Here is a 144,179-nt window from a genome sequence, read left to right on the forward strand (position 1 = left end):
GACACAACACAGGAAGCACCTACATGGTTAACAGAGGACGGAATTAAAATTAGACTTGAGAAACTTAACATTAATAAATCACCGGGACCAGATGGCTTGCATCCGAGGGTACTTAGGGAACTCAGTCAGGTGATTGCCAGAGCGTTGTTCCTAATTTTTACAGACAGTCTATTGACTGGAATGGTACCAGCTGATTGGAGAAAAGCCAATGTAGCACCAATATTTAAAAAGGGCCCAAAAAACATCCCTGGGAATTACAGACCAGTTAGCCTAACATCAATAGTATGTAAACTCTTGGAGGGGATGATAAGGGACTATATACAAGATTTTAGTAATAAGAATGATATCATTAGCAGTAATCAGCATGGATTCATGAAGAATCGTTCTTGCCAAACCAATCTATTAACCTTCTATGAGGAGGTGAATTGCCATCTAGATAAAGGAAGGCCCGTAGACGTGGTGTATCTGGATTTTGCAAAAGCATTTGACACAGTTCTCCATAAACGTTTACTGTACAAAATAAGGTGTGTTGGCATGGACCATAGGGTAAGTACATGGATTGAAAACTGGCTACAAGGGCGAGTTAAGAGGGTGGTGATAAATGGGGAGTACTCAGAATGGTCAGGGGTGGGTAGTGGGGTTCCCCAGGGTTCTGTGCTGGGACTAATCCTATTTAATTTGTTTATAAACGATCTGGAGGATGGGATAAACAGTTCAATCTCTGTATTTGCAGATGATACTAAGCTAAGCAGGGCAATAACTTCTCCGCAGGATGTGGAAATCTTGCAAAAAGACCCGAACAAATTAATGGGGTGGGCGACTACATGGCAAATGAGGTTCAATGTAGAAAAATGTAAAATTTGGGTGGCAAAAATATGAATGCAATCTATACACTGGGGGGAGAACCTCTGGGGGAATCTAGGATGGAAAAGGACCTGGGGGTCCTAGTAGATGATAGGCTCAGCAATGGCATGCAATGCCAAGCTGCTGCTAATAAAGAAAACAGAATATTGGCATGCATTAAAAGGGGGATCAACTCCAGAGATAAAACGATAATTCTCCCGCTCTACAAGACTCTGGTCCGGCCGCACCTGGAGTATGCTGTCCAGTTCTGGGCACCAGTCCTCAGGAGGGATGTACTGGAAATGGAGCGAGTACAAAGAAGGGCAACAAAGCTAATAAAGGGTCTGGAGGATCTTAGTTATGAGGAAAGGTTGCGAGCTCTGAACTTATTCTCTCTGGAGAAGAGACGCTTGAGAGGGGATATGATTTCAATTTACAAATACTGTACTGGTGACCCCACAATAGGGATAAAACTTTTTCACAGAAGAGAGTTTAATAAGACTTGTGGCCACTCATTACAATTAGAAGAAAAGAGGTTTAACCTTAAACTACGTAGAGGGTTCTTTACTGTAAGAGCGGCAAGGATGTGGAATTCCCTTCCACAGGCGGTGGTCTCAGCGGGGAGCATTGATAGCTTCAAGAAACTATTAGATAATCACCTGAATGACCGCAACATACAGGGATATGTAATGTAATACTGACACATAATCACACACATAGGTTGGACTTGATGGACTTGTGTCTTTTTTCAACCTCACCTACTATGTAACTATGTAACTATGTAAGAATGGGGAAATGCCTTGTTTACATAGGCATATCCCCGTTCAGCGGCTCCGTGACACAATCATGGGCCCCCGGGCGGACATCGGACTGCGGGACCCATGGGCATGGTCACACTGTATGTGGCGGGCGCGCGCGCTAGCCCCGCTGATTGAAGGGAATGTGCAGGTATGCCCATTTGCCCACCGCTGCCATTGTGCCGATGTATAGCGGCGTGCGGTGGTTGGAAAGTGGTTAATTACCACTGTTTTTTTGCTAAATAAATTTCAAAAAGATAGAAAATTTTGAAAAAAAAAAACAACATTTTTCTTCTATTATAAAATTTTGCAAAAAATGAATCGTTCTTTAGAAATGTAGGCCAAAATGTAGTCTGCTGCATTTCTTTGGTGAACATAACCCAAATCAGTGTTTATTTGTTAGTTTGTAGGAAAGTCCACAAACTATGGGATAAACAGTATCTCAAAAAATGAAAATACACCCCTCACATTTTTGTAAATATTTTCTTCTATCTTTTCATGTGACAACACTGAAGAAATGACACTTTGCTACAATGTAAAGTAGTGAGTGTACAGCTTGTATAACAGTGTAAATGTGCTGTCCCCTCAAAATAACTCAACACACAGCCATTAATGTCTAAACCGCTGGCAACAAAGGTGAGTACACTCCTACATTGTCCGAAAGTGTCATTTCTTCAGTGTTGTCACATGAAAAGATAGAAGAAAATATTTACAAAAATGTAAGGGGTGTACTCACTTTTGTGAGATACTGTTTATCCCATAGTTTGTGGACTTTCCTACAAACTAAAAAATATACACTGATTTGGGTTATGTTCACCAAAGAAATGCAGCAGAATACATTCTGGCCTACATTTCTAAAGAACGATTCATTATTTGCAAAATTTTATAATAGAAATATAGAAAAATGTTTTTTTTTTTTTTCAAAATTTTCTATCTTTTTGAAATTTATTTAAAAAAAACAGTGGTAATTAACCACTTTACAACTGCTGCACGCTGCTATACATCGGCACAATGGCAGCAGTGGGCAAATGGGCAGTCATCTGGCTGACTGTTAGGAAGGGAGAACAGCTTCCTCCACTCCCAGACGGTTAAACTACTGCTGGGGAGATGAGCCGGTTGCTCCATCTCCCAGACTCCCGGACTCCCACTGTGGATCAAAGATAACTTACTTCACTCCTGAGTCCTTACACTGGCATTGGGGAGGGAGGATGACCACTTCTTCTACCTTGAATCCTGATCTTCTGCTGGGGGGGTGAGCATCACCGTCCCACTCTGGGCCTCCAGAACTGCCGCAGGTGTGAGCCAGAGGTCTTGGACCCTTTGTCCGGTTGCCAGCGTTTCAGCTGGAGCACCTTGTTGCAACTCCACAGATGCTGCTGGCAGGAAATCCCATGTCCCTGTCAGTAGTGTGGAAGAAAGGCCGGCTGTCTCTTCTGTCAGGAAGGCTAAAGCTGCTGTTGGTGCTGGGTGCTGGGCAGAGCTAAATGATGTTCAGCCTTGATGCCAGCTCTTCCACTGGAAAGTAAGCTGAAAAGTCAGTGGCCTTGCATAAATACTCCAGGGACACCAATTGTTGCAGACAGAGGTCTGCAGAGCTCTGCCTTGATCCCAGCTTCTCTGCTGGAGGTTCACTGGGTTGTTCCTCCTCAGCAGAAAAGTCTATTAAATCCCCAGTCTCTGGAGCTGGTGGCTGGGAATAGAGGTTCACCATCTCTTCTCCCTGGATCCCCAGAGCTAGTAAAGGTGCTGGGCAGAGGTTGGAAAAGTTCTGCACCAATGCGGGCACTTCAATTGAAAGTTCAGTAATGCTACATCCTCCAATAAAAAGTCAATAAAATCTATACTTTCTGTGATCTGTGCCTGGGGAGTGAGGATGGCTTCCTCTCCTCCCTGATCCTTGAACTGCCACTGGAGAGATGAGACCCTTATCTGGCTGGTGGACATTCCTCCATCCAAGCTCATCCTGTGCAAATACTGGTTCATCAAGGTGAGTCAATAACTGGAGGTGGAGGTGGAGGTGAGCAAAGCACACTGTTACTCTTCCCCATTGACGACACTTCAGATGAGATGTCAGGACTGTCTGCTGGTACTTCTGGATAGTCCCAGGCAAAGGCAGCCATACCCTGCTGCTGAGCAGAGTCTAGCAGCCATCTGTAGGCAATCTCCAGCTCCCATTCCTGAATGGCTAGGAACTCCATATCTTCCAGTGCCCAGAACAATTCTGAGATGTTCAGCATCTGTTCTCTGTATTCCATGATTTCCTCCAACTGCCACTCCAGCTCGCTACCAAAGTCAGGTTCCCTTGACAGCTTCCCATCCCCTACAACAGCTCCAGGCTGCCGTAGCCAATGCCTTCCATTGTGCTGTCATCCACTGTCCAAGCAACCCCCTTGTTCTGGAGGTAAAAGGTACCCCCAAACCAGAAGTAATTATGTGTCATGGCGAACCTGAGTAAAAGTAATATAAATTCTCTCTTTGAGGGAGGCAACTTGTTATCTCTGGTTAGAAAAAGGTCTACTGCTTCTAGACCATCAGAGTGGGATATAATAGTATAAAGTGAAGACACGTTGGCAGTTGCCATGATGTAACTGTCCTTCCACTCCATGGCTTCTAGAATCTGTAAAACCTGGGAAGAGTCTTTCAAAAAAGAAGGGGTCTGAGATACCAACGGTTGTAGAAACCCTTTGATATATTTCCCAATGCAGGAAGTTACAGAGTCTAGTCCGCTAATAATGGGCCTACCCAGTAGTTTATCTAAACTTTTGTGAATTTTTGGTAAAAAGTAGATGGAATGGTAAATGGAATTTGGGGGGACCATCGGAACTAAAAATGCTTTCTCCTTCTTGTTAATGAGATAACCCATATCTATGAGCCCCTCCAACTCTCTTTTATATTTTGCTGTAGGGTCATAATGTATGGGGATATAAGTGTCTGTATCAGAAAGGATTCTACTCATTTCATCAACATAGGATGCCTTATCAAGAATAACCCCCCCCCCCCCCTTATCAGCTGGTCAGACAACAATATCCCTTCTGTCTTTTAAAGTTTTCAATCCCTCTCGTAATCTATGATTATTCGGATCTTTTTTAATTTTAAGTTTATCTAGATCCTTCAGGACCAAATCCTTAAAAACCAAAATAGACGGAGGAACAAAAGCAGGGGGATTGAAAAGTGAAGCATTTGAAAGGCCAGAATGTCTTATTTCAGTAGTGGTGTTAACAGCTCTTGTTATAGGTTGTGACAGGAAATGTCTTTTAATACCCATTTTCCTAATGTATTTTTGCACATCTATGAAGGCACCAAATTTACTCAAAGGTTTATCAGGGGCATATTTAAGTCCATGATTTAATACAAATTTTTCATTATCAGTCAAGACTGTCTTACTGAGATTAAAAATCCTGGCATCTTTTATAATCTCTGTCTTTTTCGCTCTGTATCTCCTCCCCCCTCTGGTCCCTCTTTTTGTTTGCCATCTCTTTTGTTCTTTTGGGATCCCCTTGGAAAAAAAGAAGTGGAAGGTGGTCCAGAAGGTGAAGGACCCCTAGGAGGGTACTGTGGTCTCCTTGGTGGATAGAAACCAGGGCTATCCCATTCGGATCGTTCCCGGGTTCCATATCCGACCCTTGGAGTCTGCCGTGATGGATGTTCAACTATAAATCTATTGTCATACTCCTTATAGCAATCATCATAATCTCTAACTAAAGGCTCATAATAATTATTAATCGGAATACCACCAGAGGCATTTCTTGGTGGATGATTATGCTGAACATAATCACCTCTCTCGCCATGGGTTTTCGCCATGGACGCCTCTCTTGCCACGGACGCCTGAACTTAGATGATTTTTTAGATACTACCTTTTTCCAACCGTCCACAGGTTTACTCCCATGTCCACCCCCCCCGTTTGGTAAGATGGATTGACAACACCAGATCTAGAACCAGTAGATGGTCTGGGAACTCAGTCCCTCTATTGGCCAAGGTCGCTCTTCTGACCTGCCATTTGAAAACCTGATTGGTTTTATAGTCCTCCTGGTCTCTAGTATACTTCTTCCTCTTTTTTTATTTTCTGATCTATATCCTCCTTCTCTAATACTCTTTCGAGGCTATCAGATTTATTTTTATACTCGTCTAATTCTTTATAGGGTGTTAGCTTGGTCTTAACCTCAGTTATGTCTTCGTCTAATTTATTAAGTTTTCTTCTTTTTCTCCCTATTAAAAAACGTAACAGATCTAGTCCTACATTGTTAAAAAATTTATACCACCCGGCCATATCAGTTTCATCATCCTGGGGTGAAATTTCAAACCTGAGGCTCCTAGGGACCATTTGATCATCCAAATATTTTTCTAAAAAGGCAACATCCCAGTTGCCATGTACTTCTGCAATCATGAGGTTCTTTAATTTCATAAAGAGACCTCCTAGATCATTGTTCTGTTGGTCCACAATATTATTAAAAGCACCCTTAAGATCAATACATCAAGAGCTTCTAAACTCAAAAATATCCATAATAATCTGATTGTCAATGACAAGAAAAAAATGACAAAAATGTAATAAAAAAGAAAAGCAGCAAATAAGTAAATCAAAATACAGGTATAATCACAACAAATCTGCACTAATCTGTACACAACTATTGAATACAAGCAGCCAGCATAGTTTGTTGATAACCAAACACAAAAGTCCAAAATCTATAAAATGCGGCGGTAAAAATAGCAACTGGTAGAAAGTCCAAAAGAGCTGAGAAACAGGAGTAATCCAGTCACCGGCTATAGTGCATGTATAGGAAAACACTCAGCACCACGTGATAAGGTAGTCTGCTTACCAGGTGACTGCAAAAGATATGCATGTGAAAGTATTCCCAGATTCATCCTGCATATTCGGCTCTCTGGAACCCCTCATCGATTAAGAAGCAGCAATATCCAAATAGAATTCTCCCTCAATCAGCTTCTCCAGGAATTCACACCAGAATCAGGACTTCAATATCGTGATCAGCAAATGCACAATGAAAAAAATAAGTGACCAATAGTGAAGCCCGCAATAAAATTTAAAACAAATTTATTGTAGTAACTTAGTTTAGATTCAAGAATGCATGCATCAAAAAGAACGATTGGCTGCAGCATTCAGCGTGCTGGTGTCAACCTGCCTGACATGTTTCATCGCAACGGATGTCTTCAGAGGCGTGGTATTACTGACCACCGCACGCCATATAAATAGAGAATGTAAGAAAGATAGGGGGCGCTAGATACCATAATAGTCAAGTGCTCCAAATAAATATATCTCCTGCATTACCAAAAAAATGGAAATGTAAGAAAGCTAGGGGGCGCTAGATACCATACTATTCAAGTGCTCTAAATAAATATATCTCCTGCATTACCAAAAAAAATATAAATCATAATATTGACAAATCATAATTAGATTACACATTGAAGTGCCCACAATAGTGAAAAAAAAATATATATAGTGATTGATAGTCCACATAAAAAAGCGATTGAAGTAGTTGAAGTGATATCTTTCAATATTATCCCAGGAGCAGTACGTGGTCACATGTCCTATCACCTAACAACATCCGGATCCTTTGGCTGCCCCCCTGTGTAAGCTGGAACGCACGCCAGCGTGGAGGAGACATGAAAGGCTTTTTTTGACTGTGAAGTCACCCTGACATGCAAGCAGCCCCAGTGCCGGGTAGGCACCCACCAATGTAAGCGGCCATTTGGCTTTTTAATTTGTTTACTTTTTTAATAAATGGTTTTACGCTATGGAGACTGTTTTTGTTTCCTATGTATCCTTATCCTATCTTGAATGAGCTTGACGGGAATGATCCATGCCTATAATACCAACCACTGTCCGGCTATCCATGTGAGCAGGCACAACCCTGCACAAGCGCTAGTGACTCTCTTTTTAACTAAAGGAGTCATTGGTATCTGGTAAGCAGATATCTACTACTTCGAGGTGTTTTCCTTTTCTTATTTTCCTTTGGTGATGGAAAACCTTTTGTTTACAGCAACAGGATTGGGATAATATTGAAAGATATCACTTCAACTACTTCAATCGCTTTTTTATGTGGACTATCAATCACTATATATATATTTTTTTCACTATTGTGGGCACTTCAATGTGTAATCTAATTATGATTTGTCAATATTATGATTTATATTTTTTTTTTGATATTTTTTTTGGTAATGCAGGAGATATATTTATTTAGAGCACTTGAATAGTATGGTATCTAGCGCCCCCTAGCTTTCTTACATTTCCATTTTTTTGGTAATGCAGGAGATATATTTATTTGGAGCACTTGACTATTATGGTATCTAGCGCCCCCTATCTTTCTTACATTCCTTTTTTTTTGATTATCTATTTTTTTGATTATTCAAAAATTGGGGAGCAGCTTACACTGATTGTTTATATATTTCCACAAATTTTCTTTATTGTTGGGAATGTTTTCTCACTAGATGTACCACCAAGTATATGTAATTCATATTATTATCTGCTATCGACACCACTGGCGCGAAGGTTTCTATTATTTTCTAATATAAATAGAGAAGCCAATTGAGTTGAATTAAGGGGGGAATTATCCCCCAAAAGAGAAACACCTGAGTATATCTAAAGTAGCGTCTTTCATGTGGCGCGCTGTGTGCACGTGCACACGGGGACTAATCTGATAGGTCTTCAGGTGGCCTACAATGCGAGGGTAATACATCCACATCACTCCGCACACCACAGGACGAAAAGAAGCCGCTGATCCTACGGCACATGTGCCCCATTATAAGAAGACCCGACTGGTTAGTATAGACAGCAACAACTGACGCGGAAACACATCACCACCGTCATCCCATTCAATCGGGAAAATGCACTGCTGGAACGCAGACATGCTACATATCCGCGCTCCAACGTGCATAAACAGGAAGTGTCGATGGCCCAGATGGCCCTCAAAAATCTAAAGGTTTCTTTCTGTGCCGTAAATATAAAGTTTGCTGCGATAACAACAATAAAGATAAAAAAATCTGTCAGTTTAAGTCTAATACCACTTCAAGGGTCTTTAATATAGACACTTTCATTACCTGTAAAAATCTAAAATCTAAAAATGTGGTATATTTGCTAACCTGTCCATGCGGTCTACAGTATGTAGGCCGCACTATGAGAGCTATTAATGTGCAGGTTAAAGAGCATTTAACAAATATAAAAAAAGGGTTCCCCAAACATACCATGTCACGGCATTATCTGGAACACCATAATAGAAATCCAGCTGGAACCACTATTACTTCTATCGATCGGTTTACACCCTATTGGAGAGGTAGTTTTACTAAGAGGGAGATCTCGCGGTTGGAAACCCGATGGATATATAATTTGAAGTGTTATACCCCCTTTGGGTTGAATGTGGAGTAGGATGTTAATAGCTTTATCAACAACAGTTAGCTTTACTTCCACCCGCATTTAACACCCAAAGTTCTTGTGGTTTAGATTGTGACCCTCTGTTTATAGTATTCAAAATGGAAAATTTTGGGACTTTAAATGAGGCTAGCACCAAAGGGATGCTCGCCTCCATCCCGGTCATTGGTAAAAAAAAAAAAAAAAGAGAGAGAGAGAAGTGGGACTTTAAATGAAGCACACAGCAGCACAACGCAGGTCAAGTGACCAAAATTCATTTATTTGGTATAATCCATGGTATGTAAAAAACATATTGGGCATCCAACCTCTAAAATGCTGTGGGCATCAAGCCTCTATATAATAAACCATGGATTGATTATACATAAAATACACATACATTTCACAATAAGTAATGATCCATTGTCACACAGAGAGCAAAGATAACAATCAATATGCATGTGTACCTTTGTTACTATAATTAGACCCAAAAAGAGCCATGAAAATTAGGACAAATAATTATAATAATAAAAGAGATTTAATGTCATGACAGATACTTATGGAGGTAAGTGAAATAATTGAAATCTTGGTATTCCATGATATGGGAAGATTGGTAATAATCAAATCTCTACGCGTTTCGTGGTATAGCAACCACTCATCAGGAGCATACATCATGGAATGATTCTAAAAAATATTTTTATTTTAAAAAAAAATATATATTTTTGGTTATTTCGTATTTATCATTATCATAATTTTTTATCTGTAATTTTTCACTTGTATTTTTATATGTATAACATACATGTTGCACATGCACTTTCCTTATTCCCTAATATGGGATTTTTTTTAGCCCTCTTATTAGCATTTTATGTTTTTGGGTATTGCAATTTTAATTAAGTCTGTTATATTTGAATAGCAAGCCTGTATTAGGGTTAATTCCCATTGCTTTGTGCGGAATTTGAGTTGTGTCCTTGGTCCGTGATGGTTGACTGTGTTGCGCCTCTTCACTACCGCTCTGGGCCATCGACACTTCCTGTTTATGCACGTTGGAGTGCGGATATGTAGCAAGTCTGTATTCCAGCAGTGCATTTTCCCAATTGGATGGGAACTCGGTGGTGACGTGTTTCTGCATCAGTTGTTGCCGTTTATACCATGGGGCACATGCGCCGCAGGATCAGCGGCTTGTTTTCATCCCGTGGTGTGCGCAGTGACGTGGATTAATTACCCTTGCGTCACACGCCACCTGATGACCTATCAGATTAGTCCCCGTGTACGCGTGCGCACAGTGCGCCACACGAAAGACGCTACTTTAGATATACTCAGGTGTTTTTCTTTTGGGAGATAATTCCCCCCTAATTCAACTCAAATGGCTTCTATGGCGTGCGGTGGTCAGTAATACCACGCCTCTGAAGACATCCGTTGCGATGAAACATGTCAGGCAGGTTGACACCAGCATACTCCTGTTTCTCAGCTCTTTTGGACTTTCTACCAGTTGCTATTTTTAGCGCCGCATTTTATAGATTTTGGACTTTTGTGTTTGGTTATCAACAAACTATGCTGGCTGCTTGTATTCAATAGTTGTGTACAGATTAGCGCAGATTTTTTGTGATTATACCTGTATTGGAGAAATAAACCCTGCCGCTGCATAATGTCCCGTACACACGGTCGGATTTTCCGATGAAAAATGTCCGATCGGAGCGTGTTGTCGGAAATTCCGACCGTGTGTGGGCTCCATCGGACATTTTCCATCGGATTTTCCGACACACAAAGTTGGAGAGCAGGAGATAAAATTTTCCGACAACAAAATCCGTTGTCGGAAATTCCGATCGTGTGTACACAAATCCGACGGACAAAGTGCCACGCATGCTCAGAATAAATAAAGAGATGAAAGCTATTGGCCACTGCCCCGTTTATAGTCCCGACGTACGTGTTTTACGTCACCGCGTTTAGAACGATCGGATTTTCCGACAACTTTGTGTGACCGTGTGTATGCAAGACAAGTTTGAGCCAACATCCGTCGGAAAAAATCCTAGGATTTTGTTGTCGGAATGTCCGAACAAAGTCCGACCATGTGTACGGGGCATAAGTTCGGAATTTAAATATACAATGTAGGGCAAACAAATTTTAAAATGATACAATTTTGTTACAGCTTCCTAAAAAATATACACAATCTTGTAAAAAAACAATAAAAGACATGTGTACGCGCCGCATAGTGGTCACTATACTGCCTTACCATTGTAATATTACTTCACCGCCTTATCCTGAAGAGGCGATTATCTCCATGAAACACATTGATGGGGAACATGGAAAGGATGCGTTGTCAAATATTCTTATAGATGTGATTACCAAACCAATCGGCTGGGATTCATGGCTGGGACCCAATCCTGGTGTGCCCACATGTATTTTTATTGGTTTTTATAATATTTTTTAAAAAGATGAAATAAAATTGTACTATTTTAAAATGTTTTTGTTTGCCATGGTACCTTTAAAGTCCACGCATTTGGAGCAACAAAGTCTGCTTCACTAATGCCTTTTGCTAATACTGTAGATTGTTTTAGGATGTGGTCCGGTGGGAGTTTGCAATTGCTTACCTATCATACTATTCCATAATTAACAGCTTAATGTGGTTGTAACCCTAAAAAAAAGAGATCCTATTTCCTTTTAGCAGGTTAACCACTTCAGTACATGACATTTATACACCTTCCTGCACAGACCAATTTTCAGCTTTCAGCGCTATCACAGTTTGAATGACAATTGCGCGGTCATGCGACGCTGTATGCGAGCAACATAATTTTTTTCACACAAATAGAGCTTTCTTTTGGTGGTATTTGATCACCTCTGGGGTTTTTATTTTTTGCGCTACAAATAAAAAAATACCAAAAATGTTGAAAAAACAAAAGTTTTTCTTTGTTTCTGTTACAAAACTTTGTAAACAAGTATGTTTTCGCCTTCACTGATGAGCACTGATGAGGTGGCACTTATATGCAGCACTCATGGGCACTGATAGTTGGCACTGATATACAGCACTGATGGGCACTCATAGGCGGCACTGATGGGCACTGATGGGTGGCATTGATAGGTGGAACTGGAGGACACATATAGGTGGCACTGATGGGCACTGGTGGGCACTGACGGGTGGCACTGATAGATGGCACTGATAGGGAGCACTGATCAGAGACGCTGGCAGGCATCACTGATGGGAACAGTCAGCCCCCCCAATCCCTATATGTAGGCTGCAAGAGATTCACGGTGTGGGATGGACTTTGTTCTTCTGGTTGCATAAATAAATATATATATATATATATATATATATATATTGTACAGAACACTGGGAATGTGTCCTGGATGGCAGGTACATTCCCCCAATATTTGAGTCATGGTCCCTTTAAGGGGGACAGTTGCAGAGTCTTCAAACCCTGATCACTAGGACTTTGGTACTGAAGGGTTTAAGTTCCAGGGGAGGGAGACTTGAAAGGCAGCAGAGGGAAATATGCACCTGTGTCAAAGAAGTGAGAGAGAGAGAGAGAGAGAGAGAGTGTCTCACAATCTGTGCAGCCAGTGTGAGCTCTTTGACCTACGGAGACACAGGCTGCTGAACCCCTCTGGCTGACCTACCTGGCACCCTTGCTCTGGAGAAGCCTAACCTATGTATGGGACCAAAGAAAAACTAGCGGTGAGCCTACTTAAATTACCAATACCAGGATTTTGGACTGTTAGTTACTATGACTGAAGTAAGCTGTTGTTTTGTTTAGTTTTGATTGAAATAAATAGACATGTGCATTCGTTTTCATCCAAATGCATTTTTGTCCGAATTTCAGGTATTTTCGTTATCGTTTTAACAAACAATAACAAAAGTGCAGAATCCGAAAAACGAAAGATTCAACATAAACAAATGCTTTATTTTCGTTTTCGTTGCTACAACAGTTTGATATAGATAGGAGATTCAACATGATGATGACAATAACAATCTGTGTCCATCGAACCTGTGGTCGAATGTGCCTAACCTTAACTCTATTAGTCCAAGATTATTCTACATAGAGAGAAAAGATTTGACGTAGGGGAGAAAAGATTCGACGTAGGGGAGAAAAGATAAATAAAAATAATGATGATGATGAATGTTATTGGCTGATAGTAACCAAAGAGGAGGAGCAGTAAAATAGCTAGAACTAAGTACACACGTACTTTGGCTTATGGTGTCTGTTGAAAGTCCTAAGAAGATTCAACGGAGCAGGTAAACTATACGTACAGTTTAGCTGCTCCGTCAAATCTTCTTTGAACATTTGACAGACACCTTAAGCCTTCAATGACAGATTCGACCTTAATTTGGATTTTCGGACTAATGCAATTTTTAACGAAAAACGAAATAAATAAAAACGAATTTCGGGAGTAACTAAATAAATGTATTTTTCGGACGAAAACGAAATTCCGAAACGAAATATTTCAGTGTGCACATGTCTAGAAATAAATGAACTGTTTGCTTTCAATAAACTGGCTGGCGGTTATTACAGAGCTACCCCAGGTTACATTTGGTGGAGAATGCGGGCAGAGTATAGCCGCAAAAGCCAATTGAAAGTGTTTAAAAGGCCTGGGTTAGGACAGCACAAGCTCTGAAAACCTCACAAGGCGACACGGAGGAGGTGATAAAAACCCTAGCTCAGAGCATGATAGCCCAGCAGCAGGCCGCCCCAGAAGCCAACTATTGCCATGAGGAGACAATGGCCCAGCAACAGGAAACCACTCGCTTGCTGGTCGCTCAGTTCACAGTCCAGCAAGAAACTGCTCAAGCGCAGGTAGCTGCTTTACAGGAAGCAATGCAGAATGCACAAGGACAAGAACAAACCGTGGGTTCCGCTAACAACCAAACAGCCATAAGGGCCAGTCACTACCTGCAAAAGTTAATGCCTAGTGATCATGTAGAGGCATTTATGGCTACTCTTGAGAGAACAGCAGAAAGAGAAGGGTGGCCCCCAGACCAGTGGGCTGATAATGTTGTTCCTTTTCTCACTGGGGATCCCCAGAAGGCATATTTTGATTTGCCAGCTGCTGATACCAAGAATTACCAATGGCTGAAGGCTGAAATCCTGGCCCACCTTGGGGTGACTACTGCTATGCAGGCCCAAAGGGTAGACCTTTAGAGGTACTGCCTGGATTGTCCACCATGGGCTCAGATGCATGACCTGAGTCAGCTGGTAAAAAAATGGCTGCAGCCCGAGAAGTTAACGGGTCCCCAGATATTGGAGCGGGTCATGCTGGACCGTTACCTAAGGTCGCTGCCAAATGACCTTCGGCGCTGGGTGAGTCATGGGGACCCAAAGACCGAAGATGAACTAGTGGAAATAGTTGAGAGGTTTGCTGTGATGGAGGATCTGCTGGGACCTGTCAAACCTCGAGGATCATTGCCAATGAGGAGAGCCAAGTCATCTACAAACCAGCAGAGTCAAGGAGCACCCACCCCAGCATCCCAGAGCTCTGCTCCAGCACAAAGAAATGAGGGCGTGCTGTGCTGGCGATGTCACTCCCGGGGCCACTGTCCCCTGCAGGAGGAACCCATGGCGTGTGGCGCTCTACGAAGGATGTCCTTTTATGCCCAGAATGTCTGTGCTGCCCACCTGGACCTGACTGAGGGGCGATTTAAATGTGACCTTTGGGTGAACCAGCTTCACTTCCAAGTGCTGTTGGACTATGGAAGTATGGTAACACTTGTGGGTACCAGGGTAGCTGGGGAGGTGAGTCCAGTAGCAAGAGCACAAGGTGTGGGGTAGGAGTGTTGTCTCTGCAGCATTATATGGGGAAGATGATTAATCCCTTGTGGCAGCAGTTTACAAAGAAATTTACACAAGGATAAAGATTTTTATTAGGTCCTATTAAGAAAATCTCCATTAAAATGAAGTCAATTTAGTTATCACTTATAGTGTGAACTTACTGAGAACATGTTCTCACCAACTTTAAGGCTCGGTTCACACAGGCACGACTTGTCAGGTGACCTAGTTGCCTGACAAGTCGCCTCCCGTTCTGTGCTATGGAACCGTTCTAAGGGGAGCGACACAAGTCGCTCCGACTTAGAAAAAGGTTCCTGTATGACTTTGGGGGCGACTTGGGGCGACTTGCATAGACTTCTATACAGAAGTCGTTTTGCAAGTCGCCCGGGCAGTCGTGTGCATCGGTGAGGCGACCTGCAAGTCGTGCAGCCCCTGGTGTGAACCGAGGCTTACTAATAGTAAAAACAAACCAGATACATCTACATACAATATAATTAAAGTGGCCCTAGTGGCACTAAAAATACATTACAATCAGCTTATAAAAGCACATGTTTAATAATTATCTTCTGGAAAGGTGGTGAGTGAAATCTTCCCTCTCCTGAAGAATGATGGATGGCTCTGGTATCTGAGACTTTAACAACTTGCCAACCAGCTCATGCCGATATATGTCGGCAAAGTGGCACATTCCCGCAAATCGCCATATGGGTAAGTCATCCCCTTTAAGGCCGATAGCAGGTGCACCGCCGGCCACCCGCGATCACGGGCACGAGACCTAGAACAGGGATTTGTGTGTGTAAACACACAAATTGCTGTTCTGACAGGGGGGAGATACAGATCGACTGTTCCTACTAAGTAGGAACAATGATTTGGCTCCTCCTCTAGTCAGTCACATCCCCTCACAGTTAGAAACACACCCAAGGAACACACTTAACCCCTTGCTCGCCCCCTAGTGTTAACCCCTTACCTGCCAGTGACATTTATGCCCCGTACAATATCAACACTCATGCCCTGTACACACGATCGGACATTCCGACAACAAAATCCTAGGATTTTTTCAGACGGATATTGGCTCAAATTTGTCTTGCATACACACAGTCACACAAAGTTGTCGGAAAATCCCATCGTTCTGAATGCGGTGACAAAAAACACGTACGCTGGGACTATAAACGGGGCAGTAGCCAATGTCTTTCATCTTTTTATTTATTCTGAGCATGCATGGCACTTTGTGCGTTGGATTTGTGTACACACGATCGGAAATTCCGACAACGGATTTTGTTGTCGGAAAATTTTATAGCCTGCTCTCAAACTTTGTGTGTCGGAAAATCCGATGGAAAATGTATGATGGAGCCCACACACGGTCGGAATTTCTGACAACAAGGTCCTATCACACATTTTCCATCGGAAAATCCGACCGTGTGTACGGGGGCATTACATTGTAATCAGTGCATTTTTATAGCTCTGATTGCTGTATAAATGTCAGTGGTCCCAAAAATGTGTCAAAAGTGCCCGATCTGTCCGCCACAATGTCGAATGTACTGCTAAAAATCGCAGATCGCCACTATTATTAGCAAAAAAAATAATAATAATAAAATTGCGATAAAAATGCTTTAAATCTTTCCCATAGTTTCTAGACGCTTTAACTTTTGCGCAAACCAATCAATATATGCTTATTGCGATTTTTTTACCAAAAATATGTAGAAGAATATATATTGGCCTAACTGATGAAGAAATTTGTTTTTTAAAGACATTTTTGGGGATATTTATTATAGGAAAAAGTAAAAAATATTGTTTTTTTTTTCAAAATTGTCGCTCTTTTTTTTGTTTATAGCGCAAAAAAAAGCCAGAGGTGATTAAATACCACCAAAAGAAATCTCTATTTGTGGGAAAAAAAGGACGTCAATTTTGTTTGGGTACAGAGTTGAATGACCGTGCAATTATCAGTTAAAGAGACGCAGTGCCGTATTGCAAAAAATGGCCTGGTCATTAAGCAGGAAAATCTTCCGGTCCTTAAGTGGTTAATGAAACAGTAGAGCAAAGAGACTGACCCTTTCATAGGAGAATCAGTGCGGGACTTATTTAAGCATCTGTCATTCCACCAATAATGAGGGTGTGTATACATACCAAGGTAATGCTTAGTAAAAAGCAGTGGGAGAATTTACCAGGAAAGTTGGTATGAAATGACCACATATGGTATGCAGTAAAAAAAAAGTATCAGCTTTTATTGGACTCATCATTAGAAACACATGGAACATCATTAGAAAAACAAAGTAAAATGTATCAACCCTTTCAGGATATAATCAGCACTGCTGATCAGTTGATTCAATTTAAGTTTGTACATCATTTATACTACACCCTAGCCAGGTTGGTTCGGATGGGATTAGGTTCAGATATTGCTTGTTCCAGATGTGACTTGATTGCTGCAAATTTTTTTCATATGTTTTGGAACTGTCCTGGACTCTCGTCCTTCTGGAAGGATTTATTTGCCTTTTTTCAACACAAGCTTCACCTGCCAATACCTCACACTCCGGAATTTGAACTTTTAGGCGTTCTCAGTGATTTTGTTCCTCGTACACATGCTAGGATTCTTTATGTATACTGTTATTTTATGCTCGTAAAACTATTTTATTGCATTGGAGGGATGCTGGCCCCCTTTCGGCCCATGCTTTCTTTCGTATTGTTCATGGGGTTCTACCCAAATTTAGGTTGATATATAAATTAATTATAGGGTCAGCAGGGGGAAAGACAAGGAGTATAACATCATTCCCATTTAGATAAGAGCAATGTCTTGTGAGGATCATGTCTTACCAGTTCAGGGGTTATAGGAGATATGTATTCTTCCAGGAATATTTCAAAGTTCGATTCATAGTTCATACCGTTTGGGAAGAGGATACCCAGTTCAAAATTCCACATCTTTTCAATCTGTTGTAAGATTTTATCAAAAACTCTGCTTTTTTTTGCGGAATTTCAGGGCAATTATGCCCTTCACTTTTAAGCCTACCATCTTCCCATTGTCCTCTCTAAAGTGCTGTACCACGGGATTCAGTTTCTGTTCAGGTTCAGACTCTGGTTTCTTCTTTTTGATTAAGGTGTCTTTTCATTTTCACAATGTAGGATTTGCAGCAGGAGCATTCTAGCATGTATATGCTCTTGTCCGTTGAGCAGTTAATGAAGCTTTTGATTTCATATATTTTAGTTGCCTCTACATTGGTGAATATTTGAGTCTTTTCAACGAAAGGGCAGATGCTGCAGTGTCCACAGGCATACATTACCGTTATTTTTTATTTCCTCCTTTCGTCCTTTGGGGAAGGCCTCAAAAACTCTGAGTGGACCAGAAGGACCTTCAGATTGTTGACCCTTCTTGCTACCATCTGGTAATGTGATCCCACTATCTTGGCAAGTTGGGGGTTGGAAGTAAGGATATGGCAGTGTTTATTCAGAACTTCTCTGACGATTTTCCATTGTGCTCACAACTTTGTAATATATCTAACCTGGTTGTTTCCCTTCTTCACTTTGTTTCCCCTTGATATATCACCCATTTGTAACAATTCATCTCTCTCTGTATTATAGGCTCTTTTCTTGGCCCTTCTCAGGGTCTTATGGGAGTACCCTCTTTCTCTAAAATGCCCATAGAGGGAATCTGCTTTCCTTTTGAATTGCTCTAGTTCAGTGCAGTTCCTCCTAATTCTGAGGAACTGGCCCGTCAATAACCTTTGTATGAGGGCCTCCAGATGATGGCTAGTTGCATGTAAGAGAGTATTTGCTGCGGTCTCCTTCCTGAACGTGGATGTAGTTAGATGTCCATAACTGATGTTGATGGTTAAGTCAAGGAAGAGATTTTTTGCCTGGTGGAAGTTGTAAGTGAGACGTATATTCCTGTCAGTTCTATTGAGTTTCCAGTAGTTCAACAATGAACTCAATTTGGGTCTCCATTGTTGAATGATGTTTGTTGAGAAAGTAGGAAACAGCTCTAAGGCCCCATTCATGGGGTATGGAGGTGTAGAGAGTCTCCATATCTACACCAACCAATAGGACCCAATCAGGAATTGCCACATGTTGTAGCTTTCTAAGTATGAAGGCTTAAAAGTGAAGGGCATAATTGCCATGAAACTCCCACAAAGAAGAGGAGATTTTGATAAAGTCTTACAACAGATCGAAAAGAGGTGGATTTTTGAACTTAGTACCTTCTTCCCTAATGTTATGAACCATAAATTGAACTTTGGAATATTCCTGGAAAAATAAATATCTCCTATAAACCCATAACTAGTAACATATGATACTCACAAGACATTACTCCGTCTAAATGGGAATGATGTTATACTCCTTGACTTTCCCCCTGCTGACCCTATATTTAAGACTTATTTCCCTTACCCCCTACCCTCCCCCCTCTTTCCCACCTTTCTCCTCTCCCCCATCCCCCCCCATTACCCCCCTTCCCCCTTATTATAATTGATAACAAGATTGTTATTTTGGTGAAAGGTGGAGAGTTTATACATTTTAATGTGTTTTTCTAATGATGTTCTGAGTCCAATAAAATCTGATATGTTTTTATTACTGCATACCGTCTGGGGTCACTTTATACCAACTTTCCTGGGAAATTCTCCCACTGTCACTTTGGAATGATTTGGATATTTTGTTCCCCTCTGGTCACTCTGGCTCCTCCTCGCTAAGTGACTACATTGTTCTATAGCGATGTGACGGCTGGTGAGAGGAACCACTGCACCCAGCAGGGGGCAAGGTTTCCAACAAACCCAAAGTGTCTGATATCAGTGGTGTCCACAACAAAAATTACACTCAAATCCATCAGAGAGATAATTATTAAATGTTTATATATAACAGCGTTCATTCTCAATACACTAGCAAAATACTAAAATTAACAATAATAGAGATAATGCTATAACTGCTGGTAACTAAGTGTTGCTCCATACATATTAGCGGATAACTGTTTTTGTATTCAGGTCAGGTCTGAACAGAATTATGTAACATTTTGGGAAAAATATACAGCCAAGAAGTCCAGAACTTGATGTCATTATAGCAAAAACCTCCACAGCCACCATGTATTTCCCTCTGGTGCTCAGATAAGCCGGGATCATGGAAATCCAGACACTGCAGAACACCAGCATGCTGAAGGTGATGTACTTGGCCTCATTAAAACTGTCTGGTAATGTTCTGGCTAAAAAAGCAATAATGAAACTCACAGCTGCCAGAAGCCCCATATATCCCAGGACAGAGTAGAAGCCGATAACTGAACCCTCATTACACTGAATGATGATCTTCCCCTGATAAGAGTGTGTGTCCCGATCCTGGAAGGGGGGAGAAATAGACAACCAAGTGACACAGATTATGACTTGGACCATTGAGAAGACACAAATGATACAATTGGGCAGTTTGGCTCCCATCCATTTCCTCCAAGAACTCCCAGGTTTGGTGGCTTTAAAAGCAATACACACCATGATACTTTTGGCAAGTAGAGAAGAGACAGCAACTGAAAAAATTACACCAAAAGAGGTTACACGAAGCATGCAGGTCACATCTACTGGATGGCCAAGGAACAAGAAGACACAGAGGAAGCTCAGCATGATGGAGACCAGGAGAAGATAGCTCAGGCTGCGGTTATTGGCTTTAACAATGGGAGTGTCCTGGTAATGTATAAATATCCTCAATATTAAACCAGTCAGAAGACAACAGAGAATGGAGACAGCTGAAAATACCGCAACAATGGTATCATCAATGTAGGAGAGAAATTCCATCAATTTTAGAACACACCGAGTCTTCTTCTCATTTGGCCATTCTTCATCAGGACATTTCATGCAGTTTTCACTGTCTGCAGGAGGAACGATACAAACACAATGAGCATTGGAGTCAGAGCTTCTGAGAAAATCAATTATCTTGTGTTTTTTAACAGCTAGCAATGGGATTTCCATCAGTGCATTGTGGGAATGTAAAATGTGTTAAAGGCAGAAACGTGATAATGGTGAGATTAAATTTAAATTGTCTGCAGACTTTGCTACCGTTTGTTCTGCTAAATATTCCATTGGAAACATTTTGCTATATTTGTTTAGTAAGTGCAAAAATTCTGATCTGTCTTTTGCACTCTTCCTGTGTTATCTCAGCACAGTTTAATTAGCCCTTCTAATTTTTATCTTATGGCTACAGAGTGATTAATCTATGTTGTGGAGAATAGAATAGGGGGATGGTTTTAGTAGTTTAGCAAAAGAGAACTGGACAGAACTGACACCATTAAGTCCACAAAGTGCTGTGTGTTATAAGCCCACAATAGGGCTTAGGAGCTGAGTGCATTTCTGACAAATCAACAGGTAATTTACTATTGGGTCTATAAAGGGATAACACACTGATAAATGTTCATGTATTTAAGATGTCCTGTATGTGTTTTTTTGTTTTGTTTTGTTTTTTTGTTTTGGTTCTTACATAGACTTTAGGAATTCAGTTTGTCAAATTTTGGCAATAGATTTTATATTCATCTTTTATGTTGGTCTGTATTCTCAGAAGCAAATCTTATACTGAACCTGTAGAATGCTATACGGGGCAGTAAAATAAATTAAATTTCTGTGTTGAATATTACTTACAATAGAATATCTTCTCTTTTTATTAGGGTTGTTTCTTTTTTATTTGGGAGAGGTCCCCAAAAGTCTTGGTATGCAGCCCACATGAATGCATGGATTGGACTATGAAGGTTCCAGAACGAACATAAGAGTCCTGTGTGATTGTGTCTGACAGAAAAATGGACACAGCACTATCCCGAGGTAACAGGGTGCTGGGAGGAAAAACCACATGCAATGTAATGGTGCTTTCACATTCTGATTAGGTCTTGTTGTCCGTTTTTCAGGTGGACTTGATCAGAAGATCCATCCAGGTCTATAGGCAGGCTTATGTAAAGGAATTTGTTAAATCCACCTACCTCCGAGTCCATCCAGGTCCAGGAAATAAAAATGGAAAAGGACTCAGTCAGTTTTTTTCAGATCTAAATGTGATGGATCAGGGGCAGCTAATGCAAGTCCTGACACAAGTCCATGTATATCACAGCCAGGGGTTTGTACAGGCAGGGATTGCATTGGCAACTATCATCTTGGATAAAGTATTCATGTTGGATTAAGTATTACACTTAGGCTCAACACTTCAGCGAACACACAAAGCGAAAATCCACAACAGACTACTGCAGAACACTAAACAGACTTCAGGTGACCTGATTCTCCATCAAACTTTTTCATCTCTCATCCAGGCTTCCTCTCAATCTCACCGCTCTGTATCATGCACTCCCTACTTTTCCTTCTCACAGTTGCAGCCTCTCTCCTTAAACTCTCTCTTCTTCATCCCTCTTCTCCACCCCACAGCTCATATACAGGTAAAAGCCAGTAAATTAGAATATTTTGAAAAACTTGATTTATTTCAGTAATTGCATTCAAAAGGTGTAACTTGTACATTATATTTATTCATTGCACACAGACTGATGCATTCAAATGTTTATTTCATTTAATTTTGATGATTTGAAGTGGCAACAAATGAAAATCCAAAATTCCGTGTGTCACAAAATTCGAATATTACTTAAGGCTAATACAAAAAAGGGATTTTTTTAGAAATGTTGGCCAACTGAAAAGTATGAAAATGAAAAATATGAGCATGTACAATACTCAATACTTGGTTGGAGCTCCTTTTGCCTCAATTACTGCATTAATGCGGCGTGGCATGGAGTCGATGAGTTTCTGGCACTGCTCAGGTGTTATGAGAGCCCAGGTTGCTCTGATAGTGGCCTTCAACTCTTCTGCGTTGTTGGGTCTGGCATTCTGCATCTTCCTTTTCACAATACCCCACAGATTTTCTATGGGGCTAAGGTCAGGGGAGTTGGCTGGCCAATTTAGAACAGAAATACCATGGTCCGTAAACCAGGCACGGGTAGATTTTGCGCTGTGTGCAGGCGCCAAGTCCTGTTGGAACCTGAAATCTCCATCTCCATAGAGCAGGTCAGCAGCAGGAAGCATGAAGTGCTCTAAAACTTGCTGGTAGACGGCTGCGTTGACCCTGGATCTCAGGAAACAGAGTGGACCGACACCAGCAGATGACATGGCACCCCAAACCATCACTGATGGTGGAAACTTTACACTAGACTTCAGGCAACGTGGATCCTGTGCCTCTCCTGTCTTCCTCCAGACTCTGGGACCTCGATTTCCAAAGGAAATGCAAAATTTGCTTTCGTCAGAAAACATGACTTTGGACCACTCAGCAGCAGTCCAGCTCTTTTTTTCCTTAGCCCAGGTGAGACGCTTTTCGCGCTGTTTCTTGGTCAACAGTGGCTTGACACGAGGTATGCGGCAGTTGAAACCCATGTCTTTCAAGCGTCTCTTGGTGGTGGATCTTGAAGCACTGACTCCAGCAGCTGTCCACTCCTTGTGAATCTCCCCCACATTTTTGAATGGGTTTTTTTTCACAATCTTGACTAGGGCGCGGTGATCCCTATCGCTTGTACACTTTTTCTGACCACAGTTTTTCCTTCCCTTTGCCTCTCTATTAATGTGTTTGGACACAGAGCTCTGAGAACAGCCAGCCTCTTCAGCAATAACCTTTTGTGTCTTTCCCTCCTTGTGCAATGTGTCGATGGTCGCCTTTTGGACAGCTGTCAAATCTGAAGTCTTCCCCATGTTTGTGTAGGCTTCAGAACTGGACTGAGAGACCATTTAAAGCCCTTTGCAGGTGTTTTGAGTTAATCAGCTGATTAGTTTGTGGCACCAGGTGTCTTCAAAATTTAACCCTTACACAATATTCGAATTTTGTGACACACGGAATTTTGGATTTTCATTTGTTGCCACTTCAAATCATCAAAATTAAATGAAATAAACATTTGAATGCATCAGTCTGTGTGCAATGAATAAATATAATGTACAAGTTACACCTTTTGAATGCAATTACTGAAATAAATCAAGTTTTTCAAAATATTCTAATTTACTGGCTTTTACCTGTATATCACCCTCACTTCTGTCTTCACCTTATCACTGCACGCATCAGCTCCTGCTAATTCTGAACCCATATACCAGTAAAACCTGTAGGATACTGGGGTGTGTCCCCCCACATAAGTCACACTCCCATATCACCTCTCTCACCCTTCTGCTTCTCCTAACTTCTGGAGACATTTCCCCAAATCCTGGACCTCCATCATTTAACTTCGGCCAACATACCCAGCACCCCCCATCCTCTGATAGCAGCCGCAATCCACACAATCTAATTTCTATTCCTCTTCTGCCTAGAACCAGCCTCCCCTTCTCCTGTGCTCTTTGGAATGCCCACTCTGTTTGTAACAAACTCACCACCGTCCATGACCTAGTTATCACAAACTCCCTGAACCTACTTGCAATTACTAAGACCTGGATTCAAGAATTTGACTTTCCTTCTGCTGCTCTCTCCTATGGTGACCTCCTGTGGACTCACTCTCCCAGGCCTAGTGGATGGAAAGGAGGTGGTGTTTGAATCCTCCTATCCCCTCAAAGCACTTTTCAGGTTCTTCATCCACCCCCTCTCTGTCCTCCCTCTCCTCATTTGAAGCTCACTGTATTTGTCTAGTTTTCTCCAGTTTCATTGAGAATTGCTGTCATCTATCGGCCCCCTGGACCGGTATCAAGCTTCTTTGACGACTTCTTTGCCTTTCTACCCTACTTCCTCTCTTCTGAAATTCCAACAATCATTCTTGGTGACTTCAACATCCCTGTTAATCTTAACACTCCCGCTACTTCTAAGCTGCTGAGCCTAACATCCTCTTTTATGGACACACGCTTCTACTCACTCTGTTGGCAACTGCCTTGATCTCATATTCTCCTACCTATGCACTCCACACAACCTCTCCAATATTCCTTTTTCTCTCTCTAATCACCACCTTATTAGTTTCACTCTTTTTTTATCTTCCTCCTCCTTGCCTTTCGAACTACCAATCTATTACCCGTAGAAACCTTTGCCATCTTAACCCTTCTCCTTTATTCTGCTACAGATTGTCTCAGATTGTTTCTATGTCTCTATTGTCTCCCCGACCACTACAACCCTAGCAGACAGACAATACCAGAAGCCTCAAAAAACAGAGCTGTGCTCTTGAGCGTCTGTGGCATAAGACTAAGTCACAGCAAGATTTCAGCCAAAATAAATCTGCCCTCCAAAAATACCATTCCTGTCTCCACACTGCCAAACAGACCTACTTTGTCACTGTCATTAACAACCTCTCACGTAGTCCTCATCAACTCTTTTTTACCTTTACCACTCTACTTCTTCCTCCATTACCTCCACCCACTAACTTACTCACTGCCCAGGAGATTGCTAATCACTTCAAAAATAAGATTGAGACAATTCGTATCGAGATCTCCACTTTAATCCAACTACTATAGAGGAAGTCACTAAACTTTTTTCTAACGCCCACCTAACCTCCTGCCCCTTGCACCCTGTTACTTCTCAAATACTACGGTCACCATCTCACTCTATCCTATACTCTTTAACTCATATCTTCAACCTCTCACTCTCTACTGGCATCTTCCCCAACCCTATAAAACATGCGCTATTCACTCCCTTACCAAAAAAGGCCTCACTAGACCCCACCAATCTTAACAACCTAAAATCCATCTCTTTACTCCCTTTTGCCTCCAAACTCCTTGAACGTTTAGTCTACAACCGACTGAGTGACCACCTCATTGAGAATAGGAAACAAAAATAGGTGTAGCGCTAATATGAGAAGTGAAATAACCACATAATATGTATGTAGCATAAAGACCACTAAATCCTTAGACTAGCAAACCTCAAAAATTGAAAAGAGGGGGCATCAAAAAAGTGAATGAATTGAAGTCCTCAGTGAATATATGACTCATACAAAGTGATGGAATGATAGTCCTCAATAAATGTGTGACTTCATACATAGAACGTATCAATGTGCACGTGACATCTGGAATAAAAGGAACACCACCACCGACAATAGGGATGCTTAGCGGAACGTTTGAACCCAAAAAAACATACGTTCAATTGGGTCAAAAAAGCTTGGGTGGTGAACAGCTGATAGGGTTCCGTGGAAGTTGAAAGGAGGTCCTGGGATGATCCGTGAACCGGTATGTCCCTAAGGGGTGATGCCCAGAATAGATGGTAATTACCTGAAATATATGTGGACTGAAGGCATTGTCTGCTTTGAAGCTTGTTCTTCGTAATGCTTCGTAATGCTTCCCCCAAGCATTTCCTGCACCACATAGACTGCAACCAAACCTGACAAAACTATTTCCACTCTGTAACAACATTGTCACCTCATTGAGAATAACCTTCTTAATCCCCTTCAGTCTGGATTTCACCCACAGCACTCCACAGAAACTGCCCTCCTAAAACTCACAAACGACCTACTAACAGCCAAAACCAATGGTCATTATTCTGTACTCTTACTCTTGGACCTTTCTGCTGCCTTTGATACAGTTGATCACCCCCTCCTTCTCAAAAAACTTAATTTGCTTGGTCTCCATGGCTGCGCTCTCCGTTGGTTCGAATCTTACCTATCTCATCGCACCTTCAGTGTCACTTACAACTCCACTTTCTCCTCTCCAACTCCTCTTACTATTGGGGTCCCCCAAGGTTCTGTCCTTGGATCTCTACTATTCTTGATCTACACGTCCTCCCTGGGTCAGCTGATAGCCTCCCATGGCTTCCACTACCATTTATATGCTGATGACACCCAAATCTATCTCTCTGCCCCTCAGCTGACCCCATCAGTCTCCTTACGCATCACTGATGTACTAACAGACATATCAGCCTGGATGTCAAACCACTTCCTCAAACTCAATCTATCTAAAACCGAGCTCTTAATATTTCCTCCCCCACATGCCCCTACCCCTGACTTCTCTGTTAAGATCAATGGCACATATATCAGTCTGTCCCCACATGCCAGGGTGCTAGGGGTAACCTTAGACTCTTGGACATCCAATCCCTGTCCAAATCATGCCGCCTTATCCGCTGCAACATTTCCAGAATACGCCCCTTTTTAACTAATGACACCGGCAAGCTTCTAATTCACTCCCTGGTCATCTCTCGTCTTGGCTACTGCAACTCCCTCCTCATTGGATTACCTTTACATAGACTATCCCCCCTTCAGTCCATAATGAATGCTGCTGCAAGACTCATTCACCTTACCAACCATTCAGTGTCCTCCACCCCTCTCTGCCAATCCCTGCACTGGCTTCCACTTACCCAACAAATAAAATTCAAAGTACTAACAATAATTTACAAAGCCATCCACAACTCTGCCCCCAGCTACATCACTAACTTAGTCCCAAAATACCAACCAAGCTGCTCTCTTCGGTCCTCCTAAGAACTCCTGCTCTCTAGCTCCCCTGTCACCTCCTCCCATGCTCGCCTCCAGGATTTCTCCAGAGCTTCTCCCATCCTTTGGAACTCCATACCTCAATCTGTCCGACTGTTCCCTAATCTATCCATCTTTAGACTGAAAACCCTTTTCTTTAAAGAAGACTATCCTGTTTCTAACTAATACGCTGTTTTACTTCCTCCCCCCACAGCTATTACCTTTTGTATCAATTGATCCTCCCTTTTTAGATTGTAATCTCTAATGAGCAGGGCCCTCTAAATCCTCTTGTACCAAATTGTAATGTACTGTAATGTCTGCCTTTATTTTGTTAAGTGCTGTGCAAACTGTTGGCGCTATATAAATCCTGTATAATAATAACCTGACAGCCCATACATCCAACACGGGTCCACCAATGTCTTCTGTCAAAATATGAACATACGCTTAAATTTAGGAGTGGCTGTGGACGAAGTATACTTGGATTTTGGAAAAGCGTTTGACACAGTTCCTCACACACTGTTAATGTGTAAGGTAAAGTCTACAAGCTTGGAAAATTCAGTTTGTAAAAGAATAGAAAACTTGCTAAAAAAGCGAATTCAGAGAGTAGTGGTTAATGATTCTTACTCTGAATGGCCCAAGGTTATCAGTGGTGTACCCCAACATTCAGTGTTATTAGTGGTGTATCCCTAGGTTCAGTGTTATCAGTGGTGTACCCCAAGGTTCAGTGTTGGGACCCTTACTTTTAATATGTTTGTAAATGATATTAGGTCTGGGACAATCTATGCATTGGGCAATTTTTGTGGTGTTATTAAAAGCAGGGAAGGATCTGATGGCAGCATATTTGTATAGACTGATATCCCTGTTAATGACAGATATTAAAATACTGGCTAAGGAGTTGGCTACACGCCTATCTAAAGTTATAGTAAAACTTGTGCATCCAGACCAATCAGGATTTATTCCCAACATGACTACTGCTATTAACATTCGTAGAAGAGGCATAACAAGAACCTTCAGGGCCCCAGTGCAAGCAACCATGAAGGGCCCCCTTGACCTCTAGTGCGGTGGCCTTTCCTACTGATCCTGGAGTCCTTTTCTCCCATTGTGGGGCCCTTTATTATGGTTCTGCAGTGGGACCCCTTCCTGCTGACTTGGGTAGGGTTGCCACCTTTTCTTCAAGCCAAATTCAAAGACTTTTTTTATCGCCTCATGGCAAATGTATAATTTAATATACACTAAACTTATATTTTTGTGAATAAATAACAATTCTAATTGTATATATTCAATCACAACAGTCCCCCCTTAAATCAGAGTCCACAGGATTCCCTCTTTACATCTAAATCCAGAGTTCCGCTTTACATCTGAATAAGCAGAGTTTCCCCATTTACATCTGAATCCATAGAGTTCCTCTTTGTATCTAATAAAATATATTCAATAGAATAGAACAACTATAACCATTACACAAAATGCAAAAAGAATTAATTTGAATAGAATAGAAAAAAACAGATTAGAATAGAATGGAAAATAACAGAATAGTATAGAAAAAAAACAACATCATTGAATAGAATAGAAAGATTATAACCATCTTCCAAAATTCAAATTTCAAATAGAATAAATTAGAATTTGAATAGAAAAGAATAGAATATAATAGGAAATAAAATAATAGAATAGAATCAAATAGAATAGAATAAACAAATAGAAAAAGAATAGAATAAAAAAAAACTATAGAATAGAAAGAATATAACCATTTCCCAAAATTCTAATAGAATCAATTTGAATAGAATAGAAAAGAATAGATTAGAATAGGAAGATGGTTATATTCTTCATATTCTAGTCTATTTTTTTAATTCTATTATTTTTTCTATTTCTTTCTATAAACCTCTTTGAAATTATATGTTTTAGATAATGCCCAAGTGTGGCTTCCTATGTCCTTTTTTAAACGATTGGATACCATCTTTTGTAGGCTTTTTTGGAAAAAGCAAAACTCGCATATTAAGCAAGAAACATTGCAGGAAGCTAAGGAGAACGGTCCATTTTTATACTATCTGTCAGCGCAGCTCCAGCATCTAACGGGGTGAGATGAGGATCCGAGTACCGATCCAATTAGGTAAAAATCTGTTAAAACGTGGGTGAATTTAGAATAGCTAGATAGTATCCCACATTAGTCATTATAGATAAGATACGGAACAGGATTAAAGATCATTGTCATTATAATGAGTATACTGATTACACACACATTTTTCAGAATTTTAATTATCCTAAGTTATTAAAATTGCAAGGATTTAATTATTGGTCAGAGAGAGAGGTTAATGTATATCCCAGAGTTATATGATGGTCAACTTTTGAAAGATTTTCACACTTTACAAGAGGAATTTGGCTTGCCCACTGAAGGTTTTTTTTCAATACTTATAGCTCTGCTATGCTTTGAAAACACAGTTGAAATTTACCACTTAGGTTTTATATTAAACCCATAAACCTTGACTAGGGATGGGCTGAACACCCCCCCCCCCCTGTTCGGTTCCCACCAGAACATGCGAACAGGCAAAAAATTAGTTAGAGCACGCGAACACTGTTAAAGTTTATGGGACATCGAACAATGAAAAATCAAAAGTGCTAATTTTAAAGGTTAATATGCATGGCATGTCTTAAAAAGTGTTTGGGGACCTGAGTCCTGCCCCAGGAGACATGTATCAATGCAAAAAAAAGTTTTAAAAACAGCCGTTTTTTCGGGAGCAGTGATTTTAATAATGCTTAAAGTGAAACAATAAAACTGTAATATTCCTTTAAATTTCATACCTGGGGGGTGTCTATAGTATGCCAGTAAAGTGGTGCATGTTTCTTGTGTTTAGAACAGTCTGACAGCAAAATTACGTTTCTAAAGGGAAAAAAAGTCATTCAAAACTACTCGCAGCTATAATGAATTGTCGGTCCGGCAATACACATAAAAGTTCATTGATAAAAACGGCATGGGGTTCCCCCACAGAGGAACCCGTGCCAAGATTTTAAAAAAATGGCGTGGGGGTCCCCCTCAAAATCCATACCAGACCCTTCAGGTCTGGTATACATTTTAAGGGGAACCCCGCGAGAAAAAAATACAAAAAAAATGGCGTGGCGGTCCCCCCCAAAATCCATACCAGACCCTTATCCAAGCACACAACCTGGCAGGCCGCAGAAAAAGAGGGGGGACAAGAGAGCACCCCCCTCCTGAACCGTACCAGGCCACATGCCCTCAACGGAGGGCGGGGCCACCTGGTGACCCCGCCCTCCTCTGACACACGAGGACTTCCCTATGGCTTTCCCTGTGTTGTCAGAGGGGGGCGGGGTCACTCATTTACGTAAACGGGTGACCCCTCCCCCCCTCTGACAACACCGGGAAAGCCATAGGGAAGTCCCCGTGTGTCAGAGGGGTCACCGGGTGGCCCCGCCCTCCATTATATAAGAGCTGTCACCTGAACAGAAGCGTCACACAGCGGGAGACTTCCATTGAGGGGGATCGGAGGACAAAGCAGAGAAGGAGCAGGAGGAAGATGCCAGACGAGAAGACCGGAGGAAGAAGCGGAGGAAGATAGAGGAAGAAGCGGCGGAAGAACAAGATGGAGGAAGAAGAAGAACACCAAAGGAAGACCAGAAGAAGATGGTAGAAGAAGGCGGGAAAAGAAGAAGACATTAATAAAGGAATTGTCAAAAACCGTCTATTGTCTATTTTTTGACATTTTTGACACTTTTTTTGTGAAATGGTAGGGGTACATTTTTACCCCATTACCAATTCACATGGGGGGGCTGGGATCTTCCAGATTCCGATAAGCCCCCACCCACAGAACCCCACAACAACCGGGCAAGGGTTGTGGAGATGAGGTCCTTCTCCCCATCAACATGGGGACAAGGTGCTTTGGGGGGCTACCCCAAAGCACCCTCCCAATGCTGAGGGCATGTGGCCTGGTATGGTTCAGGGGGGGGCACTCTCTCATCCCCCCTCTTTTCCTGCGGCCTGCCAGGTTGCGTGCTCAGATAAGGGTCTGCTATGGATTTTTAGGGGGACCCCACACCATTTTTTTTTTTTAATTGTCGCGGGGTTCCCCTTAATATCATTACAGACCTGAAGGGCCTGGTATGGAATTTGGGGGGACCCCACGCATTTTTTTTTAAATTTTGGTTTGGGGTTCCCCCGTGGGGGAATCCCATGTCGTTTTTATCAATGAACTTTTATGTGTATTTCCGGACCAACAATTCATTATAGCCGCGAGTATTTTTAAATGACTTTTTTCCTTTAGAAATGCAATTTTTCTGTCAGACTATTCTAAACACGGGAAACACGCGCCACTTTATAGGCATACTATAGACACCCCCCAAGTAAGAAATTTAAAGGAATAGTACACTTTATTTGTTTCACTTTACGTATTATTAAAATCACTGCTCCCAAAAAACGGCCATTTTAAAAAAAATGTTTTCCATTGATACATGTCCCCTTGGGCAGGACCCAGGTCCCCAAACACTTTTTATGACAATAACTTGCATATTAACCTTTAAAATTAGCACTTTTAAATTCTCCCATAGACTTTTAAAGGGTGTTCCGCGGCTTTCGAATTTGCCGCGAACAACCCCAAATTGTTAAGTCTAACTCATGTTTGACCCGAACATAAAGCCCATCCCTATTTTTGACCAAAGCCTAGTAGCAATTTCTAAGTAGGGAGAAGTAACAAAGCTTAATAGAGCATTGCTACGGAAAATGTCAAAGTCGAAATTTTCTGAGGTGCAGGAAATATTGGCAAAGGGACATTGGCCCCTTTACCGATGAGGAGTGGTCCGATGTTCTTAATAATGTAGGACAAGTATTACTTTCAGCATCTCAGAGACTTACCCAACCTTTTGTTATGCATTGTGCATATTATACCCCTCACTAACTTTTTGTGGCATAAGATGGACACTCCTTTATGTCCACAATGTGAAAGGGAGATTGGTACATTGTGCATATGATGTGGAGATGTCCTAAGTTACATAGATACATAGTTGGTGAGGTTGAGAAAAGACACAAGTTCATCAAGTCCAACCTATGTGTGTGATTATATGTCAGTATTACATTTTATATAAGTTGGTTAGATATTGGACCTTATGCCGCGTACACACGAGCGGACTTTACGGCAGACTTTGCTCGGCGGACTTTTCGACGGACTTTCCGAATGAACGGACTTGCCTACACACAATCCACCAAAGTCCGTCGAATTCGTATGTGATGACGTACGACCGGACTAAAACAAGGAAGTTCATAGCCAGTAGCCAATAGCTGCCCTAGTGTGGCTTTTTGTCCATCGAACTAGCATACAGACGAGCGGACTTTTCGACCGGACTCGAGTTCGACGGATAGATTTAAAACATGTTTCAAATCTAAGTCCGTCCAACTTTTGAGAAAACAAAGTCCGCTGGAGCCCACACACGATCTAATTGTCTGACGAAATCCTGTCCGCCGGGCAAAGTCTGCCGTAAAGTCCGCTCGTGTGTACGCGGCATTAGTCCTGAATAGGGATGGGCCGAACACCCCCCGGTTAGGTTTGCATACAGAACATGCGAACGGATCGAAAGTTCGCACAAACATTCGAACACCGTTAAAGTCTATGGGACTCCAATGTGAGAAATCAAAAGTGTCAATTTTAAAGACCATCCCTGTTCTCTTCCTAATAATATAAGCTGGCAGTTGATTGAGCTAAGCTGCAGTTTATTAAGTAAGTGTACTGTATACTGGACTCAGTGTGCACATACAGCTGACTGCAGACCATCCCTGTTCTCTTCCTAATAATATAGGCTGGCAGTTGATTGAGCTAAGCTGAAATTTATTAAATCAGTGTACTGTATACTGGGCTCAGTGTGCACGTAAAGCTGACTGCAGACCATCCCTGTTCTCTTCCTAATAATTTAGGCTGGCAGTTGATTGAGCTAAGCTGCAGTATATTAAGTCAGTGTACTGTATACTGGGCTCAGTGTGCAGGTAAAGCTGACTGCAGACTATTCCTGTTCTATTCCTAATAATACAGGCAGTTGATTGAGCTAAGCTGCAGTTTATTAAGTCCGTGTACTGTATACTGGGCACAGTGTGCACATACAGCTGACTGCAGACCATCCCTGTTCTCTTCCTAATAATATAAGCTGGCAGTTGATTGAGCTAAGCTGCAGTTTATTAAGTCAGTGTACTGTATACTGGACTCAGTGTGCACATACAGCTGACTGCAGACCATCCCTGTTCTCTTCCTAATAATATAGGCTGGCAGTTGATTGAGCTAAGCTGAAATTTATTAAATCAGTGTACTGTATACTGGGCTCAGTGTGCACGTAAAGCTGACTGCAGACCATCCCTGTTCTCTTCCTAATAATATAGGCTGGCAGTTGATTGAGCTAAGCTGCAGTATATTAAGTCAGTGTACTGTATACTGGGCTCAGTGTGCAGGTAAAGCTGACTGCAGACTATTCCTGTTCTATTCCTAATAATACAGGCAGTTGATTGAGCTAAGCTGCAGTTTATTAAGTCCGTGTACTGTATACTGGGCACAGTGTGCACATACAGCTGACTGCAGACCATCCCTGTTCTCTTCCTAATAATATAAGCTGGCAGTTGATTGAGCTAAGCTGCAGTTTATTAAGTCAGTGTACTGTATACTGGACTCAGTGTGCACATACAGCTGACTGCAGACCATCCCTGTTCTCTTCCTAATAATATAGGCTGGCAGTTGATTGAGCTAAGCTGAAATTTATTAAATCAGTGTACTGTATACTGGGCTCAGTGTGCAGGTAAAGCTGACTGCAGACCATCCCCGTTCTCTTCCTAATAATATAGGCTGGCAGTTGATTGAGCTAAGCTGCAGTTTATTGAGACAGTGTACTGTATACTGGGCTCAGTGTGCACATAAAGCTGACCATCCCTGTTCTCTACCTAATAATATAGGCTGGCAGTTGATTGAGCTAAGCTGCAGTATATTAAGTCAGTGTACTGTATACTGGGCTCAGTGTGCAGGTAAAGCTGACTGCAGACTATTCCTGTTCTATTCCTAATAATACAGGCAGTTGATTGAGCTAAGCTGCAGTTTATTAAGTCTGTGTACTGTATACTGGGCACAGTGTGAAGCTAAAGCTGACTTCAGACAATTCCTTGTGTACCTATTCCAATACATCAAAGACAGTATGTTTGGAAGGCCAACAAGGAGAGGCAGACATACACAGGCCAATAAAAGAGGGCAAGCAGGCTCTGTCTCTAGAGGCAACAGTGCTGGTCATGGACATGGTGCATTCTCATCAGCACGTGGCCGTGGGACACGCTTGGCCTTTTTTTCGGCAGCTGGCCGCAACATGCAGAAGAGTTGGTAGAGTGGATGACCAAGCCGTCCTCATCCTCTTCATCCTCTCTCACCCAGGCTCAGGGTACTTTGTCTGCCAAAGCAGCTGCCAAAGTGGCTTCATCCCTCAGCATCACACCGCAGAACTCAGTCCTCTCAGAAACAAGCACTGAGAGGAATGAAGGTGTACAATTGGGTGTGTCACTGCCAAGTACTTGCGGGTAATCTGCTATCAGTACACCAACGTCCGATTGTACCTGGCAAATTTCCCTGCCCCAGCTGCTGCACCGCCGAAAGAAGTTCGCTCCCAACCATCACCATACCCAGCGTTTGAATGCTAGCTTGGCTAAATTGCTAGCACTTCAACTGCTGCCTTTTCAGTTGGTAGACTCTGCCCCCTTCCGTGAGTTTGTGGAATGTGCGGTTCCTCAGTGGCCAAATGCCACTTATTTTCACGGAAGGCGATTCCGGCTCTCTACTGGCATGTGGAACGCAATGTCTTGGCCTCGCTGGACAGGGCGGTCAGTGGTAAGGTGCATATTACCGCTGACTCATGGTCCAGCAGGCATGGACAGGGATGTTACCTATCTTTCACGGCCCACTGGGTGACTCTGCTGGCAGCTGAGAAAGATGCAGGACAGGGTGCAGTAGTGTTAGAGTTTGTTCCACCACCACGTCTCCAAAATGCTACTAGTGTTGATTCTGACACACCTCTCTCCTCCACCCCCTCTTCTTCTTCTTCCTCCATGGCCTCTTCCTGTGCTGATTTGTCCTCGGAACCAGCAGTGCTCTGTAGGCGTTCAAGGGGCTATGCAAGTATGCAGGCAAAAAGTAGCCATGCGGTGTTTGAGCTGGTGTGCTTGAGGGACAGGAGCCACACTGGGGCAGAGATTCTGTCAGCTCTACAGGGGCAGGCTCAGAGGCGGTTCACGCCATGCCAGCTTAAGCCAGTAATGGTGGTTTGTGACAATGGCACCAACCTCCTCTTCGCCCTCTGAAGGGCCACCTGACCCATGTGCCCTGTTTGGTTCACGTCCTTAACTTGGTGGTGCAGCGGTTCTTGGGCAGGTACCCGGGCTTACAGGAACTCCTGAGGCAGGCCAGGAAAGTCTGTGTGCATTTCCGCCGGTCATATAATGCCAGTGCTCGGCTGGCTGACCTCCAAAAGGAATTTAACCTGCCCAAGAACCTCCTAATCTGTGACATTCCCACCAAGTGGAATTCAATGTTGGCCATGCTGCAGCGGCTGCACATGCAGCGGAGAGCCATCAATGAGTACCTGTGTGACTATGGACAGGGTCAGGGGAGCTTTTTTTTCCCCATGCCAGTGGGTCATGATCAGGGATGCATGCACTGTCCTACCATCATTTGAGGAGGCCACAATGATGGTGAGCAGTGACAGTGCATGCATCAGTGACACTGTCCCTCTTGTCCACCTGTTGGAGTACACGCTGCATGGAATAATGGACAGGGCACTTGAGGCAGAACAGAGGGAGGAAGAGGAGGACCTACTTACCTCTCAAGGCCCCCTTTATAAAGACAGTGTTCCTGCTGGCCCACCGATCACACAGGAAGAGGACAAGGAGGAGGAGGATTGTGTCAGCATGGAGGTGGAGCCTAGCACTCAGCATCAGCAGCAGTCTTCAAGGGATCATTTACAGTCCCAAGAAACCCATGGACTTATACGTGGCTGGGAGGAGGTGGCTGTGGATCATGTCGTCCTTAGTGACCCAGAGGACTCCGGACCGAATGCCTCAGCAAACCTACGCTGCATGGCCTCCCTGATCCTGCAAAGCCTGTGGAAGGATCCTCGTATTCGTGTTATCAAGGAGATGGATCATTACTGGCTGGCAACCCTCCTTGAACCACATTACAAGGGTAAGGTTGCGGACCTTATCTTGTCATCGCAGAGGGAGCAGAGGATCAAACATCTTCGGGAGGCCTTGCAGAAAGGTTTGTGAAATGCGTTTCCAGAGCCTGGGAGGTTACAAATTCCTGGTCCTGGACAACATGTTGCTGAGGCTTCGGTCAGTCGCAGAAGGAGCGGTGGAGAAGGTGGCCATCTGACTGATGCGTTCAGACAATATTTTAGTCCGCAGCCCCAATATGATCAGTTCCAGCAACCATCGCCAGGGTCTGATTTACATGGTGCAGGAATACCTAGGGGAAAGATCAGACTTGGACATCTTTCCCACCGAAAATCCTCTGGGTTACTGGGTCTTGAAGATGGATCACTGGCCAGAGCTTGCACAATATGCAATTGAGCTACTGGCCTGTCCTGCATCCAGCGTTCTTTCAGAACACACATTCAGTGCTGCTGGAGGCTTGGTAACCGATCAATATGAATCAGTCTTGGATCACCAGCTACCAAGCACCTGATGCTGATGTAACTGAATATTTTTTTTTTTAAATGTGAGATTCCTTCAAGACTGCCTATTCTGATGCTGATTGACTATCCTGTTATGCTGAGTGACTATCCTCTTCCTCCTCTATTTTCATGCTGATAGCTTGTAAGAACATTTTTGGTTCTGGGCACTACCACCGGTGGCTAAGGCCCAATTTTTCTGCCCCTGTTCCCCTGTTTAACAGGGGCGTGTAATTACAATTTTTGATGCAATACTTTGCAGCAGGGCTCATTCCTGAGCTGTAACTAGAGTATCTGTGAGGGGTTGCAGTGTTGTGGCACCAGTGCCTAAGGCACAATTTTTCAGCCCCTGTTTAACAGGGGCGTATAATTACAATTTTTGATGCAATACTTTGCAGCAGGGCTCATTCCTGCGCTCCAACTATAGTATCTGTGAGGAGTTGCAGTGTTGTGGCACCAGCACCTGGGCCCAATTTTTCTGCCCCTGTTCAATAGGGGCATGTAATTACAATTCTTGATCTAATATTTCACAGCAGGGCCCGTTCCTGCGCCCACCAAGAGTAACTGTGAGGCCTTACAGTGTTGTTGCAACACCACCATACCGTCCACCACCAAAGGCCCAATTTTTACGACCCTGTCCAACAGGAGCATGTAATTACAATTCTTGATTGAATATTTCACAGCAGGGCCCATTCCTGCGCCCACCAAGAGTAACTGTGAGGCCTTACAGTGTTGTGGCAACACCACCACACCGTCCACCACCAAAGGCCCAATTTTTCCAATCCTTTTCAACAGGGGCATGTAATTACAATTTTTGATCTAATATTTCACAGCAGGGCCTGTTCCTGTGCCCACCAAGAGTAACTGTGAGGGCTTACAGTGTTGTGGCAACACCAACACCTAAGGCCCAAATTTCTGCAGAGTATATAGGGCAGGCCCCTACTTTAAAATATCCAACTTACAAACGACTCAAACTTTCAAACAGAAGAAGACAACAGGAAGTGAGAGGAAGTCTACCCCCAGGAAGGGACATTTTCTTCTGTAAAAAGTTCTTTGTTTCACTAAAAACCCCAAATTTTCTAAATCCAATTGTCATTGGGACAGAAAGTGAGGTGAAATCTTCTGGAAAGGTGCACAGACAGCAAAACAAAGGTTACAGGACTGATAACCCTTCCCTATGTTTTCCAAAAAGCTTAAAAATAGATTTTTTGGCTGGAGCTACACTTTAAAAATGTACCAGTTCAAAATTACAAACAGATTCTATTTAACAACAAACCTACAGTCACTGTCTTATTTGGACCACCTGTACACTACTGTTTAGAGTATATAGGGCCTGGGGGCCCCACACCTTTCTTTTTTTTTAATTTGGGTGCCGGGTTCCCCTTAATATCCATACAAGACCCAAAGGGGCTGGTAATGGGCTTTTTTCTCAATGATTTTCATCCATATGTCTGGGACCAGACTTTACATTAAAACCGCAAGCAGTTTTAAATGACTTTTATTCCTTTAGAAATGCAATTTTGTGCAGGGACAGTTCTAAACAAGGGAAACAAGTGCCACTTTAAAGGCATACTATAGACACCTCCCAGGCACGATATTTAAAGGAATATTTCAATTTTATTTTTTTCACTTTAAGCATCATTAAAATCACTGCTCCTGAAAAAACGGCCATTTTAAATTTTTTTTTTGCATTAATACATGTACCCTGGGGCAGGACCCAGGTCCCCAAACCCTTTTTAGGAAAAAATAACTTGCATTTTAGCCTTTAAAATTCGCACTTTTTATTTCTCACGTTCGAGTCCCATAGACTTTAACGGGGTTAGAAAGTTTGCACGAACTATCGGTCCGTTCGCAAGTTCTGGTGCAAACCAAACCAGGGGTTGGAGCCTCATCCCTACAGGCCAGTAGCTCTAATGCATACCGTGCAAGCTCTGGCCAGTGATCCATCCTCAAGACCCAGTAACCCAGAGGATTTTCGGTTGGAAAGGTCTCCAAGTCTGATCTTACCCCTAGGTATTCCTGCACCATGTACAACAGACGCTGGTGATGGTTGCTGGAACCGATCAGACCTTGGGGGTGCGGACTAAATAATTGTCTGAACGCATTGGTCAGATGGCCACTTTCTCCACCATTCCTGTGACTGACCAAAGCCTCAGCAACACGTTGTCCAGGAGTACCAGGAAATTGTAACCTCCCAGGCTCTGGAAACGCATTGCACAAACCCTTCTGCAAGGCCTTCCGAAGATATTTCATCCTCTGTTTCCTCTGCGACGGCTGGATAAGTTTTGCCACCTTATCCCTGTAATGTGGATCAAGAAGGGTTGCCAGCCAGTACTGTTCCCTCTCCTTGATACCACAAATCTGAAAGTCCTTTCGCAGGCTTTGCAGGATCAGGGAGGCCATGCAGCATAGGTTTGCTGAGGCATTCGGTCCGGAGTCCTCTGGGTCACTAAGGATGACATGATCCACAGCCACCTCCTGCCAGCCACGTACAAGTCCATGGGTTTCTAGGGACTGGAAATGATCCCTTGAAGACTGCTGCTGATGCTGAGTGCCAGGTCCCACCTCTATGCTGACACAATCTTCCTCCTCCTATATGAAATACACTGCAGCTAACTGAATCAACTGCCTGCTCAAACTAAATGAAATGACACTCTCTCTGCCTCTCTCTGTCTCTCTCTGGCTCTCTCTCTGTCTCTCTCTTACCAACGCCACCAACACACTACACACAGTTAACGTGCAGGCAGCCTTATATAGTGCGGGGCGTGGCACATGCTACATAACACACAACAATCTTAAAATTGAACAATGACCATCACCTTTTTAGCGATCAATGCCAGAGGGCTTAATCACCCTGCAAAATGCAGATCCATGTGGAAAGAAGCGATTCAACACAAGGCTGATATTCTCTGCATCCAGGAAACGCACTTCAAAATGCAGTCTCAACCTACATGCTCTCACCCTAAGTTTCCACATGTTTTCCTTTCAAGCTCAGAGGCAAAAAAGAAAGGGGTACTCACGGCAATAAAAGACACAGTAGCCTCTCGCCTCCATAAAGAAGTGCAGGACACGCAAGGCAGATACCATATTCTGGTTTGTGACCTCAACATTACCACCTATACGGTGGTAAATGTCTATGCTCCAAATGTCCACCAGACTCGCTTTATTCATAAACCCATAAAAAAAGTGCTACAAATACAAAAGGGTCACCTGATCCTGTGTGGGGATTTTAATCTACCACCTGAACCCAAAATAGACTCAAGTTTGGTAACTACCAGGAAAACTCAGACCCTACAACCCCTTCTGTGGAACTATGACGTGTATGATGCAAGGAGATGACTTCATGCCACAGAAAAGGACTATTCTTTTTTTTCAGTCAGCCATAAAATATATACAAGACTTGATCTTTTTTTGACAGACAAATGGTTATTAACCAAAATTAAAGCATCTAAGATCAACGATATCACTTGGTCGGATCATGTCTCAGTGTCGCTACTAGTGGATGATTCATCCAATAACAACTCCACCTTTATTTGGAGATCCAACCCCCGACTATTTCAGGATGATCCTTCCAAATCGACATTGCAGAAAGAATTAATTAAATTTTTTGAACATAATGTAAACTCAGTCACTGATCCTTTTGTGACATGGAATGCACACAAAGCTTTTATGCAAGGTCTTCTAATTAGGCTGGGAGCAAGGGCTAAGAGGATGCAGGGGCAGCGCATACTGTATATCTCTAAACAAATTCAAACATTAGAAACCCAAAGCAAGGCAAACATATCCCCAAAATTATCAGAACAAATAACTAAACTGAGATATGAACTTCAATTGATACTGCTGGAGGACTTTGAAAAGTCTTCCAGGAGGTTAAAAATGACATATTATGCAAATGATAAACCAAACTAAATTATATCACCCCCAGGCCATAGCGGATGCCTTCAGCACCTATTATGGTTCACTCTATAACCTGAACAAAGACCCGAACAGGACTCAACCCCTACCCCACACAATTTCTGAATTTTTTAGCAAAATCAAGCTTCCTCAACTCACGAAAACTCAAAACACTGCACTAAATTCTCCGTTCACGACACAAGAGACATCCCAAATGATCAACTCACTGCCCAGTAACAAATCCCCTGGACCAGATGGTTTTACAGGAGAATGTTTCAAGACGTTTAGAGATATATTAGTTCCTAACCTTACAGAGATATTCAACCAAGCTGCCTCCTCCTCCTCTTTTCCACCCAAAATGCTAAAAGCAATGATTGTGGCACTACCGAAGCCGGGGAAGGATCCTAATACCCCACAAAATTTTCGCCCCATATCATTTCTTAATAATGATTTGAAAATCTACGCTAAATTAATAGCTTGTAGACTGGTAGATCTTCTTCCCTCACTGATACATCCAGACCAATCTGGTTTTACCAAAGGTCACTAAACAGCAGACGCTACTAGACGCCTGATTAATCTCATACACCTGGCCAACAAGACTGCAACACCTTCCCTGCTCCTTGCTTTGGATGCAGAGAAGGCATTCGATAGGATCCACTGGGCGTATTTAGAACAAGTCCTAAGCAGATTTGTATTTCAGGGCCAGATGTATCAAGCTATTATGGCATTATACACAACCCCGTGAGCACAGGTTTACGTATCAGGTATGTTATCCACCCCATTCAACATAACAAATGGCACACGCTAAGGATGCCCACTATCCCCTTTAATTTTTAATTTATTAATGGAACCTATGGCAGTGTACATACGCCAACACCCCCAAAATTAGTGGGATATCATCTAAGGGTAGGATGCACACCATCAGCTTATTCGCTGATGACATCATTTTGATCCTTACTGATGTGATGTCTTCCCTGGCTTCGGTTCACCAAGCTTTACAACTGTTTAATGCAGTATCTTATTACAAGGTCAATGAAACCAAATCGTACAGTATCTCCTAGGGATAGGTCTAACCGACACGGTGAAACAATACATTAGCAATAACTTCCCTTACACGTGGAAAGAAAAAGGTATAGCATATCTAGGCATCACTCTTACACCTACAGTTTCTGATCTAGTTAAAGAAAACTATATCCCATTTTTAGGCTCCTTACGACTCAAACTGGCCAAATTACGGAGATTTAAACTCTCCTGGATAGGAAGGCTTGCTGCATTTAAAATGCAGGTCCTACAACAATTCTTATATCTGTTTAGGACTCTACCCATACCAGTACCTAATTCCTTTTTCCAGCAGGCACAATCTGAAATAGATAGGTATTTGTGGATAGGGAAAAAGCATGGTGTGCTTTCAATAAGCTTATTAAACTCAAACAAGCGGGTGGGATAGGTCATACTTCAATAAAAGACTATTACGCAGCAACCATACTAGCTCAAGTGAAAGATTGGTTCCCTTCCCACAATAACACCATATGGGCAGAATTAGAAAGTTCTCAAATCAAAGGGGGAAATCTATACAATTACCTAGTAACTAGTCCATACCACTTACCTAAATTATCTACAATTGCACCTACCATACAAACTTCCATCGAAGCTTGGCAATATCTCCTTAAATATATAACCCTTGAAGGCCCCCAAATCCCTCCTATATATTCTCAATCACTGCTCTGGAATTCATGATACCCGTCACTACTCAATTGGTGTACCAATAGAGAACTCTTCCTGGAAGATCTCTTTGTAGGGCCTGTGATGAAAACATTCAGAACATTACAAATTGAATACTCTATCCCAGTATCAGATTATTATAAATGCATTCAACTTTCCCATTTACTTGACAAAAAGGGGAATAATCTCTTCACCCACCTACCCTGGCATTAGCTATCTTCTACACAACCAAACACTCCAAAATCAAAGGTATGTCATTACTATATAAATACCTACAGAACAAACAATCATTCAGGAAAACTACTAACATAGGAGCATGGGAAAGGGACTTTGAAAAAAACTACACAGAGGATCAGTGGAAGAAAGCCCTTGGTATCACATATGCATCCACAAGAAGTGCCAACCTATGGAAACTGCACTACAAAATCCTACTGCGGTGGTATCTTACCCCTTATCGTATCTCAAAATTCACACCAGGAGCTTCTCCAGAATGCTGGAGGAAGTGTGGTCAAACAGGTACACTTCTCCACATGTTGTCGTCGTGCCCATGCATCAAAAGATTCAGGACACTCATATTCCAGATAATAGAGCAAATAACAGGCATAATAGTTACATCTTCTCCAGGAATGGCACTTCTATCACTAGAAATAGATTCATTCCCAGTATCAATGAGAATATTAGTGTCCAACTTACTAATTGCAGCCAGACTCACTATAGTACGCCACTGGAAAGATGTTAATCCACCTCCTATAGCGGAAACCCTACAAATAACAAACACGCATAGTACTTATGAAACACAATTTAATAGAAGCATTGGTAATCATAAAAAGGTTTCTGAAATATGAAATACTTGGCTAACATGGTATCCGCAAAATGTAGGTCTCAGATTTTTTGGGAAGATTGATTAAAATCTACAACAGTATGCTGCACTAGGATAAGTTTGATATCCACAACAACCCCTCACACAATGGCTGGTTAACAGACATATTCTTCCATTGTTGGTTTATTTTAGTTATTATTCCCTTTTATTTTTTTATTTTCCTTCTTTATATATAATTTTCTTATCAATATGTTGTCTACACAGGACCAATTGCAAAAGTAGTTAGGGCCTTATCGGGATATGATGTGGCCTGATGGAAAGTAGCAGTTTATTACCAATACTAATAGCTGAACGCTGAAAAATGGATTCTGGGGTGTTGCGAATGGGGGGTGCTGTCCCCTCCCTTCTTGGACACAGTTAGTTCCCAGATGGGGTGTCTAGGGGTGGGGATAGTACTTACCGCACAGATGCTGCAACATAATACTACTGTTACTGATTCGAGATATGAATATATATATATTGGGTAACTACTGTTACCTCAAGATGCCTTAATATGTGACAACAATTATTGTACTTGTTCTACTGTTCCTATTACTGGTATTGCAAAAACCTTAATAAAAACACATTGAAATTAAATCTACTAGTCCGTCTAACACCCCCTCCCCCTCAGACTGACATTACTGCTTTCCAAAAAACAATACTGTTCCTGTGCATTGACACATATCAGGCATTGATTCCTACAGATTTGTAAGACTGTGTCTGGTCCACTTTAATTACACTATACAAGAAATACCTTTTAATTTTGTCAGAAAAAAATAGGCTAGAGGAGGGATTCAGTTGTTTTGTAGTAGTAATAGTGGTAGTTACAGTAATAGGTAGTAGTAGCAAAAGCAAAATACAGAAGGGCAGGGCTGACACCATTTCTTTTGATTTCAGCCCACAAATCCCCCAGGACTTAGGAGCTAAATACATTTCTGGCAGGATTAAGAGGTATCTTTCTATACCCGCAGGGTTTTTTAAAGGATTAAACATGTGGAAATGTGCACACATTATAGAGATGCATTTCATATGTTGTTTTTCTTTTTTTTTTTCCACTACAAAGGTAACTTCTTCCCAGTCCAACAATAACTTACTAACAAATACAAACTCTACCGGAAATGTTGGATATCTCTCCTTCTGGACATGAGACACACTCATAGCAGCATTTATGTGTTGAAGATCCAAACTTCTTTCTGCTGCCAGGTAAACAGGGATCTGAGCATCGAGATACCGGAACCTGAAATCAGATATTATTATTATTATTATTATTATTATTATTTTGTAAATGTCCTTCATATCTCATGAGGCTATACAAACCTAGAGAAACAAGTAATGCCCCGTACACACTGTCGGATTTTCTGACGGAAAATGTGTGATAGGACCTTGTTGTCGGAAATTCCGAACGTGTGTAGGCTCCATCACACATTTTCCATCGGATTTTCCGACACACAAAGTTTGAGAGCAGGATATAAAATTTTCCGACAACAAAATCCGTTGTCGGAAATTCCGATCGTGTGTACACAAATCCGACGGACAAAGTGCCACGCATGCTCAGAATAAATAAAGAGATGAAAGCTATTGGCCACTGCCCCGTTTATAGTCCCGACGTACGTGTTTTACGTCACCGCGTTTAGAACGATCGGATTTTCCGACAACTTTGTGTGACCGTGTGTATGCAAGACAAGTTTGAGCCAACATCCGTCGGAAAAAATCCTAGGATTTTGTTGTCGGAATGTCCGAGCAAAGTCCGACCGTGTGTACGGGGCATAAGAATCAGGATCAGGTTTGTCTTTTCTATGGGTAGAATTTTGCAGGTCTGAGATTCATTAATAAATATTAATTAAAAAAGGGTTTTGGTTTCAGGGATGGTATTTTGTGGTTTTCATAATTTCTTTTCTTATTTTTGTATTTTATTTTAACTTATGTTGAGACGGCTTTACGTTTTGAATCTTAGCCCTACTTGTTCTTGGGATGGCTTTTGTTCCCAGCACACAGCTGCATTGTTCAATAGAAAAAAAACTAATTGCAAGAACAGTGTGTACCTAAACTACCTCACATGATATCACTCACATTTAATTAAAGAGTTAGTGAACCGTGCCATATTTTTTAATTTTATTAAACCCTGCAAAGTAAATGCATAATGTGCGAGTATACATCGATTACTAGCACATTATGAAATATTTGCCTTAGAACAAAGCTCTGCACCACCGTGCTGTGAGCTCTGACAGACGCTTCCATCTTCATCAGGTCTTCCTTCCGGGATCATGTCCTCCAGTCATCTGATTGGCTGCGCATCGATGATGTCACTCCTGCACATATGCACAGAAGACACACACATTGGCACGGTGCTCTGAAGGGACGGCACGGGTATACCATCCCTTCGGAGTGCATGCTCCAGTGACATCACCGGCTGCATGAAGTGTGAATATCTCCTAAACCGTGAGGGTTTTGGAAGTTTTCATAGTACCTACAGGTAAGCTTTATTATATGCTTATCTGTAGGTACAAGCCTACAGAATGGGTTTACATCCACTTTAAGAGTAAATGTGGAGTTGGTGCACAAATAAAATAAAATAAACCATGTGAATAAATAAATAAACAGTAATGTACAACAGCCACACTCCGAACAAACCAAAAATACAAGCGTTGCAAATATTTCATACAAAAAACATTGCTCTGTCTAGGAATCTCAGTGTTAGCAAACCATCAGCTGATTAAAATCATCAGTCATATCCAACTTAACAGAATATTACCAAAGCATAAATAACACCACATGTGACCTGTTCATAATAAGTTCATTAATGCAATATATCATGCAGAGTGCCTCCGGCGTATCTCTCCACCTTGTCACATACAGCCTCTTACTAAGATCCAAGATCCCAAATCATAGGTGGTCCAAATGAGCTCAGAGGCATATTTGACCAAAGACAACGGGGCTGAATACAGGGCCTTATCCAGGCCAAGAGATCCTCTCCAAAACCCCAGCGAGCCAACACGAATTGCAAGTACTCCCATGAAAGCGAATCAAACATCTTGATGGCAATGGCTGGAAGTGGCAGCAAAGGAGACATCTGCAAGGTGCTCGATTCTCTGTCATGGGAGAACTTTCACTATTTGGAGCCCTTTCTTTGTTCCAAATGTATGGCACTTGCTAGAAATATCCTAGAGTTCCATACTTAGATTAAAGAAGTGGAGGGGGAAATATCTGAGGAGGAGCAGAGCAGTACCCAACCAGGAGTAGATTAAAGAGTTCTATATTGACTTCCTTGGAAAACCAAGGGGTCGATACAATCTGGTGAGTGTGGTGTGTTATCCCTATCCTCAGGACTCTTCCTCTGTTTGGAATAAACCCCACCTAGGAACTCCATCTTTATCAGCATGTTTCCTTTTTTTCAATAAGTTTTATATGGGATGTTATAAACACCAAGTACATACACATAAAGCCGGAACAAGGGGTGGACAGGAGAGCCGGCTGCCCTGAGCACTGTGGTACCATATGAGGTGGGGGGACACCACAAGGAGATTTGGGAGGGTCAATTTGGGGGCGGGGGGGCTAAGTATTGTTTAAGGAGTGGAAATGTGTTGGGTAAGTGCTAAGAGTGGTGATTTGCAGAGATTTGTGTTGGGAGAGGGGATGGGGGGAAATTTGTGCTAGAAAGAAACATTTTAGGGATAGAAGATTTGAGCTAGGAGGATTGAATGTTTTTTGGGGGGCATTAGATTTGGGGGATTTTGGGGATAGGGGGACAAAGATTTGTGCTGAAAGTGGGGATTTATGCTTGGGGTAAGTTTGTAGATTATCTTGGTGGGGCACAGTTTGGCATGTTCCCCCTGGGCTCTAGATTACCTTGTCCCAGCACTGCACACATGTGTGGACTAGTAAATAAATAATTTTAATTGATTGATTTGGTTTTTATTACACTGGTTTGGTTTATAGTGTTAGGCGAATAGTTCAGCCTGAGCATGAATTCGGGCCGATCATTGGCTGTTCACCCGTTAAACGAACACCCAAATTGTCCGGGCGTTCAACCTTCAGCCCGCCGAGCGCCCCACAATGCACTGTGTGCCGTACAGTGCATTGGAAGTCCTGATTGGCTAAAGCAATGAAGGTTTTGCTCAATCAGGGCACAGAACACTGTCAGAGCCATGACTGGAGAAAGTAATGATGACTGTGTCCACTCATGGCTCATTGCTCATAGACCCACCCCTGTAAAAAAGGATCCTTCCCGAGCATCCATTTGCAGTGTGATATTGGAGTGAACAAGTTAGTGTGCTATAGTGTGCTATTGTGATTATATTGTGAGTCTAAATGTAGTGTGAATAAAGTGATAGTGCAGTGTTAGTGTAGTGTGACCGTTCATTTTTACTTTAGTGTCGGTTTAATGTTTCAGGGCAGGTTTACTGCAGTATATTGAGGTGCATTAGTGCACGTTTACTGCAGGATATTGAGCTGTATTACTGCACATGTACTGCAATATATTGAGGTACGTTACTGCATGTGTATTGCAGTATATTGAGGTGTGTTACTGCACATGTACTTCAGTATATTGATGTACGTAAGTGCGTGTTTACCGCAGTATATTCAGGTGCATTAGTACACTTTTTCTACAGTATATTGAAGTGCCTTAGTGAACTAATATTGCAGTATATTGAATTGAGTCAGTGCAGTTTTACTGAAGTATACTGTAGTGTGTCAGTCGAGTGTGTCTGTGTAGTTAGTCCTCAAGTTAAAAAGCACCAAACACCACTTTCCATTGAATAAAATGCATCCAAATACACATTTCCCCTTCTCTTTTACATTTCAGTAAAAAGCCCCCCATCATGTCTGGAAGGCCAACAAGGAGAGACAAACATTCCCATGGCACCGTAAGGGGGACAGCAGTGTCTGTGTCCACAGGCAAAGGGGGATGTGGTCTATCCTCAGGAAGGGCACCATTTCCTCTTTTTAGTGATGTTGCCCGTGCTATCCAGCAACAGCATGCAGAGGAGGTGGTGGCCCGGCTTACTAAAGCATCCTCATCCTCCTCATCCTCTGTAACTCAAGCAGAGACTAGTGCACAATCCACTGCAGCTGCCGGAGCAGCTTATTCTGCCTTCTTGTCCACAGCTACTCCTGCCATAGCCCCAGCATCATGCATGAAGGAGTCAGCTAAGTTATTTGAACACAGTGTCAGCCACTTGCTCCTTGATGATGCACAGGCATTACTTGATTCTGATGTTGGGAGATAGGAACATGAGCCTACAAAAAGGTGAGAACACTGGTAAACAACAAATTGTCAGTTATTTTCCCCCAGCATTTTCCCCCAGCGTATTGCCAAGTTGGCTCCAGAGATGAAGAGGATGGAGGGGATAATGAAGTTGAGGTCACTGACGCAACTTGGGTGCAGGATAGAGCAGAGGAGGAAAATGAGAATGAGGCACAACCCCAAAGAGGCAGCCATCATGGAAGAGTAGAGAACAGCCACCCTATTCCATCACATTGTGGAGCTGTTATCTCCCGGCCCACTTCCCAGAGCTCAGCTGCGTGGGCCTTTTTTAGCACATGTGCAGCCAATCGCACTGTTGCAATTTGCAAACTGTGCCTCAAGCAAATCAAGCAAGGCAAAAACACCAGTCATTTGGGTACCACATGCTTGACAAGGCATTTAACCTCCCACCACTCAGCCCATTGACAAGAGCACCTGAAAGCCACACAAAAGGGACGCAATTCTGCTCCTCCTCACTCCTCACCTTTTAGGTCTACACCCGCTGTATCTCATGACCTCTCAGCAGCCTCCACTGACAGGGATGATGGTATAGAAAAGGGTGTCACAGGTCCTTGCAGCACGTCTGCTAGCAGCACACCACCAGCTGTATACTGTAGCAGGCAAATTTCTAAGCCCCAGCTGTTGCAACAAAACAAAAATACAGTTACTGCCACCCACATGCCCAGCATCTAAATTCAAGCTTGTCAAAGCTGCTGGCTTTACAAATTCTGCCTTTTCATCTGATGGATTCTGCCCCCTTCCATGATTTTGCAGGATGTGCTGTACCACAATGGCAGGTTCTCAGTCACTATTTCTTTACGTGTAAGGCCCTTCCGGCTCTGTACCATCACGTGTTAGGCAAAATAGTGGCATCATTGAGCAAGGCATTCAGCCACAAGGTCCACCTTACTGGTGACACGTGGTCCAGCAAGCATGGTCAGGGACACTATATTTAGATCACAGCACACTGGGTAACTCTGCTGCTCAACTCGGAAGGATACAGGACAGGGCTCGCTTGTTTTGCCACCACATCTCTATACAGCTGGTGTTGATGATACAGGATCTGTCAGCTCCACCCCCTCCTCCTACTCCTCTATGCCCTCCTCTGCTGAATTGTCCAATGAACCACCAGTCCCCCCTAAGTATTCAAGGGGCTATTCAATGAGTCAGGATAAAAGATGCCATGCAGTGCTTCAGCTGGTCTGTCTAGGAGACAGGAGTCACATCAAGCAGAAATTATTTCAGCTCTGCAGGGGCAAGCCCAGAGGCAGTGTGGAATGGTGGTGTGTGATAGTGGCACTAACCTCCTATCCGCCCTTAGACAGGGAAAGTTGCCAAATGTGCCATGCGTGGCACATATCCTCAATTTATTGGTGCAGTGTTTCTTAACCAAGTACCCAAGGTTGGAAAATCTGCTTAAACAGGCCAGAAGAGCGAAAATTCCACCTGCTCGTATACCGCCTAATTTGTGACATGCCTACCAGGTGGATCTTTACTTTGGCGATGCTGCAGTGGCTGCACATGTAGCAGAGGGCTGTCAACGAGTACCTGGGTGAGTATAGCATAAAATCAGGCTCAGGCTGGCTCGGCATTTTTTCCCCATGCCAATGACTGCTGATAAAGGATGCATGCACTGTACTGTCACCATTTGAAGAGGCCACAAGGATGGTGAGCCATGACAATGCATGCATCAGTGACACAATCCCTGTTGTGTTCCTGCTCTGTGTGGCATGCAAAGGGCAGAGCAGAGGGAGGAAGAGGGGGACTTTCTTTCCCGCTTTATGCAGACACCATTCTTGCAACACCACATAACACACAAGAGGAGGAGGAAGAATAGTATGGTATAGATAGTATAATCCTCAGTGACCCAGAGGACTCTGCTTCTCATGCCTCCGCAAACCTGCGGCGTGTGGGCTCTCTCATTCTTCAAAGCCTGTGAAAGGACCCGAGAATTTGTGCCATCAAGGAGAAGCATTTCTATTGGTTGGCAACCCTCATTGACCACTGTTACAAGGGGAACTCATCATAGAGGGGGCAGAGGATGACATTTCTTGAGGACACCTTAAAGAGGTGTTGATGTAACATCTTTCCAGATTCTGCTAGGTTACAGGCTCATGAATGGCTAGTTTTGAGGCTTCTGTTAGTCAAGAAAGGAGCTGTGGAGAAAGGGGGCTGCCTCAGTGATGCATTTCAATTTTTTTTTAGTCCTCGGCTCCCAGGGCTGTCAGCTTCTACATCCCATTGGCAACGTCTGCATCATATGGTGGGAAACTATCTAGGGAGGGAAAACAGACATGGAGAGTTTTTCAGTTGACGATCCACTGGGTTACTGGGTGATGAGAATAGACCACTATCCAGAACTTGCCCAGTATGCAATGGAACTGCTGGGCTGCCCTGCATCCAGCGTGCTTTCCAAGCAGACATTCAGTACTGCTGAGGTTTTGTGACAGATAAAATGTGCATCTGTCCACAGACTCCGTTGACCGGCTGACAATTTATTAAATTTAATCATTCAAGGATTAGAAGCAGCTATCAAGCCCCTGATGCTGATGTTGTCGATTAAGTGTTTTTGGGATGTGGAATCTCTGCAAGACTGTCTAGGCTGCCTAGCTTTGTGGGTGTTGATTTTATCGTGAAGAAACTTTTTGGTTTAGGTTTCATGGGCACAATTAACACCCAAGGACCAATTTTTCCACACCTGTTTGATCGGGGCATATCATTTCAATTCTTGACAGCAAGGCCGATTTTTGCTTTCATCGAGAGTACCTCTATAGGATTACGGTGTGAAGACACCACCAACATCCAAAGCCCAATTTTTCCACACCTCTATCCAAAATCAGCGAAACAGACACCATAATTAAAAAAAAAAAACTTCTAATCTTGTTCGGAGTGCACTGAATTGTGTCTTCATCACACAGACTGGCTCCTCAAGCCGTTGTTTATAAAATAAAGAAAGCTTACAGTGAACATGTCATTTTTTGGCCTTTATAAATGTAATTTTTTCTGCAGCAGTTTCTATACATGTTACAGATGCGCCACTTTACATACAGACTAAGGAGACCCCCCCAGGAATTTTTCATTTTTATTATTTCACTTTAAGCATCAGTAACTTACTGCTCATTTAAAAATGCTCTTTTTTTACAAACTTTGTTTTTATTGATACATGTCCCCTCGGGGCAATAACCAAACCCTCATACCATTTGCATGCCCAATACCTTGCATCTAAGCCCTCAAAATGGGTACTTTTGATTTTTCCAGTCCAATGGGGTTTGTTATTCGGCTCAGAATTTTTGCAATGTTCGAGCGTTCTGAAGCAAACCAAACAGGGGGTCGTTTGGCCTATCTCTATTGGTTTATGTATGTATTTTGTGTTATTTTTGGCAATCGCTTTTATCCTAGCAAAGGCTATAGGATACTCGGTGTTTGTACATTGTATGATATATTCACAAATGATACTTTAAAATGTTTAAATGTCTTGCTTATAAATATGATATCCTAATTGGTTTTTAGTGTTTCGCAAGTGCTGTGCAGCATGCCACCATGCTGTTTTTTGGTTAAAAAAATGTTAATACAGGGAAAAAAGACAAAGAAGCACTCCCCCAAAATCCATACCAGTACAGTTATCCTTAATGAGGTCTTCTATGGATTTTAAAGGAGAAAAAATTACTACAGAAAAAGTAATATTTAAGCACTTAAAAACCGAACACTTTTGACCCCTTACTGCCTAGGCCAATTTTAAGAATTCAGCGCTATGACACTTTGAATGCCAATTACTTTACCCATATGACATTTTTTATCATTTTTGAGACAGATAGAAATTTTGTTTTGTGGTATTTAACCACTTCACCCCCTTAACCGCTTCAGCCCCAGATGATTTTACCCCCTTCCTGACCAGAGCACTTTTTGCGATTCGGCACTGCGTCGATTTAACTGACAATTGCACGATCTTGTGATATTGTACCCAAACAAAATTGACGTCCTTTTTTTTCCCACAAATAGAGCGTTCTTTTGGTGGTATTTGATCACCTCTGCGTTTTTTATTATTTGCGCTATGAACAAAAACATTTTTTTTCCTTTTAGCTATAATAAATATTCCCCCCCAAAATATAAACAAACACATTTTTTCCTCAGTTTGGGCCGATATGTATTCTTCTATATATTTTTGGTAAAAAAAATTTGCAATAAGCGGATATTGATTGGTTTGCGCAAAATTTATAGCGTCTACAAAATAGGGGATAGTTTTATGGCATTTTTATTATTATTTATTTTTATTAGTAATGGTTGCGATCTGCGATTTTTATTGTGACTGCGACATTATGGCGGACACATCGGACACTATTTTGGGACCATTGTCATTTATACAGCGATCAGTGCTATAAAAATGCACTGATTACTGTGTAAATGACACTGGCAGGGACGGGGCTAAACACTAGGAGGCGATCAAGGGCTTAAGTGCATCCTAGGGAGTGATTCTAACTGTGGGGGGATGGGCTACCACTGACATGACAGAGATCACTGCTCCCGATGACAGGAAACAGTAGATCTCTGTCATGTCACTAGGCAGAACGGGGAAATGCCTTGTTTACATAGGCATCTCCCCATTCTGCGGCTCCATGACATGATCGCCGGGACACTGGTGGACATCGAGTCTGTGGGACCCACGGGCATGGTCACGCTGTACGCGGCAGGTGCTCACGTGACCGCTAGCCCCACCAATTAAAGGGGACGTACAGGTACGCCCATTTGCCCACTGCTGTCATTGTGCCGATGTATATCGGTGTTCAGCGGTCGGCAAGTGGTTAATGACCAGGCCGTTTTTTGCAATACGGCACTGCATCGCTTTAACTGACAATTGCATGGTTATGCGATGCTGTACCCAAACAAAATTGATGTCCTTTTTTTCCCACAAATAGAGCTTTCTTTTGGTGGTATTTGATCACCTCTGCGGTTTTTATTGTTTGCGCTAGAAACAAAAAAAAGTAACAATTTTGAATATAAAATATTTTTTTTTTTTTTTTACTTCCTGCTATAATACATATCCAAAAGAATAAATATTTCAATATTTCATCAGTTTAGGCCAATATGTATTCTTCTACATATTTTTGGTTAAAAAAAAATCGCAATAGGCGTATTGAGTGGTTTCTGTAAAAGTTATCGCATCTACAAACTATAGGGTAGATTAAGGGACTTTTATTTTTTTTATTGTTTTTACTGGTAATGGCGGTGATCTGTGATTTTTAGCGGGACCATGACATTGTGGCGGATAAATCTGACACCAAATAACACTTTTTGGGGACCAGTGACATCACAGAGATCGCTGTTCCTGATCACTGGGAACAGCAGATCTCTGAGAAGTCCCCTGTCAGATCGGGGATCTGCCTTGTTTACATAGGCAGATCCCCGTTCTGCATCTGTGTACAGCGTTCGCGCATGTCCGCAATCGCACATGCACAGACTGACATACACCTATGGCAGCCAAGCCACCTTGCCACAGTATAACTGCGGTGAGTGGTCGACAAGTATTTTTTTCCCACAGACTCCCATTCTGCATAGAGAAGTTTTTATATCTATGCTGAAATATAAATATGGATGAATGAATGTACGATATGAAACAGCAATTAACCCATCAAAGCAGCGCTATTTTCAGTCCTCAATGCTGACTGATAAAACAAAGTCTTTGTAAATGCAAGCAAAACACATGCAGGCAGGTAAATTCCAACAAAGACACAGTGGTTGGAGCTCGGTCTGGATTCCCTTATATGAATAGTAGATCTGATGAATGCACCTTTCACTATCTATTGGGACACCTTGTGCTGCACACACCCCATAGGGGTTCAAACTCACCGGAGCCAAGAGGTTAATGCCCCGTACACACGGTCGGATTTTGTTCGGACATTCCCACAACAAAATCCTAGGATTTTTTCTGACGGATGTTGGCTCAAACTTGTTTTGCTTACACACGGTCGCACAAAGTTGTCGGAATTTCCGATCGCCAACAACGCGGTGACGTACACCACTTACGATGAGACTAGAAAAGGCCGGTTCAGAACCAAGCGCGGCACCCTTTGTGCTCCTTTTGCTAATCTCGTGTTAGTAAAAATTTGGTGAAAGACGATTCGTGCTTTTTCAGACTCGTGGCTTTCAGATCGTTTTCTGCTGTTCAGTTTGTGCTTGTGGGTTTGTATCTGCTCTTCAGTGCGTGCAGTCAGTTCGTATCAGAGTTTTCTGTGTGATCTTGCCTGCTCGTTGCTGTTTTTCAGGTCGCTCTTCACAGGCCTTGCTGTTCTTCAGTGCGTTCTGTTACTTCGTTCTGAGCAGCCGACCATTTTCTAGCCATGTTTCGTATGCGTACTCCTCGTAGAGTTCGTGCTGTGCGGGGGCTTGGTGTTGGGGTCCTGACCTTGACACAAGTCCAGTCCATGAACAGGGTGGGGAGGAGTTCATGGACCAAGAATTGGTTGCTTCAGCGTCACCAGTTCTCTCATATGCTTTTGCTCCGTGAGATCCGTGAGAATAATCCTGATGATTTCAGGAACTTTCTCAGGATGACGGACCCCGTGTTTCACCGTTTGTTGGCTTCGCTGACCCCCTATATCAGCAGGCAGGATACCTGCATGAGGCAAGCCATCACTCCGGAGCAGAGGCTGGTCGCTACCCTGCGGTATTTGGCCACAGGGAGAAGCCTGCAGGACCTCAAGTTCTCGACAGGCATCTCCCCCCAGGCTCTTCTTTGTGGACATTTACTGCTTGTGTTTGTTTGAGCTGACCCTGACAGAAATGTGTGGAGTGCAGAAAATGTCGTGATTGTGTAACCTTATACAAAGCACTGTTGGCTGTTATTTACTAAATGCAAAGACACTTTTCACTACAAGTGCACTTGCAACTACAATGAAACTGCACTTGTAGTGCAAAGTGGATTTGCCCTTAGGAAATAACCCCCATTTTCTCATAAAACAACAATTACACCACCCCAAAAGTGTTGTAGTGTGAGACAATAATCCACACATTCTTGATGAGCAATCTTTTTAATACCTGCACAATCACATGTGCATTTACCAAAGGTTTTTCTGACAAACCAACATGTTTGTTGTATACCAATTTTTGTGGTGTCATTATTCAAAATCAAAATGTGCATTTTATAGAAAACAGGCCTGTGTAAAACCAACAAGAAAGACACAAATCTTGATCTTACAAAGTTCACATTTGGTAGAACTGGAAGGCAATATCAGACATGAGTATTTAGGAACTGTGTTTGATATAGCGTTCAGATGGGGGGAAATCACCCCTGGAAAAGCCAAATTTGGAAGATGCACACAAATTTCACAAAGTCAACATGTGCTAGCTGCCATCACGGGGGATGAAGGGACGTGTTTTGGGGGAGAAAGCCCTTCCTCACTGCTACTTTATTATTGAGGAAGGGGTTGCACCCCCAAAACGCATCCATTGATCTCCCGTGATGGCAGATAGCACATGTTGGCACACTGTGTGCATCCTTCAAATTTGGCTTTGCGAAAAATCACAAAAACATTTAGCACATTGTAGCAGACAAAAGAAGAAAGTGATTTTGAGGGGTTTTAAACTCGCCCCAAAACATCAATGATGTTTTTATATTTTGGAATAACATCATTGATGTTTTGCTTGATGTTTTCCAATTGTAAATTACACCCCATGATCTCCCCGATCACGATCTGGGCACTTTCGGATGTGAAAGGATCTTCATCCACAACCTCACGATCACCTAAAAAGAGAGGAACCCCAAAATAAATTAGGTTTCAAAAAAATGCCACAATCCATCTCTTATCTGAGCCTGTGGTCGCAGACACTTACCTGTTGTGGTAACTACTTCCACCACGTCTTCATCCTCCTGCTCAGCTTGTGTTGGGGGGATTTCCCCTTCTTCCGGGGGGGGGGGCTCTGGTCTCCTCGGATGAGGGGTGTCCTCCGAGTCTTTTCTCCCCTATGTAAAACAAAAATGGTATAATTAGCACACAGATATTTAATGTCAGAACTATAAAGATGAAACATTGCTTGGAAGTGGGGTACAATTGTCTATTTTAGCCGAGTTCCAAGATGTAGCTTTTTTAGTGCCCTTTGTCAAGCTGCAATACTTTACCTGTTTGGTAAAAGCTTCACAGATGTAGCCCCCCCTATAGTACACATTGGGGCACCTGTGTGGCCCCCCTAATAAAAATGGTGTTCTTGTGTCCCACACTATAGTGCTCCAGTGTCCAGATGTGAAAGCAGCTGCTCAGTGTCCTCTCCTTACACAGAATCTAGTTTGCATTTCATTCTAGTAACAAAGCCATCTACACAACCCAATTCTTTGAAGACAAGTATAGGGCGTCAAAATGGTGGCCAAATGCATATGGCCCAAACAATGGTATTTTATCGTCTGAAATAACAATGTGTGATCCGAACGAATAATGTGCCCATGAACATGAAAGTTGCCATTTTAAACTGTACAACAGTTCCTAAAAGCACATGGAGCAGCACGAACGTAATAAACATAAAGAATAGGAACACAGCACAACTACTTACTTTTTTGCAGCACTCTCCGGATCTTTCTGTACTGCTCGTGCTCTCGTAATTTCAGGTCCAACCACCGCTTCCTGAGCTGATCTTTCGATCGTCGTACCCTGAATTTCCGGTGCAGACTCCTGACCACTTTCGCCATGATCTTGGCCTTTCGGACATTGGGGTTGGGGTAAGGCCCATACTTTCCATCATAGTCGGCCTTCTTCAGGATGTCCACCATCTCCAACATCTCCCCAAAGGACATATTTGAGTCCTTTAATCTCCTTCTGGATCGGGACGTTTCAGGCTCCAGCCTTTCCTCCTCCTCCTCCTCGTTGCTACAATTAGCATGATCCTGCTGTCTATTCGCCATGTGCTCTTCCCCCACTGTGCCGAACGAAAAGGGGCGGGGAATAGACTAGAAAGAACGTCAGGGGCGGGCGGAGTTATACGCATGCGCAGTGTGTATAAATCGTAACGCGCACGTCTTACGTACGATCTGTGAGCGGAGGAAGGAGCATCGGAGACGCCGATCGGGCTAACGAAGGTAGGATCTAAACTTGGGCCTATACTGCTTCGAAATGGAAGCCTATATTGTAACAAGATTAGGGGAGTTTGGCCTGACATTAAACTTTGTCTTGTGTTGTGTCTTACAGAGAAAATGGATGGGTTCAAAGACCACAATTTCCTGCCCCTGTTCATAGACAAGTACAGGGAGCTGCCCTGTCTGTGGCAAGTGAGACACCCCCACTATAATCACAAACAGAAGAGGCAGGCAGCGCTGGAGAAACTGCTGGAGGTGGTGAAGCCGGTGGTCCCCACAGCAACCATCCCTTATTTGAAAGCCAAAATTGGTGGCCTGAGGAGCACTTATCTTAGGGAGCGCAAGAAGGTCACAGATTCCCAGAGGTCCGGAGCTGCAGCAGATGACGTTTATGTCCCCAGGTTATGGTACTATGAGAGACTGCGATTTCTGTCAGACCACACTGAAGTCAGGGAATCCCTCTCTACTCTTCCTTCCACGCTTCCTTCCACCTCAGCTAAGGCTTCCGATGTCCAACCTGGGCCTTCCAGCCAGGAAGAAGTGGAGGAGCCCAGCTGGAGTCAGGTATAGCATTCTTCTACAGATTTCTGGTCAATAAATAAATGATGTTTATTAGATATTATTATTGATCACTAATTGCTGATTCAAAAAAGTGCTTTACATATCAATAGACAGTAGTGGGCCCCCAAAGTTGGGAAAAGAATGAAAACTGCTGGGCTCAGAAGGATAGTCTGTTATATTTGTTAATATTGAATTTGCAGCAGTCAGGAGGTGAAAATTGTGTGTGATTGATGAATAAAAAACTAAAACTATGTCCCTTTTTCATACACAGGAAGACCTCAGCCAGGAGAAGGCTGTGGAATGTGGCAGTCAGGAGGAGGCGGGGATTAGTGTCAGCCAGGAGGAGGCGGGGATTAGTGTCAGCCAGGAGGAGGCGGGGCTAAGTGTCAGCCAAGAGAAGCCTGGGACAAGTCGCAGCCTGACTGAGTTTCAGGTCCCTCCCCTCCGCCTGCCATATAAACGAGCCAGGAAGGCCACTCCGAGTCCCGTGCAGGATTCAGCGTACAGGCTGATCCAGGAGGCTTCGGCGTCCCTCAGAGCCTTCCCCAGTCCTGAAGAGGCCTTTGCCTGCATGGCTGCCACAAAATTGCAGGGCATGCAGGAGGGTCAATGCAGGCTCTGTGAGGACCTGCTTTATAAAGTCCTTCATAAGGGGGAGAGTGGGGAACTGACACACAAGACGGATGTCATTGAGATCGACGATCCTCCTCCTCCTCCTGCTGCCACAACTCCACCACCACAGCCAAAGCCTGTAAGGAAGCGTGGAAGGAAGACCAAAGAGTGATTGCCCTGGGTTCAGTCTGGTCTGACAAAAGCTGCAGTTTCTCATATGACCACAGCCTGGGGACACAGATGTCATCTGCTGCTTTCCGGATCTCTGGGACTTCTGGACCAGACTGCCCTCCCTTATGATATGGACTCCTCAGGCCACCAATTTTGCTTTTAAATAGTTGATGTCTGCCCTGGGGGTCCAAGGCTTTGCCCACTTCTGCAGTTTCTCCAGTGTTGCCTCCCTCTTTGTTTAGTTGTGAGCCCTTACTAAAATTTTTTTGGGTAAATTCTACTCTCCTGTGTGTGTTTTCATCCAAAAAGGACAGTTTGTTGGTGACGATTCAAGTACATTTCTAAAGTACAATGTGAAATTAACAAGGGACAACAACACCAAACGATCTCCTACAGATTAAATAGAACAACATATTAGTGGTGTTGTGGGAACTTGTCACAAAAAACACACAAACATTTTCGGGAATACAAATCAAAATCACCAAAAAATAAAAAAATAAAAAAGAGAAACACAAAAAAAGAATCTACATTAAAGTCCAAAAAAAAAAAAATTTTGTTGTCGGTTGTGAGAAATAAAAATATATTGAGGGAATCCCGATAAATAGTAACGAAATAAGTTTGTGAGAAGTGTGTGTGAATATGAGCATCAAAACTACTTAATTCTTGTCACATTATAAAGAAGAAGAGAGTGCGCTGTATTAAACCATTTTGAACATTGCAGCGTGACGAAAGTGCTGTATCCATTGCGAACGCTAAGTTTACCAGAACGAGCTGTCCCGTGTCGGAATTTCTTCTGAGCATGCGTGGCACTGCGTCGGAACAGGCCACACACGGTCGGAATTGACGCGATCGGATTTTGTTGTCGGAAAATTTTATCTCCTGCTGTCCAACTTTGTGTGTCGGAAAATCCGATGGAAAATGTCCGATGGCGCCCACACACGGTCGGAATTTCCGAGAACACGCTCCGATCGGACATTGTCCATCAGAAAATCCGACCGTGTGTACGGGGCATAACAAGCCTTGGATCAAATCCTCTCTCTGGTTACTCCCGAAGTCCTCCAGGGTTGATGATCAGATAACAGCAACAATGTCCACATGTAAAAAAGAGACCCCGAATAGCCCAGTACCATTTTGATAATTTGTTGTAAGTCACAAATAAGAAAAAAAAAAAAATAATGAAGTAAATACACTGTAAAAATCAGTGGGCCCAGTTCCTTACAAAGGATAGCCTTCTAGCTTTCAGTTGGTTGGTAATAGTGGATAACTCAAACTGCTTCTCTGAAAGCACAAGGGTACTGGTTGCAGACTGGTTGGATGATACACACTCACAGCTGATCAGTCCTTCATTCCACTAGTATACAACTACAAGCTTGGAGCGCACTGCGTGTCAACCAGGCACAGCTGATCCGCATTTCCTCCCTCTCGTGTCTGAAGCTTCAGGCTAGAAGCACACTGCGTCCTCACGTGACAACGGTTACCGTGGTATCGTGCTCTGACTAGTTTCATCAGGAAGACTTTTTCAAAGACCATGACTACACGGCTTGTTGAACAAAATTTATCTGAAAACCAGGGGGTGGGGCGCGATCAACACTCCGCCCTAATGAGTCAATACTTGGTAACCCAGGGAATGTATCCATACTCCAACCAACCGAAAGCTGCAGGCTGCACATTTAAATGACAACGCGGTCTATTTATACCAGAATCCTGCGTTACATCTGCAAACTCCCAATTCCTTGTGAGAAACAGTGCTTATGTCCTGGATTAAAACTAAACATCTCCTCTTCCATATATTCCAGGTGCAACTGAAGAGAGAGAGTCGCTTAACCCCCAAACATAATTAAGCTATATAGATGTCGCAGTGTAGTGACCAAGTAATTAAAATACCCATAGTTCCTCACCCGATATACTTATCATATTAAATCAGATAAGTTTATCACATTGCGAGATAAAATTGGTCAGCTGTGAGTGTGTATCATCCATCCAGTCTGCAACCAGTACCCTTGTGCTTTCAGAGAAGCAGTTTGAGTTATCCATTATTACCAACCAACTAAAAGCTAGAAGGCTATCCTTTGTAAGGAACTGCGCCCACTGATTTTTACAGTGTATTTACTTTATTAGTTTTTTTTTCTTATTTGTGACTTACAATAAATTATCAAAACGGTACTGGACTTTTCAGGGTCTCTTTTTTACATGTGGACATTGTTGCTCTTATCTGATTATCAACCCTGGAGAACTTCGGGAGTAACCAGAGAGAGGATTTGATCCAAGGCTTGTTAACCTCTTGGCTCTGGTGAGTTTGAACCCCTACGGGGTGTGTGCAGCACAAGGTGTCCCAATAGATGGTGAAAGGTGCACTCATCAGATCTACTATTCATATAAGGGAATCCAGACCGAGCTCCAACCTCTGTGTCTTTGTTGGAATTTACCTGCCTGCATGTGTTTTGCTTGCATTTACAAAGACTTTGTTTTATCAGTCAGCATTGAGGACTGAAAATAGCGCTGCTTTGATGGGTTAATTGCTGTTTCATATAGTACATTCATTCATCCATATTTATATTTCTTTTTGTATTAAGTGGCTGCTGAGAGATATCTCACTCAGAATATGGTGACATCAGGTTAAATCACTGCAGTTTATTACCATTATTATTTTCCATCTGCATATACCGAATATCCTTTAGCACTGAGATAGGAGGATTGGAGTAGGGCTTATTGTCTCCTCTTTTTGTATGCTGAAATACCGTATGTATGGTAAATATGCACTTTGGCAAAACATCTATAAGTGGATCTAAGGCCACATTCAAATCAGCCCCAGATAACAGTATCTTCTCAGTGAAGTTAATTAGCTGGTCTAGGAGAGATTCCGTGAAGGATACGTGATTGGTGTTCGGGGCATAAACATTGACTAACATAACCAATGTACTGTTAAACAGCAGAAATCTCCTTTGTGGGTCAGGTAGCAAGTCTTGGAATTTCCAGTTTGATTGTTTTGAGATGACACTATTTGAGTATGGAGAGGTACAGTGGTACATGCAAGGATACTACGCTAAGCTGAATTTTCTCAGCTTGAAAGCAGGTTTCTTGAAGGAAAGGCACATGGGCACTTTCCAGAAATCTCCCAGCACTCTCAACTGTTTTCGGGGATGGTAAACTTCCTTTCAGGTGAGTAGCTTAGATGGCAACTTAGGTACGATGCTTTGGGCCAAAGTCTGCATGGTGGTGGCCATCTATGGAGGGCTTGGGGCAAACTACACCTCCAGGGAAAACAGAGAGAGGGGAAAGGGGGGTAGCGAGAGTCAGAAAAATAACACTCAACCTGGGTAGGGGAGCAGTTCCCAGGGAGATTGTGGAGTCGATTCCTACATTTTGGTTGAGACTGTGAACAGTAAAAAGAAGAAACAGAGTAGTGATACTATTCAAAAGCAATAGAACTTAGCTAAGGAAAAATTTTAACTACATACTTGTAATCGCCCCCTTTCAAGTATACTAGTGGGGGCAAAGAGCAACCTATGTGGGGAGTGTAGAGTAGGTCAGGAGCAGAGAGAACTGGTCCTTGACCCCACAGCTCACCACATGAAAATAAAATAAAAACTTGGCATGGTAACATCACCAAGATCACAATCAAAAACATAACATACATAATATACAATAATCAGCACCCTCTAGTGTAGATTGCTAGTGTAAATAGAGTTTTTTTAACTAAATTTTCTGTAGGTAAATTTAGGCTTGGCTAAAAGCCAAACTTGTGTTGAATCTGAGTCAGTGACTCAGGGAGACTGGATGACTCATCAGGCAGCACCTCTGGTACCTCCCTCTACTTGCTGGAACCTTGGAGATGTTTCCAGAATAATGCGGGGGAGGTTAGGAGGAGTTGCCTTGAATATTGTGGAGGTCCCCAGCCAACCCCCAGAAAGTGGGCTGGCAGGGGGTAGGTCCCACTTTTATACTCAGGGTCAGCCCAGCAGGGGCAGGGGTGTTGAGTGGAAGATTGGAGATGGAGTGCTGAGGAGGATGTTGGAGGCTCCTGAGGGTGTCCCCTAGTCTGGGGTGGGTGACCTCAGGCTTGGGGCTCGAGTGCTGGAAAGATCCTCTACAACAAATGGAGGAGTTCTGTCCTGGATGCACGGGAGAAGGTGTGAAGACAGTGGGAGAGAGTCAGCATGTCTGGGAGATCTCCAGGGAGAAGTCATCCAAGAGGGCTGGTGAGTGTGCACTCTGACAGGACTGTGGGAAGTGGTCAGGTGGGCTAGTGAGAAAGGCAGCTGCAGCCAGGTGGGCTGGCAGTGCCTGATGAGGGAGTGCTGGGATCAGTAGTCACAGGGATGGCAGCTGCACACTGGGACTTTTGCTACACAACTTAAGGGGCCTGCGGTCCCTGCCTGTAAAGCACCTTTACTTCATCTAACTGTTGCTTTTTGTCAGATCAACTAACAGTGTGCCAACTGGATCTGTGATTTTGTTCTGCAAGCAAGTGATGTGCTGGAGGAAGCTGAGGAGTGTGTAAATAGATTGTACATAGGAGAATGTTCCTGAAGAGTTATTGGAAGTCAAGTTGGCATCCCATATTAATACCATCCCCATCCAAGTTCAGTACCCCTAATAAACAAACAAAAACAAAGTTGTTGGACTGTTTTCCTGACTCAAGTGTGCCTGTGGAAATTTGGTGTACCTGGCTGTGCAGGGTGAGGAACCCCTATTCACCAGCAGCTCCAATGTGGGGTGCGCTACACTGTCATATGGCACCCATGGAGGACAATGCCACAAATAGTTAGGACCCCAACAGGAATCAATATAACCTCAGCTGAGTGTTGGGAGTGAGTGGTTTATCCAAGGCAGTTTGGAGAACCAAGAAGCAGTCTTAGATAGGCTTCTCATCTGCTGAGCAATCAATTCCGACCCTCAAGCATGACTGAGGACTGTTGAAAACATAAGTGGTATAAAGTATAGGGAACTGTGGCCTACCCCAAGTAAAAAAAAAAACATACCCTCAACTCTGTTTAAACTTCATGAATGATTCTAACAGAACAGCAGTATCTACAGGAAGCCAAACTTGCAGATTAATGGGAGGATGACAGAGTGGAGGGAGGGTTGTAAGCCTGAGTACCAGGTTTTGGGAGGAAGTGATTTAACCAGGGCAGCCTGGAAAACTAAGAACCAATCCATAGATGCCCAGAATCCGCTGGGTGACCAATTCTGTTTTGCAGGTACCACTCAGGACTCTTAAGGACATACAGTGCCTAGAAAAAGTAGTCACACCCCTGGACATTTTCCACATTTTGTCATGTTACAGGCAAAAACGTAAATGTTTTTTTGGGGGGGATTTTATGTGATAGACCAAAACAAAATGGCACATAATTGTAAAGTGGAAGGAAAATGATAAATGGTTTTCGACATTTTTTACTAATAAATATCTTAAAAGTGTAGCGTATATTTGTAGTCAGTCCCCTTTACTCTGATACCCCTAAAATCTAGTGAAACCAATTTCCTTCAGAAGTCACCTAATTAGTGAACAGAGTCCACCTGTGTGTATTTTATTCTCAGTATAAATACAGATGTTCTGTGAACCCCTCAGAGGTTTGTTAGAGAACCTTATTGAACAAACAGCATCATGAAGACCAAAGAACACGCCAGACAGGTCAGGGATAAAGTTGTGGAGAAGTTTAAAGCAGGGTTAGGTTCTAAAAAAAATTACCAAGCTTTGAACATCTCACAGAGCACTGTTTAATCCATCATCCAAAAATGGAAAGAGTATGGCACAATTGCAAACCTAACAAGACATGGCCGTCCACCTAAACTAACAGGCTGGGCAAGGAGAGCATTAATCAGTGAAGCAGCCAAGAGGTCCATGGTAACTCTGGAGGAGCTGCAGAGATCCACAGCTCAGGTAGAAGAATCTGTCCACAGGACAACTATTAGTTGTGCACTCCACAAATCTGGCCTTTATGGAAGAGTGGCAAGAAGAAAGCCATTGTTGAAAGAAAGCCATAAGAAGTCCCATTTGCAGTTTGCGAGGAGCCATGTGGGGGACACAGCAAACATGTGGAAGAAGGTGCTTTGGTCAGACGAGACCAAAATTTTACTTTTTGGCCTAAAAGCAAAACGCTATGTGTGGTGGAAAACTAATGCCCCGTACACACGGTCGGACATTGATCGGACATTCCGACAACAAAATCCTAGGATTTTTTCCAACGGATGTTGGCTCAAACTTGTCTTGCATACACACGGTCACACAAAGTTGTCGGAAAATCCGATCATTCTGAACGCGGTGACGTAAAACACGTACGTTGGGACTATAAACGGGGCAGTAGCCAATAGCTTTCATCTCTTTATTTATTCTGAGCATGCGCGGCACTTTGTGCGTCGGATTTGTGTACACACGATCGGAAATTCCGACAATGGATTTTGATGTCGGAAAATTTTATAGCCTGCTCTCAAACTTTGTGTGTCGGAAAATCCGATGGAAAATGTGTGATGGAGCCTACACACGGTCGGAATTTCCGACAACAAGGTCCTATCACACATTTTCCGTCGGAAAATCCGACCGTGTGTACGGGGCATTACACTGCACATCACACTGAACACACCATCCCCACCGTGAAACATGGTGGTGGCAGCATCATGTTGTGGGGATGCTTTTCTGCAGCAGGGACAGGGAAGCTGGTCAGAGTTGATGGGAAGATGGATGGAGCCAAATACAGAGCAATCTTAGAAGAAATCTGTAATGCCCTGTACACACGATAGGATTTTCCGACAACAAATGTTGGATCTGAGCTTGTTGTTGGAAAGTCTGACCATGTGTATGCTCCATAGAACATTTGTTGAGGGAATTTCCTCCAACAAATGTTTGAGAGCAGGTTCTCAAATTTCCCAACAGCAAAACTTGTCGGAAATTCCGATCGTGTGTACATAAGTCCGACGCACAAAAGTCCACGCATGATCGGAATCAAGCAGAAGAGCAGCACTGGCTATTGAACTTCATTTTTCTCGGTTTGTTGTGCGTGTTGTAGGTCACCGCGTTCTTGACGTTCGTAATTTCCGACAACATTTGTGTGACCTTGTGTATGCAAGACAAGTTTGAGCCAACATCCTTCGGAAAAAAATCCACAGTTTTGTTGTTGGAAAATCCTATCGTGTGTACAGGGCATTAGCGTCTGCAAAAGGCTTGAGACTGGGGCGGTGGTTTACCTTCCAGAAGGACAACAACCCTAAACATACAGCCAGAGCTACAATGGAATGGTTTAGATCAAAGCATATTCATGTGTTAGAATGGCCCAGTCACAGTCCAGACCTAAATCACATTGAGATTCTGTGGCAAGACTTGAAAATTGCTGTTCACAGAAGCTCTCCATCCAATCTGACAAAGCTTGAGCTATTTTGCAAAGAAGAATGTGCAAAAATGTATACAGCATAGAAAAATATATCCTCCCCTTAATGAGTAATATATTCCCTTATCACTGCTTAAAGTGGATGTAAACCCACTCTCATCCTTTCTAAACTACTGCCATAGTGGTTATCTCTAATGCCCTGTACACACGAGCGGACTTTCTGCCAACAAAACCATGGATTTTTGTTTGAAGGTTGTTGGCTTAAACTTAAACTTAAACTGTGTACGTGGCATAAGGATATACATGCCTCCTGCATGTACCTTACCTGTCAAATGTCTCCCCTCTGTCTGTTATGAGACCTGAAAAACTGCAGACTCTGTGGGTGAGTCTGTTGTCTGGAGCTCAGTGGGTGGAGTCGTGATGTCAGTAGACTCTACACTCCCCTTGTCAACATGCATTTTCTCCTGTGTATTTCTTACACTGAACTTCTGCTATAATCACGAACATCCAGTCAAAACCCAGAAAAGTCACCACATGACTTCAGCATGCCCAATCATGCAGAGGTGTGGAGTAGCCAATCCTAGGAGAGTTAGAGAAGAAAGGAGGAGGGGATCTGAAGTACACAGAATGTCTCTCTCAGGCTTGTGCATGACATATGTAAATCACCTGTCACTCACAGCAAGGGGGAGAAACTGACTCCTATTTCTCTGTCTGTCCATTTTTATCTCACTGCTCAGAGCTGGATTAACTCTTCGTGGCAAAACTGGGCACAGATGACATGAAATTGTATACTGTACCGCCTGTACTGCCCTAATTAAAACAAAATATTTTGGGTTTGCATCCACTTTAACTTCCCTAGCGACTCTAAAATGGCAGCACCAGCTTCAATGAGCCAAATATGCATGTTAATAGGAGGAATAGCAGAGAGGGATAGGGTTAGGAATCAAGATATCTGGTGGTGGGAGGGAATGATTTGACCAAGGCAGTCTGGAAAGCCAAGACGGAATGTCACAGAGGTTCTTCATCCACTGAGTGACCAAATCCATCCCAAATACGTATTCAGGTAAAAACATAAACAGCATACAGCATAGGGAAATGGTAGCCATCCCCTCTGTAAGTAAAACAGTCTCTCATCTGCGCTGAACCTCCACAAACACCTCTACCGGGACAACACTAACTTCAGTGAGCCAAATATTAAATGGAGTGAAAGCAGTGAGCAGTAAGGAGAATGTAAGTCTATTATCCAGAGTTGGGTGGGAGTGGTGTACCAAGGTGGTCTGGAAAAGCCCCAATAGAGGCTCCTCATTTGCTGAGCGACCAATTCTATCACATGCATACAACAGAGGATCTCAAAGACACAAAGTAGTATACAGCATAGGAAACTGTAGGCCCACCTTAGTAAGTAGAGCATTTCCTCATCGCTGCTTAACACTCCAATGTGGCCCAAGCAGGACAGCATCAGCTTCAGTAGATCAAATATGTATGTTAATGGGAGAAATGGCAGAGAGGAGTGAAACTAGCGAGAGGAGTAAAAGTCCAACTATTTAAAAGGAACATATTATAAAAAGTCTAAGGCCTCGTGAGGCCTCACCAACCTGTAAAGTTCCAACTGAGGTATTACGTAGGTAACTAGCCAGGGACATAGGGCAGGAAAGTACCAGCATATCCCATAGCTACAGGGACAAAGTTGTACTTTGGTTTAAGTCGAGATTTTGGTAGGGAGCCAATGATGGTGGGTTGCCCATGAGTAGCAGCCCATCTGTCCATCCCCTGCTCATAACATACAAAAGCTTAAAGTAAATGTAAACTCCATTCATGAGATTGGAGCTGGGCACATATATCTGCAGTTTCAGGGGTCAGGAGCACTGGCGGGGGACCCGAGATAAGAAGGATCGGGGCTGCTCTGTGCAAAATTACAGCACAGAGCAGATAAGTATAACATGTTAATCAAGAGCTTTTAATATCACTTTAATGCTGAAATAATCTTGTAACTGAGGAGGGGTGTAAGGCATGGGATCATTTGATAAGTACCATTTCAAGGAAGAGGAAACCAACTTCTCTGTCCTGAAAAATAACCTGCTTCAACCATGAGACTGGAAGGCAAAGACCAGATTAGGAGTAGCTGAACATTCAATACCCCGCAACACTACATTGTCTCTTATCTCTTTGCAGCAACAACAACACCCGGATCATCAAACGGTCTTCTACTCACAAGGCCAAGGACAAGCTGCCCAGACTTAGCTTCCTGATGCCCTCCAGTGAGGTGCAGATAGAATGGATCCTCAAAGGTGATGTCTCAGAGGTGTTTCTGTAGTTATAAGTAGGGCATTTGGCTCTGCTACAGCCAGGACTCTGAAAGTTGTGCCACTGATTCTTTTGCTGTTCATCAGAGATGCAGCTTTCCCAGCTGGTGAATCTCTCTGCCATATCTGTAGGATTATGCCTCAAATGGTAGGCTAGGCCCTTGGGATGATTCTGCCCCTAGCATAAGGTGATAAGGTGGTATTTTTTTTATTGGCAAATTGTAAACTATTTTATAAGCATTTTTTTCCTCAAATGATATATTTAGTGTATCTGGTATGTGTTTTTGGAATCATTGTATGATAGATATATTGTTTTTCACAGTTCATCCATAAATAAAGATTAAAAAAAAGAGACTTAGAATTTGAGAAATGACTACCAAATGTTATGAAGATAAGCAGAGAAAAAACAGAGTGCAGAGTTCAGGAGTGCACTACATAAAGAATGCAGCCTGACGTTGCCCATCTATACAGCCTCAACAGTGCCTAGCAATGCAGACTCACCAGTGCCCATCTATACAGCCTCAACAGTGCCTAGCAATGCAGACTCACCAGTGCCCATCTATACAGCCTCAACAGTGCCCAGCAATGCAGACTCACCAGTGCCCATCTATGCAGCCTGATCAGTGCCCATCTATACAGCCTGACCAATGCCCATTTAAGCAGCCTGACCAGTGCCCATCTATGTGGCCTCACCAGTGCCCAGCAATGCAGATTCAGCAGTACCCATCCAGTGTAGCCTCACCATTGCCCATCCAATGCAGCCTCAACAAAAAACAACAGACGCTAGCGCTCAGGATGCAGGTATAACAGATCGCAGCAATATGAGTAATAAAAACAGGACTTAAAAATCAATATAAAATAGATATAAAAAGTCCGGGGGTAAGGGTAAAATGTCAAATAATTTAGAGATGGTGTATCTTGAAGGATGATGATGTTGATAATGTAGGATGGAGTCTGGGGTAACAAGCACTAAGGGCCAGCTTTTCTCAAGAGTGAAGCAAACTCAGGATATCAACATAGAAAAAAAACACAGAAAAGCGCCTCTAAGTGCAATGTTTAATATGCACTATAATAAAATAATAAACAAATAAGCAATATAATAAAATATTAATTTATTATAATGCATATTAAACATTGCATTGAGAGGCTCTTTTCTGTGTTTTTTTCAATGCAGCCTCACCTGTGCCCAACAATGCAGTCTCACCTGTGCCCAGGAATTCAGCCTCACCAGTGCCCAGCAATGCAGCCTCACCAGTGCCCAGCAATGCAGCCTCACCAGTGCTCATCCAATGCAGCCTCATCAGTGCCCAGCAATGCAGCCTTACCAGTGCCCAGCAATGCAGCCTCACTTGCTCCCAGCAATGCAGCCTCACTTGTTCCCAGCAATGCAGCCCCATCTTTTCCCAGCAATGCTGCCTCACCAGTGCCCAGCAATGCAGCCTCACCAGTGCTCATCCAATGCAGCCTCATCAGTGCCCAGCAATGCAGCCTTACCAGTGCCCAGCAATGCAGCCTCACTTGTTCCCAGCAATGCAGCCCCATCTTTTCCCAGCAATGCTGCCTCACCAGTGCCCAGTAATGCAGACTTGCCCATGCCCATCTCTAGGCCCATCGCGAAAGGACAGGCAAAACAAGCAATTGCTTGAGGCCCCGCGCCGCCAGCTGCCGCTTACAGATGTGACATGTCATGTCTCACCGAGGCCACTCTACACAGCAACACTGTCCATTTTCTGTGTGTGTCCAGGCCAGAAGCACAACCCCCTCTTGGCTCCCTCCCACCACGCTCTCCTGGCCGTCAGTACTGGAGCAGAGTACATGGATGGAGGATGCATGATGCATCATGGGAATGGGATATAGCATGGTGTGGCGGTGGCTCTCTGGGCTTGGCGAGGCTGCATTTAATGGTCGCTGGTGAAGCGGCATTGATGGGCACTGGTGAGGCTGTATTTGATGGGCGTTGGCAAAGCTGTATTTGATGGTCGCTGGCGAGGCTGTATTTGATGGGCACTGGCTGTATTTGATGGGCGCTGGTGAGGCTGTATTTAATGGGCGCTGGTGAGGCTGTATTTGATGGTCGCTGGTGATGCTGTATTTGATGGGCACAGATGAGATGGAATTTGATGGACGCTGGTGAAGCGGCATTGATGGGCACTGGTGAGTCTGTATTTGATGGGCGCTGTTGAAGCGGCATTGATGGGTGCTGGTGAGTCTGTATTTGACGGGCGCTGATGAGGCTGTGGGGGGGGGCGGCAAAATGAGGTTTCGCCTAGGGTGTCAGAAATTCTTGTCAATTCTTGCATCAGCCCTGCTTCCTATAAGCTGCAGCCTGTAGTGTGGCCGAGCTCCTCTACCTTCCTCCTGCAGTCCGCGCGGTACAGGAGATTCAGTTTCCTGTTCCCGGCTTGACTGACAGGAAGTGCACACACTGAGTGCTCACTTCCTTTCAGTCCGGCCGGCCGGGAACAGAAAACTGAATCTCCTGCCACGCAGTACATGGTAGGGAGGGGGGTTAAAAAGAACACGGGGGGGGGGAGTAGTAAGTGGGGAGGCAGTCATTAAGACCTATTTAGTAACAAAAATATGGTAGCTTGATGACCATAATAAAAACAATTACCATAGCTTTCTTTCCATTTTCTTTCTTTACCATCCCATTTTCATTGTATTGCTTCTTTTTTGAATCAGGTAATATTTATTAAAGCTTTTTGCGAAAATTTACAAAGCAGAGAAAACACTCTACAGTACACTCTACTATAGAGTCTTTTCTCTGCTTTGTAAATTTTTGCAAAAAGCTTTAATACATGTTACCTGATTCAAAAAAAGAAGCGATAAGATGGAAATGGGATGGTAAAGAAAGAAAATGGAAAGAAAGCTATGGTAATTGTTTCTATGGTAAAGCTATGGTAAATCTTTCTTTTCTGCTCTTCTCATTAGATATCGTTAAATATACTGTGTCCACTTTACAAGATGTTATTCCTTATCCATAATTTATATGCCCAGCTATATGGGTGCTTTAAGACCTCATTGTTTACTGCCACAATGCTTAAATGTTGGTGTGTACGTAAGACCCCTTTCACACTGGAACCTTTTTTATTTACAGGGCCGGTCCTAGACGGGGTGCACGGGGTGCAGTGCACCCGAGCGCCAGAGAGGTGGGGGCGCTGAAGCGCCAGAGTGCTCCCCTCCCTCCTCCTCCTCCTCTTGTTTTTGTCCAGCGGCGCCTCTCTGCCGGTGTTCTAAGAAGAAAGGCGCCGCTGTATTAACTGCTCAAGCCGGAGATGAGAAGGGAGGTAGAGCGGTTGGTCTCTGTGTGGAGAGAGACCAGCCGTGAGTGATGTCGCGCGCGGGGGGGAGGGGGGGAGGAGCGGTCCGTGCTGACACATTCTCCTCCTCTCTGTGTCTCTCACTCCTGCTGCCTGCTGTGTACACTTCTCTTCTCCACCCGGGCGGCGCGGCTGCACACTGTCCTCTCCTCTCCAGCTGCCGCCCGGGTGTTTTTATGTACTGTACCCTAATGGAGGGGGGGGGGTCTGTACTAATGGAGAAGGGGGGTCTGCCCTGGGGGGTCATTACTAATAGAGGGGGGTCTGTAGTAATGGAGGGGGGGTCTGTCCTGGGGGGTCTGTAGTAATGGAGGGGGGGTCTGTCCTGGGGGGTCTGTAGTAATGGAGGGGGGGTCTGTCCTGGGTCGTCTGTAGTAATGGAGGGGGGGTCTGTCCTGGGGGGTCTGTAGTAATGGAGGGGGGTCTGTCCTGGGGGGTCTGTAGTAATGGAGGGGGGTCTGTCCTGGGGGGGTCTGTAGTAATGGAGGGGGGTCTGTCCTGGGGGGTCTGTAGTAATGGAGGGAGGGTCTGTCCTGGGGGGTCTGTAGTAATAGAGGGGGGTCTGTCCTGGGGGGTCTGTAGTAATGGAGGGAGGGTCTGTCCTGGGGGGTCTGTAGTAATGGAGGGGGGGTCTGTCCTGGGTCGTCTGTAGTAATGGAGGGGGGGTCTGTCCTGGGGGGTCTGTAGTAATGGAGGGGGGTCTGTCCTGGGGGGTCTGTAGTAATGGAGAGGGGGTCTGTCCTGGGAGGTCTGTAGTAATGGAGAGGGGGTCTGTCCTGGGGGGTCTGTAGTAATGGAGGGGGGTCTTTCCTGTGGGGTCTGTACTAATGGAGGGGGGGTCTGTACTAATGGAGGGGTGTCTGTCCTGGGGGGGTCTATACTAATGGAGGGGGGTCTGTCCTGGGGGGTCTGTACTAATGGAGGGGGGTCTGTCCTGGGGGAGGTCTATACTAATGGAGGGGGGTCTGTCCTGGGGGGTCTGTAGTAATGGAGGCGGGGTCTGTCCTGGGGGGTCTGTACTAATGGAGGGGGGTCTGTCTTGGGGGGTCTATACTAATTGAGGGGGGTCTGTCTTGGGGGGTCTGTACTAATGGGGGGTCTGTACTAATGGAGGGGGGTCTGTACTAATGGAGGGGGGGTCTGTCCTGGGGGGTCTGTACTAATTGAGGGGGGGTCTGTCCTGGGGGGTCTGTACTAATAGAGGGGGGTCTGTACTAATGAAGGAGGGGTCTGTCCTGGGGGGTCTGTACTAATGGAGGGGGGTCTGTCCTGGGGGGGTCTGTACTAATGCAGGGGGGTCTGTCCTGGGGGGGTCTGTACTAATGGAGGGGGGGTTTCCTGGGGGGGTCTGTACTGAGTAAGGTCTGTACTGAGGGAGGGGTTTATACTTAGTGCGGGTTCTTCACTGATGGAGGGGGTCTATACTTAGTGGAGGGGGGTCTGTACTGAGGGGCGACTATAGTTGGTGGAAGGGGGAGTGACCCCCAACCCTAGTGATGCCAATGCAGCTGCGGGCTCTTCTTTCCCCCCTCTCCCCCCTCCCTCTCCCTCTCGCGCACGCTGCTGTACTAGTGAGCAGCGCTTGCCAGCACAGCTGCCCACTATGTATCTTCCCCCGCCTTCATATGCCCAGGGAAGAAACAGAATAGAAAAAGGAGCAGAGAAAAGGATTGTGGGACATGTAGTCCCGAGGACTGGCAGCCCCACTGTAACACGGAAACTGGAGCTCACACAGCATGCTCAGCTGAATGGGAGAGAGAGAGCCAGGAGTCCGGGAAAGTTTTCAGGGAAGTACACCCAGGACTCCAGAGGGAGAGGACAGTGCTGAGGGAACCCCATCAGAGAGAGAACCCCACTGCCCTGCGCCACCAGAGGGAAAGCCACACAGCCTAGCACCATCCCTGGTGGAGAAAGGAATGGAGTCACTGCCAGAATACAGATCTGGGTGCTATCCAGCGGAGTCACCACGGGCAATTCAGAGTGAGCTGACTCCTGATCAGAGGAACCGTTGCTGTATCGCTGGGTCAGGTGAGAGGGTCGATTGGCCATTATTTACTAACGTCCATAGGAAATGCAGTCTCTGACCATCTCCTGTACTATGTCTGCAGTCTCTGATCATCTCCTGTACTATGTCTGCAGTCTCTGACCATCTCCTGTAATATGTCTGCAGTCTCTGATCATCTCCTGTATTATGTCTGCAGTCTCTGATCATCTCCTGTATTATGTCTGCAGTCTCTGATCATCTCCTGTATTATGTTTGCAGTCTCTGATCATCTCCTGTACTATGTCTGCAGTCTCTGATCATCTCCTGTACTGTGTCTGCAGTCTCTGATCATCTCTTATATCCTGTCTGCAGTCTCTGATCATCTCCTGTAGTATGTCTGCAGTCTCTGATCATCTCCTGTAGTATGTCTGCAGTCTCTGATCATCTCCTGTATTATGTCTGCAGTCTCTGATCATCTCCTGTATTATGTCTGCAGTCTCTGACCATCTCCTGTACTATGTCTACAGTCTCTGATCATCTCCTGTACTATGTCTGCAGTCTCTGATCATCTCCTGTACTATGTCTGCAGTCTCTGATCATCTCTTATATCCTGTCTGCAGTCTCTGACCATCTCCTGTACTATGTCTGCAGTCTCTGATCATCTCCTGTACTATGTCTGCAGTCTCTGATCATCTCCTGTACTATGTCTGCAGTCTCTGATCATCTCCTGTACTATGTCTGCAGTCTCTGATCATCTCCTGTACTATGTCTGCAGTCTCTGATCATCTCTTATATCCTGTCTGCAGTCTCTGACCATCTCCTGTACTATGTCTGCAGTCTCTGATACTCTCCTGTACTATGTCTGCAGTCTCTGATCATCTCCTGTACTATGTCTGCAGTCTCTGACCGTCTCCTGTACTATGTCTGCAGTCTCTGATCATCTCCTGTACTATGTCTGCAGTCTCTGATCATCTCCTGTATTATGTCTGCAGTCTCTGACCATCTCCTGTACTATGTCTGCAGTCTCTGACCATCTCCTGTACTATGTCTGCAGTCTCTGATCATCTCCTGTACTATGTCTGCAGTCTCTGACCATCTCCTGTACTATGTCTGCAGTCTCTGACCATCTCCTGTACTATGTCTGCAGTCTCTGATCATCTCATGTACTATGTCTGCAGTCTCTGATCATCTCCTGTATTATGTCTGCAGTCTCTGATCATCTCCTGTACTATATCTGCAGTCTCTGATCATCTCTTATATCCTGTCTGCAGTCTCTGATCATCTCCTGTAGTATGTCTGCAGTCTCTGATCATCTCCTGTAGTATGTCTGCAGTCTCTGATCATCTCCTGTAGTATGTCTGCAGTCTCTGATCATCTCCTGTACTATGTCTGCAGTCTCTGATCATCTCCTGTACTATGTCTGCAGTCTCTGATCATCTCCTGTAGTATGTCTGCAGTCTCTGATCATCTCCTGTAGTATGTCTGCAGTCTCTGATCATCTCCTGTACTATGTCTGCAGTCTCTGATCATCTCCTGTACTATGTCTGAAGTCTTTGATCATCTCTTATATCCTGTCTGCAGTCTCTGACCATCTCCTGTACTATGTCTGCAGTCTCTGATCATCTCCTGTACTATGTCTGCAGTCTCTGATCATCTCCTGTACTATGTCTGCAGTCTCTGATCATCTCCTGTACTATGTCTGCAGTCTCTGATCATCTCCTGTACTATGTCTGCAGTCTCTGATCATCTCTTATATCCTGTCTGCAGTCTCTGACCATCTCCTGTACTATGTCTGCAGTCTCTGATACTCTCCTGTACTATGTCTGCAGTCTCTGATCATCTCCTGTACTATGTCTGCAGTCTCTGACCGTCTCCTGTACTATGTCTGCAGTCTCTGATCATCTCCTGTACTATGTCTGCAGTCTCTGATCATCTCCTGTATTATGTCTGCAGTCTCTGACCATCTCCTGTACTATGTCTGCAGTCTCTGACCATCTCCTGTACTATGTCTGCAGTCTCTGATCATCTCCTGTACTATGTCTGCAGTCTCTGACCATCTCCTGTACTATGTCTGCAGTCTCTGACCATCTCCTGTACTATGTCTGCAGTCTCTGATCATCTCATGTACTATGTCTGCAGTCTCTGATCATCTCCTGTATTATGTCTGCAGTCTCTGATCATCTCCTGTACTATATCTGCAGTCTCTGATCATCTCTTATATCCTGTCTGCAGTCTCTGATCATCTCCTGTAGTATGTCTGCAGTCTCTGATCATCTCCTGTAGTATGTCTGCAGTCTCTGATCATCTCCTGTAGTATGTCTGCAGTCTCTGATCATCTCCTGTACTATGTCTGCAGTCTCTGATCATCTCCTGTACTATGTCTGCAGTCTCTGATCATCTCCTGTAGTATGTCTGCAGTCTCTGATCATCTCCTGTAGTATGTCTGCAGTCTCTGATCATCTCCTGTACTATGTCTGCAGTCTCTGATCATCTCCTGTACTATGTCTGAAGTCTTTGATCATCTCTTATATCCTGTCTGCAGTCTCTGATCATCTCCTGTACTATGTCTGCAGTCTCTGATCATCTCCTGTACTATGTCTGCAGTCTCTGATCATCTCCTGAACTATGTCTGCAGTCTCTGATCATCTCCTGTATTATGTCTGCAGTCTCTGATCATCTCCTGTACTATGTCTGCAGTCTCTGATCATCTCCTGTATTATGTTTGCAGTCTCTGATCATCTCCTGTGCTATGTCTGCAGTCTCTGATCATCTCATGTACTATGTCTGCAGTCTCTGATCATCTCCTGTACTATGTCTGCAGTCTCTGATCATCTCATGTACTATGTCTGCAGTCTCTGATTATCTCATGTACTATGTCTGCAGTCTCTGATCATCTCCTGTACTATGTCTGCAGTCTCTGATCATCTCCTGTACTATGTCTGCAGTCTCTGATCATCTCCTGTATTATGTCTGCAGTCTCTGACCATCTCCTGTACTATGTCTGCAGTCTCTGATCATCTCTTATATCCTGTCTGCAGTCTCTGATCATCTCCTGTAGTATGTCTGCAGTCGCTGATCATCTCCTGTAGTATGTCTGCAGTCTCTGATCATCTCCTGTAGTATGTCTGCAGTCTCTGATCATCTCCTGTACTATGTCTGCAGTCTCTGATCATCTCCTGTACTATGTCTGCAGTCTCTGATCATCTCCTGTATTATGTCTGCAGTCTCTGATCATCTCCTGTACTATGTCTGCAGTCTCTGATCATCTCCTGTACTATGTCTGCAGTCTCTGATCATCTCCTGTATTATGTCTGCAGTCTCTGATCATCTCCTGTATTATGTCTGCAGTCTCTGATCATCTCCTGTATTATGTTTGCAGTCTCTGATCATCTCCTGTACTATGTCTGCAGTCTCTGATCATCTCCTGTACTGTGTCTGCAGTCTCTGATCATCTCTTATATCCTGTCTGCAGTCTCTGATCATCTCCTGTAGTATGTCTGCAGTCTCTGATCATCTCCTGTAGTATGTATGCAGTCTCTGATCATCTCCTGTACTATGTCTGCAGTCTCTGACCATCTCCTGTACTATGTCTACAGTCTCTGATCATCTCCTGTACTATGTCTGCAGTCTCTGATCATCTCCTGTACTATGTCTGCAGTCTCTGATCATCTCTTATATCCTGTCTGCAGTCTCTGACCATCTCCTGTACTATGTCTGCAGTCTCTGATCATCTCCTGTACTATGTCTGCAGTCTCTGATCATCTCCTGTACTATGTCTGCAGTCTCTGATCATCTCCTGTACTATGTCTGCAGTCTCTGATCATCTCCTGTACTATGTCTGCAGTCTCTGATCATCTCCTGTACTATGTCTGCAGTCTCTGATCATCTCTTATATCCTGTCTGCAGTCTCTGACCATCTCCTGTACTATGTCTGCAGTCTCTGATCATCCCCTGTACTTTGTCTGCAGTCTCTGATCATCTACTGTACTATGTCTGCAGTCTCTGACCATCTCCTGTAATATGTCTGCAGTCTCTGATCATCTCCTGTACTATGTCTGCAGTCTCTGATCATCTCCTGTACTATGTCTGCAGTCTCTGATCATCTCCTGTATTATGTCTGCAGTCTCTGATCATCTCATGTATTATGTCTGCAGTCTCTGATCATCTCCTGTACTATGTCTGCAGTCTCTGACCATCTCCTGTACTATATCTGCAGTCTCTGATCATCTCTTATATCCTGTCTGCAGTCTCTGATCATCTCCTGTAGTATGTCTGCAGTCTCTGATCATCTCCTGTAGTATGTCTGCAGTCTCTGATCATCTCCTGTAGTATGTCCGCAGTCTCTGATCATCTCCTGTACTATGTCTGCAGTCTCTGATCATCTCCTGTATTATGTCTGCAGTCTCTGATCATCTCCTGTACTATGTCTGCAGTCTCTGATCATCTCCTGTACTATGTCTGCAGTCTCTGATCATCTCCTGTATTATGTCTGCAGTCTCTGATCATCTCCTGTACTATGTCTGAAGTCTTTGATCATCTCTTATATCCTGTCTGCAGTCTCTGATCATCTCCTGTACTATGTCTGCAGTCTCTGATCATCTCCTGTACTATGTCTGCAGTCTCTGATCATCTCCTGTATTATGTCTGCAGTCTCTGATCATCTCCTGTACTATGTCTGCAGTCTCTGATCATCTCCTGTATTATGTCTGCAGTCTCTGATCATCTCCTGTACTATGTCTGCAGTCTCTGATCATCTCATGTACTATGTCTGCAGTCTCTGATCATCTCCTGTACTATGTCTGCAGTCTCTGATCATCTCCTATACTATGTCTGCAGTCTCTGATCATCCCCTGTACTTTGTCTGCAGTCTCTGATCATCTACTGTACTATGTCTGCAGTCTCTGACCATCTCCTGTAATATGTCTGCAGTCTCTGATCATCTCCTGTACTATGTCTGCAGTCTCTGATCATCTCCTGTACTACGTCTGCAGTCTCTGATCATCTCATGTATTATGTCTGCAGTCTCTGATCATCTCCTGTACTATGTCTGCAGTCTCTGACCATCTCCTGTACTATATCTGCAGTCTCTGATCATCTCTTATATCCTGTCTGCAGTCTCTGATCATCTCCTGTAGTATGTCTGCAGTCTCTGATCATCTCCTGTAGTATGTCTGCAGTCTCTGATCATCTCCTGTAGTATGTCCGCAGTCTCTGATCATCTCCTGTACTATGTCTGCAGTCTCTGATCATCTCCTGTATTATGTCTGCAGTCTCTGATCATCTCCTGTACTATGTCTGCAGTCTCTGATCATCTCCTGTACTATGTCTGCAGTCTCTGATCATCTCCTGTATTATGTCTGCAGTCTCTGATCATCTCCTGTACTATGTCTGAAGTCTTTGATCATCTCTTATATCCTGTCTGCAGTCTCTGATCATCTCCTGTACTATGTCTGCAGTCTCTGATCATCTCCTGTACTATGTCTGCAGTCTCTGATCATCTCCTGTATTATGTCTGCAGTCTCTGATCATCTCCTGTACTATGTCTGCAGTCTCTGATCATCTCCTGTATTATGTCTGCAGTCTCTGATCATCTCCTGTACTATGTCTGCAGTCTCTGATCATCTCATGTACTATGTCTGCAGTCTCTGATCATCTCCTGTACTATGTCTGCAGTCTCTGATCATCTCCTATACTATGTCTGCAGTCTCTGATCATCTCATGTACTATGTCTGCAGTCTCTGATCATCTCCTGTACTATGTCTGCAGTCTCTGATCATCTCCTGTACTACGTCTGCAGTCTCTGATCATCTCCTGTATTATGTCTGCAGTCTCTGACCATCTCCTGTACTATGTCTGCAGTCTCTGATCATCTCTTATATCCTGTCTGCAGTCTCTGATCATCTCCTGTAGTATGTCTGCAGTCGTTGATCATCTCCTGTAGTATGTCTGCAGTCTCTGATCATCTCCTGTAGTATGTCTGCAGTCTCTGATCATCTCCTGTACTATGTCTGCAGTCTCTGATCATCTCCTGTATTATGTCTGCAGTCTCTGATCATCTCCTGTACTATGTCTGCAGTCTCTGATCATCTCCTGTACTATGTCTGCAGTCTCTGATCATCTCCTGTATTATGTCTGCAGTCTCTGATCATCTCCTGTATTATGTCTGCAGTCTCTGACCATCTCCTGTACTATGTCTGCAGTCTCTGATCATCTCCTGTACTATGTTTGCAGTCTCTGATCATCTCCTGTTTTATGTCTGCAGTCTCTGATCATCTCTTATATCCTGTCTGCAGTCTCTGATCATCTCCTGTACTATGTATGCAGTCTCTGATCATCTCCTGCACTATGTCTGCAGTCTCTGATCATCTCTTATATCCTGTCTGCAGTCTCTGACCATCTCCTGTGGTATGTCTGCAGTCTCTGATCATCTCCTGTACTATGTCTGCAGTCTCTGATCATCTCCTGTACTATGTCTGCAGTCTCTGATCATCTCTTATATCCTGTCTGCAGTCTCTGACCATCTCCTGTGGTATGTCTGCAGTCTCTGATCATCTCCTGTACTATGTCTGCAGTCTCTGATCATCTCCTGTACTATGTCTGCAGTCTCTGATCATCTCCTGTGCTATGTCCCCAGTCTCTGATCATCTCCTGTATTATGTCTGCAGTCTCTGACCATCTCCTGTACCATGTCTGCAGTCTCTGATCATCTCTTATATCCTGTCTGCAGTCTCTGATCATCTCCTTTACTTTGTCTGCAGTCTCTGACCATCTCCTGTATTATGTCTGCAGTCTCTGACCATCTCCTGTATTATATCTGCAGTCTCTGATCATCTCCTGTACTATGTCTGCAGTCTCTGACCATCTCTTGTACTATGTCTGGGGGCTCTTTCTAACAGACTCTCTAACAGAAGCCCTCTCTGTGTGCATCAGAGAGACCCCCCTCCAGGTCTCATTAGTGTACTCTCTTCCTGTATTTTCTTTATTAAAAGATCACAGGAGGATCCCAGGGTAACAAAGACTTCTTAGGGGAGCATCTCTGTGTTTGAGTCGTTGCCATAGAAACATTTGTAAAGGGGAGGAGTTGGTAAGATGACCACGCCCATGTGGGGGCGCCAAAAATATTTCTGCACCCAGGCGCCGGTGACCCTAGGATCGGCCCTGTTTATTTATATAAAATGTTGGTGAACTTTGCATTGCTATGCTGTGATTCTTGTAGGCTTTGCGTGCGTGCATGCAGGGGGGGGTTGGGGGGGGCTCCATGTCCATTTTGATTGGGGCCCCCAAATTCCTTCAAATGGCTCTGCCCATCTCTGCAGCTTCGCCAGTGCCCATCTATGCAGCCTCACCAGTGCCCATCTATGCAGCCTTACCAGTGCCCAGCAATGCGGCCTCACCTGTTCCCAGCAATGCAGACTCACCAGTGCCCAGCAAATGCAGCCTCACCAGTGCCCAGCAATGCAGCCTCACTAGTGCCAAGCAATGCAGCTTCACCAGTGCCTATCAATGCAGCCTCAACTGTTTCCAGCAATGCAGCCTCACCAGTGGCCAGGAATGCAGCCTCACCAGTGGCCAGGAATGCAGCCTCACCAGTGGCCAGGAATGCAGCCTCATCAGTGCCCAGCAATGCAGCCTCACCAGCGCCCATCAATGCAGCTTCCCCTGTTCCCAGCAATGCAGCCTCACCTGTGCCCAGGAATGCAGCCTCACATTTGCCCATCTATGTGCAGCCTCACCAGTGCCCATCCAATGCAGCCTCACCAGTGCCCATCAATTCAGCCTCACCTGTTCCCAGCAATGCAGTCTTACCTGTGCCCAGGAAAGCAGCCTAACCAGTGCCCAGCAATGCAGCCTCACCAGTGCCCAGAAATGCAGCCTTACCTGTGCCCAGGAATGCAGCCTCACAAGTGCCCATCCATGTGCAGCCTCAACAGTGCTCATCCAATGCAGCCTCACCAGTGCCCAACCATGCAGGCTCACCTGTTCCTAGCAATGCAGTCTCACCCATGCCCAGGAAAGCAGCCTCACCAGTGCCCAGCAATGCAGCCTCACCAGTGCCCAGCAATGCAGCCTCACCAGTGCCAAGCAATGCAGCCACACCAGTGCCCAGCAATGCAGCCTCACCTGTTCCCGGCAATGCAGCCTCACCAGTGGCCAGGAATGCAGCCTCACCTGTGCCCAGGAATGCAGCCTCATCAGTGCCCAGGAATTCAGCCTCACCTGTGTCCAGCAATGTAGCCTCACCAGTGCCCAGCAATGTAGCCTCACCAGTGCCCATCAATGCAGGCTCATCTGTTCCCAGCAATGCAGCCTCACCTGTGCTGAGGAATGCAGACTCACCAGTGTCCATCCAGTGCAGCCTCACCAGTCCCCATCCAATGCAGCCTCACTAGTGCTCATTCAATGCAGCCTCACCTGTGCCCAGTAATGCAGTCTCACCCATGCCCAGGAATGCAGCCTCAACAGTGCCCATCTATGCAGCCTCACCAGTGCCCATGCAATGCAGCCTCACCAGTGTGCATCTATGCAGCTTTACCAGTGCCCAGAAATGCAGCCTCACCTGTGTCCAGCAATGCAGCCTCACCAGTGCCCATCTATGCAGCCTCACCAGTGCCCATGCACTGCAGCCTCACCAGTGTCCATCTATGCAGCTTTACCAGTGCCCAGCAATGCAGCCTCACCAGTGCCCAGGAATTCAGCATCACCAGTGTCCAGCAATGCAGCCTCATCAGTGCCCAGCAATGCAGCCTCACCAGTGCCCAGGAATGCAGCCTTACCAGTGCCCAGCAATGCAGCCTCACCAGAGCCCAGCAATGCAGCCTCACCAGAGCCCAGCAATGCAGCCTCACCAGTGCCCATCAATGCAGCTTCACCTGTTCCCAGCAATGCAGCATCACCTGTGCCCAGGAATGCAGCCTCACCTGTGCCCAGGAATGCAGCCTCACCTATGCTGACGAATGCAGCCTCACCTATGTCCATCATTGCAGCCTCACTGATGCCCAGGATTGCAGCCTCACTTATTTCAATTAATTCACTTATTTCAATTAATGCAGCCTCACCTGTGCCCAGGAATGCAGCCTCAAATTTGCCCAGCAATGAAGCCCCACCTGTGCCCAGCAATGCAGCCTCACATGTGCCCAGCAATGCAGCTCCTCCTGTGCCCAGCAATGCAGCTCAACCTGTGCCCAGCAATGCAGCCCCACCTGTGCCCAGGAATGCAGCCTCACGTGTGCAGGGGATCAGAGTGGAGAGTCAATCATCACACAAATCCTGGGTGGGTGCTGAGGCAGAGGGGAGGCTGTCGACCCCGGGTTCCACACACTGGGGGGTGTCAGGCCAGTGTTTCCTGCTGTGTTAGAGTTAATTTGAATCACCAGACATCACACAAGTCCTGCCTCCTGGACCGGCTCCTACCTATGAGAGACAGCACATGTCCATTGGACAAGTGTGCTGTTTGTCAAAGGAGAAAAACAGAAGGCGGAACTTGTGTGACAGAGATTTAAATTAAAGCTGACACAGCAGGAGACACACCCCTTCAGTGTGTGGCACCCGGGGCAGACGCCCCCCCTCTGCCTCAGCACTTGCCCAGGATCGGCCTGCACCTGGCACCACCCCCTTCAATCCAGAACATATCCGGAGGACAGACGGGTTCTGGGGACAGTGTCCTCAATCCGGGGACTGTCCCCAGAAACTGGGGATGTCTGGTCACCGTACCCTAGCAGCATGAACAGTTCAGGAGAAGCTCCTTAGGCCTCAGCCTGAGGCAAGAGAGCTAGCCTACTACATGGTCTTCCCAAATATTTACAGTATACTCTCCTCCATAATTCCCCAATGGCTTAAACTTCCTACTGGGATAACCAGGAGGAAATGAATATTCATAACTAGGGATGAGCCGAACACCCCCCGGTTCGGTTCGCACCAGAACCTGCGAACGGACCGAAAATTCGCACGAACGTTAGAACCCCATTGACGTCTATGGGACTCCAACGTTCGAAATCAAAAGTGTTAATTTTAAAGGCTAATTTGCATGGTATTGTCCTAAAAAGGGTTTGGGGACCCGGGTCCTACCCCAGGGGACTTGTATCGATGCAAAAAAAACTTTTAAAAACGGCCATTTTTTTCGGGAGCAGTGATTTTAATGATGCTTAAAGTAAAAAAAAAAAAAAAGTGAAATATTCCTTTAAATATTGTACCTGGGGGGTGTCTATAGTATGCCTGTAAAGTGGCGCGTGTTTCCCGTGTTTAGAACAGTCCCTGCACAAAATGACATTTTTAAAGGAAAAAATCTCATTTAAAACTGCTTGCGGGTTTAATGTAATGTCGGGTCCTGGCAATATGGATGAAAATCAGTGAGACAAACGCATTGGGTATCCCCCAGACCATTACCAGGCCCTTTGGGTCTTGTATGGATATTAAGGGGAACCCCGCACCCAAATTAAAATAAGGAAAGGTGTGAACAGCAGTATACAGGCGGTGCAAACAAGACAGGGACTGTAGGTTTGTTGTTAAGTAGAATCTGTTTGTCATTTTGAACGGGTACATTTTTAACGTGTTTAGCTCCAGCCAAAAAATCTTTTTTAAGCTTTTTGGAAAACATAGGGAAGGGTTATCACCCCTGTGACATTTGTTTTCCTGTCTTTCCTCCTCTTCAGAAGATTTCACCTCTCTTTTTGTCCCAATGACAAATGTTTTTTGTGGAACAAGGATTGGAAAGCATCAGTGGAAAGGAGAAATGTTTTTCCCATATTAACTCTTACAGGAGAGAATTTCCCTTCCTAGGGGTAGATTTCATCTCACTTCCTGTTGTCTCCTTCCGTTTGCAAGTAGGAGTCGTTTGTAAGTTAGATGTTTGAAAGTAGGAGCCTGCCCTATATACTCAGCAAAAATTTGGGCCTTAGGTGTTGTTGTGGCTACAAGACTGTAAGCCCTCACAGGGCCCTGCTGTGAAATATTAGATCAAGAATTGTAATTACCGTATTTATTGGCGTATAACATGCACATTCATTTTCAGAGGGAAGTTTCAGGAAAAAAACTTAAATTTTAAATAAGGAACTTTGAAGCAAAATAAGGGTCAGTGCCCAACTGCAGCATCACCATTGCCTTCAATGCAGCCTGATCAATGCCCATCTGCAGCCTTACCACTCCACATTAATGCAGCAGCCTCACCATTGCCATCAGTGCAGCCTGATCAATGCCCATCTGCAGCCTAGAAGGGACAGGGAGAGGGGTGGGATGAGCGCCGACAGATTACATACAGTGAGAATCTCCTATGATAGGCAGAACAGTGGTCCAATGGTGGCCCAGGAGACAGGACTTCCTATTATAGAGGCCACCAAGTAAACAGGAGTTTCTCACTGTATGTAATCTGACGGCGCTCGTCCTGTCCCCTTCCCTGTCCCCTCCGAGGCAGCTAAAATTGAAGTATTGGCGTATAACACGCACATGCTATTTGCACCCAATTTTCATGGTGAAAAAGTGAGTGTTATACATCAATAAATACAGTACACGCCCCTGTTGAACAAGGGCAGAAAAATTGGGCCTTTGGTGGTGGTGGTGCCACAACACTGTAAGTCCTCACTCGCTCTTGGTGGGGGCAGAAATGGGCCCTGCTGTGAAATATTAGATCAAGAATTGTAGTTACATGCCCCTGTTGAACAGGGGCTGAAAAATTAGGCCTTAGGCACTGGTGCTGGTGCCACAACACTGCAACCCCTCACAGATACTCTAGTTGGAACGTAGAAATGAGCCCTGCTGCAAAGTATTGCATCAAAAATTGTAATTACAGGCCCCTGTTAAACAGGGGCTGAAAAATTGGGCCTTAGGCACTGGTGCCACAACACTGCAACCTCTCACAGATACTCTAGTTGGCACGCAGAAATGAGCCCTGCTGCAAAGTATTGCATCAAAAATTGTAATTACATGCCCCTGTTAAACAGGGGCTGAAAAATTGGGCCTTAGGCACTGGTGCTGGTGCCACAACACTGCAACCTCTCACAGATACTCTAGTTGGAATGCAGAAATGAGCCCTGCTGCAAAGTATTGCATCAAAAATTGTAATTACATGCCCCTGTTAAACAGGGGCTGAAAAATTGGGCCTTAGGCACTGGTGCTGGTGCCACAACACTGCAACCCCTCACAGATACTCTAGTTGTAACGCAGAAACGAGCCCTGCTGCAAAGTATTGCATCAAAAATTGTAATTACACGCCCCTGTTAAACAGGGGCTGAAAAATTGGGCCTTAGGCACTGGTGGTGGCGCCCAGAACCAAAAATGTTCTTACAAGCTATCAGCGTAATGATTGAGGAGGAAGAGGATAATTACTCAGGGATAGTCACTCAGCATCAGCATAGGCAGTCTTTGAAGGGATCTGAGATTTCAAAAAAAAATATTCGGTTACATCAGCATCAGGTGCTTGGTAGCTGGTGGTGATCCAAGACTGAATCATTTTTATGAAGGTCAGTCGATCGACCGAGTCGGTGGACAGACGCACCCTGTAATCGGTTACAGAGCCTCCAGCAGCACTGAATGTGCGTTCCGAAAGAACGCTGGATGCAGGAAAGGCCAGTAGCTCAATTTCATACTGTGCAAGCTCTGGCCAGTGATCCATCCTCAAGACCCAGTAACCCAGAGGATTTTCGGTGGGAACGGTGTCCAAGTCAGATCTTGCCCCTAGGTATTCCTGCACCATGTAAAACAGACGCTGGCAATGGTTGCTGGAACCGATCATACCTTGGGGCTGCGGACCAAAAAATTGTCTGAACACATCGGTCAGACGGCCACCTTCTCCACCGCTCCTTCTTTGACTGACCGAAACCTCAGCAACACGTTGTCCAGAAACAGGAGTTTGTAACCTCCCAGTCTCTGGGAACATGTTGCACAGACCTTTCTGCAAGGCCTCCCGAAGATGTTTCATCCTCTGCTCCCTCTGCGATGGCAAGATAAGGTCCGCAACCTTACCCTTGTAACGTGGATCAAGGAGGGTTGCCAGGCAATATTGGTCCTTCTCCTTGATACCACGAATACGAGAAACCTTATGCAGGCTTTGCAGGATCAGGGAGGCCATGCAGCGTAGGTTTGCTGAGGCATTCGGTCCGGAGTCCTCTGGGTCACTAAGGACGACATGGTTTGCAGCCACGTACAAGTCCATGTGTTTCTTGGGACTGATCCCTTAAAGACTGCTGCTGATGCTGAGTGCCAGGCTCCACCTCCATACTGACACAATCTTCCTCCTCCTCCTCCTCCTCCTCCTCTTCCTGTTTGATCGGCGGGCATGCAGGAACACTGTCTGGATAAAGGGGGCCTTGAGAGCTAAGGAAGTCCTCCTCTTCCTGCCTCTGTTCTGCCTCAAGTGCCCTGTCCATTATTCCACGCAGCGTGTGCTCCAACAGGTGGACAAGGGGGACAGTGTCACTGATGCATGCACTGTCACTGCTCACCATCCTCCTGGCCTCCTCAAATGGTGACAGGACAGTGCATGCATTCCTGATCATGGCCCACTGGCATGGGGAAAAAAAACAAGCTCCCCTGACCCTGTCCTGGTGCCATAGTCGCACAGGTACTCATTGATGGCCCTCTGCTGCATGTGCAGCCGCTGCAGCATGGCCAACGTTGAGTTCCACCTGGTGGGCATGTCACAGATTAGGAAGTTCTTGGGCAGGTTAAACTCCTTTTGGAGGTCCATCAGCCGAGCACTGGCATTATATGACCGGCTGAAATGCACACAGACTTTCCTGGCCTGCCTCAGGACATCCTGTAAGCCCGGGTATCTGCCCAAGAACCGCTGCACCACCAAGTTAAGGACGTGAGCCAAACAGGGCACATGGGTCATTTGTCCCTGTTGGAGGGCAGACAGGAGGTTGGTGCCATTGTCACAAACCACCATTCCTGCCTTAAGTTGGCGTGGCCTCAACCACCTCTGAACCTGCCCCTGCAGAGCTAACAGAACCTCTGCCCCAGTGTGGCTCCTGTCCCCCAAGCACACCAGCTCAAGCACCGCATGGCATCTTTTGGCCTGCGTACTTGCATAGCCCCTTGAACGGCTATGGAGCACCGCTGGTTCCAAGGACAAAGCATAGGAAGAGGCCATGGAGGAAGAAGAAGAGGAGAGGGTGGAGGAGAGAGGTGTGTCACAATCATTAGCATTTTGGAGGCGTGGTGGCGGAACAACCTCCAACACTACTGCACCTTGTCCTGCATCCTTCCCAGCTGCCAGCAGAGTCACCCAATGCGCCGTGAAACTTAGGTAACGTCCCTGTCCATGCCTGCTGGACCATGAGTCAGCAGTAATATGCACCTTACCGCTGACCGCCCTGTCCAGCGAGGCATGGACATTGCCTTCCACATGCCGGTAGAGAGCCGGAATCGCCTTCCGTGAGAAAAAGTGGCGTTTGGGTACCTGCCACTGAGGAACTGCACATTCCACAAACTCACAGAAGGGGGCAGAGTCTACCAACTGAAAAGGCAGCAGTTGAAGTGCTAGCATTTTTGCCAAGCTAGCATTAAATCGCTGGGCATGTGGATGGCTGGGAGCAAACTTCTTTTGGCGGTGCAGCAGCTGGGGCAGGGAAATTTGCCTGGTACAATCTGACGTCGGTGTACCAAAAGCAGATTGCCCACAAGTACTTGGCTGTGACACACCTAATTCTACACCTTCATTCCTCTCAGTGCAGGTCTCAGGGAGGACTGAAGGTATAGTGGGGTTGGAGATCTCAGCTGATGAGGAGCAAGAAGAGGTCCTCTTTGTTCTTTGGTGTGGGTCTTTTAGATACGCTTGCCAACGAACTGCATGGCAGGTCAACATATGTCTGGTCAAGCATGCGGTACCCAAGCGGGAGATGTTTTGGCCACGCGAGATACGCTTGAGACATATGTTGCAAATAGCAGCGGTGCGATCTGATGCACTCGTCTCAAAAAAGGCCCACACCAAAGAACTTTTTGAATAACACGCAGAGACTGCAGCGCCCTGCACATGTGGAGCTTTGGGGTGTGATGCAGTCAAGGTGCTGCCCTTAGGCTGGCCCCTGGAGGGCATCCTGCCTCGTTGGTGATGTGCCGCCTCCTCCTCCTCCTCTCTCCTATCAGGCACCCACGTTATGTCAGTGACCTCATCATCCCCTCCCTCCTCATCACTGGAGCAAACCTGGCAGTATGCTGCAGCAGGGGGAGCATGACTGCCAGATTGCTGTCCTTCTTGGGCACCCCCTCTGTCTGTGCTCACGTTACTGCCTTCATCGAGCTCAGTATCATCATCAGAGCCTTCCAAACGCTGGGCATCCTCCTGGAGCATGTACCCAACACTGTGGTCAAACAGTTTGAGGGACTCCTCAGGAGGACATGGTGGGGCTAGGGAAGGAGTCACTGATGACATTGAGCCAAGGGAAGAGGCCGCTGCTTTGCCAGACAAAGTACCCTGGGCATGGGTGAGAGAGGATGAGGACCGCTTGGTCATCCACTCGACCAAGTCTTCTGCATGTTGCGGCTCAACACGACCAGCTGCCGAAAAAAAGGTCAAGCGTGTCCCACGGCCACGTGCTGATGAGGATGCACCGTCTCCACGACAAGCACTAGACACAGAGCCTGCTTCCCCCCTCTTATTGGCTTGTGACTGTCTGCGTCTAGCAAAATCAACTGCCTGCCTGTAGTATGAGAACACCACCAACCTTCTACAGGTAGCTTTAGCTGAACACTGTGCAGAGCTCGCAAAAAAATAACTTGTAGGTTTAGCTGGACACTGTGAGGTGGACGCACCACACTAACTTGTAGTTTTAGCTGAACACTGTGAGCAGGATGCACAGCACTAACTTGTAGGTTTAGCTGAACACTGTGAGGTGGACGCACCACACTAACTTGTAGTTTTAGCTGAACACTGTGAGCAGGACGCACAGCACTAACTTGTAGGTTTAGCTGTACACTGTGAGCAGGACGCACCGCACTAATTTGTAGGTTTAGCTGAACACTGTGAGGTGGACGCACCACACTAACTTGTAGGTTTAGCTGAACACTGTGAGCAGGACGCACTGCACTAACTGTAAATAGTCTAGCTGCCTGACTGTGGTAGTAATAGGATCAAAAGAACACCAGCAATTTTCTTCAGGTAGCTGTAAATACTGTAACAAGACAAGCCTGCCTGTCAGTAAGAAGATAACAGGGACGGATCTAGCTGAACACTGAGCAGGACGCACCGCACTAACTAGTAGGTTTAGCTGAACACTTTGAGGTGAACGTACTCCACTAACTTGTAGTTTTAGCTGAACACTGTGAGCAGGACGCACTGCACTAACTGTAAATAGTCTAGCTGCCTGACCGTGGTACTAATAGGATCAAAAGAACACCAGCAATTTTCTTCAGGTAGCTGTAAATACTGTAACAAGACAAGCCTGTATGTCAGTAGGAAGATAACAGGAACGGATCTAGCTAAACTGAATACAGTGTATATATATATATATATGCAACACCTGGGATGCATATATATACACAATACACTGTAAGTGCAGCTAACTGACTGACTGTTCTGCCTAATCTATCTAACTCAAATCAAATGACACTGTCTGTCTCTCTCTCTCTATCTATGAACGCTGGAACACACACTACACAGGGCTGCCGTGCAGGTGGCCTTATATAGTGTGGGGCGTGTGCTAAATCCCCTGAGCCATAATTGGCCAAAGCCTCCTTGGCTTTGGCCAATTACGGCTCTCTGTTCAGACGGCGCTGTGATTGGCCAAGCATGCGGGTCATAGTGCATGCTTGGCCAATCATCAGCCAGCAATGCACTGCGATGCCGCAGTGAATTATTGGCCGTGACGCGCCACACGAATTTGGCGCGAACGACCCATATCGTTCGCAATTCGGCGAACGGGCGAACAGACGATGTTCGAGTCGAACATGGGTTCGACTCGAACACGAAGCTCATCCCTATTCATAACTAAGACAAGCAGGAACCATCATACTATGACACCTACTGGCAACAGTGGGAAACTACAAACCTTCTGAGCTTAGGGAGAGTGCTGATTCATAGAGACAGCATATCCCGGCCCTGTATGTGTGTTTAATGGTCAGTCCCAGATGATTTTGTTATCAGAATGATAATACTTTTCTATAAAGCAGGATTAAGATGTCCTCTTTTTCCTGCAACCATTAGCCAAGGATTGACAGAAAGCTGTAAGTCAAAATGCTCTTTGTATATGGATTCTTAAACAGGGTACATTTTGTGACTGAAAAAAAAAAAATCTACAGTATTAATGTTTAGGGATGGTCTTTAGGTTCGGGTTGAATGTGAGTTTGAGCCAAATCAAGCCAGTTCACAGTTTTGTGAATGGAGAAGAAACTGATCCAACTGTATATTTGGCCAGTTCTCTGATCTGAACGCCTGGGGGATGTTTACAAAGGAACATCAGCCAGAGATCTGTCATCCTGCAGTGGTAGCACAATTGCCGCAAAATGACAGATCATTGGCTGGCTGGTGTTTGTAAACAAACCAGCTGGGAATCCTGGGGGATGTCATTACCAAATAGGGTCATAACCATATTTAGTCAATGACATCACCCAATAATCCTGCCTGATTTGTTTACCTAAAGCATGTGGGTGGGGCTTCTCGACCAAGGTGAGGACCCTTGCAATCACATTCACTAATGCCCTTAGAACACATGTGGAGTCAGCATTTAGGTGGCACCCCAACTCAGAAGTGAGCCGATAGTCATTGCACAGTTCCACTTGTTAGACTCAGATACTTAATTGTTAAGCACTTTTCCCATGTCACTGTACACGTCTTCTCAGAAATTCAGCAGTTCTGAGGGGACACTGAAGAGCCTGTGTACAACTCACTGGTTCATCCATAGCTTGTCATCTCACTCCCAGTGAAAATGGGAGTTCCCACCAGACTATTTTAGCAGAACTCTGTTTAAAAAAAAAAAAACACACACAGGGGGCGCAAACACCTAGTGCATTACCCAAGATTTATAAAAAAAAAAAAAAAAAAAAAAACAACTAGCCAATTGAATACTCACAAAGGACAGAAGTAACATGCATAACAACAGAATCCGATGGTCGACCAGGTTATAGTATACTTTTAACATATTTAACATGATTAGTATGATGACCTTTTTGGGGGTGGAGCTATAGGGTGAAAGTTGCATTCATTAGAAGGCTCTTTCCATTTTTGGATGATGGATTGAACAGAGCTCCCTGAGATGTTCAAAGCTTGGGATATTTTATTATAACCTAACCCTGCTTTAAACTTCTCCACAACTTTGTCCCTGACCTGTCTGGTGTGTTCCTTGGCCTTCATGATGCTGTTTGTTCAATAAGGTTATCTAACAAACCTCTGAGGGCTTCACAGAACAGTTGTATTTATACTGAGATTAAATTACACACAGGTGGACTCTATTTACTAATAGGGATGAGCCGAACACCCCCCAGTTCGGTTCGCATCCAGAACATGCGAACAGGCAAAAAATTTGTTCGAACACGCAAACACCATTAAAGTCTATGGGACTCGAACGTGAAAAATCAAAAGTGCTAATATTAAAGGCTAATATGCAAGTTATTGTCATAAAAAGTGTTTGGGGACCTGGGTCCTGCCCCAGGGGACATGGATCAATGCAAAAAAAAGTTTTAAAAACGGCCGTTTTTTCTGGAGCAGTGATTTTAATAATGCTTAAAGTGAAACAAAAAAAGTCAAATATTCCTTTAAATTTCATACCTGGATGGTGTCTATAGTATGCCTATAAAGTAGCGCATGTTTCCCACGTTTATAACAGTCCGAGAGCAAAATGACATTTCTAAAGGAAAAAAAAGTAATTCAAAACTAGTACTAGCGCTAGTGCCAACTATTAATGAATTGTCGGGGGGCCGGGATCTGGGGGTCCCCTTGTTAAAGGGGGGTTCCAGATTCCGATAAGCCCCCTGCCCACAGACCCCCACAACCACCGGCCAGGGTTGTGGGGATGAGGCCCTTGTCCTCATCAACATGGGGGCATCCTCCCCATGTTGAAGGCATGTGGCCTGGTATGGTTCAGAAGGGGGGGCGCTCTCTCGTCCCCCCCTCTTTTCCTGTGGCCTGCCAGGTTGCGTGCTTGGATAAGGATCTGGTATGGATTTTTAAGGGGACCCCACGCTATTTTTTTTTAATTTTGGTGCGGGGTTCCCCTTAAAATCCATACCAGACCTGAAGGGTCTGGTATGGATTTTCAGGGGGGCCCTCATGCCATTTTTAAAAAAAATTTGGCCCTGGGTTCCCCTTAATATCCATACCAGACCTGAAAGACCTGGTATGGAATTAGGGGGAACCCCACGCATTTTTTTTTTAAATTTTGGTTCAGGATTCCCCTTAATATTCATATCAGACCCTAAGGGCCTGGTAATGCACTGTGGGGGAATCCCAGGCCGTTTTTTTCAATGAATGTTTTGTGTATTGCAGAGACCCGACAATTCATTAATAGCCGGCACTAGCGCTAGTACTAGTTTTAAATGACTTTTTTTCCTTTAGAAATGTCATTTTGCTCTTGGACTGGTATAAACTTGGGAAACATGTGCTACTTTACAGGCATACTAAAGACACCCCCAGGTACGAAATTTAAAGGAATATTTCACTTTAAGCATTATTAAAATCACTGCTCCCGAAAAAATGGCTATTTTTAAAACTTTTTTTTGCATTGATACATGTCCCCTGGGGCAGGACTCGGGTCCTCAAACACTTTTTATGACAATAACTTGCATATTAACCTTTAAAATTAGCACTTTTGATTTATCCCATAGACTTTTAAAGGGTGTTCCATGGCTTTCAAATTTGCAGCGAACACCCCAAATTGTTTGCTATTCAGCAAACGGACGAACAGCCAATGTTCGAGTCAAACCCATGTTCAACTCAAACAGACAACCCATCCCTATTTACTAATTAGGTGACTTCTGAAGGCAATTTGTTCCAGTAGATTTTAGCTAGGGGTATCAGAGTACCATTTATCATTTTCCTTCCACTTCACAATTGTGTTAGTCCATCACATAAAATCCTAATAAAATATTTTGCATTTGTGGTTGTAGCATGACAAAATGTGGAAAATGTAAAGGGGTATGAATATTTTTTAAAGGCACTGTAGGCCGTCAGTACATCAGGTGTGATCAATTTTTAATGATTGGCTTGTAGACTCTATAAACTCCAAAAAGAGCAAGTAATATACACTTATTTGGGTTATTTTTACCAAAGCTATGTAGCAGTATAACTTTTGGCCAAAATTTATGAAGAAAAATTACTAATTTGAAAAATTTTGTGGCTGAAACAAAGAAAAATTAATATTTTTTACAAAATTTTCGGTCTTTTTTCATCTATAACACAAAAAATAAAATACCCAGTGGTGATTAAATACCACCAAAAGAAAGCTCTATTAGTTTGAAAAAAGGACAAAAAATGTCATATGGGTACAGCGTTGCATGACTGAGTAATTGTCATTCAGAATGTGAGAGCGCCGAAAGCTGAAAATTGTCCTGATTAGTAAAGGGGTATAAGTGTCCAGTGGGTAAGTGGTTAATGAGGGCCGGGCTCCCTCCGACTCACCTTCTCTCCATCTATCCAGTTAGGACTTAGGAATTAGGACTGCAGGAATATCCGGGTGCCTTGGTGAATTTCTGCAGCTTATGCATTTATTTGCAAATGTATGCTAACTAAACCCTTGTTTTTAACACAAACCGTTAGACAGGATAATTCAGTTGGTAGCAGACTGGTTGGTGAGTTGAGCTGGAAATTTTCTTTGGTTTTGTTTTACATTTGCACGTATATCTTCATATACGGTTAAAAATCCCTATAAGTCCTAATTATGAACCTCCTCAGTAAATGATATAAACAGAAAACAATCAAGTAATTTCTTACTTCGCCTGACTTCCAGAAGATGGGATGATTGATATTTATTTCAGACACAAATTCTGGGCGTTTAATAATGGAAATTGGGACCTGATAAATATCCGTTGCGTTACGAAACATCCAGCTGTATAAAACAAGATCGGTTGGAACTTCTCTTTTCTTATTAAAGTAGACTTTGTCTCCAGTTGGGTCGGTGAAATGAAGTTTTCTCACATACTTGTGCAGCTTTTCATGGAAGACAGAAATACACAAAGTTAACATCTACAGTTATAAGAGTTCTGAAATTCTGAAAGTCTGCTTACAAAATACAAAGTGGTTAGATCCAAATCACTAGGAGGTCTTCCTATACATGTAGCGCTGTGTGTAAAATTATAAATGTAAAGTGCAAATCTCTAAAATAAATAAATCTTACATATAAATGAATAGTCCATAAAATGAAAAAATGTAGAAATAAAACATGAAAAGCTCTTCTTGTGATCAGTGTATCCACACAATTCCACCACAGTGATTGTTCATCCTCAAAAGGAGTGCACACCACCACCAGTAAAAATGCGCGCTCACCTCCCAGATGAGTCAAAACTCATATGCGGATCTCCCCACGAGCTCTTTGCTCTCACTTCCTCTTCCCAATCAATGGTGGGTAATCCAGATGGCTCTTTTCTTAATGGTAACTCAGCTCATTAATATCCAAAGAAGCGGATCATCTCCCAGCTTGGCTCAAGATTCCATGAGTTCAGGACGTGTAAATAATAAGTATAGAGACCATAGTGTTCTCCGTATACAAATTTATTCAAAGCCCTCAAACAGACAAATTGCACTTACAAGGTAAAAACTTTTAAATCACATAAAAACCTCCAGAGTAGCACCATCGTGCCAGGTTGTCAGGTTCGATAGAGTACATTGGACATATCTCACAGCCACACTGGAAAAATTTGGATTCACAGGCCACATACTCTCTGCAATACTATCTCTATATACATCTCCATCAGCCCGGGTATACACCTCAGGTATGCTATCTAAACCTTCTAAGATCACAAATGGCACCTGCCAGGGACGCCCACTATCCCCCCTCATTTTCAACCTATTAATGGAACCCCTGGCAACCAGCATAAGACAAAACCCGAACATACAAGGCTTCTCCATTAATAATCGCAAACATGTCATAAGTCTCTTTGCAGATGACGTGATTCTTATGTTAACTGATCCGGTGTCTTCCCTACAACATGTATCTCAACTATTACATGATTATGGTACAGTATCATACTACAAAATAAACGAAACCAAATCTTATATATTAGATCTTGGTGTGGCAGCACATGATAGAACAACTCTTCAAAAAAGATATCCATATGTATGGGACTCCCTAGAAATTTACTTACTTGGGAATTAAACTCACATCCCAACCTACACAACTATTCCATGCTAATTATCTCCCATTGGTACGTACATTACGCGCAGGCCTCCAGTCCTTAAGCAAACACACACTGTCATCGTCAGGCAGGCTAGCCGCCTTTAAAATGCAAATTCTGCCGCAAGTACTCTACATATACCGCACAGTTCCCATTCCAGTCCCCAAAAATACTTTCATAACTTACAATCCATACTTTCTAGATATCTATGGGAAGGTAAAAAAGCCAGAAGCGCTCTATCCAAACTCCACAAAACAAAAAGAGCAGGTGGGGTTGGTTTACCAATATTTGATGACTACCATCTAGCTGCAATCCTAGCACAACTTAGAGGGTGGTTTCCCAACCACCAAACGCCACTTTGGTGTAGTATTGAACAAACTACAATACCAGGAGGTAACCTTTATGACTATATTTTAGCTTACCTGCATCTTAAATCCAAACCTTCTGACCTCCCTTCCCCGATTCTAGCAACACTAAATTCATGGAAGACCTTGATAAAGACCAAATCTAGATCATCTCCCACTATATCTCTGTCAATCCTTATATCGACCTTGGCTCTACTGATTCCAGACATGCCCTTGACTAAATGGATAGCGAAGGGAATGCAATGGGTTTCCGAACTATACTCTGGCACTAACGTAAGATTGTTTGCTGACTTACAATCGACATATGACCTACCTATCTCAGAACAATTTCAGCATTTCAGAGTTGCTTCTTATCTAAAAAAAAAAATTACATCAAATACAACTTATACTGGCAGATTCATGTCAACCTTACTACCAAAACACCTCGTAAAGGAGGTATCTCATTATTTTATAACTATATCCATGATAAAAACATATTTACCAAAACAAATTCCATGTTAGCATGGGAAAGGGACCTTAAAGACTCCTTTTCTCCACAACAATGGCACAAGGCTCTGTAACACATCCACTCGGCAACCAAATGCACCAACCTATGGGAACACTCACATAAGATTACACAGCGTTGGTATTTAACACCCTACCGATTAGCTAAATTTGACCCCTCCACACTTTCCACCTGTTGGAGAAATTGTGGGCAACCGGGCACCATCTATCACATCCTATGGGGATGTGAACACCTGACCTCATATTGGTCCCACATCTTCAAAATTCTACGCCAAACAACAGGTCTACATATACACAATTCATCTTCTTTAGCTATCCAAAATATAGGCATAGAAGATATCCCACCAATAGATAGACAATTTGCTATTCACTTATTCCTGGCAGCCAAATTAGTGATACTACGAAAATGGAGATCTCTAAACCCTCCAGAGGTAGAAGAGGCTTTGAATACATTATCCTTACATTATACTTATGAGAAGATGCTAGCATCCATTAGTGGACAATATGAGAAATTTCTTCTGCGTTGGCAACGTTGGATAACTTGGTACGACACTCATCGTAACTGACTATAATCTCACCTACTATCATTTTGGCGAACTATCTCATGATTTTCTGTATTTTTACGATACATATCCTTCCTTTTCCATATGGTCTCTGAATTGATCCTGTTTAATATACATATTAGTTTACTTATTACTTGATATGAGCTTTATGCTCTTGTTACACGAATGCTAACAGATATAAACCAGTTAATGTTGCCAATGACACATAGGCATGTAGAGGCTGTACCTCCACAATGTCACAGTTAGTTCCCATATGGGGTGACTAGTGGAGGAATATAGTCTCTCCTGCCTTGCTCTTATTCCTCATAATTCAGGAAATTGCATTAGGAATGCAAAGTTATATGATTCTGTTAGCCTCTATTGTTTGTCTTTTGGTTTACGATACCTACTGCTATATGTAAACGTGATCTATAACTTTGTAAACTGACAAAACTTGAATAAAAATTATTGAAAAAAAAAAATTGTTTTTAGACTATTATCCCTGCCTTCTCTCCCCGGTACAAATCCAGTCTGGTCGGGATTTATCCAAAGTGGTATTAATTTTTTTAGTCTATTAGCTAAAATTTTAGCATAGAGTTTTGAATCAGCATTTAATAGAGCGATAGGTCTATAACTTGAACAATTGGTTCTGTCTTTCCCTTCTTTAGGAATGATTATAATGTAGGCTAATAATGATTCTCGTCTTACTTCTTCTTCGTCTCCTATATTATTCAGATATTCTTGCATCTTAGAGATCAGTTGTTCTTGAAATTTCTTATAATATTTAATCGTGAACCCATCGTGAATCGTGAACCTGGGCTTTTTCCTACAGGGGTTTCTTTTAGGGGCAGTTTAATCTCCTCATGCGTTATTTTTTTTTCCAATTCTTTTAACCACTTGCCGACCGCCGCACGACTATATACGTCGGCAGAATGGCACGGGCAGGCAAAAGGACTTACATGTACGTCCTTGCCTGCCCGCGGGTGGGGGGTCCAATCGGACCCCCCCCCGGTGCCTGCGGCGGTCGGCAAATCTCCCCCGGCGATCGGTGGTGAGGGGGAGGCCATCCATTCGTGGCCCCCCCTCGCGATCGCTCCCAGCCAATGGGATCATTTCCCTGCCTCTGTATTGTACACAGAGGCAGAGGAAATGATGTCATCTCTCCTTGGCTCGGCATTTTCCGTTCCGGGCCGAGGAGAGAAGACTGTAATGTAAGTGCACAACACACTACACACACAGTAGAACATGCCAGGCACACAAAACACCCCGATCCCCCCCCCGATCGCCCCCCGATCCCCCCCCAATCACCCCCCCCGTCACAAACTGACACCAAGCAGGTTTTTTTTTTTTTTTTATTACTGTATTGGTGTCAGTTTGTGACAGTTACAGTGTTAGGGCAGTGAGTGTTAGGCCCCCTTTAGGTCTAGGGTACCCCCCTAACCCCCCCTAATAAAGTTTTAACCCCTTGATCACCCCCCATCACCAGTGTCGCTAAGCGATCATTTTTCTGATCGCTGTATTAGTGTCGCTGGTGACGCTAGTTAGGGACGTAAATATTTAGGTTCGCCGTCAGCGTTTTATAGCGACAGGGACCCCCATATACTACCGAATAAATGTTTTAACCCCTTGATGGCCCCCTAGTTAACCCTTTCACCACTGATCACTGTATAACCGTTACGGGTGACGCTGGTTAGTTTGTTTATTTTTTATAGTGTCAGGGCACCCGCCGTTTATTACCGAATAAAGGTTTAGCCCCCTGATCGCCCGGCGGTGATATGCGTCGCCCCAGGCAGCGTCAGATTAGCGCCAGTACCGCTAACACCCACGCACGCAGCATACGCCTCCCTTAGTGGTATAGTATCTGTACAGATCAATATCTGATCCGATCAGATCTATACTAGTGTCCCCAGCAGTTTAGGGTTCCCAAAAACACAGTGTTAGCGGGATCAGCCCAGATACCCGCTAGCACCTGCGTTTTGCCCGTCCGCCCGGCTCGGCCCAGCCCACCCAAGTGCAGTATCGATCGATCACTGACACTTACAAAACACTAAACGCATAACTGCAGCGTTCGCAGAGTCAGGCCTGATCCCTGCGATCGCTAACAGTTTTTTGGTAGCGTTTTGGTGAAATGGCAAGCACCAGCCCCAGGCAGCGTCAGGTTAGTGCCAGTAGCGCTAACACCCATGCACGCACCGTACAGCTCCCTTAGTGGTATAGTATCTGAACGCATCAATATCTGATCCGATCAGATCTATACTAGCGTCCCCAGCAGTTTAGGGTTCCCAAAAACGTAGTGTTAGCGGGATCAACCCAGATACCTGATAGCACCTGCGTTTTGCCCCTCCGCCCGGCCCAGCCCACCCAAGTGCAGTATCGATCGATCACTGACACTTACAAAACACTAAACGCATAACTGCAGCGTTCGCAGAGTCAGGCCTGATCCCTGCGATCGCTAACAGTTTTTTTGGTAGCGTTTTGGTGAACTGGCAAGCACCAGCCCCAGGCAGCGTCAGGTTAGTGCCAGTAGCGCTAACACCCACGCACGCAGCATACGCCTCCCTTAGTGGTATAGTATCTGAACTGATCAATATCTGATCTGATCAGATCTATACTAGCGTCCCCAGCAGTTTAGGGTTCCCAAAAACGCAGTGTTAGTAGGATCAGCCCAGATACCTGCTAGCACCTGCGTTTTTCCCCTCCGCCCGGCCCAGCCCAGCCCAGCCCAGCCCACCCAAGTGCAGTATCGATCGATCACTGTCACTTACAAAACACTAAACGCATAACTGCAGCGTTCGCAGAGTCAGGCCTGATCCCTGCGATCGTTAACAGTTTTTTTGGTAGCGTTTTGGTGAACTGGCAAGCGCCAGCGGCCTAGTACACCCCGGTCGTAGTCAAACCAGCACTGCAGTAACACTTGGTGACGTGGCGAGTCCCATAAGTGCAGTTCAAGCTGGTGAGGTGGCAAGCACAAGTAGTGTCCCGCTGCCACCAAGAAGACAAACACAGGCCCATCGTGCCCATAGTGCCCTTCCTGCTGCATTCGCCAATCCTAATTGGGAACCCACCACTTCTGCAGCGCCCGTACTTCCCCCATTCACATCCCCAACCAAATGCAGTCGGCTGCATGAGAGGCATTTTTATGTCCTCCCGAGTACCCCTACCCAACGAACCCCCCCAAAAAAGATGTCGTGTCTGCAGCAAACGCGGATATAGGCGTGACACCCGCTATTATTGTCCCTCCTGTCCTGACAATCCTGGTCTTTGCATTGGTGAATGTTTTGAACGCTACCATGCACTAGTTGAGTATTAGCGTAGGGTACAGCATTGCAAAGACTAGGACACACTTTCACAGGGTCTCCCAAGATGCCATCGCATTTTGAGAGACCCGAACCTGGAACCGGTTACAGTTATAAAAGTTACAGTTACAAAAAAAGTGTAAAAAAAAAAAAAAAAAAAACACAAACAAAAATATAAAATAAAAAATAATAGTTGTCGTTTTATTGTTCTCTCTCTCTCTCTATTCTCTCTATTGTTCTGCTCTTTTTTACTGTATTCTATTCTGCAATGTTTTATTGTTATTATGTTTTATCATGTTTGCTTTTCAGGTCTGCAATTGTTTATACTTTACCGTTTACCGTGCTTTATTGTTAACCATTTTTTTGTCTTCAGGTACAGCATTCACGACTTTGAGTGGTTATACCAGAATGATGCTTGCAGGTTTAGGTATCATCTTGGTATCATTCTTTTCAGCCAGCGGTCGGCTTTCATGTAAAAGCAATCCTAGTGGCTAATTAGCCTCTAGACTGCTTTTACAAGCAGTGGGAGAGAATGCCCCCCCCCCCACCACCGTCTTCCGTGTTTTTCTCTGGCTCTCCTGTCTCAACAGGGAACCTGAGAATGCAGACGGTGATTCAGCCAGCTGACCATAGAGCTGATCAGAGACCAGAGTGGCTCCAAACATCTCTATGGCCTAAGAAACCGGAAGCTACGAGCATTTTATGACTTAGATTTCGCCGGATGTAAATAGCGCCATTGGGAAATTGGGGAAGCATTTTATCACACCGATCTTGGTGTGGTCAGATGCTTTGAGGGCAGAGGAGAAATCTAGGGTCTAATAGACCCCAATTTTTTCAAAAAAGAGTACCTGTCACTACCTATTGCTATCATAGGGGATATTTACATTCCCTGAGATAACAATAAAAATGATTAAAAAAAAAAAAATGAAAGGAACAGTTTTAAAATAAGATAAAAAAGTAAAAAAATAATAAAGAAAAAAAAAAAAAAAAAAAAAAAGCACCCCTGTCCCCCCTGCTCTCGCGCTAAGGCGAACGCAAGCGTTGGTCTGGCGTCAAATGTAAACAGCAATTGCACCATGCATGTGAGGTATCACCGCGACGGTCAGATCGAGGGCAGTAATTTTAGCAGTAGACCTCCTCTGTAAATCTAAAGTGGTAACCTGTAAAGGCTTTTAAAGGCTTTTAAAAATGTATTTATTTTGTTGCCACTGCACGTTTGTGCGCAATTGTAAAGCATGTCATGTTTGGTATCCATGTACTCGGCCTAAGATCATCTTTTTTATTTCATCAAACATTTGGGCAATATAGTGTGTTTTAGTGCATTAAAATGTAAAAAAGTGTGTTTTTTCCCCAAAAAATGCATTTGAAAAATCGCTGCGCAAAATACTGTGTGAAAAAAAATAAAAATTAAACACCCACCATTTTAATCTGTAGGGCATTTGCTTTAAAAAAATATATAATGTGTGGGGGTTCAAAGTAATTTTCTTGCAAAAAAAAATAATTTTTTCATGTAATCAAAAAGTGTCAGAAAGGGCTTTGTCTTCAAGTGGTTAGAAGAGTGGGTGATGTGTGACATAAGCTTCTAAATGTTGTGCATAAAATGCCAGGACAGTTCAAAACCCCCCCAAATGACCCCATTTTGGCAAGTAGACACCCCAAGCTATTTGCTGAGAGGCATGTCGAGTCCATGGAATATTTTATATTGTGACACAAGTTGCGGGAAAGAGACAAATTTTTTTTTTTTTTGCACAAAGTTGTCACTAAATTATATATTGCTCAAACATGCCATGGGAATATGTGAAATTACACCCCAAAATACATTCTGTTGCTTCTCCTGAGTACGGGGATACCACATGTGTGAGACTTTTTGGGAGCCTAGCCGCGTATGGGACCCCGAAAACCAAGCACCGCCTTCAGGCTTTCTAAGGGCGTAAATTTTTGATTTCACTCTTCACTGCCTATCACAGTCTCGGAGGCCATGGAATGCCCAGGTGGCACAAACCCCCCCCCAAATAACCCCATTTTGGAAAGTAGACACCCAAAGCTATTTGCTGAGCGGTATAGTGAGTATTTTGCAGACCTCACTTTTTGTCACAAAGTTTTGAAAATTAAAAAAAGAAAAAAAAAATTTTTTTTTTTGTCTTTCTTCATTTTCAAAAACAAATGAGAGCTGCAAAATACTCACCATGCCTCTCAGCAAATAGCTTGGGGTGTCTACTTTCCAAAATGGGGTCATTTGGGGGGGGTTTGTGCCACCTGGGCATTCCATGACCTCCGAAACTGTGATAGGCAGTGAAGAGTGAAATCAAAAATGTACACCCTTAGAAATCCTGAAGGCGGTGATTGGTTTTCGGGGTCCCGTACGCGGCTAGGCTCCTAAAAAGTCCCACACATGTGGTATCCCCGTACTCAAGAGAAGCAGCAGAATGTATTTTGGGGTGCAATTCCACATATGCCCATGACCTGTGTGAGCAATATATCATTTAGTGACAACTTTGTGCAAAAAAAAAATAAAAATAAATTGTCACTTTCCCGCAACTTGTGTCAAAATATGAAATATTCCATGGACTCAACATGCCTCTCAGCAAATAGCTTGGGGTGTCTACTTTCCAAAATGGGGTCATTTGGGGGGGATTTGTGCCATCTGGGCATTTTATGGCCTTCAAAACTGTGATAGGTAGTGAGGAGTAAAATCAAAAATGTACGCCCTTAGAAATCCTGAAGGCAGTGATTGGCTTTCGGGGCCCCGTATGCGGCTAGGCTCCCAAAAAGTCCCACACATGTGGTATCCCCATACTCAGGAGAAGCAGCTAAATGTATTTTGGGGTGCAATTCCACATATGCCCATGGCCTGTGTGAGCAATATATCATTTAGTGACAACTTTTTGTAATTTTTTTTTTTTTTTTGTCATTATTCAATCACTTGGGACAAAAAAAATGAATATTCAATGGGCTCAACATGCCTCTCAGCAATTTCCTTGGGGTGTCTACTTTCCAAAATGGGGTCATTTGTGGGGGTTTTGTACTGCCCTGCCATTTTAGCACCTCAAGAAACGACATAGGCAGTCATAAATTAAAGGCTGTGTAAATTCCAGAAAATGTACCCTAGTTTGTAGGCGCTATAACTTTTGCGCAAACCAATAAATATACACTTATTGACATTTTTTTTACCAAAGACATGTGGCCAAATACATTTTGGCCTAAATGTATGACTAAAATTGAGTTTATTGGATTTTTTTTAGAACAAAAAGTAGAAAATATCATTTTTTTTCAAAATTTTCGGTCTTTTTCCGTGTATAGCGCAAAAAATAAAAACGGCAGAGGTGATCAAATACCATCAAAAGAAAGCTCTATTTGTGGGAAGAAAAGGACGCAAATTTCGTTTGGTTACAGCATTGCATGACCGCGCAATTAGCAGTTAAAGCGACGCAGTGCCAAATTGTAAAAAGTGCTCTGGTCAGGAAGGGGGTAAATCCTTCCGGGGCTGAAGTGGTTAATTTGGTAAATTTGCTTTTTTTAGATAGTCTTGTATCTTCTTTTTTCTTATTTCTTCCTCGGAGTGGGTCTCCTGTTTTTTATCGCGTATAATGAGCTGAAGTATTTTTGAAAGGCTAATGCAATATCCATTGTCATGTTTACCACTTCTCCTTTCTCGTCTTTGATCTTTTCAATGTAATTTAGAGACTTCTTTTTTCTTATCATTTTTGCAAGATATTTTCCTGGCTTATTACCCCATTTAAATCTCTCCTGTAGTACTCTGTTATATTCCCTCCTCTCTTCTTGTTCCATCCATTCCTTTAATTGCTCTCTCTTTAGAATTAGAGTCCGATATGTTTCCTTTTCTAAGTGCTTTTTATGCCTTTGCACCAATTCATGTATTTCCTTTATAATTCTCATCATATTTTTTCTTCTTTCCTTCTTTTTTCCTGCGTCGATAGATATTAATTTACCCCTGATAATGGCCTTATGTGCCTCCCAGATAATTGCTTTTGATAGTTCTAAAGGAATCGTTCTCCTGGAAATATTTTTTGATCTCTTCTGTTATAATTTTTTCCGTATCCCTGTCTTCAATTATATCTTCATTTACTCTCCAAGTACCTTTTTCAAAGGATTCTCCTTGCAATTTAATTTTCAACATTACTGGACTATGATCTGAAGCTGTTATTATTCCTATTTTTGTTTCTGTTATTTCTTCCAAGTTTCTATGTTCTACCATGATATAGTCCAGCCTGGAATATGTTCCATGTGCAGTTGAGTAAAAGGTATAATCGTTTGTGCTTGGGTGTTGTATTCGCCATGGGTCAACTAATTGATATTCATATAGTTTTTTTTTTTTTTTAATTTCCTTAGTTGTCTTAATTCTCTGTCTATTACAATGGAGGTACTATCTAATCTGTGATCCATGGGAAAATTGGAGTCTCCGGCCAGTATTTATTCACCTTGTTTAAATTCCATTAAATCTTTCAATATTTCCATCAAGTTTTTTTTTAGGGTTTGTATTGGGGCAGTATTCATTAGCAAATGTGTATTTTACACCCTGTATGGAACCTATAAGAAAGAGGAAACGTGCTTCTGGGTCAATTTTTCTTTGTTCTATTGTAAAACAAAGGTTTTTCCCCATTCCAATAGCTACTCCTTTAGCCCTTCTTATTGGTGAATCTCCATAAAACCATGTTGGAATATTTCTTGAGTAAATTTTGATATTTGAGTTATAGGTAATATGTGTCTCCTGTAGAAATATTATTTCAGCCTTACTTCTTTCCAGTTCTCGAAGCATTATGCTTCTCTTCCCTGGGGAGTTTAGTCCTCGGACATTATATGACAACATTTTTACACTGTTCATATTTTCCATTCCTTTTTAATCCCTGCATGTCTTCCCAGGGTCCCCCCACCCAGGCCAAGGACCGGGAGAGGGGTCCCCCAGGTCGACAAGCGAGGGGGCTCTAACTTTGTTCCAGGGTACTTGAGTACTGTATCGACTTATACAAACAAACCTCCTCCCTCCCTCACACTTCCCCATCCCCTCCCTACCCCCTCCCCCCTCCTCCCCCCGCCCCCCACCCCCACCATGGTGTTGGTAATTTGACCTCATGGTCTCTAGAGCAGAGAGCACTTTTGTTTTGTGAGGCGCACCTTTGCCCCCTCTACTCTCCTGTGGCCAAGGTGGAAATCTATAAGACACACTGGGCCCTTCTCGCCTATACTAAGGAAGAGTGGCCCCTGAACACACCATAGGTCCCAGCCTCTCCTCCCGGCCTCCAACATATTTTTTCTTTTTCCTTTCTCTTTCCATTCCCTCTCCCCCATCCCACTCCCCCCCCCCCCACCCCAATCCACTCCCCCTCCCCCTCTTTAAATAATAATGGATCTTATCATTGTAGATCTATAGCACCATTTTCTAAAGCCTAAGTTCCACTTAGCCTCGATTTATGATGCTATTTCGTATGCTCTGTTTCTTGAAATCAGTTGCCATTGTGTTTCATCTTGTATTGTTAGTTGCTCTTGTCTATTGCTTACATCTCTACAGTTTTCTGGTAGTGGAATTTCTAATTTATTACAAAAGTCCGGGATCTCTTCTATAAATCTTAGTCTAGCACTTCTTACATTTTTTTCTTGCGATCAGGCATGCAGGGAAACCCCAGTTGTATTGTATTTTCTGCTCTTGGAGGATTTTCAATAAAGGTCTTAACGTCCTTCTTCTTAACATTTCTTGAGATAAATCTTGAAAAATTTGTATCTTATCTTCTGCATATTCAATCAGTGTTTTTTTTCTTCCCAATTTTTAAATCAAATGATTATATCTCTTGGTTTCTCCATTGGGAGCCCTTGAGGTCTTCTTATTATGTGTACTCTTTCAATTTCTATTATGTTGGCTTCTTCTTTTCCTAAGATGGGGTTAAAAATCTTAATCATTATTTCTTTAAAATTTTCTGCTTGTGTAGGCTCAGGGAGACCTCGGATTCTCAGATTTTTCCTTCGTTCTCTATTTTTTTGATCTTCTATTTTATAGTTTTGTTCCTGTTGTTCCTTTTTAATACATGTATATCCCCCATTTTATCATTTTTAAGTGGGAATCTACTTTAGTCTCCACTTCTTCCACTTTTGAGAGGATATGTCCCAGATCCTAATGTACTGTTGTCATCTCTATCTTTAAGGAATTTTCTAGAGCCGCAAACATTTTTTCCATATCAGATTTTGTTGGTAGTTGAGGTGCATGTTGGTCTTCCTCCCTTCCTCCATCTTCGCCCTCCACTTCTAGATCTTGTTCCATTCTGAATTCTGAGAGTAGGCTGGTTTCAACTACTGTCTTATTCTGACCCTTTTTCTCTTTTTTCTCCTTCTTCTCCTTTGCATCTGTCTGTCGGCCCTTTATATCCAGTTGTCTTTCTCCCTCCCCATTTCATTGTGATAAATATCTGTTCATGGGGCCAGGGCTAGGACCTAAGCTAGTCCAGGGTGATTTAGGTACCGCTCTGGCACTTTTTGTCATTTTACCCCTCATCACACAGAGAAAAAAAAAAAAAAAAGACCCCAACCACCTCTCTAAGTATGTCCAGAGTTATATCCCCAGGGTCTATTTTCTCTTCTCCTTGTACACGCAACTTCAAGAGATCACCAATTGGTGAAAAAAGGTAAATTAAAAAAAAAAAAAAAAGAACCTTTTCCAGTTAATCATCCCTAAATCCTTCCAATGCTGGATCAATCGTTAATCATTTATTATTTATTAGACAGTCTCTGATCGTTTTCATTGGGATACTCTGCTGCTGGTAACAGTTCTTTAAGCAAAAATATCACAGCATATCACAGCATACCACGACACATCCTTAGCATGCATTTATGTGTATTCTATGTGTAGTGATATGTGTACATCTATATTCAATCCTATTATACCATCTGGTTTTCTTTTGATGTATTACTTTGAAACACAAACTTTTTCTTTTCTTTCTTTTTCTTCCTCCTCTCTTCCTTCCTTCTCCTCCTCCTTATTTCTCAGTGTTTCGTCTATGGGCTCTTTCCTTTAGTATCGCAATATCCCAGACTCTTCTACTTTATAATTTCTCTTTTCTTCTCTCTCCCTTCCCTCTCCTCTTCCTCCTCTCTTCCGGTTTTCTCTTCTATTTTCTCTTCGTTTCCTTCCTTCCCTCTACTACAGGCGCTTTTAACTCATTTACTGTTTAATTATTTGTTTCTTTATTCTTCCTCCAATCCTTTTCCTCTTCCACCATTTGCTTTTCTTTTCTTTTTTATTAGAAAGAAACAAGAGAAAAAAAATAAAAAATACACTTATCTGTGTAGGGGAGATTCAGAGAGGTATTGGAGAGTGCATAGGAGAGCACATCCATCAGAAGCTGCTGTCTTCGGTCTCGCCGCCTCCGTCCGTGCACTCACTCGGTTCATCTCGGCTCCTCCCGGAGCTACTCGTTGACCTCCCTCGCTTCCCATCAGCTCCCCCAACAGCCGACACCGAGCGAGGATTGCAACGAGTGGCACAGATCCCAGCACAGCTCCACAGCACCGCTGCTAACAGCCAAATGGAAGGATGGCTAGAAGCAGAGGCGGCTCTTTAATTAGGCAAATTAGGCGGTCACCTAAGGCCTCGCACTCACAGGGGCCTCACGGCCGCCTAATTTGCTTGTGATCAATACTGATGTTGGCGCCGGTGGCTCCGCCTACCCCAGCTGGCTACTGCCCGAGGGCCCTGGGCCAATACTGGACTCATCATGAATTGTCCCGGTCCAGTGGCAGCAGGTGCAGGGAGCAGGATAGTAGAGGCCTCTAGGTGGCTGCAGGATGACAGCACCCAGCTCCAGGTGCCATCTCCACAAGGCGTTTGGGCAGCATGTCCATGTGGGACCCGCAGCTGAACTGCTTCTTCAGCCCGCTCTGTTCACCCGACCTTTCCGCACCTGCATCCTATTTGGTTCAGCAGTCGGGGGCTGAAACTATCCAGCTGAGCTGCCCCATGACTATGAAGAGGAAGGAGCTCCACCTCCAATCTCCTCACACTGCCTGGTCGATTCCAGAGAGAATGGGAGTGCCTGTGCAGCCTCCCTGTGTAGATAATAAAAGACAAATCAGCGCAAGTATGTACATGAACACAAGCAAATAGCTGCTGAACACCAGGGTCAATAATCAAAAATCCCTGAAAGAAATAGATAAACATTTATTGATAAGAAAAAGGAATAAAACTTACAAACATGGCACTAATCTAGTGCCAAATGCTGAGCATGTGTATAAACAAAGGATGCGAGATGGCCGCGGGTGACGTCATGACGCTTCCTTCCGTAACAACTCTTCTCTCTCTCCCTCACCCCCTCTCTTTCTCACCTCCCCCTCTGTCACCCTCCTCTCTGTCACCCCCATCTCTTTCTCAATCTCACCACCCCTCCCTCTCTCACCCCCACTTACCCCTTCCCAACGCTCCCTCCCTCTCCTCCCTTCCTCCTTCTCCTCCTTCCCTTCTCCCTCACTCCCCCTCTCTCTCCCCCTTTCACTCACCTTCTCTCTCTCCTCCTCTCTGTCACCCTCTCTCTCCCCCTCTCGCTCACCCTCCCCCCTCTCTCTCCCCCCTCTCTCTCTGCCCCCTCCTCTCTCCCCCTCTCGCTCACTCTCCCCCTAACTCTCTGCCCCCTTTCTCCCCCTCCTCTCTCTCCCTCCCTGCCCCCTCTTTCCCCCTCCTCTCTCTCTCTGCCCCCTCTCACCCCATTCTCTCTTCCCTCCTCCCTCTCTGCCCCCTCTTCCCCCTCCTCTCTCTGCCCCCTCCTCTCTCTCCCTCCCCCCTCTCTCCCCCTCCTCTCTCTCCCCTCTCTCTCTGCCCCCTCCCCCTCTCTCCCTCCTCTCTCTGCCCCCTCTCTCCCCCTCCTCTCTCTCCCTCCCCCTCTGCCCTATCTTTCCCCCTCCTCCCCTCCTCTCTCTGGCCCCTCTCTCCCCCTCCCTCTCTGCCCCCTCTTCCCCCTCATCTCTCTCTGCCCCCTCTCTCTCCCCTCTCTCTCTGCCCCCTCTCCCCCTCCTCTCTCTCCCTCTCTGCCCCCTCTCTCCCTGCCCCCTCTCCTCTCTCTCCCTCCCCCTCTCCCCCTCCTCTCCCTCTCTCTCCCTCACCCTCCTACCCCTTCTCTCTCTGCCCCCTCTCTCTCCCCTCCATTCTCTCTGCCCCCTCCTCTCTCTCTCCACTCCTCCCTCTCTGCCCCCTCTTCCCCCTCCTCTCTCTGCCCCCTCCTCTCTGCCCCTCTCTCCCCCTCCTCTCTCTCCCTCACCTCCCTACCCCCTCTCTCCCCCTCCTCTCTCTCCCTCCCCTCCCTACCCCCTCTCTCCCCCTCTGCCCCTCCTCTCTCTCTCTCTCCCTCCCTCCCCCTCTGCCCCTTCTCTCCCCTCCTCTCTCCCCCTCCCTCTCTGCCCCCTCTCTCCCCCTCCTCTCTCTGCCCCCTCCCTCTCCCCCTCCCTCTCTGCCCCCTCTCTCCCTCTCCTCTCTTCCCCCTCTCTCCCTCTCCTCTCTGCCCCCTCTCTCTCCCTCCCTCTCTGCCCCCTCCTCTCTCTGCCCCCTCCTCTCTCTCCCCCTCTTCTCTCTGCCACCTCTCTCTCCCTCCCCAATCTCTCTGCCCCCTCTCCTCTCTCCCCCTCTGCCACCTCTCTCCCCCCTTCCTTTCTGCCCCCTCTCTCCCCCTCCTCTCTCTCCCTTCCTCTTCCTCCCTACCCCCTCTCTCCCCCTCCGCCCCTCTTCTCTCTCCCCCTCTCTGCCCCCTCTCTCTCCCTCCTCTCTCTCCCTCCCCCTCTGCCCCCTCCCCTCTCTCCCCCTTCCTCTCTGCCCCCTCCTCCTCCCTCTCTGTCCCCTCTCTCCCCCTCCTCTCTCTCTTCCCCTCTCTCTCTGCGCTGTGCTGGGATCCCCCCCACTCTTCTTCCTCTGTGGATGTTGAATGACTCAGTGACACCCCCATTCTCCCAAGGCACATGAAATTCTTAGAGAGGTTGTGACCTTGCTGGGTCCCAGATGTTGTATTGGCTGCATATGTCTGATGGGTGAGGAGGGTGCCCTGGAAGTGGTGCTGATGAACTGAGTGTTAGATCCATGCATCCTTCTGCAGCCATTTTCACATTTTACACCTTCCCGTGAAGCGCTATAGCAGGCGCACGGCCGGCGGCCGTGATGTCCGCCAGCCACAGGCAATCATGGGCATGAGAACCAGAATGGGGATTTGTTCTGACAGGGGTGGAGAGACAGATCTGCTGTTCTGAGTAATTAGGAACAGTGATATGTCTCCTCCTCTGGTCAGTCCCATCCCCCCACAGTGAGCATCGGGCTACTAACATTTGTTGATGGCCCTGAGAATTATTAGGCATGGAAGACACCTCCAAACCATCACCAGAGATCTCAATCTAACAGTTAGAGAGGAGCTATATCAAGGGTACATGTTCAAGAAAGCAAAGACTATGTTAACCCCCAGCATCTATCACATGATGGGTTATTATGTGCCCTCCTTCAGAAACGGCCCTTTAGGATCCTCAGAGATGTCTAATCTAGCAAAGCACCTAATTTGATGAGAATTAGTGAGCAGCGGGCTACTAACATTTGATAATCGCCCCTAGAACTATTAGGCATGGAAGACACCTTTCAAAAGCATCTCAATTTTACAGCTAGAGAGGAGCTAGATCTGCTAACAAAGTGGCTCAGACAAGAGTTATCTCAACAGGCCAAGAGAATCAGGTCTGTACACAATCATGGTTCAGCTGCTGAGGTTAAAATGGCATGGCAGAGATTAGAGGACTGTTATGGCAGCCCTAAAGCTATTAAAGCTATTAAAAATGCTCTACTGAAGAAACTGGTGGACTTCCCTAAAATCTCTAACAAAGACAACCTAAAGTTAGGAGAGTTTGGTTACATGTTGTTGGAGGTCAATGTATTCAAGACTGAAGGCCACTTGCCAGGACTGGGATACCTAAACACTAAGGATGAGCTCTGGCATGTTCGCAAGCTGCATGTGCCGAGCCCGCCAGGAAGTCGGCACTGCACAGCGCTAATCACTAGCAGTGAGACATTTCCCGATGTGTGGCTGCAGAGATCGGGAAATGTCACACTGCCTGTGATTAGCGCAGCGCATTGCCGACTTCCTGACGGGCTCAGCACGTGCAGCTTGCGAACACGCCGGAGCTCATCCTTACTAAACACAGCACGTAGCATTAAACCAATAGTTGAGAAGCTCCCATACAGTCTGCAAGATAAGTGGATTTTACAAGGCTCCAAGTAAAAGGAAGATCATCACGTCTCATTCCCTCTATTCAGATACTTCAACAGGTGTATTGTCAACCAAGCAAAGACCCAAGCTTCATATTTTCAACATACTGTAACCAGATGTCAGCAAACACAGAGAAGATAGGGGCAAAGCATGGCAACAGACCATCAGTGTGGGTCAGAAAGACAGGGCTGTCAGCCACTGATGCAGCTTTATAGGGTGTACACACGGTCGGACTTTGTTCGGACATTCTGACAACAAAATCCTAGGATTTTTTCCGACGGATGTTGGCTCAAACTTTTTTGTCTACACACGGTCGCACAAAGTTGTCGGAATTTCCGATCGCCAACCACGCGGTCACGTACACCACGTACGACGAGACTAGAAAAGGCCGGTTCAGAACCAAGCGCGGCACCCTTTGGGCTCCTTTTGCTAATCTCGTGTTAGTAAAAGTTTGGTGAGAGACGATTCGCGCTTTTTCAGACTCGTGGCTTTCAGATCGTTTTCTGCCATTCAGTTTGTGCTTGTGGGTTTGTATCTGCTCTTCAGTGCGTGCAAGCAAGTTCCGCGTGACTTTAAGTAGTCATTATATTCTTGTTCGTTCGTTACTGGTTTTCAGGACGCTCTTCACAGGCCTTGCTGTTCTTCAGTGCGTTCTGTTACTTTGTTCTGAGCAGCCGACTGTTTTCTAGCCATGTTTCGTATGCGTACTCCTCGTAGAGTTCATGCTGTGCGGGGGCTTGGTGTTGGGGTCCTGACCTTGACACAAGTCCAGTCCATGAACAGGGTGGGGAGGAGTTCATGGACCAAGAATTGATTGCTTCAGCGTGACCAGTTCTCTCATATGCCTTTGCTTCGTGAGATCCGTGAGAATAATCCTGATGATTTCAGGAACTTTCTCAGGATGACGGACCCCGTGTTTCACCGTTTGTTGGCTTCGCTGACCCCCTATATCAGCAGGCAGGATACCTGCATGAGGCAAGCCATCACTCTGGAGCAGAGGTTGGTCGCTACCCTGCGGTATTTGGCGACAGGGAGAAGCCTGCAGGACTTGAAGTTCTCGACAGGCTTCTCCCCCCCAGGCTCTGGGTATCATCATCCCAGAGACCTGTTCTGCCATCATCCAGGTCCTGCAGAAGGAGTATATGAAGGTAAGATTTTTATCCTTTTATATCACATTTTATTGCATTTAATGTTTGCTAATATATTGTATTTCTTTCCTCATTCCCGAATTACCATGATTGTAATATGCTGTGAATGTCCCCTTTGTTCTCATGCTTGCTGGATTTTTATGTAATTATTATTTTAGGTCCTTCATACATATTTGCCCTTCAATAACCTCCCCAGCATGGTGTCTCCTGCCCTATATTCACCTCATGTAGTCACTTAACAATGTATTTTATCAGCTCTATAGTAGTGCTTTACCCCAAACACCCCCTAAAATGTTTGGAAATGTTATTTTTGATTTAGATTCTGGCAGAGTGCCAGAGGCTTTTTTTTGTTGGTGTCCCCAAATAATTTTTTGTAACCCTCCCTCCCCCAACTGCTAAGTCAGCTGATCCCAATTCTCTATGTATCCTCAATCATCTATCTGCTGACTTTGCCAAACCCATACACACTATACCCACCTCTTTACTGGTCAGATGTATGGATGAATTGCCCAAAGCATGTAGTGCAAGGGCCTGCCTGTATACTCTCCAATGGTACTGTTTAAAGATTTTGTATCCTATTATTATCTTGATAGGTAATATCATAATGTCCAAATGTCCTCAAATGTGTACAATGTGTATTTATATCTTTGTATTATGACACTTCTTACCTGTCCAGTGGTCTGCCAATAGCGTAACTAAGGAGGGGCTGTTCCAAGTAATACCCATTATTTAGGCATTCAGCTCTCAATGAAGTGAAGAGGGTTACCTGTCCAAGATTCCCCCCCCCCCTATAATGTTAGAAATGGCCCATGAGAGGGGGGGAGGGGGAATATGATAGGTGTACCTTATACTTTGGCCTTGTTAAATTCCCCTTACTAAATGCTATCTGGAGGTTGCCACATAATGTTTGTGCCTAATCTGCTTGCCATGTTTCTGTGAAAAAATAGTAATGTTTATTGTTTTTTCCTCAACAGTTTCCTTCCACGCCACAGGAATGGAAGACTGTGGCCTCCCACTTTGCCCAGCGGTGGGACTTTCCTAACTGCGGAGGGGCAATTGATGGGAAACACGTCCACATTGTCCCACCACCCAACTCGGGTTGTACTATTATAATTACAAGGGGTTCAATAGTATAGTGATGTTGGCGGTGGTGTCGGCTAATTATGACTTCCTGTATGTGGACGTGGGGAAGAATGGCCGGATGTCCGATGGTGGAGTCATCGCCAGACGGAGTTTTACAGGCGTCTCCAGAATGGCAGCTTGGACTTGCCAGCTCCAGAGGACAATGTTGAAGGACTCCCATTTGTGGTAGTTGCTGATGAAGCGTTTGCGCTGGGGGACCACCTGATGCGGCCATTCCCAATGAGGACCCTCACCCCGGAGGGTTTTTAATTACCGGCTGGCCAGAGCCCAAAGAGTGGTGGAGAACACATTTGGAATCCTGGCCGGCCGGTTCCGACTATTTCTGACACCCATCCATATGGCGGAGTATAAACTGAACCATATTATACTGGCGTGCTGTGTTCTCCATAACTTTTAAAGGAAACATTCGGCCAACTATGCTGGCTCATTTGGGCCTGAGGCCGGAATTCTACATCAAACCACACTTATGGCGCTTGAAAGTGGCCATCCTGGCTTGCCCTCCCTGAGTGCCCGTGATGTCCGGTTACGCTACCTGGAGTTCTTTGCGGGTAGGGGGGCTATCAATATGCCAGGCAATCTGTGAAGCCTTTTTATAATAATAAAAAAATGAAATTCTTGGTGGACATTTACTGCTTGTGTTTGTTTTAGCTGACCCTTACAGAAATGTGTTGAGTCCAGAAAATGCCGTGATTGTGTAACCTTATACAAAGCACTGTTGGCTGTTATTTCCTAAATGAAAAAACACATTTCACTACAAGTGCCCTTGCAACTGCACTGAAACTGCACTTGTAGTGCAAAGAGGATTTGCCCTTAGGAAATAACACCCATTTTTGCAGAAAACAGCAATTACATCACCCCAAAAGTGTTGTATTGTAGTGTTGAGACAATAATCCACACATTCTTGAGTAAGCAACTTTTTTATACCTGCACAATCACATGTGCATTTACCAAAGGTTTTTAAAGCAAACCAACATGTTTGTTGTATAACAATTTTTGCAGTAGCATTTTCAAAAATCGAAATGTCCATTTCAGATAAAACAGGCCTGTGTAAAACCAACAAGAAAACCAAAAAACTTAAACTTACAAAGTTCACATTAGGTAAAACCTGAAGGCTATATCAGACATCAGTATTTAGGAACTGGGTTTGATATAGCGTTCAGATGGGGGGAAATCACCCCTGGAAAAGCCAAATTTGGAAGATGCACACCAATTTACGAATGTCAACATGTGCTATCTGCCATCAGGGGGGATCAAGGGACGTGTTTTGGGGGAGCAAGCCCTTCCTCAATGCTACTTTATAATTGAGGAAGGGGTTGCACCCCCAAAACGCGTCCACTGATCTCCCGTGATGGCAGATAGCATATGTTGGAAAACTGTGTGCATCCTCCAAATTTGGCTTTTCAAAACATTGCAAAAATATTTAAAAGATTGGACCACAATCCAAAAAGTGATTTTGTGGGGTTTTAAATTCGCCCCAAAACATCAGTGATGTTATTATTTTTTTTAATAACATCATTGATTTTTTGCTGTATGTTTTGCAGTTCGACATTACACCCCATGATCTCCCCGATCAGGATCTGGGCACTTTCTGATGTGAAACGTTCTGGATCCCTCACATCACGATCACCTAAAAAGAGAGAAAGAAAACAAAAACAGGTCTCAAAAATCTGCCACCATCCATCTCTTTTACCTGAGCCTGTGGTCGCAGACACTCACCTGTTGTGGTGCCAATCTCCACCACATCTTCTTCTTCCTCCTGCTCTTCTTGCGTTGGTGTTAGTTCCCCTACTTCCAGAGGTGGAGGGTCTGTGGTCTCCTCGGATGAGGGGTGTCCTCCGAGTCTTTTCTCCCCTATGTAAAACAAAAATGGTATACTTAGCACACAGATATTTGATGGCAGAACTAGAAATAGGAAACATTGCTTGGAAGTGGGGTACAATTGTCTATTTTAGCCGAGTTCCAAGATGTATTTTTTTCATTGGCCTTTGTCAAGCTGCAATACTTTACCTGTTTAGTACAAGCTTCACAGATGGAGACCCCCCTATAGTATACACTGGAGCACCTGTGTGGCCCCCTAATAAAAATGGTGCTCTTGTGTCCCACACTAGTGCTCCAGTGTCCAGATGTGAAAACAGCTGCTCAGTGTCCTCTCCTTACACACAATCTAGTTGGCATTTCATTCTAGTAACAAATCCATCTACACAAACAACTATTTGGCATCCAAGTAGGCCCCCAAAAAAATGTGGGAAAATGCATATGGCCTAAACAATGGTGTTTTAGAGGCCGAAAGAAAAATGTTTGATATGAACGAATAATGGGCCCATGAACATTAAAGTTGCCCTTTTAAACTGTACAATTAAGAAAAGCATATGGAGCAGCACGAACGCAATAAAGACAGAAAGAATAGGAACACAGCACAACTACTTACTTTTTTGCAGCACTCTCCGGATCTTTCGGTACTGCTCAGGCTCTCTCAATTTCAGGTCCAACCACCGCTTCCTGAGCTGATCTTTCGATCGTCGTACCCCGAAATTCTTCTGCAGACTTTTGACCACTTTCGCCATGATCTTGGCCTTTCTGATATTGGGGTTGGGGTAAGGCCCATACTTTCCGTCATAGTCGGACTTCTTCATGATGTCGACCATCTCCAACATCTCCCCAAAGGACATATTTGTGGCCTTAAAACGTCTCCTTCTGGATCGGGACGTGTCCGGATCCGGGCTTTCCTCCTCCTCGTTGCTATAATTAGCACACACCTGCTCTAACTCCGCCATGTGCTCTTCACCCACTGCGCCGAACGAAAAGGAGCGGTGAATAGACTAGAAAGAATGTCAGGGGCGGGCGGAGTTACACACATGCGCAGTGTGTATAAAGCGTAACACACGTGCGTATTACGTACGATCTGTGAGCGGAGGAAGGAGCATTGGACGCGCCGATCGTAAGAACGAAGGTAAGAGACAAACTTGTGCCTATACTGCTTCTACATTGAAGCCTATATTGTAACAAGATTAGGAGAGTTTTGTCTGACATTAGGCTTTGTCTTGTGTTGTGTCTTGCAGTGAACATGGATATCTTAGTGAAAGACAATGACTTCATGTCAGTATTCATAGATATCTTAAGGGAGCTGCCCTGTCTGTGGGAGATTAAACACCCCCATTACAAGAACCAAGCAAAGAGGAAGGCAACACTGGTGCAATTGTGTGAAATTGTGAAGCAGGTGATCCCCACGGCAGACATCACCTATTTAAAGATCTTCATTGGTGGCCTGAGGAGCACATATCTAAGGGAGCGCAAGAAAGTCCAGGATTCACAGATATCCAGAGCAGCAGATGACATCTATGTCCCCAGGATGTTGTACTATGACAGGCTGCATTTTCTGGCAGGCCAGACTGATCCCAGGCCATCCCTCTCCAGTCTTCCTTCCACGCTTCCTTCCCCTCCAGCTGAGGCTTCTCACGCCCAACCTGGGCCTTCCAGGCAGCAACATGTGGAGGAGCCCAGATTGAGCCAGGTATAGCATTCCTCTAAATATTTCTGCTTGTCCAATCAATGATGTTAACTAGATGTTAGTTTGGAGTACTAATTTAGGAATTTGATTAATGAAGAAAAACATTACAACCATGTCCCTTTTTCATACAGAGGGAAGTCTCAGCCAGGAGGTGGCCGGGCCGAGCCGGCTGGCTGATCTGCAGGTCCCTCCACCCCCCCTGAAAAGAGAAAGTGGCAGGAGGAGGAGTGCCCTAGAGGAGGCTACCGGAGGACTCTTTTGGAGGGCTACAGAGGTCCTGGGAGCATGACAGACCGTGGAGGAGGACATTGCTGCCGTCATTGCATATAAAATGCAGAGGATGAAGGAGGGCCAACAAGTCTTGTGTGAGGCGCTCATATTGGAGGCTCTTAACAAAGGTATGAGGGGCCAAATGACAGCTCAGACACACCTTTGCGATGGTCCTCCTCCTCCTCCTGCAGGTCCTCCCGCTCCTCCTCCTTCTCCTCCAGGTCCTCCCAGTCCTCCTCCAGGTCCTACTCCTCCTCCTGCCACATCTCCAACTGCACAGCCACAGCCCGGAAGGAAGCGTGAAAGAAAGACCAGAAAGTGAGGACCCTGGATCCAGTCTGGTCGGCCAAAAAATGCAGCCTCTTGTGGTACCACAGCCTGGGGACACACATGTCATCTGCTGCTATCCAGATCTCTGCGAATTCTGGACCAGACTGCCCTCCCTTACATATGGACTCCTCAGGCCACCAATTTTGATGTTCAAGAATTGATGTCTGCTGTGGGGGTCCCAGGCTTCGCTAATTTCTCCTGTTGATCCAGTGTTGCCTTCCTCTATGTTTGGTTCTGAGCCCTTAATAAAGGATTTTTATTTTCAATTATACTCTCCTATGTGTTTTACTTCAAAAAGGACAGTTGGTTTGTGAGGATTCAGGTACATTGCAAATATACAATGTGAAATGAACAAGGGACACCAACACCAAACAATCTCCTTGAGATTAAATAATAAAAGATATCAATGGTGTTGGGGTAACTTCACACACAAAACACACACAAAAATATTCTGGAGTAAAAATAAAAATAACATTGAACAAAGATCAGCCTTTGAGAAAATCCAAACATTAAATAAAAAAAAAGGCTTAAAATCCCCAAAAAAATTAAATTAAAAAAAAAAAATTCTGTCAGATGTGACAACTAATAACATTATATTCAGGGAATCCCAATAAAAAAACCAAAATAAAACTTTGTGAGAAGTGTGTGTGAATATGAGCAGCAAAACTACTTAATTCTTGTCAGATTATAAAGAAGAAGAGAGTGCGCTGTATTAAACCATTTGTAACATTGCAGCGTGACGAAAGTGCTGTATCCATTGCGAACGCTAAGTTTACCAGAACGAACTGTTCCATCCTGGAATTTCTTCTGAGCATGCGTGGCACTTTGTGCGTCGGAACAGGCCACACACGGTCGGAATTGACGCGATCGGATTTTGTTGTCGGAAAATGTTATCTCCTGCTCTCCAACTTTTTTGTGTCGGAAAATCTGATGGAAAATGTCCGATGGAGCCCACACACGGTCGGAATTTCCGACAACACGCTCCGATCGGACATTTTCCATCGGAAAATCCGACCATGTGTACGGGGCATTACAGTTTAACAACCCAGAAAAGAAGTCCATTGACACAGTTCATGCTCATTCCATAAAAAAACTCACCCACTGTCAAAGTGCCATGGATTCAGAAGCAAGCTGTTAAGGATCTCATGCAGCAGGTGCTCATTCCCGTGCAGCAAGTGTTCATTCCCATTCAGCAAGTGCTAATTCTAATGCGCAGTCACAAGCATAGAAGCCCAAGATGAGCAAGGACTGGAATGCGCATGCAAATGCCCATTGGCGCATACGTTCAAGCACGTCCGCGTACACGTAGGTATGTGCACGCATCCACAGATTCTGGCGCCCAGCCCCCAACCGTGAATGAAGTGAGCTGTCCAAGTGTATCAAGCTAAAATATTATGCATAAAAGATAATAAAAAGCTGTAATAAAACCATTGTGACAAGGGTATTTAAATGAAAACTATATGCGCCTATAAAATAGCCATTCAATATGACATAACATAAAATTTTGGCAAAAGAACAATTGCGAGCAACACCACCTTGCTGAAACATATATGACAATTAAGCAGTGATTCACACCCATAGCAATCAGGTGTGTAATCACAACAATAAATGTTAGTAACCATTTGAGCACAAACTCCCAAAAATAAAAATGAGTGAAAATATATAAAACAATGAAAAAGACACAGTCCCAAGAAAAAAAAACTGTAAATTTGTGCTGCAATTGTAGCGTCCAGTAGCCTTCAAAGTTCTGCATGCATCACCACCAATAATGACATTTCCTGCAAGGCTAGTTAAAAACACCTGAACATATTAAAAAAATACGGGGGTTTGGTCACACTATATGGTCATATAGTGCTAAGCCCACTTACTGCGACAAAGTACCCTGAATTAGTGGGTCCTACTCTAGTAATAGAATTGAAGATCCTTTGTCTCAACCATGGGAGCTGAACTCCTCCCCCAGGCCTAATGGACGCAAGGGAGGTGGAGTGGGATTCCTCCTATCCCCCCAGAGCACCTTCCAGGTTATTCACCCTCCTCCCTCTTTTTCACTCTCATCATTCGAAGCCCACTGTATACGTCTATTCTCTCCCACTTCCCTAAGAATTGCTGTGATCTACCGGCCCCCTGGACCATTATCGACTTTCCTTGATGAGTTTTCTGCCTGGCTACCCTACTTTCTCTCTTCGGAAATTCCCACAATCCTTCTCGGTGATTTCAACATCCCTGCTAATACAAACACTCCTGCTACTTCTAAACTTCTTAGTCTAACCTCTTCATTTGACCTGAAGCAATGGGTACAGGCTTCTACTCACTCTGATGGCAACACCCTTGACCTTGTATTCTCCTACCTATGCACTCCATGCAACTTCTCAAACAATCCTTTTCCTCTCTCCGACCACCACCTTATTAGTTTCTCTCTCCCCCTGTCTTCCACCACCTTTCCCTCCAATCGCCTAACCGTCACCCGTAGAAACTTTCGACTTCAACTCCTCTCTCCTCTACTCTGCTACCGACCACCTCTATGACAAAATCTCCCCCCTGTCCTGCCCCAACCAAGCCATATCCATCTACAATAAATCTCTGTCCTCCACCCTGGACAAGCTCGCTCCCCTCACTACACGCAGAATCAGGCCTCGACCCCTACAACCCTGGCAAACAGATGACACTAAAATTCTCAAAAAACGTAGTCGCGCTCTTGAGCGTCTGTGGCACAAGACTAAGTCTCTCAAAGACTTCAACCAATACAAATCTGCCCTCCAAAAATACTACTCTTTCCTCCACACTGCCAAGCAAACCTATTTTACAACTCTTATTAATACCTTCTCATCCAATCCCCGTAAACTCTTCTCTACCTTCAACTCTCTACTTTGTCCTCCACCGCCTCCCCCCACTGATTTACTCACTGCCCAGGAAATCGCTAATCACTTCAAAAACAAGATTGATACAATCCGTGATGAAATCTCCACTCTACAGGTATCTCCCCCAGCTAAGACCCCATGTCAACAGATACAACTGACACTACCTCTATTCAAATCTACTACTCCAGACGAAGTTGCTAAACTCCTTTCTATCGCCCACCTAACTACCTGTCCCCTGGACCCTGTTCCCTCTCAAATGCTACGGTCACCCTCTGACCCCATCCTACACTCTCTAACCCACATCTTCAATCTCTCCCTCACCTCTGGCGTCTTCCCCGATGCTCTAAAACATGCACTGGTCACTCCCATACTCAAAAAACCATCCTTGGACCCTACCAATCTTAACAACCTACGCCCTATCTCCTTGCTCCCCTTTTCCTCTAAACTCCTTGAACGCCTGGTTTACAACCAACTGAGTGACCACCTCATTAAAAACAACCTTCTTGATCCCCTTCAATCTGGATTTCGCCCTCAACACTCCACAGAAACTGCTCTTTTAAAACTCACAAATGACCTACTAACTGCAAAAACCAACGGACACTATTCTGTACTCCTACTTCTGGACCTTTCAGCTGCCTTTGACACGGTTGACCACCCCCTCCTCCTCAAAAAACTTCACTCCATCGGTCTCCGTGACTGTGCTCTTCAGTGGCTCTCATCCTACCTATCCCAACGCACCTTCAGTGTCACTTACAATTCTACTTCCTCCACTCCTCTTCCCTTCTCTGTCGGGGTCCCCCAAGGTTCTGTTCTTGGACCTCTTTTATTTTCAATCTACACCTCTTCCCTGGGTCAGCTGATAGCCTCTCATGGCTTTCAATATCATTTCTATGCTGATGACACACAAATCTATCTCTCCACCCCTCAACTCACTCCATCAGTCTCTTCACGCATCACTAACTTACTAACCGACATATCTGTATGGATGTCACACCACTTCCTCAAACTCAACTTGTCCAAAACTGAGCTTATAATATTTCCTCCCCCACGTGCCTCTTCCCCTGACTTCTCTGTCAAGAGCAATGGCAAAACCATCCACCCGTCCACACATGTCAGGGTGCTAGGTGTTATCCTAGATTCTGAACTCTCCTTTCAGCCCCACATCCAATCACTTTCCAAAGCTTGCCGCCTCAACCTCCGCAACATCTCTAAACTACGTCCCTTTCTAACCAGTGAAACTACAAAGCTCCTGATTCACTCCCTGGTTATCTCTCGCCTTGACTACTGCAACTCACTCCTCATTGGCTTACCTTTAAATAGACTATCCCCCCTTCAGTCCATCATGAATGCTGCTGCCAGACTCATCCACCTTACAAACCGATCAGTGTCTGCTACCCATCTCTGCCAATCCCTCCATTGGCTGCCACTCACCCAACGAATTAAATTCAAAATACTAACAATAAGTTACAAAGCCATCCACAACTGTGCCCCCAGCTACATCACTAACCTAGTCTCAAAATACCAACCTAAACGCCATCTCCGTTCCTCCCAAGATCTCCTGCTCTCTAGCTCCCTCATCACCTCCTCCCATATCCGCCTCCAGGACTTCTCCCGAGCCTCGCCCATCCTCTGGAATTCCCTACCCCAATCTGTCAGACTGTCTCCAAATTTATCCACTTTTAGGCGATCCCTGAAGACTTTCCTCTTCAGAGAAGCCTATCCTGCCTCCATCTAACAACTGCATTATTTTCTCCACTAGCTCATCCCCCACAGCTATTACCCTTTTGTATAACTCGACCCTCCCTCCTAGATTGTAAGCTCTAAAGAGCAGGGCCCTCTGATTCCTCCTGTATTGAATTGTATTGTACTTGTACTGTCTGCCCTAATGTTGTTGTAAAGCGCTGCGTAAACTGTCGGCGCTATATAAATCCTGTATAATAATAATAATAATAATAACTCCTCTATGTGGGAGAACTGAAGGGGATACATCCTATACACTGGTGGCCACTAAATAAGAGGTAATGAGGAGGGGGGGGTGCTCCAGCCCAAAAAAACCTGGTTAGGGTCTATTCCAATATACAAGTACATATTTGGGGGCCCAATGTCACAATGGTTTTATTACAAGTTTTTATTATCTTTTATACATAATATGTTAGCGTGATACACTGGGACAATGCACTTAATTCACATTCACTAAGTCTTTTCTCCCATTGATCAGGGAGTTCCAGGTGCAGCAGTCTCCTTTTTGTTTTGCCAGAACTTCCTTTTTTCCATTTCCATTATTCAAACTCAGAGTCTGCCTGCCTTCAGTGCTGAATTGTCTTCAGATTTGGTTCCTGTGTTCCTGATCCTAATCCATGTCTGCTAACCTTGTTTCTGACCTGGCTATGTCTAACGTCTCTCTCGGATCACCCCTGCCTGCTATATGTGCTTCTTGCTTATGTTACTGACCCCAGCTTGTATTTATGACTAGGTCTCTGCCTCCTGATTTGGTACTCCATCGCCAGCGTGTTACTGACTTCTGCCTGTTCTCGACCTTGAAACTGATCCTGATTCAGCACCTGTCTTTCTGAATCCGGCTGAACAAGGCTTGTGACCATACTCCACACCACCACTGGAAGGACTTCTGTGTCTCCAAGCTGCAGCTCACTCCTACAGCTTCCAGGCACCTGCACTCTTCCACTGGCCTAGCAGTCGATGTCTCCACTGCCAGGGGTGCTTGGAGAGGAATTGTGCAAATGACCACCCTCATCATCTCAGGCTCCACAGTCAGGTACGTGACACAAGCACATTGATGAATATAAAGCTTACATGAAAGAAAATACTATGAAAAAAAACAGAGCACAGGACACCCAACTTCACGGTTTAGTCTGTTGATGGGAAAACACACATAAAACTTCCCACTCTCATTGAATGTGACATAATTCCAGATTACAGGTCAGAAATACCAACCCCTGTGATTACACAACACTTCCCTCATCTGAAATCATTAACAGATACAATCCCCACACTTGACCCTAATGCCCAAATACCCCTCTTGCTTGGAAGTGGAAAATATTATTATTATTTTTTTTTTTTTACCTTAAATACATTTTTATTGAGCATCAAACAGAGCAAACAAAATTTTTCGTACATAGAAATTTTCAGACCTATGACAAAGGGGATACTGTCGAACAAGGTTGAACTGTAGAGGTTATCTGCATGCCACCATGACAATAAAGAGGGTCAGGACATACAGAATATTTCAGTCGACATTTCTTATACCAACTACAGCAGGTTAGGTAACCAATCTAGTCTAGATGTAGTAGGCAGTAGGTATCTCCTTGCTCGATAATAAAGAAGAATAATATAAAAGGGAAAAATAATGAACAAAATCTGTATGGTAAAAAGGCTGCATTAGAGATGCTGCTATTAGATTGATCCTTGATCTTGTAGGTAAGATTAATTACTGAAATGCAGTACAACAGAGTACAAAGGAGATTTTCATAAGGGAGAAAGGAAAGAAGAGAAGAAGAAAAAGAAGAAAGGAAGCAGTTTAGCTGTTCTTCCATGAGCTCTCCACATCTTTTGAAGCGTACCTTTTCATCCAGGAATACCTATATAGGTCGCCCAGGGGTCCCATGTAGAATCAAACCTAGCTACCGTGTCAGTCAGGGAGCTAATCATCTTCTCCTGGGCCATTTTCCAGGAAATATTCCTTTTGGCTGCCGAAAAAAAAAAACCTTTGGTTGTTTCCATGCTCTTGCTTTGGTCAATTTAGCACCCAAAAATATAAAAAAGATTAAGTCCTTGGTAGCTCTATTGGCGTCAGGTAAATGGGCATTGAGCAGGGCTATAGGCTATAGAGGGGTTCTTGGGGATTTGATATCCTGTTACCTTTTGGATCATGTGGAAAATTCAGTTCCAAAATCCACTCAGCTTCGGGCATTCCCACCAGATGTGGATCATTGATCCTGGTGATGCACAATCTCTAAAGCAAAGAGGTGAGGAGGAAGGGAACATTTTCGCTAATCTGGTTGGAACTATGAACCATTTGGTAGTCACTTTGAGTTTTGCCTCAATAAGAGCGATATTACGTATGCCTTTATAGGCTCGGAAAAAGATTCTATTCTAGGTTTCGATATTCCAGCTGACCTGGATTTCGTTATCCCATGTGTGCATGTAAGGTAGCTTGGTGCTATCTGAGGCCAGTGACAGGTAAATAGTTGAAATACCCCCCCCCCCCCCTCTGCTTCATGGCTTGGCCACACCATTGTTCATAAACCGTCGATCTTGGGGGTTTTGATTTGTTCTTCCATAGGGAATTTAAGAAGTGGGAGATTTGTAGAAATCTATACCACTCTGATTCTGGCTTTTCCAGTTTATTTTTGCAATCGCTAAGCGAGAGCGGACCCATGGGAGTTCGAAAGTGGCCAATGCGCTATAACCACTTATCCAGTCACCAGCGGAAGGCCGTTAAGTTCATACCTGGAGTAAATTTGGGGTTAGGAAAAATATGTGCTAGCGGTTGCATATTTGAAGTTAGTTTGGCTATTCCAAAGGGCTATCAAGTTAGATAGTACTGGAGACATGATTGGTGGGCGGTCTCTTGGAGGGCACCATAGAACAAAGTCCAACGTGTGAGTCGGGACTCCTTGCCGCTCTATGTGTACCCAATCAGGTTTTTCCAGGCGCGTGTAGATGACTTATAGTTGTGCCAAGCATGCAGCTCGGTAGTACCAAAGTGGGTTAGGGAACCCCAACCCTCCCTGTGTTTCGGTCTAAATAGAGTTCTCTCCGCGAGACGGTGACCTGAGGTTCCCCAAATAAATTAAAAAATTTTGCTTTGGAACTTTCGTAGGTGATCTGTCCTCAGGGGAATTGGGAGAGATCTGAAAAGATATAGTAGTTTGGAAAGGAGCGTCATCTTGATCACGTTTATCCTCCCTAGCCAGGACAATTCGTGGAGGGCCCAACCTTTGAGATCATCTTCAAGCTTGTTATACAGCGGGGGTAAGTTAACCTGATGAAGTTGTTCGACTTTCGGGAAGAGTTCTACTCTCAGGTAACAAATGGTACAGACACTCCATTCAAATTGGTTTTAAGGTTCTGAGCAATTTGGTGTGGGATTGTTATATTTAGAATTTGGGACTTTGAGAAGTTGACCCGTAACCCCGAGGCCTTAGTAAAGTCTTCCAGTAATTTGCAGATGTTTGGGAGTGAGATTGTTGGTGATGTGACAGAGTAATAGATCATCTGCAAAAAGGGCGCATTTATGCGTCTGCTGTCCACAATTGACAGCCCTAATATCAGGATGGTTACGAATAGCTATCGCCAGGGTTTCTATCGCCACTGCGAATATAAGCTGAGAAAGGGGGTATCCCTGTCTCGTCCCTCTAGCTATTTTATTAGGTTCAGAGTAATATCCCTGCAGTCATATTCGTGCTTCTGGTAGGGAGTAGAGGGCCCCCATAAGACCCATACATTTCTGACCAAAATCCCAGCGGTGCAAAATGTTGAAAAGGTGAGCCAAGAGACTGAATCAAAGGCTTTTTGTAGGTCAAGCAAAAGGAGCGAACCCTCTCGGCTGCCCTTCCCGACCCATTTGGATTGTAGTATTGATATAATGTCTATCACCCTCCTAATTTGGTCTGGACCCTGTCGACCTGGGATAAATCCCACTTGGTCTTTATTAATATACAGACCAATGAAGAATGCCATGCGATCCGCTAGGATCTTGGTCATGATCTTCATGTCCCTCTCTTTAGAGTGTCTCTTTAGAGTGAGTGGTCCGACCCACTGTGTCCCATATGGCTGATTTAACTATGGCAGGGATGTTGGCAGTGGAAACGAAAATGTGGTCGATCCTAGCATAGGATTGGTGCGGGCACGAAAAGTGTGTGTAGTCTCTCCTAGTTGGATTCATCTCTCTTCATGCATCGGCTAAACCATATAGGTGAATTAACTTAGCTATTTTTTGGCTCTATTTAGGGGGTCTGATAAGTTGGGATCCTGGGGGTCTGGATTTATCTAGACCCTGGTCCATGGCAGTATTTGAGTCGCCCCCATATATCACAGTCCCACCAAGGGGTCTAGCATTTTAAGCATCATCTGGAAAAAAGCGGCCTGTCCCTTATTGGGTGTATAGTATGAAATAAAGGGGTAAAATTTGTCATCTATGGTATTTTTCATGAGAATAAATCTGCCCTCCGAGTGTTTGTGTTCCAGATGAGGTGTAAACTTACAGTTATTAGATATTAGGATTGCCACTCACTAGGATTTTCCTTCCACATTTGAAAGAAAGAACGTGGAGTATTTGACATGCAGGAAAGAGGGGTTATACTGCTCTGGGAAGTGTGTCTCCTGAAGTAGGATGAAGTCAATTTTTTGTGAATGCGTAGATTGTAATCTTTTATGTCGTTTTAGTGAATCAGTGAATTCATCCCCTGCGCATTATGTGACGCAATATGCAGTGGAGAAGAGGGAATAGAGTCGTTAGCCATCGAGCAGAGGGGAAGGAATTTTACCTGATATTCTGTCACTCACCTCAGAGGATTGCCTAGACTGCCCATGGCAGCCCGAACCATGTGATTTGTGGCCCTTGGTTGATGTGGTAAAGATGGAGAGCTCATGGAGACCAGCTGAAAGAGAAAATAGGTAAGGAGAAACAAAAGAGAAAAGTGTAGTGGGGAGCCCACTCAGAGCCCCAATGGGCTGAAGAGAAAAGTGTTCTCTCAGCCCCTAGTACCATCTATCATCTCAACCTCATCAAATGAGGTTAAGATCCCACCAGGTGGGTATGGCGAATCCATATCCATCAGGTAGGGGGAGGCGCAAAAAAAATGCCACCCCGGCCAAGACACACCAAAATGTATGTATATTTATTATAAACAGAAACATCTGACTGCAACTAGCTTATTGATATATATTAATAGATCCGACCCATTCAGGATTCGATAGGAGTTTAGGAGGGGATGCCAGTGGAAGACCAGTGTGGCACTGTTTGGGCAGCACAGTGGTTAACACTCTCGCCTAGCAGTAAAAAGGGTCGCTGGTTCAAATCCCAACCACGACACTACCTGCCTGGAGTTTGCATGTTCTCCCTGTGCCTGCGTGGGTTTTCTCCGGGTACTGCGATTTCCTCCCACACTCCAAAGACATGCTGGTAAGTTAATTGGCTTCTGTTCAAAATTGACCCTAGTATATGAATGTGAGTTGGGGACCTTGGATTGTGGGCTCCTTGAGGGTAGGGACCGATGTGGGTGTACGATGTATGTGCAGAGTGCTGTGTGAACTGGCGGCGCTATATGGGTACCTTAAAGAAAAATAGAGATGATTGTAGATATGTACCCACACTCACTCAGGTTGAACTGGATGGACTGGTGTCTTTATTCAACCTTACTAACTATGTAACTAAGTGTGGTAAGGGGTAGATGTATGAATTTTGAAAAAAGATCAACCATAAAACTACTTATGAGTGTCTCAGAGGAGGATTTTAAAAACGATGTAACTCTTGGAAACTGGGTGAATTCAGTATGGTAGTGGCGATTTGGATACTTCTTGAATCAGGGAGGTCTGCCTTCCTTAGGACGCTTGAAGGTGTTCCATAATGGAGATATGGGGCTAGATGTTGTCTGACCTTTGGTGGCTCCTGGTAGGGGGGTTGGGGGGGGGTGAGAGGTGGGCCAAGCATGATAAGCCTCAGGCTAAGGAACAGCTTCTCCCATTCTTGTATGCTAGAGAATGGGAGTGCACCGCTCCAAAGTGATCACCTCTCCTAAGAACAGCTGTCTCCACCATCAGGCAGGGTGCTGGCTCTGTTTGCAACAGAGATAATGGAATGTAGGCTAGAGAAGGAGTAAGGTTTGGACTTGAAGGAGAATTTGAGCGTGAACGGGAAGGCCCACCTGTTTTTAATGTCTTTCTGGTGAGGACATTTATCAGTGGTTTCAGGACCCTCCATCTTTGTATGGTTGATGGGGAGACCACAAAAATCTGCACTGGATGATTTCGGCAAAGGAGAGGCGTTTGCGTGTGATACTTTTTCATGATCTCCTCCTTCACAGAATAGAAGTGTGGTTTGATCACTATATCCTTAGGGGCTCCACCTTTCCATGGGTATATGGGTACCTTAAATAAAAATAGAGATGATTGTAGACATGTACCCACACTCACTCAAGTTGAACTGGATGGACTGGTGTCTTTATTCAACCTTACTAACTATGTAACTATGTAACTAAGTGTGGTAAGGGGTAGATGAGGTGGGTGGGAGGGTGATAGTCAAGTTAATGGGGTCAGAGAAGAGGGAAAGGGGTAGGGACTGAGATAAGGTGGGTAAGGCAAAATGATGAAGGGAACGCGTGTAGCATTGCGTAAGAAGTGCTTTCAAGTATGGGATGCTTTTAAAGGTACTACAGTTCCTGATCTCATGGATCAGAGCTTGGTTCCAGGTAGTAAAGTGTATAAGTTGTCTTCCTGGGTCTCTGGGATCCAGTGTGGAAAGTGTAGGAAACTTGGTGGCCAACTGCCCGGAAAGTTATGAATTTTGAAAAAAAGATCAACCATAAAACAACTTATGAGTGTCTCAGAGAAGGATTTTAAAAACGATGTAACTCTTGGAAACTGGGTGAATTCAGTATGGTAGTGGCGATTTGGATACTTCTTGAATCAGGGAGGTCTGCCTTCCTTAGGACACTTGAAGGTGTTCCATAATGGAGATATGGGGCTAGATGTTGTCTGACCTTTGGTGGCTCCTGGTAGGGGGGTTGGGGGGGTGTGAGGCGGGCCAAGCGTGATAAGCCTCAGGCTAAGGAACAGCTTATCCCATTCTTGTATGCTGGAGAATGGGAGTGCACCGCACCAAAGTGATCACCTCTCCTAAGAACAGCTGTCTCCGCCATCAGGCAGGGTGCTGGCTCTGTTTGCAACAGAGATAATGGAATGTAGGCTGGAGAAGGAGTAAGGTTTGGACTTGAACCAGAATTTGAGCGTGAACAGGAAGGCCCACCTGTTTTTAATGTCTTTCTGGTGAGGACATTTATCAGTGGTTTCAGGACCCGCCATCTTTGTATGGTTGATGGGGAGACCACAAAAATCTGCACTGGATGGTTTCGGCAAAGGAGAGGCGTTTGCGTGTGAGACTTTTTTATGATCTCCTCCTTCACAGAATAGAAGTGTGGTTTGATCACTATATCCTTAGGGGCTCCACCTTTCCATGAGGGGCCTAATGCTCTGTGAGCACGATCCAATTCCAGCTTATGTGGAGGGATGCCAGAAAGGAGGTTTTTAATAATGTCCTGAACTGCTTTTGAGACATCAGTAATCACCTCCGGGAGGCCCCTCATTCTAAAGTTATGTCTGCGCAATCTGTTCTCATCAATCCTTGAGAGGGCTGTGTCCAGTTGGTCCTGTAAAATCTGAATGTTGTCAGAGTTTTGGTTGGTCATAGCTACTGTATTATCCAGCTTGTGTTCAATAGCCTCCATTCTGTCCCCCAGGTTCTGAAAGTCAGCCTTAATCTCTCCTGTGATTTTAGCTGCTGTGACAGTCAGGCCCCTGTCCAGTAGCTTTGATAACTTGTTGAACAAGTCCGATGTATTGATGAGTGAGCCTGTGCAAGGGAGCCCAGGCTGATGAGGAGAAGCTGAGTAGGCCTCATTTTGCCTTATAGGGGAGAATAGTAAGTCCTCCATTGTGTGGCCTATTAATGATCCTGTGGAGGCTGCCTCTGTGAGGCCAGTACTCACTATGGGGCCGGTTGCTGCCAGTGGGGGATGAAGAGCTGTGAGCGCGGGCATCTCCTCCTCTAAAAGCACCATTCCTGAACCCCTGAGGACCCAGCACCTGGACTCCTGAGGGCCCTGCACCTGGATCTTTGAGGGCCCCACACCTAGACCTCTGAGGGCCCCACACCTGGACCTCTGAGGGCTCCACATCTGGACCTCTGAGGGCTCCACACCTGGACGTATGAGCGTGGGTTGTGAGCCCGACTGGCTGGGTAGGTCCTTCTCTCCATAGACTGCTTGTGGACTGTTTATGAACAGTATAGCTGTAAATCGTTGATAGGTAAAATTTTAAAATGGTTGATCATCTCCTGCACTAGATCCACAGTCTCCAGTTCTCTTCTGTATTAGATTCTCAGTCTCTGGTTGTCTCCTGTATTAGATCTGCAGTCTCCAGTTATCTCCTGTATTAGATCCGCAGTCTCTGGTTATCTCCTGTATTGACCCTAATGCAGTCTCTGGTTATCTCCTGTATTAGATGCGCAGTCTCTGGTTATCTCCTGTACTACATAGATGGTAAGGCTGAAAAAAAGACAATAGTCCATCCAGTTCAACCTGTGTAGGTGCATGTGTATCAGTGTCTATAATGATTTCCCATATCCCTGCATGTTGTGTCCTTTAAGACGTACATCTAATGCCCTGTACACAAGGTCGGATTTTCTGACCCAAAATGTGTGATAGGACCCTGTTGTCGGAAATTCTGACCGTGTGTGGGCTCCATCACACATTTTCCATCGGAATTTCCGACACACAAAGTTTGAGAGCAGGCTATAACATTTTCCGACAACAAAATCCATTGTCGGAAATCTTGATCGTGTGTACACAAATCCGACGCACAAAGTGCCACGTATGCTCAGAATAAATTAAGAGACGAAAGCTATTGGCTACTGCCCCGTTTATAGTCCCGACGTACGTGTTTTACATCACCACGTTCAAAACGATCCGATTTTCCGACAATTTTGTGTGACCGTGTATATGCAAGACAAGTTTGAGCCAACATCCGTCAGAAAAATTCATAGATTTTGTTGACGGAATGTCCGATCAATGTCCGACCGTGTGTACAGAGCATTAGAGTCTTTAAAGAAATGCATACTCCCTGTAGCCACCACCAATTGTGGGAGAGAGTTACACATCCTTATTGCCCTAACAGTAAAGAACCTCCTATGCCTTTTAAGGTTAAATTGCTTCTCCTCCAGTCTCTATGTGTGGCCCCATGTCCTTTTACACTAAACAGGACTGAATAGTTTATTTCCTATGCTAGGATCGCCATTGAGATATTTGTAGATCTCTATCAAGTCCCATCTCAAACGTCTTTTCTCCAGCGAGAATAAATTTAGAGTTTGCAGTCGTTCCTCGTAATTGAGGTCATCCAGTCCCCTTATTAGTTTTGTTACCCTTCTTTGAACTCTCTCCAGCTCCAGCACATCCCTTCGGAGGTCTGGTGACCAGAACTCAACGGAAAACTCCAGATGAGACCTAACCAGAGTTTTTATAAAGTGTCAGAATTAAAGTTTTGTCCCTGGAGTACATCACCTTTTTTCCAAATAATTTGTATTGAGTTTGAAGAAAGAGAATATAAAAATTGTCATTAAGAACTCTCAACAGTTAATTGCAAAACCGTCAGCGTATATAAGCAAAGGAAATGGTTTAGACAGTGTTTGTATACAGAAAACTAACATAAGCTTATAGGTACAGTAGAACAGCATTCTAGGTAAACAGGATTGATACTAAGATATACTGCCTCTGCATTACAAGAACATAGTTAATGAGAGTGTACTGATAGTATATTATATAGAAACTTGTGTAATTGTGTATTAGGAGTGCAGAGTGTGGAGTTGGAGAAGGGTATGAGAAGGATGTAGGAGGGTGAAATCTCTTATAGAGAGTGGGGAAAATAGGTTAAGAGGTAAATAAAGTCTAGTGGTGTACTTCATATTAGTATAATATAAAGGAGAAAGGGGTTTATATTTCTTTGTATATGAGTCTTCAAGAACTCCATTGTTTGTATAATTTGAGAACACATCCATGTTTATATGCCATTATTTGTTCAAGGGAGTCAGAGATAAAATTTACTACTTCACCTACATTAGGAGCTAAGTTGGATTTCCATCTCCTCATAAGGGTCAATCGTGCAGCAGAAAGAACATTTATGACCACTTGTCTGAGGTCATGTGGGAATAAATATATTCCAATACTGAGAATGGCCAGACTGAGGTTAGGTCTGGAGATAACCCCTGTCAGGTTTGATATACTGTAAGTTTAAACACGGAATTCCAGAAGCTGCGGATGTTAGGGCAGTACCACACCACATGAACTAATGTACCCACCAGGCCGCAGCCTCTCCAACATTGATTAGAGCGGTTAGGGTTAAATTTAGCTAACATATATGGTGTATAGTAGCAGATTTTTTGTGTCATCTCCCAGTAGAAGGAGCATTTTGAGGTAGAAAGGTTATAGGCAATAGCCTTATTATTGGTGGTCGGTAATATTAAGGTTTGATTCAGTCGACCATTTGGACAGTGGAGTGGGTGGGATAAAGTTTATTGTGTAGACAATTATAAAAAATGGAGATTGCTTTCCGTTTGGGTATTGGTGAAGTCCAGAATTGCCAGGCTTTCATAGATATCGCCATTTCATATGTAGGAAGAAGGGCTAAGGTAGACTGCAACTGCAAATTCACCTTTTAGCAGAGAAAATCTTGGAGGATATTTCCTCAAACGGTAAAAGCTTGCCATTTCTGAGTATAGACAAAACTTATATAATCCCCTTGGCTATCCAATTACTGAGAGCCATACCTGGGTTCATGAATTTAAGTATGTCCGTAGTTAGAGGGACCTTCACAGGGTTATTGGTGGGATTTCTACAATGTAGAAAGCGATTCCATGCTATTATGGAGGCAAACATTACGGGGTGGTAACTCCCTATTTTAATGTTTGGGTAAATTGCGTTAGCCTATAGGAGTGATTTCAAGTCGCTCGTTTTTACCGCTTCACGTTCTAAGATGCACCATGGTTTAGAAGAGGGTTGCGAGAACCAGAACCTGAGTTGGTGTAATAGTGAAGCAGTGTAATATTCATGCATGTCCGGTACTCCCATGCCACACGCTCTTCTGTGCTTCCTTAGAATAGCATGGAAGCATCTGGCTTTGCCCTTGGCCCATAAAAAGGTTGCTATTATTTTCTGCATATGTTTGAAGAAGGCTTGAGGTATCTGTATCGGGAATGTCCTAAAATTTATATACTATCTTAGGGAGTATGGACATCTTAAACGTGGCAAGTCTCCCCACCCAGGATAAGTATAACTTGCTCATTTTCGTGGTTTCTTTTTTGGATCTCTGCTATTAGAGGAAGCAGATAAGTTGGATAGAGTATACGTTAATGAGGTATGGAAATGAGTTGGGCACCCAAGGATATGAAAACTGGGATTGTAAAGCATGTTTTAAGGTGTTATCAACATTTATACCCAAAATGTTGGATTTAGATCTATTCACCTTATAAAAGGAGGCCGAGTTAAAGGATATGCCTTTAATGGAGTTATGGAATCTAATCTTCTCCGCCAAAGGTTACATTATATGGGCAAAAATGGGTGGGGACAGGAGACATCCCTGTCCCTGTCAAAGATTACATTATATGGGCAAAAATGCGTGGGGACAGGAGACATCCCTGTCTTGTTCGTTTCGAAATTGTAAAATTTTTAGAAAACAGGCCCTCTGTAAAAACAAAGGCTGAAGGAACCGTATATAAAGCAGTTATGGCAGAAAAAAATCTCACCCCGAATCCCAAATTTTTCCAGGACTCGGGACAAATACCCCCAATGCACCCTGTCGAAGGTTTTCTTTGCATCTAGAGTAAGGAGTAGAGAAAGCCCTTGACAGTTCTCAGCCTAGTGAATAAGGTCTATGACCCGTCTAGTAACATTCTAGTAGCAAAAATCCCACCTGGTCTGGACTTACAAGATTTGGTAGGTAGACTTGTAGTCTGTTGGAGAGAAGTTTTACATAAACTTCAAATCCACATTGAGAAGTGAGATGGGTCAGAAATTCTGTACATATGCAGGATCTTTACCCAGTTTGAGTATAGTGATATTTGCGGTTAACATCTCAGTTGGAAAGGAAGCATTTGACACAGCGGCGTTGAGCACATTCTCCATATGAGGAGATAAAGTATGATGGAATATTTCATAATATTTGGACGAGAATCCACCAGGGCCAGGTGCTTTATTGTGTGGTATAGCTTTGAGAATTTCATTCTGCGTAAAAGGTTGGTTTAGAACAGTCCTATCTTCTGGAGACAGAGCAGGCAGACACACTGAATTTAGGAATTCTTCTATTAGTTCTGGGGTGGGTTGTGGGGTACTTGGGTCTATTCGTAAGTTGTATAAAGAGCTGTAATAGACGCTGAAGGCATCAGCCATATCTTGGGGGGTTCAGTAATTTCTCACCGGACTGTGGGCGAAAAATATGAGATAATTTTTGTCTAGTAGTTTTGTCTTTAAGCTGTTAGGCTAGCAATTTACCAGCTTTGTTACTCAGCAGGCTCTCCCCCTACACCAATTACCTTCTCCTCAGACTGTATTAACGCCAGAGATGCTGGATCTTAAACTACAGGCTCTGGCCCAACAGATCACCAGGGCCATAGCCCAGGAGATGGGGAAGATCTCCAGGAACTCAGAGGTGAGATAGACCAGCTTGGCGAGCGCATAGCTACTGTACTTTGGAAACTAAGTTTGATGAGACTTTGCATTATGTGCAGGCTCTAGAAGAGGAGAATGCTTTCCTTAAAAATTCTGTATCCCAGCTACAGCTCCAGCAAGAGGACCTGGAGAATAGAGAACAACGCCAAAACCTCAGAATCCGCAGCATCCCGGAACTGGTGGCTGACAATAATATCAGATCCTATCCTCTGGGCCTATACAACACCCTGGTACCTGACATTGAGGACATAGACCAGCGCCTTGACCAGGCCCATAGGTCCCTGGCCCCCAAACCCCCTGCAGGGGCCAGACCGCATGATATAGTGGTGAGGTTTCACTTATATGAAAGTAATGAGGCGCTCACTATGGCTACTCGCAATCGTTCCAATATTGATTACAAAGGAGACAAAATACAACTATTCAGCGACCTCTCCCGAATCACCCTGGCCAACGCCGCTCACTATGGCCCACCACCTCTCACCTTCAACTACACAAGATCACCTATTATTGGGGCTTCCCTTTTTTCCTCAATGTCACTAAGGATGGTGTCCAACCTGTTCTTCGAGACCTACAAGAAGGGGATGCCTTTCTCTGGGCCTTCCACCATTGCCTGCAGAAGATGGTCAGCTCTCACCTGCCACCCCACGCCCTCCGCCGGCTCCTTCTAAGATCTGAACACCAGTGAAAGGAGGGGGATCAAGGGCCTACTCCACACCTCATCGCTCTCAATGTGCCAGGCTACCTGCTTGATCAGTTGTGAGTCATCCTTTCTGTTTTTTCTTCCCACATGGGAACTCCCCGTCGATGCCTTCAAGGGATTGTTTCACCTTCCTTTTTACCCATGGAGGTGCATTGAAATATTTTTGTTCTTTCTACTTGCTAATCTCTACAAAGTTCTGAGGAGTTCCAGGTTTGATAACGATAGCTGCAGAGCATCACGGCAGAGTGTCATGTTTTCCCCTTGTTGGAGACTGCTTTGCTCCCCCACATGTCCTCTGGCTGCAGCCGAGGATTCCTGAGACGTGGATGCCTCTCAGGCCTACACTTGATGTTTGTACTTTGTACTTGTATTTTTAAGGCTGTACTGGCCTTATTGTTACTACGCAGCAATATTCCCTTTAGTCCTTTTTTTGACTTCCTTTTGAATGTTTTTTTGCTATTTTCCTTCATTAATGTTGATCTGTTTTTTTTTTTCTCTATGTTGCATGATATATTATCATCTGTTATAAGGCTATATATGTGTATCTGTACTGATGGGCTATCACCCACTATACCAAATGTGCACAGGCTAAATTTCATAGCTTTACTATGGCTTTGAAGTTGTTGTCATATAACGTGAAAGGTCTGAATTCCATCAAGAAACGATGGATGGCTCTAAAGGGGTTTAGGGCCTCTGGCGCGGATGTGATCCTGGTTCAGGAGACTCACTTCCATGCTGGGGGATGCCTTAAATTAGCTTCTAAATATTTCCCAGTGTCTTATACGGTGTCTGATTTAGATCCCCATGGTGGTTATATAATATTGCAAGGTACCTATTTATCTAATCCTATAACTCTTATGAATATATATGCACCTAATAGAGGTAAGATGAAATTTCTTACTGATGCATTTGAGCAATTGCAATGCTTTTTCTCAGCCTTTTATGGTGATTTGGGGAGATTTTAATGCTGTCCTCTCTCCCACTCGAGATAGGAAATCTTTGTTCCAAATGAAATTACCCCTCGCAACACAATCTTTGGCCACCTCCTTTCGTAAATTGACCCGAAGTGTGTTTGACTAATGGCGAATCAAACACCCCACTGGTAAATGGTATTCGTTTTACACTTCCCCCATAAGATGTTCTCCAGAATGGATTATTTTCTCGTGACAGCCCCTCTTTTGTCTCATACAGTTTCATCCGACCTGAGCCACATTACCTGGTCAGATCACGCTCCCTTGGCCCTGGATCTTTGCCTCTCAGCTGCATTTCCCAGGAAATGCCCCTGGAGACTCAATGAATCTCTGCTAAAACATCCTAAAACCAAAGATAAACTCTCTCCCCTAACTAAATGCTCCCAGCTAAATACAGGTTCCGTAACCAGTCCGTCCACATTATGGGAGGCCAAGGCATTCTTTAGAGGGCAGTGTATCTCTGTAAGCTCACGAAGAAAGAAGAACGCAGCCCTCTTGAAATCCTCTTTACTAACCAAACTGCTATCTGCCTAACAATCCTTGATCTGCTCTCCCACGGTGGTTCGACTGCGGGCAGTAACCTCGCTGTGCAACCAAATAAAATCTCTGGAAATGTCAGCCACAGACAAGTCCCTCCTATGTGCAAAACAAAAATTTTAGGAATTTTCCAATAAGCCACATAGAATGCTGGTCTCCAGACTCAAGCCTAGGCCCTTTCTCTCCTTCCCGGACCACCTCAAACAACTGGATGGTACCCCCACTCATTGCCCACAGACTATGACCCAGGTTTTTGGTGAGTTTTACGTTAAACTCTATAACTGCTTTACTCCCACCCTTCATTCCCCATTTAACCAGGAGGCTTTCGAGGCGTTTATGTCAGACTTGAAGCTGCCTAAACTGACCAAGTCAGATATGCATGCCCATTTATTGCCCATTGGAATGCACTGTTTGATACCTTTGTTTAATATGCTCTTAAAGCATTCCCATTTCTCTTCTGTGTTCAATGATTCCAGAATTTGGTCCCAATTAATGTCATGTAGCAATGACCTTAGTTCAGGAAAATTGGTTTGTTTGAAATTTTGTTTTTTGTACTACCCATATGCCTCCTTTTCCTGTGATTTATGGTAAATGCAATCATCCTATGATTGCTAGATCCCAAGTTATCGTGCATTTGACTTGGATCGTTCGTAATTAATAGATCTAATGCCGCGTACACACGAGCGGACTTTCTATCCTACTTGGTCCGGCACACTTTCCGACGGACTTTGTCCGCCAGGTGCGCCGGACTTTAAAACGAACGGACTTGCCCACACACACCGGGATTTTCCGGCGGGCTAAGTCCGCCCGTCTTTCCGACGGACTTTCGCCGGAGTTCCGGCGGACTTTCAGAATGAAAGGACTTGCCCACACACGGACAAGTCCGTTCATTTTGAACGTGACTCAGGTGCGACGGGACTAGAAAAGGATGTCAATCTTGCCGCTTTTATCGGCTAGATTGACACCTTGCGAGCCCCGTCGCGGGGCATACCAGGCCCTTAGGTCTGGTATGGATTATAAAGGGGAACCCCGCTACGCCGAAAAAACGGCGTGGGGCCCCCCTAAAATCCATACCAGACCCCGATCCGAGCACGCAGCCTGGCCGGTCAGGAAAGGGGGTGGGGACGAGCGAGCGCCCCCCCCCCTCCTGAACCGTACCAGGCCGCATGCCCTCAACATGGGGGGTGGGTGCTTTGGGGGAGGGGGGCGCCCTGCGCCCCCCCCCAAAGCACCTTGTCCCCATGTTGATGAGGACAAGGGCCTCTTCCCGACAACCCTGGCCGTTGGTTGTCGGGGTCTGCGGGCGGGGGCTTATCGGAATCTGGGAGCCCCCTTTAATAAGGGGGCCCCCAGATCCCGGCCCCCCACCCTATGTAAATGAGTATGGGGTACATGGTACCCCTACCCATTTACCTAGGAAAAAAGTGTAAGTAATAAAACACACCACACAGGTTTTTAAAATATTTTATTAAACAGCTCCGGGGGGGGGATCTTCCTCCGGCTTCGGGGGTCTTCTTCCGGCTTCGGGGGTCCCTCCGCTTCATCTTCTCCCGGCGTCCGGTTGGTTCTTCTCCGCTCTCCGGCCTCTTCTCCCGGTGTCGCAGGTCTTCGGCCGGCCCCTCCGCTCTCTTCATGTAGCTCTATTGCGAGCGGAGGTCCGGACTTCTGGGCTTCTTGGCTTCTTGGCTTCTTGGCTTGGCTTGGCTTCTCTTCTCTTCCCCCAGATGTTGACACGACGCTCTCTCCGGCTGGACTGGTCTCTGAGGGCTGCGTTGTGACTTATATAGGCGGAGACCCCGCCCCCATATGATGTCACAGTCCTTGGGCATGCTGGGACTGTGACGTTTTAGGGGGCGTGGTCGACCACGCCCCCTAAAACGTCACAGTCCCAGCATGCCCAGGGACTGTGACATCATATGGGGGCGGGGTCTCCGCCTATATAAGTCACAACGCAGCCCTCAGAGACCAGTCCAGCCGGAGAGAGCGTCGTGTCAACATCTGGGGGAAGAGAAGAGAAGCCAAGCCAAGCCAAGAAGCCAAGAAGCCAAGAAGCCCAGAAGTCCGGACCTCCGCTCGCAATAGAGCTACATGAAGAGAGCGGAGGGGCCGGCCGAAGACCTGCGACACCGGGAGAAGAGGCCGGAGAGCGGAGAAGAACCAACCGGACGCCGGGAGAAGATGAAGCGGAGGGACCCCCGAAGCCGGAAGAAGACCCCCGAAGCCGGAGGAAGATCCCCCCCCCGGAGCTGTTTAATAAAATATTTTAAAAACCTGTGTGGTGTGTTTTATTACTTACACTTTTTTCCTAGGTAAATGGGTAGGGGTACCATGTACCCCATACTCATTTACATAGGGTGGGGGGCCGGGATCTGGGGGCCCCCTTATTAAAGGGGGCTCCCAGATTCCGATAAGCCCCCGCCCGCAGACCCCGACAACCAACGGCCAGGGTTGTCGGGAAGAGGCCCTTGTCCTCATCAACATGGGGACAAGGTGCTTTGGGGGGGGGCGCAGGGCGCCCCCCTCCCCCAAAGCACCCACCCCCCATGTTGAGGGCATGCGGCCTGGTACGGTTCAGGAGGGGGGGGGGCGCTCGCTCGTCCCCACCCCCTTTCCTGACCGGCCAGGCTGCGTGCTCGGATCGGGGTCTGGTATGGATTTTAGGGGGGGCCCCACGCCGTTTTTTCGGCGTAGCGGGGTTCCCCTTTATAATCCATACCAGACCTAAGGGCCTGGTATGCCCCGCGCTCGCCGCAATAGGAAGATTTGTTTTTCCTATTGCAGCGAGCGCGAGATGCAACACCATGCCCTCGTGTCGTATTTGGTCTGTCGGACCAGCCTACACACGAGCGGGCTTTCCGTCGGACCAGCACACACACGAGCGGACTTTCCGCCCGAAACTGAGTCCGACGGAAAGATTTAAAACATGTTTCAAATCTTGGTCCGGCGGGCTTTTGGGAAAAAGTCCGCCGGAAAAGTCCGCCGCCGCCCACACACGGGCGGATTGTCCGGCACACTCTGGTCCGCCGGACCAAGTATGCCGGAAAGTCCGACCGTGTGTACGCGGCATAACAGGGAATTCTTTATAGTTGGGGAATCCATTTGGGACATAAAGTTGTCCTGTAAAATATTTATGAAGTGACGAGCCGTTAGTGAGTGAGCTGTTCCCTCTGCCCAGTCGATATCGGATAATTGAAGGCCCCCATTATGATTACATTACCCCGTTTTCCTTCCTTTTGTAACTTAGATAGCAATTCCAGCTCCTCCTCCTTCCTAATGTTTGGTGGCCTATAACATACACCCACTGTATATTCCCCACTCACTTCCTCTCTTTGAAGTTCTACCTATACTGATTCCACCTCCGCCCTAGTCCCATACATAATGTTGCTCCTCTCTACCACCCTTACATAAATTTTGACACATAAAAACCCCTCCCCCTCGTCTACCTTCCCTGTCCTTTCGTTACAAGGAATACCCCTGTATATTGGCCAGCCAATTGTGTGAGCTGTCAATCCAAGTTTCAGTTATTCCCACAAAGTCTAAATCCTCCTCCTGTAATAGCAGCTCCAGATCCACTATTTTGTTAGCTAGACTCCTAGCATTTGTGTATACTCCTCTTAATGTTGTAAAAGCACATATTATTTTCCCCTTTGTTTCTCTTGGCATTGTTCTTGAATTTGAATTGCCCACTTACTTACCCCGTGATTAGTTGTTATGGTTGTATTTTCACTGCTATTACTACTGCTGACTCTCATATCACCCTCTGTCACCCGCTCCCTGTTGGCTATTGCTTTCTCTGATCCCTCCCACCCAACACCTAGTTTCAAAGTCTCTCCAGCTTTGTGGCCATCTTACTTCCCAATAGAGCTGTACCATCTCCATTAAGGTGCAGCCCGTCCTTACTAAAGAGCCGGTAACCGGCTAAGAATTCAGCCCAATTCTGCAGGAACCCAAAGTCCTCTTTTCTGCAACAGTTCCTCAGCCACTTGTTCACCTCCCTGAGCTCCTTCTGTCTCTCGGGTGTGGCTCGAGGTACAGGTAGTATTTCAGAGAAAACTACCTTGGAGGTCCTTTTCCTCAATCTATTCCCTAAGTCCCTGAAATTGATTTTTAGGACTCTCCACCTTCCTCTCACATGGTCATTGGTACCAACATGGTCCTCCCCAGGCCCTTCCAATAATCTGTCAACCTGATCCATGATGTGCTGAACCCTAGCGCCTGGTAAACAACACACTGTTCGGCAACCCTGGTCTTTCTGACAGATTAGATATATAAACTGTGCAGCGCTAATAATGTAAATAATAAATCCAATAAACTATATATAGCGAAGATATCTATAACATATCACCATGCATTCAAAGGAATATATAAATCAAAAGTGCTCATGCTCCGTGATATTGCACTCAGTCCTCAATGAGGATAATATAAAACTAAACGATAATAGTCCATATAAAAAATAATAAAGTGCTTGTGCTCTTTGAATATCAATAAATCCTTGATAAAGTATTTAAACCAAACAGCAAAAGTCCATAGTAACATCAATCATGTGATAATGGTGTCTTCATGTGTGGTGCACACACAACCCCCACCGGGGGTTCCCTCACCTTAAGGGCTTAAATAATAAGTCTGTAATAGATAGCAGTAGTCTGCAGAGATCCTCCTTTGCTTCCTTTATTCTATACGAGTTTGTGGAACACTAATATGGAACACAGGACACCTGCTCCTTCCGATAATAACCCAGCTCAGAGGTCTCTATTTTCTCCTGGTATGTTTCAGAAAATATTTCAAATAAATAAAAATGCCTTTTAAAGTGCTATAGTGTTGAGGGGTGATAGAGTCACATGTGGTCTGGCTCTGCAGCCCCGGTTTTCACGGCATTCCCCCTGTCCTATGTCAGCTCTCCTGCGCTTTCTGGTACCTCTCTCGTCAGCCGATCAAGCTCCTCCTACAGGTTTCGTCACTCTTGTGACTTCCTCTGGGAATTCCTTTGCAACTTGGCATATTTGTTGGGGTGTACCAACTCAGGACTTGCCTCCCTAACACTCTTCCCTCTACCCCTGCTCCTTTCTGTCACCCAGCTACCTACCTCTCGTTCCTGTGCTTCCTTCTCTCCAACCTCCTCTAGGCTGGCCCCACCAGCACCTGCTGGGTAATGTCCAAGCTCCTCTCCAGGTTGCTAATGCTTGTCAGTGTTGCTACTTGATTCTCCAGATCCAGGATCTGGGCTTCCAGAGAACCAATTCGCTCACATCTCAGAGAGAGTGGAGGGTATGACAGAGGGCAGTATGTACAGGGGAGGAATGTGGAGGGTATGAAAGAGGACAATATGTGCAGGAGAGGAGTGTGGAGGGTATGGCAGAGGGCAGTATGTACAGGAGAGGAGTGTGGAGGGTATGGCAGAGGGCAGTATGTACAGGAGAGGAGTGTGGAGGGTATGACAGAGGGCAGTGTGTACAGGAGAGGAGTTTTTTACAGCAAGCATTAAAGGAAAGGAATGTGTAGGATAAGATGGAAGGTAGGTAGAAATAGAGAAACGTTAAAGCCAATATTACTATAAGAGCTGTGGAAGCAGAAGGGAACTTGGAAGGGAGTATAATTGCCTGTAGAAAAGGTGAAGTGCTCGGAGTTCAGGGGAGATTTCAGGAAGGGAGTTGAAGTTCTGCTCTGTAATGAAATCACTGATGTGGTCTTCCATAAAATGACATCTGTGGCCTCCATTTTGTTGATAACCTCAGCTATATTATCACTGTAGAGTGCAGGGTGATGCTGTCACACAATTTTGGATTTCAGTAGTAATGGCAACTGTGTTCCCATATACCAGATTGCACTGGATCCAAGAATGATTGCCCAATAGTAACATCACTTTCTTTTTAAAACATTATTGAGCCAACCAAAGACACGCTGTTGTTCCCACCTAAAGACAACCTAACATGTTTTATGCTTATTGGCTTAGACTTAGACACAGGCACGGTAGGGAGAAGGATCCTTATATACAGCACGTAATCAATTTGAACAAAATTTTTAAAGAGACACACTCTGGATAAACACTGCAATCATTTACGCTTAGATTTTGTAAATTGTAAAACAGACCTAACCAGAAATGTACAGAAACATAAGCATACACACATAAATACATATAATATACAGTAAATGCATATAAATATATATACTGCATATAAAATAAGTAGTGCTACCCCCACAGGAGCCGCTGGAATTTTTTCCACGGGCCTCCCCACATTTTAATCAGCAGCCAGTCACAGGGTATTTCCCACTTCCA

The 144,179-nt window shown here is 44.5% G+C and overlaps 1 protein-coding gene across 1 annotated transcript; it reads right to left on the reverse strand.

The window, feature by feature from the left end:
- Positions 1-19,678: 19,678 nt before the first annotated feature.
- On the reverse strand, positions 19,679-98,210 carry LOC141137945 (vomeronasal type-2 receptor 26-like). Its single transcript, XM_073624628.1, has 4 exons — positions 98,172-98,210; positions 94,653-94,904; positions 44,336-44,459; positions 19,679-20,571 (listed from the first exon to the last, which is right to left on the reverse strand). The coding sequence occupies exons 1-4, from the start codon at positions 98,208-98,210 to the stop codon at positions 19,679-19,681; spliced, it is 1,308 nt and encodes a 435-aa protein (XP_073480729.1).
- Positions 98,211-144,179: the final 45,969 nt, after the last annotated feature.

Source organism: Aquarana catesbeiana, linkage group LG01 (assembly GCF_042186555.1).
Source record: "Aquarana catesbeiana isolate 2022-GZ linkage group LG01, ASM4218655v1, whole genome shotgun sequence".
Classification (NCBI taxonomy): domain Eukaryota; kingdom Metazoa; phylum Chordata; class Amphibia; order Anura; family Ranidae; genus Aquarana; species Aquarana catesbeiana.

Bases quoted from the DNA above. Each gene is read 5' to 3' on its own strand.
- LOC141137945 (XM_073624628.1), bottom strand. From the start codon at position 98,210: ATGCAAGAATATCTGAATAATATAGGAGACGAAGAAGAA. The intron at 94,905-98,171 runs GTAAGACGAGAA...TTATAACTGTAG, and splicing joins ATATAGGAGACGAAGAAGAA to ATGTTAACTTTGTGTATTTC. The intron at 20,572-44,335 runs GTAGAGTTTGTA...TTCCTCCTGCAG, and splicing joins AGAGATATCCAACATTTCCG to ACAGTGAAAACTGCATGAAA.